Raw genomic sequence first — 144,179 nt, 5'->3', positions numbered from 1 at the left:
TAATTTGTTTCATGTCAGATACTCTGCCTTGTTTAAAGGCATTAGTGCTCGCGATCAAATTAAACCGGATTTAGTTTAAACAGATATGAATTTCAGACATCTTTATCTTATAGAGAGGCTCAAACAACACCACTCATACTCTTATGTGCTGACACAAGGTTTAACAACTGTATTTAAGTTAACAGAAGGTTATTATCTATAATTACCTGTGGCTTTACCCTTGACACATGAATTCGTCAGGCCCTGTTTTCTAATATTTGCAGCTGATTGTTGATCGTGGTCCTTGTCTGGTATATGGAAGTAGCTGATTTGGGTAAACCATGACAATTTGATCATGCTTTTGTGTTTCAGATATTAATTTATCTTCTTGGTTAATGGTGTCCCAATTCCTGTGCCTGAACTAAAGGTATTCATTACTTTTAGCACCCATGTATCAAAATACTACCCACATGATGGTTTTCATTGGGAAGCTTTGAGGTACAAATTTATCTTGTCCTAATACAGTTGTTAGGTAATGCAAATGTCTAATTAAGATGATTTTAAGTCCCTAAAAAGGGTGCATGTGTTATCTTTGTGTCAAAGATGTTGCCATTACGAGTTGGTTTGTTGCAGAGCTGGGATTGGAAAGGAATAATACATTTCATTTTGGGGGACTTCCTGAGCTCTTGTGACAATGAACTATGTAGGTCAGCCCATTGATTCTCTACTTATCAGCAGTCCTAAGACAATGATTTAGAAAGGGGCTTTTTGGAAGGGAATCATCAATGCATATTATACCATGCAGCTCTGTGGTGCATAACTTTCCATGATGACCAACTTTGTTTGCTAGAGTCCCAAGACTGGTACCCCACCAGATCACCTTGGCACCGTGCTCTGACATGTGTTGTACTTCCAGAAACCCTGTGATATGAGATCTTTTCCCAGCTCTTGGCTAGTTGGTCCTTTGGTATAATTTTTAAAGTGGTTCTCTTCCTATGTCATTTAGAGAACATAAATTTCTGCATGAATTCATCCTTAGTGTTTGCAAAGGAAATCTTTTTTTTTTTTTTAAGGGTTCTATCTGTCTAGTCTTTTTTTTTTCATGATATATTTTCATTTATTTATTTATTTTTTTATTAATAATGATTTTTTATTATATTATGTTAGTCACCAAACAGTACATCCCCGGTTTTCGATGTAAGGCTCGATGATTCATTAGTTGTGTATAACACCCAGTGCACCATGCAATATGTGCCCTCCTTACTACCCATCACCGGTCTATCCCATTCCCCCACCCCCCTCCCCTCTGTAGCCCTCAGTTTGTTTCTCATAGTCCATAGTCTCTCATGTTTCATTCCCCCTTCTGATTACCCCCCCTTTCTTTATCCCTTTCTTCCCCTACTGATCATTCTAGTTCTTATGTTCCATAGATGAGAGAAATCATATGATAGTTGTCTTTCTCTGCTTGACTTATTTCACTAAGCATTATCTCCTCCAGTGCCGTCCATGTTGTAGCAAATGTTGAGAACTCATTCTTTCTGATTGCTGAGTAATATTCCATTGTATATATGGACCACAACTTCTTAATCCAGTCATCTGTTGCAGGGCATCTCGGCTCCTTCCACGATTTAGCTATTGTGGACATTGCTGCTATGAACATTGGGGTGCATATGGCCCTTCTCTTCACTACGTCTGTATCTTTGGGGTAAACACCCAGTAGTGCAATGGCTGGATATAGGGTAGCTCAATTTTTAACTTTTTAAGGGACCTCCACACGGTTTTCCAGAGTGGCTGTACCTTGCATTCCACCAATGTAGGAGGATCCCCTTTCTCCACATCCTCTCCAACAATTGTTGTTTCTTGCCTTGTCTATTTTTGCCATTCTAACTGGCGTAAGGTGGTATCTCAGTGTGGTTTTGATTTGAATTTCCTTGATGGCTAATGATTTTGAACATTTTTTTCATGTGTCTGTTAGCCATTTGTATGTCTTCATTGGAAAAGTGTCTGTTCATATCTTCTGCCCATTTTTTGATTTGTTTATTTGTTTCTGTGTATTGAGTTTGAGAAGTTCTTTGTAGATCTTGGATACCAGTCCTTTATCTGTAGTGTCATTTGCAAATATATTCTCCCATTCGTGGGCTGCCTCTTAGTTTTTCTGACTGTTTCCTTGGATGTGCAGAAACTTTTAATCTTGATGAAGTCCCATAAATTCATTTTATCTTTTGTTTCTCTTGCCTTTGGGGATGTGTCATGAAAAAAGGTTGCTTTGGCTGATGTCGTAGAGGTTGCTGCCTATGTTCTCCTCTAGAATTTTGATGGATTCCTGTCTCACATCGAGGTCTTTCATCCATTTGGAGTTTATTTTTGTGTATGGTGTGAGATAGTGGTCAAGTTTCATTCTTTTGCATGTAGCTGTCCAATTTTCCCAGCACCATTTATTGAAGAGACTGTCTTTTTCCCACCGGATGTTTTTTCCTGCTTTATCAAATATTAGTTGCCCAAAGAGCTGAGGGTCCATTTCTGGGCTCTCTATTCTGTTCCATTGGTCTATGTGTCTGTTTTTGTGCCAGTACCATGCTGTCTTTGTGATCACAGCTTTGTAGTACAGCTCGAAATCCGGCATTGTGATGCCCCCAGCTTTTGTTTTCCTTTTAACAGTTCCTGGAGGATCGGGGTCTTTTCTGGTTCCATACAAATTTAAGGACTATTTGTTCCAGTTCTTTGAAAAACGTTCCGGTATTTTGATCGGGATAGCATTGAAAGTGTAGATTGCTCTGGGTAGCATGGACATTTTAACTATGTTAATTCTTCCGATCCATGAGCATGGAATATTTTTCCATCTTTTTATGTCTTCCTCAATGTCTTTCTTTTTTTTTTTTTTTTTAAAGATTTTATTTATTTGACAGAGAGAGACAGCCAGTGAGAGAGGGAACACAAGCCGGGGGAGTGGGAGAGGAAGAAGCAGGCTCCTAGCGAGGAGGCCTGAGTGTGAGCTCGATCCCAGAGACGCCCGGGATCATGCTGTGATCACGCCCTGAGCCGAAGGCAGGCGCTTAACGACTGAGCCACCCAGGCGCCCCGTCTTCCTCAATGTCTTTCAAGAGTGATTTATAGTTTCTAGAATAAAGGTCCTTTACGTCTCTGGTTAAGTTAATTCCAAGGTAACGTATGGTTTTGGTGCTATTTGAAATGGGATGGATTCCCTGATTTCTCTTTCTTCGTTCTCGTTATTAGGTGTACAGAAATGCAACTGATTTCTGAGCATTGATTTTGTATCCATGCACGTTACTGAATTGCTCTATAACTAATAGTTTGGGAGTGGCTTCTTTGGGTTTTCCATATAGAGTATCATGTCGTCTGCGAAGAGAGACATTTTGACTTCTTCTTTGCGATTTGAATACCTTTGATCCCTTTTTGTTGTCTGATTGCTGTTGCAAGGACTTCTAGTACTATGTTGAATAATAGTGGCGAGAGTGGGCATCCTTGTCGTGTTCTGATCTTAAGGGGAAAGGCTTCCAGCTTTCCCGTTGAAATAATATTTGCAGTAGGCTTTTCATAGATGGCTTTTATGAGATTGAGAAATGTACCTTCTATTCCTACACTCTGAAGGGTTTTTAATCAGGAAAGGATGCTGTATTTTGTCAAATGCTTTTCGGCATCGATTGAGAGGATCATATGGTTCTTGAGTCTTTTCTTGTTGATATGATGTATCACGCTGATTGATTTGCGGAATTTGAACCACGCTTGCATCCAGGTATGAATCCCACTTGATGAGTGGTGGATAATCCTTTTAATGAACTGTTGGATTCTATTAGCAAGTATCTTGTTGAGGGATTTTGGCGTCCATATTCATTAGGGAAATCGGTCTGTAATTCTCCTTTTGAGGGGGTCTTTGCCTGGTTTGGGGATCAAGGTTATATTGGCCTCATAGAATGAGTTTGGTAGCTTTCCTTCTGTTTCTATTTTTTGGAAATAGCTTTAGGAGAATAGGTATTATTTCTTCTTTGAATGTTTGAGTAAATTCCCCAGGAAAACCGTCCGGGCCTGGAGTTTTGTTATTTGGAAGGTTGTTTATCACTGACTCAATTTCTTCATAATTAATTGGCCTGTTTAAAGAAATCAATTTCTTCCTTTTCAATCTTGGTAGTTTATAGGTTTCCAGGAAGGATTCCATCTCTTCCAGATTGCTTAGTTTATTGGCATATAGCTGTTGATAAAAATTTCTAATAATCCTTCCAATTTCAATGGTATTGGTGGTGACCTCTCCTTTTTCATTCATAATTTTAATAATCTGGGTCCTTTCTCTTTTCTTTTGGATAAGTCTTGCCAGTGGTCTGTCAATTTTATTGATTCTCTCCAAGAACCAGCTTCTAGTCCTGTTGATCTGCTCTACTGTACTTCTGGTTTCTGCTTGATTGATTTCAGCTTTAATTTTGGTCAACTGCTTCCTTGTGCGTGGATTAGGCCTGTCCCTCTGTTGCTGTTCCAGCTTCTTGAGGTGAGAAATATAAAAACTGCATTTAGATTTTTCTATTCTTTTGAGTGAGGCTTGGATGGCTATGTATTTCCCCTTGGGACTGCCTTTGCAGTATCCATAGGTTTTGGACTGTTGTATTTTCATTCTCATTGGTCTCCATAAATTGTTTAATTTGATTTTTGATTTCCTGGTTTATCGAGTCATTCCTGAGCAGGATGGTTCTTAGTCTCAAGTGTTTGAGTTTCTTCCAAATTTTTCCTTGTGGTTGAGTTCCAATTTCAGAGCGTTGTGGTCTGAGAATATGCAGGGGATAATTTCAATCTTTGGTATCGGCTGAGACCTGTTTTGTGTCCCAGAACATGGTCTATTCTTGAAAATATTCCATGGGCATTAGAATAGAATGAGTATTCTTTGGTTCTGGGGTGTAGTGTTCTATATATCCTAAGAGGTCCAACTCGTCGGAGTATGGCATTCAAAGCCTTTGATTCTTTGCTTAGTTTTGCCAGGGTGTTCTGTCTATTTCTGAGAGTGGAGTGTTGAGGTCCCCTACTATTAATGTATTTTTATCTATATGTCTCTTTATTCTGGTTAAGAGTTGGCTTGTGTATCTTGCTGCTCCCCTGTTGGGGGCATATATATTTATAATTGTCATATCCACTTGTTGAATACTTCCTTTAAGAATAATATAGTGCCCTTCTGCATCTCTAACTATAGTCTGTAGTTTAAAATCCAATTTATCTGATATGAGAATTGCTACCCCAGCTTTCTTTTGAGGTCCATTTGCGTGAAAGATGGTACTCCATCCCTTACTCTCAGTCTGAATGCATCTTTGGGTTCAGAAATGAGTCTCTTGTAGACAGCAAATGAATGGGTCATTTCTTTTTATCCAATCTGCAACCCTGTGGCGTTTGAAGCCAGAATTTAAACCATTAATGTTCAGGCTGAGTACTGAGAGATATGCTTTTAATTCTGCCATGTTGTCAGTAACGTCTTTGTTTGTATTGGCTGTGACTTTCTGTTTTGTATCACTCTTGGGGCCTTTTTACTTTTATAGAACCCCCCGTAATACCTCCTGTAGGGCTGGTTTCGTGGTTATGAAATTGGCTAGTGACTGTCGATTCTGAAATGTCTTTATTTCTCCATCAATTCTGAATGACAGCCTTGCTGGATAAAGGGTCCTTGGCTGCATGTTTTTCTCTGAAAGAGCTTTAAAAATGCTCCCCCAACCCTTTCTCTCATTCCAGGTCTGTGTAGACATGTCTGATGTAATTCTGATGCCTTTGCCTTGGTACGTGAGAAATTTCTTTGCCCTGGCCGCTTTCAATACTGTTTCCTTGGATCTCATATTTGCGAATTGCACTATGACGTGACGTGGTGTAGGTCTGTCATGGTTGAGCTTGGGAGGGGTCCTCTCTGCCTCTTGGACACGAATTTTTGTTTCCCTTGCTAGATTAGGGAAGTTTTCAGCTACAATTTGTTCAAATATCTCTTCTAGGCCTCTGTTTTCTCCACCCCTCGGGGATACCCGATGATTCTAACATTGGATCATTTCATTGAGTCAGTAATCTCCGTAGCCAACATTCGTGATTTTTAAGACCATCTTCTATTTTTATTTTTTCCTCTATTCTCCCATCCTCCAATTCACTAACCCTTTCCTCCGCTTCCGTGACCCTGGCCATCAGAGCCTCTAGTTTTGCCTGCATTTGGCTCATAGAATTTTTAATTTCTGTCAAATTCCCTCATTTCCGCCCTTAGGGATTGTATATTCTCAGTAATATTTTCCTGAATACTTTTCAAGTCTACTCATTATCTTGCCATTGTTACTCTGAATTCCATTTCTGATAATTTGGTTACATCCATACCGTTACTTCTGTGGCAGGAGCCACTGACTCACTGTCTTTTCTTTGCTGGGGGCTCTTTCTTGTCATTCTGATGAAGAGAGGTTGCGGGGTTTCCAGAGCCCAAAATTATTGACTGGGTCCCAGGCCGTGCCCTTGTTTTATAGGGATCTTAGAGATGTGGGCTTCTTCTTTAAAGATTTTATTTATTTACTTATCTGAGAGAGGGAGACAGACAGTCAGCAAGAACGGAACAGAAGCGGGGAGTGAGAGAGGAAGAAGCAGGCTCCCAGCGGAGGAGCCCGATGAGGGACTCCTTTCGGGCGCTGGGATCACGCCCTAAGCCGAAGACAGGCGCTCAATGCGGGGCGCCACCCAGGCGCCTCGGTTGGGGCTTCTTGATTTTCACCTGCCTTCTGTGTTCTGGGGAGGGGCCTGCAGCGCCGATACTCAGGCAACCCTGTTTGGTTAGAGTCTCCGTGTCCCCTGCGAGGGGATGGGGATGGGCACTCTCTGAGCCCGGTATTTCCAGGCTTTGTGTTCTCTGGCGGCTTTCCTGGCGCCGGCTATGCCTCTTCTGAGGGTAGAGCAGCAGAGGCGCATGTAATCGCAGAACAGAGGGATTGCGGCCCGTTCTCCACTGATGTTCTGGCCACTTTAACTCTGTTACTGTTGGTGCTGCTCAACCCTGCAGCTCCCGGGATGTGCGCCAACCCGGCGTCCTGCCCTCACTTCCAGGGCCGGCGCGTCTCTTCCTTTGTGTTTCTAATGCCGCCAGCCCGACGGGCCGCCCAGCCCGCTCCCGGGTCTCCGAGTCTCAGTCTATGCCCGGTGAGCACACCTCGATTCCGGAGTTCCGTGAAGCCTGGTGGCACGCGCACGGTTCAGGGTCTCAGTCTGCTGTTTTGCGGGTGCCGACCGCGAGTCCGCCCGCTCCCCGTGCAGGTGGCCCGCCAACCGCCAGCCGCCCCGCGCGCGCTCCGGGAGTTCCCGGTCTCAGTCTGGATCCCATGAGCACACCGGGGTATTCCGGGAGATGCCTGGTGGCGCGAGCTCTCGGCTCACCGGTCTCAGTCCGCTCTCTCGCGGGTGCCCTCTGTGAGTCCGCCCGCTCCCCCGTGCAGGTGGCTGCCGCTTCCCGGAGCCCAAACGTGGCGGCTCCCTCCCCCTTCCTTTTATCTTCGGATATCCGTGCACGGTTTACAGCTCCCCTCTTCGTACCTCAATACTCAGCGCTGGAGATGTTCATTTGTAGAGATCCAGATGCATCATCCTGCGTCTCAGGCTGATTCCATGGTTATTTAGGCTGGTCTGGTACCTATCCAGCTCGACTCAGGGGACCGGATGAAAAAGGGGTCCCCTACTCCTCCGCCATCTTAGAATTTTTCCTATCTGTCTAGTCTTTTTAACATCTTCGTCATTCCAAAAAGGTGGGGGAAATAATTTTCATTTTTTTTCTAGCCACTCCTTTTTCTTATTCTCAAATAATGGTCACTTTCACCTACCCCTGCCTATATTTCTATCTTGAGTAAAATTACTGCTTTCTGTAGCTGTTCTTGGAGGATATATCCTAATGTAAGAGCTATAACAAGATTTTTATAAAGATGCTAACTAATGTCAGGATGGTAAATTATAAATAATTTCCTCCAAATTCTTTAACATTATTATTACTTCTTTTTTTAAATTATGATGTTAGTCACCATACAGTACATCATTAGTTTTTGATGTAGTGTTCCATGATTCATTGTTTGAGTATAACACCTAGTGCTCCATGCAATATGTACCCTCCTTAATACCCATCACCGGGCTAGCCTATAACATTATTATTACTTTTAATTAAAAGAACCCCCACCAAAAAAAAAAAAAAAAAAAAGAGGAAAAAGCCCAACAAAACGTATATCTTTTGCAAAATGTTAGAGTGGTTAAAGCAGGGGATTTAAAGTCTGGTTTAAGATGGAATCCCAAATCTGTCCACTTCTTTGCCCTGTGAACTTGGGAATGTTACTTAACCTCTGTAGTCCCCAATTTTATCATTTTCACAGGGTAGACGGGAGGATCAAATAAGATTAATACACTGAGTCGCACAAACCAAGTCTCCAAATAGTAGATATTTTTATCATTATAGTCCATAATCTCTTATCTGCAATTTTAAAACCCCCAAAGCTCTGAGCACCGAAATATTTTTAAGTTTGATGCTAAAACTTATTTGGAAAAAACCATTGACCTAAACAGATTTGAGTTTACTTACGATTTATTTAGTGTTAATATTCATTCATTTTTCTGTGGAAGTATTACGATTGTTGATTTTGGGGTGCTGCAATAATGTACAGATGATCTTTTTTAAAATCCATGATCTGAATTCTGAAATATATATGAACTCCAGGCTTTCTTAAGAAAGTCTAATATATGGCATCACCATTTCTTTTATTTCACTCAGAAGTTGTTTGTTATTCATAATGGTCCCCAGGGTGTCACTGAAATCATTGCTGTGGTTTGATGAAGGTCAAGGCTTGTACAGAGAATTGCCTACATTGACATATTCCCCTTCTCCAGAAATCCTGAGAGCATTTGAGATAAGGATGAGGTCACTTATGCACTTTTTATGGCATTCATGTCATAAGGTTTTCATACAAGTCAATTAATAGAACAAAATAGAATTGTCATCAGTATGAAAACCAAATTGCTTCATGCTGCAAAAATTCTAATTTTTGAATGGCCTTTGCCTAACTTATGATGCTTGGAAAGGCAGGGTATTTTCTGGTTTCCCTCATACGTTGCACTTTGATCTCTTCTTGGGAGTTTTATAAAACAGGTTCCTTGGATGTGGGATTGAAGAGCTTTAAGCAGCCACAGGCAACTGGGTATAAATTCATTGACACTCAGCTCCTTGTGTTACTTAAGTGTGCCATGAAAATCACAATTCCTTTCTTTCTCTGGTTGCTGTTTTTTTTTTTTTTTTTCTTCCTCCTTCACAACCTTCTCTGGGGCTTTCCCTTTCATATGTTTTGTTTTTGATCTTGCCTATGGTCAGAAGGTCATTGTCTCCATTCATGTACCCCTAATAAGAAGTTTATTAGTAAAGTATTGCTGTAAAACAAATTACTCTAAAATTTCTTGGCTTAAAACAACAAACATTACTGGTGGGTGTTTCTGACTCATGGTCTCTCATGAGGTTGCAGTCAGGATGTCAGGTGGGTCTGCAGTCCTCTGAAGGCTCAGCTGAGGCTGGAATGTCACTCCTAGGCTCACTCATGTGATTGTTGGTCAGAGGTTTTAGGTCCTCTTCATACGTATCTCTCTGTAAGCACTCATCTGGGCTTCCTCACAGCATGGCAGCTGTGTTTAAACAGCAAGCTTTCTGAGAGAGAGCTCCACGATCATCTTTTATGAGCTGTCATCAAAAGCCATGCAATGCAATATATTTTCACCACATTTTTTAAAAATCAAATCAGTTAAGGGGATGGAAGATAGACCCCATTTTTTACTGGGGAGTGGGAACATTCTGGAAGAGAATGTTGAAATATGGAAATATTACTGTAGCAGAATTTTTAGAAAATATTAGTCTGCCCCACTCTGGATTTTCTAAATCATAAAGTGCTCAAACCAGTCAAGATATATGGAAATCCATTTAGGCCAGAACTAAGGGGTAGGAAGCAGGGGTAGAGTGGAGGGAAGACCACTGATTAGCCTTTACAATGTAAAGGTAAATAACTGGGCTTTCTTCTAGTTCCATTTTAGGTACCATCTTTCCTATTTGATTACCTCCCTCTTCGAAGACAAAGTAATGTTAAGTTAAGAAATGCATCCTCCTACTTGGTTTTATTAGTTATAAATTCCCTAACCTTATTTTCTAGGGAGATAATTAGAAGTTAGGTGTTGAGATCATCATTCTTTATTACTCAGCTGGGATGGCCTGAAATTTACCTTAAAAATGATTTTTGCTGGGTTAAGTGCTGATTAGAAATGACTGATATGAGATCACACCATATTCTTTTCTCAAAACTCTGATTTCTAGATATAAGTGAAATAGAGGCCTATTACAGAAATAATGTTAATGTATGAGAAATGCTAGGAGAATAATATAGGACCCACAGCAAAGAATTTCTTAGGGTGAGGTATGCTATATATATCTGTGTACATAGGGATAGGCTTTGACTTAGACTATGACTTAAATCTACCATAAACGTAGTTCGTTAAAAAAAACGAGCTGAGAGAAATAGTCCCTCTCTAATCTCACTATTTTCCTCTCATATTGGAGCAAGGTGCGAAGTCCCTTTTAACCAATTCTCTTCTAAGATGAAAGGCTCTTCCTGGAGCTCATTTGGGTTCTGTGTCTTAAGACTGCCTAATTAAGTGAAAAATTCTGTATGAAGAGGTCTTATTGCTTACATGAAGGACAAGGCAACCGAAGGACTGACTGGGAAGAATCCTTATTTCTCCCATATTAATCAAACTGTCTAGTTAGGATGTCCATATTGCTGATGATTAATCCTGTCCTTGATTGGCAAAAGCTGCACTAATACTTTTTAATACGTCCTTTGCTACTCATCAAACACTTCATTGAAAGCTCTCACTAATTTATTCTGTGCATATGTAATTTGTGTCTATATAAAGCATCTCTGAGCAAGGTACACAACCAACATAGTAGCTGCTTGAATTTTAAGCTGTACGGGGGATTGTGTAAAACTATGTGGTAAACTGGGAAAGAAAATCAAATGGAAGGATGAAAGGGAAAATGTCATCATACAGCAATATTGGAACCTTTGTTATTTAGAAGCTTGACCACTGTTTACTAAGGAACGACTGAAACTACCCTCCTGACAGCTTCATTACTTTGGGACTGAGAACAGTTGGACATCAGCCTCTGTGGCCTTTATATAATTGCTAAGGCTGTATGTTGGAACATTTCTCTGCTGCTGCCTGCCGCACAAAGTCTGTCTTCCTATTCCTGTCTTTGTAGGCTTCTAAAGACATGAACCCACGGTCAACTCTGTGACACCCGATCTCCACACACTTCCCATTACGCCCAGTCCTTTAGTCCTTTCCAGGATGGTTTTCTTGCTGTTTCATAGGCTATGCTCTGAGCTCTGGCCCATGCTGCTCCTACTTTGTTCTTAGGAGCAATGCAACATTTATTGAGTGTGTGCTATGTACGTGACTGACAGATGGAAGAAACAGTCTCTGTTTTCAAGAAGCTCACTGGGTGGGATACTAAGGTAAGACAAATATCATTCACAAAGACAAGATAACATATGCATTTTCTAAAGATGCAAGTATCTTAGTTTAGGGTATGTAAGGGTCAGTTTTTAAATATCAGTAACAGTGTTTTAATCAGATTGCTTATTGTATAATAATAGTAATAGTAGTAATTATTATAACTATATCTTACAGTTCTATACAACTTTTAGAATTTTAAAATAAGACATTCCTATTATCTCATTTGATTCTGTGGCGACTTTTACTTCTATATTTTCTTTTATGCGTTGTGGATTAATAAATTAAAACTCATATAACATACAATAAAATTGTAACCTAAGAAGTATATTCTAGAGATGAGACTAAAACACATATGCTTTGAAGGTTACTGTGTTCTCTTTCCACTAAACTGTGCCTTTTCACTTACTGGTTGACAAAGGCCAGTATACTAAAGCAAAGGGAATTGGTACTAGGTGAAGGAGAAAATAATTTTTGGATCATGGCACAACAGTTCTGGGTAGGGGGCTCTGTGTCATTGATAACAGTGTGAGGACAATGGTATCTGGTAGCCCAGGGGTAGTTACCAAAGTTAACCGCATATATTAAAAATGTTGCTGAGGGTCAGGCCTGTGTTTCAAAGATAGGAATTGAAGCTTTCTCTTTTCTGCCTCCTTTTATTTAGAAATTTAGTTATATTTCCTGCTCGAGCCCCACACACAAGGCCAATGGTTAATTGTAATTCTATTTTTTTTTTTTTTTTTTTTTTTTTTTTTTACAGATAGGTTAAGGGAAACTTTGTGCATCAATGCAGGGACACAGCCACCATGTATAATCTTGGTTCTATGTAACAATTCAGTTTTAGTTTCCAGTGATCCATTCTCAGGTGAAATGTTCTCCCTCCCTTTCCTTTGTAAACAAATTCTGTTCTTAAATCAGAGCCTACCTTGCATCATTCTTGCATCAGCCTAGGTGAGCTTTTTTATTTTCTTAAATCTCTTTAGTTTGCTGATTGAATTCTTAACTTTGATATTCTGTTACTGTCTTTCTGTCCGGTAACATAAAGATTTAGGGAAAAGAAATGATGTGGTGAAGTTGCTGCTTTCTACCAAATGTTTCTGCTTCTCCCTTGGACGCAGGGGGACTGTGCGTCTCTCGTCCTTTGAAGTTAGCCACGGTCACGTGACTTGGTCAATCAGCTAAGAAGCAATGAGGTCTGAGACGAAGCCTGGAGATCTGGTCTGCGATTTGCCACGTGTTTTCCTCTGTTAGGTGAGTGACAAGGCTCTAGGTTGGTGGCTGCTCCGTCAGCCCCCATCAGCAGTCTGCAGTGGATATGCAACAGGAAGGAGAAATAAATTTTTGCTGCGTTGTACCACTGAAATGTGGGGGTTATTTGTTATTGCAACATAACCCAGCTTATCTGTCTTGTATAAACTCTAAATTTTCAAATTCTAAAGCTAACTAAAGAAACGGTCATAAAACCTGATAGAAAGCAAAGCAAAACAAAAATCCTCCCTACAAAACAAAACAACAATAGCAGCAACAAGCATGAAATTCATCTCCTTGATCAGAACCATAAAACCTTTCAGTGTTCACCTCCTGGGATTGGAAGTCGTTCAACGCTCTATGGCCACTGAAAGATACACAGATTCTTGACATTGACATTGGCACTGACATTTCATTGTTTATCAGTCATTGTGGCACAGATGTAGATGTTCCTTTAAATAATAGCATGAGCTTGCTTTATTATGCTTTTTTATTTAAAGATATTGGGTCAGTTCACCAAACAAGCTGCCCTTTCCAGAGTCTTGTCTTTTTCTTTTTTTTTAAATTGACTTCCTAAAGGGCTCTAATCTCTGTACTGTTACACCCTGGGTGTGCTGATCCAGAGTATAGACAATACTGTCTATTCAAGGAGACCCATACCCAGGGATTTCTACAACCCTCAACTGCCCCCTTTTCTTTTTTCTTTTTTTTTTTTCTTTTTTGCTCCTACTTTCTGACCATGCAAATAAAAAGGCAGTGATTAGAGAAAGGAAATGTTGATTAATCACCATAGTTAAAGATTCATGACTTCTACCTGAATATTAGCCACATCAAATTTCAGTGATTTAAAAGGAGAAAACTCTGTCATTGTCAATCATCAAATGTCAAATGTCTAAAATTACTTGATGTTATGAGTTTTTGAGTTTAATAGGAATCTTTCACCTTCTCTTTAACCTCTATTTTGGGGAATAGTGACAGAAGAAATTTCAAAATGAGGCCTATAATTTACATTGTGGCTTTGCCATTTTCTAGTTTTTTAATTTGGGCAACATATTTAAACTCTTTGAACTTCAGTTTTCTCATCTGTGCAGATAATACCCACTTCAAAAGGGATAAAACAGTCAACATACCGAACCTAGTACTGGCCACATAGCAGACATGAAGAATTCAGTTATCTTTCTGTTTTCCTCAGCCCCAAATTTATTGTGTTATTGTTTAGATTACATTTTAGAATAAAAAAAATCCAGAAATTATATTTTAAAAATATAATGGCTGGGGTGCCTGGGTGGGTGAGTCAGTTGAGTGTGTGACTCTTGGTTTCCGCTCAGGTCATGATCCTTTGGGTCAGGGGATCCAGCCCTGCCTCAGGCTACGTGGTCAACAAGGAGTCTGCTTGGGATTCTTTCCCTCTGTCCCTCTTCCCACTGCCCCTCTCTCTAAAATAAATAAATAAATTAAAAAAATATGTAATGACTATTCATTTATATTGTTAATATATACTAATATATTTTTTCAATTTCTTTAGCATTTCCAAATTTTAAACTGTGCCTGTTCTGAGCAGAAAGAAAATAGCAAACTTAATACCAAAGCGAATTAAACACTAGTGGCTACATTGTTTTCAGTGCAAAGTATAATCTAAAATAAATGCAAAAGCTTTCTTCCTATAAGACCTCTTTGTCTTATAACAATTATTCATAAAGCCCTATGCAATACTGGTAGAGTAATGAGCCCATTTCTGTGGAAATATACTCATTTCTATTCAGCTTGCTAGTTCCCAGGGGAATTATGAATTGCTTTCCTAGTTTGAACATGTAGTTCATGAATCTCAAGGAAAAAAATATGTATCAGGAGTCAATAACTGTTTACCTTTAGATATCTAGACAACTGTTCAAACAGTTTGGAAAAGAACTAAAGAAATAAAAAAGAAAGAAATGAAAATTGAAATACTTGTTATTTGTGGATGTAACTGAAATTCCTGCACTCTCTTAGTAACACATCCTTCCTAGGATACAGATAAAAGTGCAGCTAAGGAGATGAATGTGGGAATCTGGACAGCCATGGTGAAGCTGTTGTTAAGTATTCAGATGCATAGCTTTTGTCTTCTGACCTCTTTCATGTTTTGATGGGAAGTGGATAGAATGAGTGATTCACAGAGACCAAATGGGGAATACCACCGATTCTGGTGGACTATGTGCTGCCACCCGTTTATAAATGACTGGTCCTTAGACAGGCCACACTTTGTAAAATCTTGTATTTGAATCTGGTAGAAGCACATTTTTTCTCCAGCTCCCCACATGCCCAGTCACTCCCCGCTGTGCTCCGGGTTAGCGCTGCCCTCATTTACATTATTAGGCTCAAGTACGGGGTGTTTGAATTGAGATCCATCCCATCTTCTCTTCTGTTACAGTGCAGTGGACATCTGTCTTGCTATTAATGGCCAGCCTCTGCCCTTGTATTCTGGACCCCTTCTCCTCTCTGCCACTCACATGATTTGCTCCTACAGCTACTCCTTTCTCCTTCATCAATCTCCCATCCTCTATTGGGTTTCCATTCAGCATAAAAACATGTTCTGTGTCCTCCCACTTCCATAGAAACAGTATGCCCAATTTTCCCTTGACCTCAAATTCTGCTTCTGTCTCTGTTTTATATGGGTACTTAGTATCCCCCGCTGTATGCTAGGCAGCCTCTGCCAGGAAATTATACAGATGTTGGCATGAATGACACACGGGCACTAATATGATATGAAATAACGTTTATTATTCACAAAATAAAAAAGCAAAAGGATTCCCCAAGGATAAGGGCTCAGGTTTGGTCTGAGTGAAGCAAGTGCAAAGCATGTTGGGTAACTTTGGCTTTTATTGATTTTGTGGGGTCGTGAGTGCTGGATGGGGTTTGTGTGGGTTGAATTGCCCCATCAGCACCAAGGGAGGGAGCTTATGAGCTTTCTTATCCACTCGCCCAGGTGTGAAACAATAAGAATGGGGGAGAGTTGAGGCAAGAAAGCTGTCAGTTGCCAAACATCAAAAGGAGTCTTTCTCTTTAACATACCCTCTTTCAGTCTTCCCCTTCAATACAAAACTTTTAATTAACTAACTTATTTGAGAGACAGAGCACACACAAGCAGGGGGAGGGCCAGAGGGAGAGCGAGAGAGGCAGACTCCTTGCTGAGCGGGGAGCCCAACCCAGGGCTCAATCCCAGGACTCCAGAATCATAACCTGAGCGGAAGGCAGATGCTTAACCAACTGAGCCACCCAGGTGCTCCCACAATTGCCTTTAAGTTTCTAATAGTGCACCAAAAAGATTCCTGCCGAAGTCACGTAGGATCTTCATGTCACCAAATCCAATACCAATTGTCTGTGCTCATCCTACTGGATGACCCAGTAATCTTTGACCCACATGACCACTTAATTGTTCTTGATACATTCTCCTGTCTCTATTTCTATTTCTTTCTATATGTTTCTTCCTATTTCCCTGGTTACTCTTCTTGGTCACCTTTATGTGATACTTCCCTCTCTGACCTGAAAATATTGGGGTCATTTAGAAATCTGTCCTCCTTTCTCTTTTATGTCAACCCCAATGCCATAGCACATATCAGTTCTCTTTGTCGTTTTAAGTATCTGTATACCAATGCAAGTTTATGTCTCCATATAGATATGTCATATAATTTTCAGGCTTAAAATCTAGGCTATTCAAAAGTTTTATTTGGTTTTCTCATAGACATCTGAAACATAGAACTCCCCAAGGAAAGTCTGATTTCCCTTCCAAAAAGTGTTCCTCCTTTAATTTTCTCTTTTTCAATAAATGACATCACCAAGCCTTCATGACTAAAGCCAGAAATCTACAATTATTGGTTATTTCTTCCATTCCCTCATCTCTCACATGTACTCCACCAGCACCTCTCATTTCTCTACCCCACAACATAGCTCATCCTGCCTATTCTGTCCGTCTTTAGTCTAGTAGAGGAAGCTGTTGCTTGCTCTAAGTCATCATCTCTTCTTACCAGGGCTACTGGGAACTACAACTCGTCTCCATATTTTCACTCCTTTTCCTCCAACCCAGCTTCTCAGAGCAGTCAGAGTGACCTTTAAGAAATAAATTATATCACATCACTCCTCTGCTTAAATTCCTCCAATGACTTACTGATCCACTCAGATTGAATTCTGGACTCACTATCATGACACACAGTGCCCTCTGTCTAGTTGACATGGTTAGGTGATCATTCTGCTTTATACGTTATTTCAAGTACTTTTCAGGCATTCATTTATTAATCTTCACAGCAGTCCTGTCACCTAAATATTATTATTATCTTCATTTTTTTTTTAGTAGAAGAAATGAACCATGGAGATGTTAAGTAACCTACCTAAGGGGACACAAATAGAAAGTGGCGGGGCTGGGATTCAAATCCAGGTCATCTGGCTCTAGGGTTCACCCTATAACCACCACATATTACTGCTTCTCATGGGCAGAGGCATGGACAAAGAAATGAGAGAGATTTCCTAGTGAGGCATGAAATGAATGGTCACTCAACCATTCCTAAATTCACCCGGAGAAGCAAAGCTCCTGCATCATAGGTCAGGACTAAGAAGCTTTGGCAACTCTCCGCAGCACACTTTTTATGCCAGTAGTGGGTCTGGGTTTAGCCTGAACAATCTTTTCCTTCTTTTTTTTCAATCCAAGCATGTCATCAGCATGGCAACCCGTGGATTCCAGCTTGACAGTGTTGTGCTGCTTGCAATGGCATGGCCTGGACGGCAATGCCAAAATGAGACTGAGTGTGTTGTGGTGTGCTATGTAAATTGTCATGGGCTCCATCTAACAGAATTGAATTCACCTTCCTTGTCAAGATGTAAAGTGTCACCATTGCCCCCAGCAGCATTTTTTTGGCACACCTGCCAATCCCACTGATAAGTCCTAAAATGGTAGGTCATCAGAGTCAATAAAATGTTGATTTTGAGTTCTGCTCTGTGCAGGATAAAATGAGGGATATAGACTGAATGGGGCCCAGTTCCTGCTCTTAAGGCAAGAGGAAGAGACAGGATATTTTTGCTAAATATGATAAAAGTCAGTTTGTAGGAATGTTACAAAAATACACAAAATGCTGTCAGAGCACGTAAGAGGGAAGGATTAATTCTCCCAGAGGAAATAGGGAGGCTTCATGGAGTAGATGATGGGCACTAATGAATTCAACAAATATTTATTGAAGTTTGACTGTATTTTGGACTCTGGACTGGGTACATCATCTATTTAATGAAATTAATTGAAGTCAGAAAGGAAAAGAGAAATGAAATCTCTCAACTTTTCTCCATATTTATTTTTTGTGACTGGGTAAATTTTGTCCAGTTTGGTAATTCTACTTGTTTACAGCATATACCTATCTTGGTAGGGATGGGCAGAAACCAGAAAGGGGGAAGCCAGCGGCGCCCGGCTGATGGAGCCGGGTTGATGGAGCATGCAACTCTTGATCTTGGGGTTGTGAGTTTGAGCCCCAAATTGGGCATAGAGATTACTTAAAAAAAAAAGAAAGAAAGAAAGAAAGAAAGAAAGAAAGAAAGAAAAAAGGGGGAAGCTAGTTGCTTCTGCTTTTGATTTGGAGAGAGTGTCCAGGTACAAACCGTTCTTCATCATCAGGGACTGAGACTGTTCATATACATGCAATGTTCTGGAAATTCCTGCTGGAACGTGGCATTGTAATTGTTAACAGGAAAATAATCCTGCACACAGGCTTGAAAACATTTTGAAAATAGTCTCTTTTGATTATGTCTGTTTAATTTTTTTCTTATTAATGAATATCTTGCTTTTCCTCCGAAGTTCTTCTAGTACATTCTGTAATTACATGGTACCTTTGTGTAGTTGAGATGAGAAATATCTGCTCTGACATGCTTTTGAACCAGACATATAGTTATTCTGGGAAGGAGTCAGGAGACAAAAAAGGAAATAACTGCAAAGACAATAGGATAAATGAAAAGAGCAAACCAAAGCTGGTTTTGTGACATACTTAGAACCTAATTCAAATCAAGTTCCCAACCTTCACTAGATCTGCCGGGTAATGGTGTGGGGAGAGGACATGAAGGAAGAAAGTTTGAGGAAAGAGTCAGGTAATACTGTTTTTCTAGGAAATCCTATGTCCAGCACTGTTGCTTCAGTCCACCATTTCTAGGTCCAGTCGTTCAGACTTTAGAGCCCCAGATCAGTGGTATCAATTCAGCTGTCTTGGCTATTATGGAGTCCTCTTCCTCCTTCGTTGGCCTGGAAACGGTGTGCTTGGGCACCTGGTTTGGTAAACTTTTCAGGAACCTAAATTCCCTGGATTATGAACTTGCTCTTCTGTATATAAATAGAATTTACCACCAATAGATACCTCCAAATATTGGTGGGGTGGTCAGGAATAAAACCACAACCACCCCAACAAGATATGGTTTTGAATGGTATGGACTGGTTCAGAACACCTTGGATTCAGATAACTTTCTGACTTTCAATCCCTGCTAGTACCCTCCCTGAGTAGTGCTAACTTGGGAAAGCTATTTAATGTTTCTAAGCCACAGCTTCTTTGTGTGCACATTGAGACCCATCAGACCTTACAGTGTTGAGAAGATAAAACAAGATAATCTACAGACAGGAGTGATTGGCATGCGGTTAGGACTTTGTTCAGCAAAGGGTGAAATATAGTGACAGCAAGTCCTAGGGTCAGAATCAGTCCTGATTATTTCTACTGATTGTGCTAATTTACTCTGGCTGAGTGGGGTAGTGACACCCGGGTCATGCCACCCAGATCCCCCTTTAGGAACTAGGCATTTATTCCTAAGTGGTTGGTAGTGTTGGCTTCTGATGGCTCAGGACTACATCCCTTTCTGAGAATTGCCCTCCGATGAAGGAGACTGCCTTGCCCAGGGTTGTGCTCCCTCCGCAGAAGCAGCCCACATCCAGTGATTGATGACTGCTGGGCAGTACAAAGGCTCAGATTCTTGCCTCAATAAGAACACCTCTGGAGGACTTCCAAGCTTGAGAGCTTTTTGAATGCTTGGCGAGAATGCAGTTAGAACCATATCTCACTTTGTCTTCTCCGTTCAATCCTGCTTCTTCTGCTCCCCGACAGTTGTTCCTGAGAACACATCCCAGTAAGCCTCCTGCATGCCCATCTTGGCATCTGAGAGTCTCTTTTCCCAGGATCCCACGAAAGATAGGAGGCATCTCTGTTTCCCCATGCCACCCATCCTTTCTGAAGGAAGGTACATGGTTCTCCAGGTGGAGCTTCCCAGAAGGCTGGTGTTAACAAGAGTCTACTGTCTAAAGGACAGAGGACTATCTTGTGGGTGCCATCAGAACGGTTCTTTCTTCTTTTTCCTAAAAATTCCGGGCTTCCCCAAGCTTTTCTGTATTTTCTGTCCACACAGTTTGGTTCACCCCAGACTAATTCAGTGCTTTTCTCTCTCAACCCAGGTTAGCAGGGCTAGAAGTTGAAGAGAAGACAGCCGCTCCTGACATCAATTCCACATGTTCCTTCATCCCACTGTTCTTTAAGAAGAAGTGACAGACACTTTACCGAGACAACATTGAGAGGACTGAACGAGGAAATAGAATGTGAGTCCCCGAAAGACTGCCTGTCTGTTGGGTTGTGATTCTGAAATGGTTTGAGTATTACCTGGCAAGACCACAATAGGCTTTTGAAAAAGACAAGCCGGCTCACATTTGTTAAAGCTATAAGTGGCTTGGATTAATGCTAGGCTGCCAAAGATCGGCTAACTTTAGGTGATATCCAGGGCCTCTGGCTTCAGAAGGTTTCCCTGTTAGGTGAACATTTTTAAATAAATCATAGAAACAAATCCTTCTTCAGTGCCTGCTCACTACACGCAGGACACCGTTTTTGTCATTCTGAGGTTCGCAAAGGATGATTCCTGCCTTTGGAAAGTCTAGGGTTTTGGCCGGAGTCATAACAGATATTGCATAAAATATTTCAACCACTTGACTTCAAATGTTCTGAAGACAATTCTAAAATCACGATAGCTTCAAATTATATGCCAGCCAGGCTACCATTCCCAGCTGCTATAACAGTTTTGGTACACAGCCTTTATAAGGTGAGCAGATTTCTTAGTATTTTAACTGGCTTAACTGAATATTCTCACCCACAAAAGTAGATGGCTGTGTTTTTTTGTTATTGCTTTTTTTTTTTTTAAGATTTTATTTATTTGACAGAGAGAGACAGCCAGCGAGAGAGGGAACACAAGCAGGGAGAGTGGGAGAGGAAGAAGAAGGCTCCCAGCGGAGGAGCCCGATGTGGGACTCAATCCTGGAACGCCAGGATCACACCCTGAGCCGAAGGCAGCCGCCTAACGACTGCGCTACCCAGGCGCCCCTTTGTTATTGCTTTTATTTTGACATTCTTGAATATCCAAATCTGTTTCTGAGACAATTAAGAACAAGGTGACTGAAATGTTATAGCAAGTGTCTAGTTTGGTGGAAAAAAAAAAAATGTCCAGCCATGAAGAACTTCAAAAGTCAGGGAATAAAGTCTGCTTTCAGATAGCAGTATTTTCCTTTGGTAATCTGCCATACAAACTCTATCAGCGACTATTGGTCTCTTAAATCTTTCCAAGAGTTATGTGTTAAGGAAAATAGGGAAGTTATTAAACTTGTGCCTGTAGGGAAATATGAATCATAAAAATACAATCAACTAGAATTAAAATCCTCAATTTTATATAATTTATGTTGAGAGGAGCAACACTAAAAGCAAAATTTATTAAAAGAAAAAACAGTAAATGAAGTCGTCCTCAGGCATTAGAAATTCTCTTTAGCTTTCAGCCTAGCTAGTTTGCCTTTGGGAGCATTCCTGACTGCACAGGAGTGGGTTATAAGTCTTGGTATGGAATTGGGGCCATGTCGATGAACCAAACAGAAAAATTTTCAAAAGAAAAATATTGTGTATTACAACGCTTTTAAAATTTGTTGTGGTTTGTTTTAAGCAGAATTTCTTCTTATCAAATGAAATTTTATCTGAAATACCCATTTGTATATCAGGTAAAAGTCATGTTTTAGTAAAATACAGTTCCTAAAATGCATTTAGTAAAATGTATTTAAATGTCCTAATTAAAGCTTTTTTGATGAACATGAAAATTTAATTCAGCATCTGAATTTTTATTTTATGTTGGCTACATAATACGGAGAAAATTGCCATTCACACAGATAAGTAGATGAACATGACAGTTTCTTTCTTTTTTTTTTTTTTTAAATAACATCTTGTGATCTAAGTATACTTTTCAAACAGATACGAGAAGAGACATTATAGTTGGAGGTTTGCCACTAAACAATTTAACCTGGCAACAACCATTAACATTTTGGTTTTCTCTAATGTACTATAATTTGGGATTTGTGTGTATATGTTGTATATAATAGTTTTAAAAATTGGTTTAAAAAACATAAAAATAAAATTTGAATGAAATATTTACAGATTTCTGAAATACCTCTTCCGAGAACATGCCAATCTTTATTATAATATATAATAAAAACTTCAAAACAGTGATGCCTACCTACCCCAGGGGATTAAATGAATGAACAGATATAACGTGTGAGGGTTAGATGTAAATTGGGCCTTTCATCGATAATTGTTCTTTTCTTTTCCTTTTTAAAAAATCCTGACTCTACTACTGACTTTCAGTGTCACCTCGGACTATTTATTTAATCTTTATGAAATTCATTTTCCTCATCTGTAAATTGGAAATAATATCTACCTAATTGGCTATCATGAGAATAAAGTAAGGTAACAAATAATATATTCTCTTTTTAATTGTACATTGTTATTAATATCATTATTTATCTGATTTTAAACCCAGTTGACTCGTTGTACCATCATCCTTTCTGCTTTATCCAGTGAGCAAGGGAAAAGTTCATTTGCAATAGAAGTCTTTATAGAACCACCATCTCTAAGGGAAATGAGGTTATATTCCATTGTGTTTCCTGCATTTTAGTCTGAACATTTGTATCTAAATCATTGAAATTTAGTTAACCTAATGAAATTTGATTAGAGTGAAGACTGGATGGCCTTAAAAGGGGTAGATGTTTACAAAAGGGGGATATGAAGCTCAAAGGCTGTGTTTACAGCTACCTGCAGCTCTTTCTTGCCTGGATGCCACATAGCTATCTCTGAAAACACACCCTTTGCCTGAGGCTCCCCAAGAGTTCTTAAGTCACTATGGAAGCTAGAAGCCTGTTACTTTGATTTGACTTCCTTTTCTTACTCACATTATCAGTTGTTGCCAAGTCCTGCTGATGTCCCTGCTTAACCATCCCAACTCCTACTACCTGGTTTTGGCCTTTAAATATGTTCTTCCAGAATTAAATCAATAGTCTCCAAATCCATGTTTTCTACCCTCTGCAAATCTGAGCATTACTCTTTTCCTAAAAACACATAGATGTCTCAGTTATAGCCTATGGAATGAAGTCTAAGCTTTAGGATCTGGTCCCTGCATTCTCCCTCAGGCTTATTTTCCACTACTCTCTACAGAGTACTCCTGCTCTACAATGTAGTTCTGAGTACACATGACGTGGTTTCATTTCTATGTCCTCGGATTTCTTCCTTCTTCCATTTGGATAACCAAGCTCACGTACAAGTAAATTCTAGGAAGTCTTTTCTGAGTGCTTTGTCTCTCCCTCCTCAGCCTCCTTTTGGATTGGTTTAAGTCCCTTCTCTGAGGTCCTATAGGTCCCTATTCATCCCCTTCCATTGTACTTATGATCGAACTTTGTGGTTCTTTATTTAGGTGTCTATATCCTTCTGTGAACTCCTGGAAGAAAAGACACTGTGTTTCATTGATTCATGTCTGGGATTCTTCCTGGCTTCTAGGAGTCAGAGAAAAAGAATGTATTTGTCACACATGAAATGAGTTAATGTATGGGTCACAGATAGTCTCACTATCTCAGTGAAGTCACAAGTTAGTCAATAATGGATTGCATCTATTGGCACTTTGGATTTCTTGATTTTAACCACAAACTTTTAACCACAAACTCTACAGTGTTTCTTTTACCCCAGGGTTGTCTTTATAGGATCCCACATCCATCCTCTATAGTAGTGGGAAGTTTCTGTTTATTGGAACTAAATAATTATGGACGGCTGCATGGGGTCTGTGCCACAGTGGGTGGCCCTGTTAATGGGTAAAGCATAATGTTTAATTGATGGGGTTAGGCCATTGTATAATTTGACTCTCTCAGCCTGAATTCAGAGGGATTGGCAAGTTCAGAGGGATATCCAAGGCAGACTGTATCTTTATATTCCTGAGCATTTACTGAGCTGTTTGAAAGGGCAAAGAAGTGTACTAGTATAACTGTTAGAGTTGAGGAGACAGTGGTAGTGAGTTTATATTTTCCCCTAGAGAGAGGTAGAGGCAGGGGGGAGGGGCAGAGGGAGTGGGAGAAAGAGAATCCCAAGCAGGCTCCCTGCTCAGCATGGAGCAGAGGGAGTGGGAGAAGAGAATCCCAAGCAGGCTCACCACTCAGCATGGAGCCTGACTCTGGGCTCCTTGTTAGGACCCTGAGATCAGGACCTAAGTTAAAATCAAGAGTCAGATGTTTAACCAACTGAGCCACCCAGGTACCATGAAAGAAAGATATGTAAACGCTCTCTTACTCTCCTACCAAGCTTTGGTGAATCTGAATAACGTAAGCCCCCAATTAAGCCATAGTAGGAATATGAATGGGCAGAAAAGGTCAAGAAGTGACAGCTCAGATCAGCCCAGAAACGGAAAGGTTTAGAACAAAATCATTACACTATTAAGTAAACAAACAAACAAAACCCATGACTAAGAAGTGCTGTACTCTCCATGGTTCAAGGAGTTAGCTGCGAATAAACATGCTCTATTTCCTCTTTAGTACCTATCACTCTCTAACATACTCTGTAATCTTCTTTTTATGTTATTTATATCTGTCTCCATCACTGCAATGTAAACTCCATGAAGGTAGGGCTTTTGGTCTTCATTGTTTGCTCCTGTATCCCCAGTGCTCAATACCCCCAAAAAGAATAATCTAATTTAAAAATCGGCAGAAGAGAGAGGGGTGCCTGGGTTGCTCAGTTGGTTAAGCAACTGCCTTTGGCTCAGGTTATGATCCCAGGGTCCTGGGATGGAGCCCCATATCTTTTTCCCCGCTCAGCGTGGAGCCTGCTTCTCCCTCTCCCTCTGACACTCCCCCTGCTTGTGTTCTCCAGCTCTCTCTCTGTCAAATAAATAAATAGAATCTTAAAAAAAAAAAAAAATCGGCAGAAGACATCAACAGACATTTCCCCAAAGAAGACATCCAGATGGCCAACAGACACATGAAAAGATTCTCATCATCACTCACCATCAGGGAAATGCAAATCAAAACTACAATGAGATATCACTTCGTACTGGTCAGAATGGCTAAAATCAGCAACACAAGAAACAACAGGTATTGCTGAGGATGTGGAGGAAAAGGAACCCTGTTGCACTGTTGGTGGGGAGATAAGCTGCTGCAGCCATTGTAGAAAACAGTATGGAGGGTCCTTAAAAAGTTAAAAATAATCCCATGTTCTTTGAAATGCCTTTGGTGATATCTCTGTCAAGTTAATTAATTTATTTTCCATCTGGAGCTTAAAGTAGTTATTAAATTTAGAATTTGATCAAATATTTATTGAGCAAAAATACTGAACCATGCACTATTTATCAGTGGACTTTTAGATGCTTTATTTCATGATCACCATCAACTTAGAATTGTTCCATCACATATTATCATATCTCCATAGAAATAAGCATTCCCATTTTATATATTGTAGGCAAGATTTGCATTAAAGCATGAACAGGAAATGTAATGGTGACTACTAAAACTGAAATTAAAAAATTTTCTTAAGTCTCAAATAAATAGCCATCATACTCACATACAAAAAAAAAAAAAAAAAAGAACACTAAGAAAATCAGTTTAACCAGCAACATTACAATATTCTCAATGAAGTTGATGTTTAAATTTTTGCAAGATTTTATTAGAGAAGAAACTTTTTAAGTCAGGTATCAGTATAAACTAACATCTTTTGAACTATTGATTTCCCTAAAATATATTTACAGTAGAACTTACAATATGTACTTATTGAACAGAACTGAAAATATATTGGCTATCATGCTTTTTAGGACTTAACAATACTAAACAGATGATCTTAGCCAAGTGTTTTGCTTTTGCCACAAATAATATCAGTATGCTGTTATATCCAAGTCATCTATTATCTTTAAATAGGTTTGAATTTTTTCCTGAAAGTTTATTTCCAATGATGTTGCATCTGTTAACACACAATCTTTTAAATTGAGCATCTCTGTTCTAATCTGAGCTTTGACAGTAATTAGCTCTATACCTTTAGAGATCAATTGCTTTCTACACTTCCGATTTCTTATCTGTTAAATGGTCTTTATAGTTTCTTCTCTCACTAAGATCCTATGGAAAATTTTATAATTATTTGTGCAATTTAGAAAATAAGCAATAATTATATTCAATTTACCTTAAAATTCTTCAGTGCACATTAAATACATTGTAATACTTTTTTTTTTCCTGATTTATCATTAATACTGACTGTAAGGCTTCATGCATTTGTAAATATGCATTTTTTTTTCAAATATGCATTTCTTTTCAAAAAAAGAAAAAAGGGATCATAAACTTGATTTTTTTTTCTCTCCAATTTTCATCTAGGAAGAAGTACTTTTGAAAGAAGAAAATGCGTGATAGAATAATAACTTGCTGCTGGGGCAAATGGGCTTAGTAAGTTGCATGTAACTTCATAATCAGAATATCTGAATTGTCTTGCTGCACAGAGTATAACACAAATTTTCCATTATAAATTACATCTACTTTCAAAACTTATTTTTATTTTTTTAAATTCATATATTCATTTTGCGATAGAAGTTAATAGTCAACAATATTTGCATATGAGCCAATAATTTTCCTTTATTTTCAAAAACAAAGGTAAGTATATTCAGTTTTGCTTCTGTTAAAGTTATGGAGGTAAATAAATTTTCCCTTGTTTTTTCTAAAATTCTCCTGGACAAATACATACTATAGTCCATAAAGAAGTTATTATTGAGATATATAAAACAATAATACAAATAAGTCATAGTAAGTATGATGACTGTGAGTGATGGCAATTTTAAGAATCTGTATTCATTTGTTATATTTCTTCAAAATTGTGCAATATAAGTATGTTTAATACATTATTTTAAAAACGTGGAAGAAAACAGTCCTATGCACAGTAAAAGTTGAAAGCTCTCCGCTTGTGCTTGTCCTTCTACACCAGTTTCATACCCTTGCCTGGAAGGGATGCACTATGACCTTAGGTTATAAGTTTTTGAAAATGTATCTTCAGACCATTTTCTTCTATTTATTTATAATACATATTTATATATTTAGAAGTCTTAAAAATATCTGGGAATGTTCTCTTTGTGCTGTTCTTATTCTTGGATTTTTACTTGATAATGATGTCGTGGAAATCCGTTTATAAGCCACTAGTTATACATTTCCATGGTCCTTCTGCTGGATGTACATTAAGTAGTGCATTAAAGAATATATTTAGTTCCTAAACATATTTTTTGATTTTTAATTTCTTTTTTCTTGATTTCATGAAACAAAAGACAAATCTTCATGAATTTTACTTCCTTCCAATGAACTGACTTTATGATGTCTGTGTAGTAAGATTATTGATCTTAAGGCAGACTTCATAGGAGATACTGTGCTTGAAACTGTTAGTTTTCATTTGTTGTGATTTTAGAAAGGTCTTATCTCTCAGTGAAGATGAGTAACACTATATAGAGTTCATATTATCAGTAGTTGCTGAGTAGAGCACTGGCTTATTTGATAGCCTATCAAACCAGGTTAACAATCTTATTAAGTGATTACTGGATTTGAAAGCCTATCAAATAATCATTGTATTTTCTGATTATAGTTAATAAATTCTCCAAAAATTTTGGAAAATATAAAAAGCATACTGTAATCTCATCACCCAGGCATAACTTTTGTTATTTTTTTGGTGCATTTTTTTTCCAAGATTTTTTTCTCTAGGTATATAGTTCTGAAACCAAACTTCTTGGGTTCAAATCTTAGTTCTGTTATTTGTAAGCTACGTATTTTTGAATAAGTTCCATAACTGTTTTAAATCTGTTTCTTATCTGCAAGATGGGAGGGTAATAGAACCTTCCTCCTATAGTTGTGAGAACCTAATGAAGTAAATATATGCAAAGCCTTAAGCCTGGCATATATAGTATGTACCCAATACGTTAATTATTATTTAAACAATTTGGAACATACTGCACCATAATTAGGTACTTTCTTTACTCATTTAATATATTCTTATCATTTCCAGGTCATTCTGTAGTCTCCTTAATTATTAACTAGCTTTAACAAGGAAATGGTATTCCATCATGTGATAATATGATGTATATTTTGTGTAACAATCTGTTAGTATTGGGCAGTTAAAATAGTTAAAGCAATTAATGCTGTTAAAAATAACAAAAAATGTGTAGATCCTTTTTGTATTCTCTTTTAATTTGAAAAAAATAGATGGTTAAAGCCAATAATATGTACCCAGTTTTAAGGCTTTGGTATCTGTTGCCAAATAGAATTATGGGATCTGATGGATTTTTAAAATCCCTATTTTAAAGATTCTTTTGGTGATTTTAAATAAAACAATCATATCTGCTCCTGATTTATTTCCTTTTGGATGAAAATCTTGGTTTAACAGTGGTTTTAACATTTAAATAATAATGGTCATAGACTGAGTATGTGGTATAAATGATGTAACACAACAATTTATGCATCCAATCAGTGTTGTCTTTCAAAATAATTACCTTGAAAGATAAGATACAAACTTGTTATAGTCATGATTACATTTGTCAAAATGTCACATTTGTTGCAAGAAGTTATTCTTCAGCAATTACATACAGACATGAACACTTTTCATATATTATGGTAGGTTATTATTATTTTCTACAACAAAATATAATTGAACTTTATTTTGATATTTTTCATCAGAGTTGACTTAAATTGTTTGCAACATTTTGCTACTCAATACCCAACTCTTCCTTCTTAATCAGAATATTATCATTTTTATTATTTTAGCTAATGTGGCTACAGTGTGCTTGGCCCTAGCAATAGATTATGGCTGGTCCAAGCCAGTTCTCAGGATGTCTTACAACATGATTTGGTCTTAAGGACCTGTTCTGTCAATAAGACCTGAACAGAAATCTACTCTGAAAGTACTTGTTAAGGCTTTTATTTTCCTGATTAAAAGAGATGGTTATAGCTGCCCATCCTTTCTTGACTTCTCTCTTCTTCCTGCCTCAAGTGAAGCCAAGATGGTTGGAACTGCAAAACCATCTTGTGACCAGAAGATCACCTCACTGAGCTTCTGAGTCAACATCAACAACTGCCCACCTTCAGATTTCTTATTGTTTGGGAAGAAAAAGTTCTCACTATTCATTTAAACTACTGATGGCTTTTCTCTTACTTGTTTTGAAGGTATTTTTTTTTACAACTACTTTTGAAACTTACTTCTTTAGAGAGTTCATCACAATTGACTATTCTAGGATAGTATATCATTTCATGAAAAAAATAGATTGTTTTAAATGAGTATTTCAAAGAAATTATAGACTATACAGTTGGAAGGGACCTTAGAGATCATCTAATCATAAGTTCTTAATGGTGGATGTTAATCAAAATTACCACTGGAACTTTAAAGAAATATACGTATCTGGGCTCCATGCCCAGTAGGGCCCAGACATCTGTATTTTTTTAAAAATACAGGGTGATTCTAACAGAAAGCCAGAAAGAAAAGTTACTATACCTATCCTTCTAAAACAATGATGTGTGGACTAACCTGTGATGTGTGGATCTAGCAGCAGCCCACATAGGGGAAGTAACTTTATGCAATTATATTACTAGCCAAACCCAAGATCCAGATAAACAGGAGAAAACAGTCATTTAAATCCAAGCTAACTGGAGCCAATTTTCTTTCTAGAAAAAATGGAATTTGATATAATTCTTTCAAATCTCTCATGTTTCCTTGAGAACTTCACCTTTCGTTCCACTGCTCATAATTGTTCAGATATCCAGAGTCTGCTGAGGTTTATTCCAATGGTTCGGATTACCTTGTTTGAAAGATTTGATCAAGGTAATAAATAAATAAAGGCAGGTTGGATGGAGCTGTTGGCTGGACATAGTGTTAGCTGTCACTTTGCCCTTCCCCAGCTTTAACTTCTCTACCAAGAGTAAGGGTATTTGTTAGTATACCCTGATTCAGGCACTGTTTTGTTGGTTCTTTTTTTTTTCTTTTAATATATTATGTTAGTCACCATACAGTACATCCCTGGTTTTTGATGTAAAGTTCGATGATTTATTAGTTGCGTATAACATCCAGTGCACCATGCAATACGTGCCCTCCTTACTACTTCTTATTTCAGTTATATGAATCATTACTTAGAAATTCTTCCAGTCCTCATCTGAAAAATCACTTAGTTTCTACTTAATGTGGAATCTCAAATAATTTAGATAATTTATTATTAACAAATAGCCATTCTCCAAAATGAGCTCTGGCACATTTTTAGATATAAGGTAAAGATTTAGAAATAGTTATTACTTCTGGGCCTGAAGTAATAAGGAAATGTAATTTTAGTAAAGATAGGTTTCATACTCTTTTGAGCTCATTCAACTCGAATTTAGAATTTAGTCATTTTCCATTACAAATTAGGTTAATATTATGTTCAAACACCCAAATACATATATAATAAACATTATATATGGTTCGTGTACGTATATACAGAATACATATATATGTGTTATATATAGTGAGTAGAGGTGTATGTGTGTATATATGTACACACACATGTGTATATATACATATAGTATATCACAATATATATGAATATATCTGCATACATACGTATGTATATGCACAGAGACAAATACACACACACGTATTTATTCTAAAGTACATTACATGGTCTCCTAGAAATGATAGAAAATATTTTTTGAAGATATTTTCATCTTCCCCTACTCCATCTCCAAAAGCAGGATCCTGCTACCAGATTTTAAGGTATGCTTTAAGCAGTGCTAATTATAGACAGTGCATCTCGTGTGGTTGGAACCTAAGAGCTGCGGTTACTCAGAGCCTTGACTATGCTGTCCTCTTTTACTATGGGGAGTAATCGGCAGAGAAGACCTAGGCTCCCAGGGGCCAGATTTCCCTCGGCTACATCAGTTTTGAAGCCACTGCAGGACCAGTAGACTCTTAGTGATGTACCGAACCAGAAGCCTGCCTGACGGGCTGAAACTCTGGAACCAGCAAAAAGGCCTGTTTCCCAGAGAGGCTGGGGGTGCATTTCGGTTGACTACCTGCTCTCCTCCACATGCGGGTGTAAAAACTGTCTCTCCAGTTGTTACAGTCTGTGGAACCCAGGATGGCAAGCGCCCCTGGTCTCCGGAGCCAGGCAGTCAAGGAGCGTCCGCCCGACGGCAGCGGGGTTTGGGGAAACCTGCGGCTGCCGCAAAAGCTTCTTCCGGGAGAAGCCGCCGTCTAGGGTGCGGCAGCCGGCGGAGCACCAAGATGGCGGCCGGGGCTGCCTCGAGTGTGTGCGTGGCGCCGGCTCGGGAAAACAGAACGCTAGCAGTAAAACCCACAGAGAGGGAGACATGGTGCCCGTCGGCTAGAGTGCTAAGACGAGACTGCCAGCTGGAACGAAGCAAGGGAGAGTGTACAGATGGTGCCCGCCGGGGGATAAAGAAAACAAGGTGGCGCCCGCTGTCTGCTGCGAAGCAGAGGGAGAGCGCGAAGATGGTACCTGCTGTCGAGCAGGCCTTTAGCTGCCTGCACCTCAGGCTCTTGCCTTAAGATTAGCAACAGGAAGTCCGGGCGCCTCTGGACAGCCGCTTCGCCGCTGGGCCCTGGACTGGTGAGTCGGAGGCCTTTAAGAGCCGGTTCTCTCTTCGTTATGGACTTGGGGGGTCTGTGGATGTGGCCCTGTTGGTTTTCAAAGCTACATGTTCTGGGGGCTTGTCTCACAGGTGCAGGTCTTAAAAGTTGGGGGTGCGTAGTGTGGGGTTCAAACCTTTCACTCCTCAGGGAGAAGCTCTGGTTTTGTGTTTGCTCCCGACTGTGGTTCCCAGCGCTGGGGATGAGGTGTATGGTGAGATTGTGCCCCAGCCTCTCCTGCCCGCTTGCATGTGGGACCGATCCTCTGCCCCCTGGCATTTTTTTTTTTTTTTTTTTTTTTTTTTTTTTTTTTAAGAGGCCGTTGTTCCACGTGTAGCTGCACATTTGGTGTGTCTGTGGGAGGAGGCAAGCCTAGGATCTCCTACTTAGCCCTCCTCACTAAAATCATGCATAAAAATTTAAAAGCATTACTCCGATTGTTGTGGAGCCTAGATTGGAGGTGGCCAAGAGTTGATGCAGGACAACCTTTTAGGAAAGGTGATTTTGCCTTGGACTTGGAGGTAGAGAGATATGAACCAATCTGAAAACATTCAAGACCTGTGCTTGAGAGGCTTTACTCGCAAATTGGATGAGGAAAGTGGGAGAAGGGGGAATGAAGAATCTCTTCTAGGTTTTTGGCCTGAGCATCTGGTACTATGGTGATGCCATTTATTGAGATTAGGAGCATTAGAAGAAGATAAGTAGTCTTTCCTGACTTGGTCCTATCTCCTTTTAAAATGTTTTGTAGTTATTTTTGCTTTCCCTTTATATCATCTATTACAGACTATTTTAGGGTGTTAATATTTGATTACTAACACTCTCCTGCAGTAGATTATAAGCTTTAGTCTATCTCCTTGGCTTTAGTATGTCCCCTTGCCATGTTCTAAGCCAAGGCACATGATAGACTCTTAATAGTCATTGAGTGAATACATGAGTGTGTTGCCGTTGAGACATGAAGTCAAAGAATTTCTAATTGGTTGTTGGACACAGATGTGTCTGGAGATAGGAAGAGAGAGTGGGCTGCATATATTCACCTGCAAGATGATGAAATCACCAGCAGAGTGTAGACTGAGAGGAGAAGTCAAGGAAAGGAGGAGGGACTGGTTAACAAGACTAAGATAAACTGAGGAAGGAAGGCATCTGGCTGGAGAACTACTGAGTTAGTCTGTGACCTCATATCTAAAATAAGCAACTTTCCTTGCATAAACTCTCCACAATCAAAGGTGATCAGAATCCCCTACTTCAGTCATCCTGACCAAAAGCTTCCTTTAAAATTTTAATTCACCCTTCTGCAAAATGTATAAAGCAGAAAGAATGGATTGTTCGGTAAACGCATGGAGAACTTCAGGCATCAAAAACCATCTTTAATCTAAAATTTATGTACACATTTAAAGTACATTCCCACTGAAGCTGAAGGTAACAAGAATCCACACATGTATTAGCCATCTGTGGAAATCTCTCCAGAAAATTACCCCTGAAGGAACACACTGTACCATAGCTGACTGAGTCTGGGTTGCCTCCTCAAGCCCATTTAAAACTACAGTAAATTCCAAAAGTGAGATAAACTTGATCTAATTAATTGTAACATGTGCTACATGAAGTAATGATGTAATGACAAACACTTTTCACGATCCATAAATTTACTAATAAAGAAAAGGGGGATAATTACCTGTTTATCTATGGAAGGAAAAAAAAACTATATTTTCCAGTTACTTCACCAAATATACTTGTAGTGGAGATGGGTACACTAGGTTTCACAGTTTGAGTCCACAGCTCCTTTATTTTGTTTCTGTACCTACTACTTTTACTACTACCACCAAGAATGACAACAACAACATGATTCTGACAATATTGGCTCATTTTATTTGTTTTAGTTTAAAGGACTCTGCTAATCACTTGAAAGTCATTATCTCATTTAATACACAAAAATAAAAGTTGGCGTAATTATTTTTTCTGTTGTTCTTAGGAGAAAATACAGGATTTCAGAAGTTAGGTGAATTGCCCAAGATTGTGCAGCTGATGAATGATACAGATGAGACTCCAGCCCAGATCTGACTCTAAAGTCCATGCTTGTAACTGTAATCAACCTTGCTAGTGGTTATTTTGTTTTCTTTGTTGTTTGTGTAACAGTCAGTCTAAAACTAAATCTGTAGAAATGTTTTATAGCGAGACTCAGGATTCAGACCTAACCAAAGGACAGTTCTTGAGGCCCACTCCAAAATTACCAGCTGCCCTTCTCCTCGCAGCTATAACCAGAGTAGTCATCCATCCACCAGCTCTGGTTTGTCTAAGGTAAGCACCAGAGATCTCCTTAATGTTGCTTATGTGAATCTTTAAAATCCTATTATTGGTTTCTGAAGGCTTTCATCCATCACCCTCTTGTGATAAATCTCTAACAAGGCTTTTGGTTCTCCTTTCACTTTCAGATTCCCTCATACTCAATAAATTTCCTAGTGAAGTCACAATTAATCTTGAGTAGCACATTAACCTTGTTCATATCAAAGTAACCCTGCAAGTTTTGCAGTTTTACATGTGATTAGAGACAGGTACCTCACACAATGTGAGTCTCCTTTCACCATGGGTAGAAGGGTAAGGATGAGCTTTCTGATCTCTGCTTTTATTCATCTCTGTTCCCTGGCCAGGCTTGGGTATCTGCAAGACTCTGCTTGCCTCTAGGCTTTTAGATAACTCCGTTGATCTGTCAGCATTTTTCTCTCTTACCCACTTATCTGATAAAAGTCCCCTTGCATCATTCCATTTTCTTAAGTGCCATTGTTCGATAAATTAGTTTGAATTAAAAATTTAAGCCCCTCCAACTGTATGGAAAATTTAAACCTTTATTTAATTGATTTTTAAAAAGTGCTCTGCTTAATGTCTCAGTGGCTGGATTCCCCTTCAGAGAGCCATGGCTTTTTGCATTCAGGGCTTTTTGCATTCAGAAATTCAGCTAATAACTCAGTCACTATGCCTCCAAAGGTTGAAGGTTGATTAAGACTATACAGTTATCTGGTTACAGGCTGCTACTGTAAGCAGGGGCAGCCATGCTCAGGCTCAAAGCAAAAAATTTTTACATAGTGTGTTTGGAAGGTGACATAGGCACCACATCATCCATACATAGTTCCCTTTGCTCATCTGTCATGAAACCTGAAATTCCCACCATTTTATAACGTTCAAGTTACGGCATTAGAAATCCTCTTAAAATATAGTGAAGTCGCCCGAGGAAGGTCACCTTTGAAGTCATTAAGGGCTATGAACATCAAATTAAGATTTAGTTTTGAATCACTTAATGGCTCAAGGGCAAGAAGAGAATAATAGGGGAATGATATGATAGACTTTGATGGGATGGAGTGTCAGGAAAGTTGTACATTGGGTGGTTCTCCATCTGGAGGGCACATTCGAAAGGGGGACCGTGATGGAATATTCAGGAGAGTCAGAATGAAGGATGAGGTTTTTCACCATAAATGAGTTGGGGATGGAGGAAGTGGGTTAGACTAGAGAATCTGGGAAGATACTGAGATAGAGATACCTCTTTCACAGTTTGTCAGAGGCTCGAACTTATTTTAAAATGGAAAATTTTAATTCAGTACTTGTTTCCTTTCTTATGATTAGGAAATCAAAGATCAATGTAAAGACATTGCTAAATCTGATGAAATCAGACTGACAGTGTATGTTGCACATAGGATTTTCTAGTGTATGTTGCACATAGGATTTTCTAACTGAAGTCCAGATTTGACGGAACCAGAACGATGCTCATGTGTCAAATGGGAGTTTTCCATATTCCCTGATAGAGAGTGGCATCAAGTGGATCCTCCTTCAGATGTAGTTAATTTGCATGTTTTGCTGTTCTCATAAAATATGGGTTATAGATGAAGGGAAAACAGGATAATGGGTGGAATTTACAGTGTTGAGAAGTACTTTTTAAACACAACATTGGGCATTTGAAGATGAAATAACCAAATAGAGGGTATAAAATTATAAAGGAGAAAGGAAGAACAGCTGATCTCCTATATTAACAATGGCAGATTAACCACCTCAAACTGATTATTAGCCCATAAAAGGACAACCACTAAAAAGGTCAAATGGCCAAACATGGGAGCATAAAACCACTACCGCAGAAAGGTCAATTTTGAAAATTAGACAAAAAGGTGAAAGCTATTATTATGGAAAAGATAAATCAGTAGAGCAGAGAAAAGATCACTAAGAATGATAGACCCAGGAAAACCAAGAGTGCGGACAACTCCATTTTCTTCTAAGTGACAGACTCAAAGGGCTCCAGACAAAGAGAAGAAAGGGACAGGGAACCTGGTGGCCAATAAAAGCTAAGCCCCTTGGGATAATTTTTTTTTTTTCAAAGATTTTATTTATTTATTTGACAGAGATAGAGACAGCCAGCGAGAGAGGGAACACAAGCAGGGGGAGTGGGAGAGGAAGAAGCAGGCTCATAGAGGAGGAGCCTGATGTGGGGCTCGATCCCATAACGCCGGGATCACGCCCTGAGCCGAAGGCAGGCGCTTAACCGCTGTGCCACCCAGGCGCCCCTCCTTGGGATAATTTAAGGGAAATCTTCATCAACAGAGAATCTTGAAAGGACTGGGGGTTTAGAATTCTTTTTTTCTGAGGAAATCCTCAGAACTCCCACTACAAAATAAATGTTTGAAAAAGACAAATCTCTGTAAGAACAAGTATAGCGACAACACTCATTTTCACAGGGTGCTAGGGTCACAGTCTTTATGAACCACTTGAACTGTCCCAGGCATTTCCTCAAATTCTCATGTCACAGAGGATGTATCCAAAGTGGTAGCCATGGGGAGGAGGCGTAGCCTTTCTTTTTCCTTTTTTTGAATCATCTTTAAGTTAGGCCATCTAGTGGAGTACTCTTGCTAGAGGTAAAGGAATTGGAACACGAAGAATGAATAAAGTCAGAAAAAAAAGAGGTGGAGAAACAAAGAGGTGGTAGTATTAAAAAAAAAGAAAAGAAAAGAGAAAGAAACCTAAAAGAAGCAAATGTAAGATTTTTTCAGCCTTTATGTTGTAATGCCCTTACAATCTTGAGCTCTTTATATACTCTCAACAAATACTGTGCCCATGTTACAGATGATAAAACTGAGCACAGAGATTATTAGTGTTACTTAGCTCACATAACTGCTGGCTTCCATAATTGAAGGCAATCTCTGTGACTCAAACACCTGTACTTTTCTGAACATACCAGATTTCTAGACTTAGAGGACCTGGATTCAGTATTTCTCTGTCACATACAGCTGTGAGATTTATTCTAGCAACTATTTAGTCATGAAGTATTATTAGTATTAAAGTGCCTAGTACATGCCAGTTGCTCTTCTAGATGTTGAGGGTGCAGCAGTGGAAAAGAGACAAAAATTCCTACTTATAGAGCATGTATTTTAGGGGGTAAAACTCAGATGAGTCAGTGTGTTTAAGTTTGTTTCATTACTTCCAAAATAAGATGTATCATATGTAACTTAGAGGATCTGTTACTATACCTGATCTTGACGGTTGTAAGCTATAATATGATTTACAAATATCATTCTTCCTCTGATTACCTGCAACCATGCGTGGCATGCAGTGGTGCTCAATAACATGAGAGAAACAGTGAGTAGAGGGAAAGCAAAGCAAGAGATGAGAGCCCAGACATTACTAGGTAGGGAGTGATGCCTGTGGGTGCTGTTTACTGGCTTCTGGTTACACATAACCTGGTTGTATTTTTGAAAAGCAGAGCAGAATATTGCCAGAGATAAGAGATCTTCAGCTCAATACCAGGGAATATATTACTTGAAAAATATGAAATTGTAGCGTAGGCATCTTCCAAAGTGATTAACATGTATTTGGGGTTAGAATGGTAGGGCTAGTGTGGGGTTGGTAAAGTAGCAAACCAGGGGGATGACATAGATAGGACTCATGGATCTGAGTATGTTGATATTAGAATGGATGTTCGAGTTCGTTTCCAATTTCCCTGGCCTTTTCTCTCCGAAACTTTTAACATGAGAACATATAATTCTGGAGTGGTTGCCCATGAAATACCAAGTAGAATTAATATGGAATCAAGTCTCAGGCCTAGACTCAACATGCAGCACTCCGGCTATGGAAGTACATTATGTATCGTGCTGTTGATAAATTTCTGGCTCATTCATTCCCCAGGTTAGTAGGACTGGTGTTTAACCGGTGTTTCTCATCTTGCAAATATTAGTGGGTCAATACTTGTCTTCCCTCTTATGTAGTGAGCTAGTGGTCATTTAAATACATTGAAGTAGTTAGGTTTGCCACGTTTTCTAAAGTCAGAGACCAGATTTCAGATAATACCCATACAGAACCACACACATACCCATAATGCAAAGGCAAGGTGTGTCATCACAATAGATACGAGAGATGCTTTAGTGTTACAATTTGATTTTCCATACCAGATACCAAACAGAAATGGTGTTAAATTTTGGGCAGGATCTAAAAGTTTATTTTCACACAGTAACACTTATATGAGGTGCATTTTTCCCCACCTGAGCCATACTGCTTATCTAAAAGGTGCTATTAGTGGTGGTTGCTCCATAGTCTGTTGACCAAAGAGGTTGTGTCTCGCTTGCAAGTTTACTTAATGGTAAATGCCACAATGATGTCCCCCAGGAAAATGGCCATTTAGAGAGGATGTGAAACAAAGGGACAAAGAAGGAGTGTGGATAATGGGAATTTTTGTGATTCCACATGCCCCATTCTTACTCTATTCCATCTTTCCATCATACCTTCATTTTGGACCAACCAACAATTTTAATGCCACATAGTCAGTTTCAGGGAAGGTAAGGACATTCTGACATTCTCCTAGGGGGCTCAACTGATAAAGACAATACTTGAAGCTGTTTTTGTTTGAACAGCTCTTGAACAATTTGATAATCATAAACTATTTTAAATGTAAACAAAAACAAAAACAAAATCTCATTCAAAATACAATAACAATTTGGTGACAACAACACACTCTGTAATGATTCTGCTCCCAGGTCTGCTAGAAATAAATAGAAGGTTATATCTTCTGACTTGAGAAAGCCTGCTATTTATAGAACATTTATTTATGTCTGAAGCACATTTAAATATAAATTGCAATACTTAATGCCTAGTTTTATAACATGTCATTCACAATCCATTAAGTATTTTATTGCATGAATTGTATAAGAAACAGATTTATGGCCCTCAATTATGGCATTAATAAGGGATGATGGAATCTCACTGAAGATGTATTTCCGTGCAGTTTTTACAGAACTTTATTTTGTAGTATGACGTGAACTAGATTCTTAATGTTTTATTATAAGAAGACTAGAAACAAGTACTCTGATAGGCAGAGAGTATAAGAAAAACATTGATATTCTCACTAAATTATTGCTTTAAGATCAATGCAGAAAAATTACTGAAAGCATATATTGGGTTTTGTATAGGATATTTTAAATCAAGCTGGAAAATAAAGTTAGCTTTGGTTTTATGACATATAGTTGTGACCTATTTCTAAAATGTTTCTCTTTCTACATAAGAGCTCCAAGTACTTGAATTTAATAGCTCACTTTTATTGTTGTGTTGTGTTACAGGCTAAAGACATGCATCTCCCATTTTGATTATATGAATTTTAAGGAACTTCAAGATAATTTAGCATCTTCATCTTTTATTTGGAGAGGGTGTGGAGAACAGGTCACTGAATAGAAAAGGGGCTGAACATGTGACTAACGAGGACATTGCATTCTAAAGCTCCCCACCCTCCGGGTTAGTCAGAGATTTAATTGGAAATAAAATAATGCAAAAAGCAGAGGGCTGAATGTTAAGAGGGTTGCGGTTTCAGAAAAAATTCAGGGCTGAATAAAATGACACCTGACATAGAAGAACATATAAAGCATGCACCTGGGAGGGCAGCATAAAGCCCAGGGAGTGGAACACAGGACTGGGTTAACATTCTAGAAGTCAGGGAATTATCAGCTTGCTCAGGATGTGTGGTAGAAGAGGGGGCCCAGATGACCCTACTGACAAGTGAAGTAGACATGTGGAAATAGCCTGGGCTTTCTGAGTTAAAAAAGAATGCTCTTTCAGTAACAGTTATTAGTGATGTTAAATGTAGTGCTGCTTTTAGCATTGAAAATTTTTGTAATACATTTCCTGTTAATGTGTTTGAGAACCTTAACTGGCAGAATGGGAGATGCTAACTTGTGAGGGATATGATCTAGTTGGCATCCATATTTCCAAGGCAGAAATCGTAAGTAGGTTTTAAAGCTTTTGAGGAGTCAGTGAAGATTAGCTGTGACCTGGTACAAGCTCTTCCCCAGGAAGCATGCAGGGCAATGAAACAGCTCTACAATCGCTATTTCTGCAGAAAGCAGTGCACAGGGGTCGTAAAACCTTCTGGCCCTGTTCCTTGTATAGGAGCTGTGTGTGGGAGAGCTCAGAGGACCAATTTCACAGCTGACATGTAAGGATTTCAATCCATTTAAAATGATTGAGTGTAATTCCTAAACTGTGATTTGCAACTAGTGGTTAAGGAATTGTCTCCATTCCCTATATTTGTAAATGGTGTGCATTAATTATAATCTTATTTCTTTGTTTTAGAGAATCAGACTGACTTATGGTGATAAAGTCACTTACATTTGCTTTGTACCATTTATTAAGAGAACAATGAATGTGTCTTTTACTATTTTAAGTGTCTCATTTTCTTTTGCTTTGGACATTATCAGTTTTATTAGTCATTATTTTTCTGTTTCTAACACATTTCCAAGACGTTGATGACAGTATTTCATTATCAATTAAGAAGTTTTCAATATTTACCTCTCTACTTGCAATGCACAGTACAACTCATCTGTATATAATGAATGGAAATAATTTAGAGAGTCGTGAATTTAGCCTTGGAAGGAACTTTAGAAATCATCTATTTGAAATTGAAATCTCTATTTTAAATATCCATACAGGGAAGCCCAAAGAAGTGAAATAACTTTGCCAGTGTCATACAGTGCATTAACAGGAGTTTCTAGGACTAAAATCTAACATCACATGTATTCAGCATGTTATAAAATAGGCATCATACTAAGGCTTTAGCCATATTAACTTGTTCGTTTGTTTATTTATTTATGATTTAATCTATTCATTTGAGAGAAAGAGAGCACAAGCAAGGGGAGAGGCAGAAGCAGACTCCCTGCTGATCTGGGAGACCGACATGGGGCTTGATCCCAGGACCTGGAGATGATGACCTGAGCCGAAGGCAGATGCTTAACCATTTGAGCCTCCCAGGCGCCTCTGTATTAACTAGTTTAATCCCAACAACTATTATATGAAATAGGGCTACTATTATCCTTATTCCACCAAAAAAAATAAAAAGAGTAATTTTCTCAAAATCACCCAGCTAATAAGCAGTAGAGCAAAGATGAGGATCCAAATGGCCTGTCTCCAGGGTTTGCCAAACTCTATTTTCAAGTATACTGACCCCAAGTCCAGTGTATTTCCTACCGCGTTTCATGTACTTTTAAGCTCATTATTTAAAGTATATTTATGGTTCTTTTAATTTACAAGAACATGGAAAATATTCTTGTAACAACCTTAAGAAGTAGGGGTTAGGTAATATCCCATTTTAGAGGTGAGCAAATTAGAGACAGAAGTAAACATGTCTAGTTCAGCTAGTGAATCAACGGCAAGTCGGAACAAANNCTACCACTTAAGTGTTACGAGAACATAACTGGCCTCTCAGGGTAATGCCAGCTCCCATCTCGTTTTCTGTGTTCTCTACCTTCTTCATTTCCCCCAGACCAGTATTCAGTCTCCTGCACAGAAATAATCTGTTTCTCTTGTTGTTACCCCAGCTCCCTCTACACTGCCCACAAGACAGTGGGGTGTAGGATTAATCAAAGCAGTGTTATACAGGAAGTGATTATGTTTTGATTTTGTACTCATTAAAAGGTGCTAAATATACTACATGAAATTACTGTTGACAGATTAGTGACAAGGGCTGATGATAGGATCCAGTTGGGCCCTGATTTCTAGATACCCTCAAACATACAGTACTTCTAAACTCAAGTTCAGCCATGTGCTATTTTGCTAACATGTCAGAGTAATCTGTGTTTTTATAGGTGACTTCTGCTTTTATAGACTTATTTTAAAGTAAAACACATTTTTATAAAAATGAAAAAAAAATTACTCCATTGAGTCACTCTTCTACTTACCAGGATCCTAATTTACAACTGAACATTTTTGTTGCTCATTGGACCCAGGACAAAGCCAGTGTTTCTACTGTACTTCCACAATTTCTAAGATCTATATTTTATTCCCCTGTGCTGGCCATGGGATATTCAAAATTTTGAACCCAAATAGTCACTTCTACCACAACCATGTAATTGGCCACCTGTCAGGGCTCCGATTCTGAAAGCTTCTTTGTAATCCACGTAGTCTTAGTCCCTCTGCAAGTAAGGCAGTCCCTGTATTGTTCTCTTTTCCTCTAACATTCTGCAGTAAGAGGAGCATCAAATCATGTGTGCTCCGTAAAGACTGTAGTACTGTAAATATAAACCAATAATGTGATCATCATGTTTTTTGGGTAGTAAAAACCACTCTAGAGGAGCAGAGCTGGCCCTAGACAGTCCTCTACCTCTTGCGTTTTAACTACGGAGGTACCTCACACACTTTCTATTATTTTTGTAGCAAAATTCCTTTCAGATATAAAATACTATAAAACTACTATATACTAAGGTGAAGATGACCGATAAACAATTGCCCTAGTATATTCCTGTATGTTAATGCAAGGCAATATTTTAATCCAAAGAAATTATCTTGGGGGAGGGCAATAATATCAGAAGTTTGTATTTGAATGTGGAAGAAATTTTGTGGAAGTGAGATATTCCAAGATTCCATAATGCTACGTTTAATTAGAAGTGACCACTTACTGATAAATAATTATACTCCTGAGGATTAGTAACCTCTGCATTTTTTTTTCTCTCTTCCTATTCTTTTTGGTAAAGGCAAATGATATGACTTGAGAAAGAAGAATCATTCCTCTTTCTGTTTTATTCTCTGATCTAAATATACTATCTAGAAAAATTTTGAGTGACATGTCCCGGTTTGTGTGAACCAGTAGTAAACTTCACCAGTTTGTTCGACCTCATAACTGAGGGAAATAAAAGTGAGAGATGCCAACATTTTCACAAAAGTGGCGGCACCACAAAGAAGTATCAAATGTGGCTAGGGAAAGACAGGAGCAAGCCACCAAAGTTGTCAATTCATATTTTCCCTCTCATCCAAATAGGAGCATCAGAGACCAGGGGTGGAGACGGGAGGTATGAGAAAATACTGGAGCAGTGTTAGACATAAAAACTGTTGCATATAATTTGAAAACTTGGATAAGGCTACGTGATGTGAATTGCCATTCCTTCACTGAGGTGGATTTCTAAGCATTATACATCCATTGTGTCTTTGGGTCTTGTACACAGTCTTGGTATGAATGCAAGGATGATGGTATTAGTTGTTTACTTAGATCTCCACTACTTACTAGCTTGAATAAATTTCTTACACTCCCCAAACCTCAAGTTTCCGCATAATTAAAATGGGGATAATAATAGGAATATGCAAAGGGTAATTGTAAGGGATGCCATGAGAAAACACATGTGAAATGCTTAGCACATTTTCTGACATATAATAAATGTTTCATAGATGGTTTTTATTTTGTTAGACTTTTTCTTATTAATGGAGATGGGGGAGGTTAAATAGTTTCCCTCCGGATACCTCTACTTAATAGTGGAATCAGAACTACAGTCTTATCTTTTATGCCTCACCAAGTCCTCTTTCTCCTTCTAGGAGTTGTGTTTCCAGAATGAAGAGTTAATCTATCTTTCTTTCTTTCTTTCTTTCTTTCTTTCTTTCTTTCTTTCTTTCTTTTTCTTTCTTTCCTTCCTTCCTTCCTTCCTTCCTTCCTTCCTTCCTTCCGTCTGTAGTACACACATTTCCAACTACCTGGGAATTTCATATTGGGAATGCAGAATAACTAAGAGCTTACATCATTTTATAATTTTCACTTTTTTTGTAATTTATTTTTATTAGTTCCAGGGGTAGAATTTAGTGATTCGCCAGTTGCATATAATACCCAGTCCTCATTACATCAAGCGCCCTCCTTAATGCCCATCACTCAGTTATCCTCCCCCCCCCCCGCTGCCCCTCCAGCAACCCTCAGTTTGTTCCTAGAGTTTAGCGTCTTTTATGGTTTTAAGGACATAACCCTGTTACATTCCCCAACCCTTCAAATAATTGCAATGATTTAAAGATTTATTTTACTTCATTGTATTGAAATTATTTTCTTAGTATATCTTTTGTATCATGAAAAATATTCTGAAACAAATCAGGTGATCAGTGTAAGTCCAACACTAATTAATTAAACAATTACACCAGAATTGTTGTCAACTAAAATCATGAGCATTAATATTATGTGATGCACCAGGCAATTCATCAGAACAGAAATTTGAAAGAATGTCTGGGTCCTTTTAACTGCTATAAGCCAGAAAGATCCAAGACTGGGGTCACAAAAGGTGAATAGAAATGGTTTGTTAGTATAGATATAAACAGATGGTCCCCTAGACAGCCATGAGGTTCAGCCTTCTGCCTCCAAATTGAAGAGCCCTTTAATCATTTCAGGCAGGTGATTATCTCTGTAAAAGTTCCCATGAACTAAGATATCCCAGTTTCCCTTTATAGACTTAATGTTGCTATGAGAGAAAAATCTCTCTTGGGAATTAGGAGTTTTGCTAACTGGAAGTGTGGCTTTCTCTTCCTTGATCATCTGGTTTAATTTAATTCTAGGAAGTGCCAGGCACTGTTTTGGGTTTTTGGGATAAAGTGGAACAAGAATAAGATACTTAAATTGTAACTTCTACTCTAATGGGGTAAGATAGAAATTAAAGATATAAACAAATAAAAGAATTTCAAATTGTGATGACTGGTATGAAGTAAAAATATGTTAGTGGGGACATACTTTAGATAAGTTGGTTAGGCATGGCTCTGTGAGGAAGGGACATTGGACTTTACCGGAATGAAGAGAAAAATTAAAGGGACTAAATGACATGGTGTGTTGGAAAGAGTGCCAGAGGTATGACCTTGGATAAGGTTGTTAACCTCCACAGACACCATTTCCTGGTTCTCTTGGCCAGCATATATTTTTGTTAAGTTCTAATCAAAATTTATTCTCATTGGGAAAAATTTATCCTTATTTCCCAAGAGTTCCCAAATTCTTGAGTGTTTGTAAACTGGACTGTTGCTTGACGTCTCTAGAAGGATGTTGGAATCATGGTGAGTCCTCTTTGGTAAAGATCTCAGAAAACAGCTTGGGAGAGCAGGCAGGCCTGGCTTCTCATCCATGCTCACTGTTTCCACCTACAGCAGTTAACACTCTCAAAATAAGGTAGCCTAATGCTTAGGGGGCATTATTCAACCCAACCAGGTTGTGGTTGACAATTTGATAGGCTGCTTCCCTGTGTACCTATATAGTGATGGACTCTCATACCCATAGCCAGATGGGGACAGATGGCAAACCCATCTCTTCACTGAGGTTGGTGAAATGGTGAAGGTGACAGGTATTTGCTAGGGGTATGAAACAGGCTTAGTTCCTGGAGCACGGGGCATCAGAGCCCTAAGATCAGGTTTCTTCATCTAGGGTAGTTGAGAAGCTGGTCATTAGGTAGAATCGGCTTGTGGAATAAAGCTTCAAGCAACACATGTCTATAACACAGGTACATTTCACTCACTGAGGTGCACTGTGCCTACTGTACAGTCTCTTTCTTATTGCTGTCTTTTAAAGATATTCTTCCTAAGTATGATTCATGGGAATTAAGTTTGAAAGATAAAAATAGTGTTCTGGGTAAAAACAAAGGGAGGAGGGGCTTAACTGATGCTAAATGATGCCTCTTTTTGGAGAAGAGCCTAAATACTCAAGAGAAATCCTGTAATTAAGAAATCTATTTAAGTTTGTTTTACCAGCCAGCCTCAAACTTAGTCGACTATGTAAACTTATTTTTTTCCTCACAGAACATCTAATAGTATCTTGTTGAAAGCAGCCCGATTTAGAAACATTGCTACAGAGAGAATATTTAAAAGGTTGTGTGGTGCAAAGCTGACTGGTTGGCTGGGGATGATTGCCTGCAATGAGGCTTTTGTTTAGAAAAAGGCAGAGCAAGCACACTGATGTTGAAATGCTTTTATCAAATGCTTCAGTAAGATATTTTCTAAGACAGGAGTAGGACTGAGATTCTGAAAGAAACCTTATATGCAACTCCCTGGTAAGGCCTTTTCAAAATATTTGCTCAGTCTCAGAATGACCACGTAATCTTATAAGAACAAGGTGTGCTATTAGAAGCTTATAATTACTAAGTCTTTCTTAAGTTTCTTAATCTCTAGTGCCAGAATTTGATGACAGGACGAGTTCTCAAAGCAGTAGGAAGTGGTTCTAGTTTGCTGCTGTTGTATTGGAAAATCAATTCACCCTTAATGGCTTGCAAGTGATTTTGACTCCTAAAATGCTTCAGATTTAGACTTCTAATTTGGAAATTCTAAAATCTTTGTACCAGGTGGTAATGCAGGAAATTGCTCTTCTTTAACTGCTAGGCTAACCCATTCCTTTTTTTTTTTTCTTTTTGGTTTGGTTTCCTAAATGAAAAAATGTGCTTCTGGGAAATAGATACTGAAATTACATAATTCAGATTCCTGCACGCCCTAGTCTCTGTTGTTTTATTTTGTTTTTGTCATTGCTTTCTTGATGCACTTTGAAACTTGGCTCTGAGATTGGTCTCCATCATTGCTGTTATCTCTGTGTTCTGAGCAGTTACTCTGATAGTTGCTTAGACACCATTGATCAAAGGATGTCTGGCCTTCAACATAACTAAGATTGATATTAGTTCTAATGGAGAGTAGATCTTAGGGCCATGGGTAAGACCATTTCTTTTTCAGCCTCTTAGTTTTAGATATGATTCATGAATTTTTTTTTTTTTTTTGCCAATGGGTAAAATCAGTTAATGGCTGAAGAAATTGTTAAAGCTGGAGTGACCCCAGAGGGACTAGGAAGTTAAAATGAATTGTTCCGCATTCATTCAGATTACAAAACTTCAAATAGCAGTGTAAAAATATTTAGGTCCCCCTTTGCCCAGTCTTATCTTTGCCTAAGTTTTCTGCATTTAGCATCTAAGATTAGAGGGGAAGGAGGAGGTATGCAATAGTCATCCACACATCTTTATAAAGATCTGGTAATACGTTGGAGAGCTGATATGAGAAAGCAAATTGCAGTAATCTGTTCACTTACTGTCCCAACTCTGTTATTTTGATATTTACTAATATGAATTTTCTCACCTAGTATTGATGATCTGTCATTATCGAGTTTCAAAGATTTTTGTAAACAGTAATCAAATTTCTGTCCCCCCTTTCTGCTGTCGGCCTTCTCTTGCTTCTTTCTCGATCACTCAAAATTGCCTTCAGATTCAGAAAATGTTAGTTCTGTTTCCTTGGTCTTCCTTTCCTGTTCACCTGAAATCTCTCCTTCTATACTCTCTGGTTGAAGGATAATAGATAATTTGGTTTTTGTTAAATGACTCTGAGGCCCAACCTGGGAATTTTTCTTCAAAATGAGCAATCCTCTGTCCTGAGTTATAGACTGTAGATTTTAAATGCCTCGTGAGGCTTTGTTACCCTCTGTCCCATCCCCAACCTGGTGCCAGATTCAAGTTTTTTTTTAACATCTTAGGAAAATCAGAAACATAGCCAAAGATAAAGATAGTTGGGCCCAAAGAAGTTGAATTTAGGCATTAGTTCACCATCAAACTATCAGGGTTTGTTTGTTTGTTTTCTTGTGTGTGTGTGTGTTTTGAGTTTTTGTTAACATTTCTTTTTACTGTTTCAAAAACCACTGGGTATTAGAGGTCTGCTTCTGAAAGGTCATAAAGAACTCTCTGAAGACTCAGACGCACTGGGGCAATACAGTATCACATTGTGTTTACCGAGAATTTCTGAACATTTGAGGACTGTTGTTTTATTTTGCCACTTAGCACCCCCTGTAAACTATTTTTGCAAACAAAAGTGTACTTTTCCTAGTTGCCCCACATTGGCTGAGAGACAAGGTAAGAAAGATTTTTGTGAATCTCACATTTCATTTTGTGTAAGTATGCTGTTTGGGATGTTGGTTATTACATTGCACAGCCAACTCCCCAAGGAATCTCTGGAGATAGTCCTGCTTGACGTTATCCTCCAGAATCATCATGGGGCTCCTGAAAAATGGTACAGTTTCTGTGAGATAGATACTGGGAATTGTGTGACTGACCACAAAGTTTCCCTTTTAGAGTTGATTACTGAAAAGCTCAGTCAACCTTATCACTTTCTATGGCAAGTATGTTGGTTTTGTAGTATGTATTTTACTATTAAACTTATTTCTAACTCACATTTACACAATTATCCTTCTTTTACATTCCTTTTAATTTACTTTTTTCCCTTAAGTTATCTTTCCTAGTTCATGTGAGGAGTCTTAAATTCTTTATGGAATAATATGGAGAGTAAATTAGGAAATAACTAAGAGCTACTCCACATTTCAACTCTCCTCTAGTTTAGGATTTATTGTAGTAAAGAATGAATTTTGTCTGTTCAGTTACTTTTTCCTCCTTTTATCTTCCACTCCTTTAGCTGGGTTTCTTAGTGCCCAGCCTTTAATCTTTCTATGCATTGTTTATCATTTTTGATGTTACAACATTATTATTGTTGTTGTTATTATTATTTTGAGAGTCCACTACTGACAAGGACACAGCATCTATTTCCACTTCAAAAACAGTTCCTGTTCAAAAGAACATAGATAAATATCACTCTCAAGTAAGCTAATAGAATAGTCTTGTAACTTTTAGAAAGAGCGAAAACCGCTGTGCATCCCATGCTTTCTCAGGCATGTGGTGACAAATAAGAAGATAAGACAGACTGCATTTTGAAACTGTGAGCAGTGATGCTCCTCTTACTGATTAAGTGTCAGTAATCCTGTTGACTTTATTAACCCTATCTGAAAGTACACTTTGAAGTACTGAAGCTAGGTTTATAAAATTGCACTCTGAATACCACTATGCCAAGCAATTTATCACAGTGTGTCATGGTGTGCATCCTTACCTGAAGTTAAAAAAAACCCTCTCAACTTCAAATTGGGATTGATATTTATGCTAATAATATTATTCTCTGGCTCTCAGCTGACATTGGCCTAACAGACAGCAAGATGATAGGGCTGATGTTGGGGGAATGCATTTGGAAACTGGGATCAGGGTATTTCTGACCATAAGCAGTACTGTGGGAAAAATATTTTTAAATATCCTTCTCTCTTCTTGACAGTCATTAGAGGTATTTTTCCCGTTCAAAGAAGATATGTTGTTCAAAGAATATGTGAACCATAGAAAATTCAGTAGCAAATGAACTCCAAGATGTAATGAGAGTTCAGTGGAGAGAAATAGCTTATTTTGTGATTACTTTACTCAACTAATTTTCCAAACTAGAAGTCTTTGATTATCCTTAATTCTTCTCCCTCACTTCCACCCCATAACCATTGTTAAACACTGTTCATTTTGCCTCCTTACATCTTTGAATCTATCCAGCTTCTTTGACTCAACTACCGTTCCCTTCATTCAGGAGACAGGTTCAAATCATAGTTTTGTGTGCTTTGCTTACCCTCCTGGCTCTAATCCAGCTTCTTCTCTTGAGCAAAGCAGCTACTGGGGCTAGCAGTAATTGCATCTTGGCCCTGGAAGGGAATCCAGATGAGGGTAGCTGGGACTGTTTTTCTCTTTTATGGACCAAAATCATTGAATTCCAGGAAGAAGATCTGAATGTAGCAGAACGTGACTCTTGATAAAGGTTAATATCAGCCCTATATGAACTTGCCTGATTTCTTTAGCCCTCAGTAAATCCAGGAGGAGATGAATGGATGAGCCAAGTTTTCCCACTTTTGAGGTGGAAATATGCAAGGAAACTGGGGAACAAATTGACTCCCTCATGTTATCTACTGAGTGACTGGCAGCTATCTGCTACTCTACTATTGGCCCAAGGAATACGGAAGACTTTACCTTTGCTACTTATAGGCTTGTTGCTAGTTAGGGTGCTCCAGCTACCATACCTGAATACCAGCGAGCTGACAAAGAAGAAGATAACAAATTTAGGGGGCCTGGCAGCCAGAGAGAGGGACATCAGATAGATCTGCTAAAAGAGACTGTTAACAATTGAACAAGAAAAATCATGAACACACTTAAGGAGGTTGGGGTATAGCAAAACCCCCCAATTCTTTACATTTAAAACATTGCTTTATTTTAGGATCAATTTTTAATTGTATCTCAAATTAATACCTTGGAAGATGAGGTAAAAAATATTTCAAAAGCATGATGAAAAAAAAGACCAAGATGATACATCTAGAGCAAACATATGAATAACCACTGTTTCAGAAAAAGAAGAAGGATCATATGAAGAAGAGGCAGTTATTTAAACAAATAATAGGGGGGAAAGTCCTCACACTGGATCAATACTTGAATTGCAGCTTGAGAGAATGTACCAATTTGGGCAGATTTGGTAAGAACAGATATATATTTGGAAACAGGTTGACAGAATTCTGAATTCTGAGAATACATAGAAACCTCTTAAGCATGCAAACAGAATAAATACCTATGGGATGTAGAGAAAACATTTTTATGTTTCTGCACAGTTAAGGCTGTCTGAATAAATTTTACTGAAATGTGGGACCTACCCTAAAAAACAAGCCTAAAAGTTAATTTATAACTAGTTAGAGAGTAAGAACACCAGACATACTTACCTCTGCTGAGGTAGGAGGCATTTACTTATATTTCAAGGGGCAAGGACACCAGGAGCAAGGAGAAACCCATAGGCTGCAAAGCTAGAGGCTCTGGTCTTACCTTTTCCCTGGAGAAATTTGTTTACATTCCCAAGGGTTAGAGTAAGAGCTCAGAATCCTTTCATTACTTTTCCAGTAGACATCTGCCTCTTTCTCCTATGTAAATATAGAAGTCCATATTTTCAATAGTCTTAACTACAATGGAGACACTGTATGTATAGGGTGACATTTAACTTTTATAGTATTGCCCCAGAAGGGGGAAATTGGAGCACATAGGAGCTGGCACATTATTTACTTTAAATAAATTAATCTACTCTACCCCCAGAAGTCTCTTGTCTGTAATCAGGATAATATTGATATATATAACTATAACTATATATATATGAATTATATATTTATAATATATATTTATATATTTAATGCATATATGCATTAAAAAATTAACAGTACCAACAAAAGAAAATAATTTAACTAGCTTCAGATTTTCCACCTGAAATATTGGAAACTACAAGATAAAAGATTAACCATCTTCTGTATCTTAAGAACCTATTACTCTGGGGCGCCTGGGTGGCACAGTCGTTAAGCGTCTGCCTTCGGCTCAGGGCGTGATCCTTTCGTTTATGGGATCGAGCCCCACATCAGGTTCCTCTGCTATGAGCCTGCTTCTTCCTCTCCCACTCCCCCTGCTTGTGTTCCCTCTCTCGCTGGCTGTCTCTATCTCTGTCAAATTAAAAAAAAAAAAAAAAAAAAAGAACCTATTAGGGAGATACAATTCACTTTAAGGGTGATAGAAAACTGTTTATGGATATGTAAGAATTGAGAAAATACATGATCCATTTGCCCCTCAGAGGAAAATATTTAAAAAGGGACTTAACAACAACAACAAGCAAATTAAAACATAAATTTCAAGATGGGGAAGGACAGTGGAGGAAGTAAGTGGTGAGCAATGATACTTTCAGTTAACATACACATATATACATGTATAGTTAATAGTTATATCTAATTTGATAAAGCCTAGACTGTTTGTGAATGGGTGATATAAATGTTAAACAAGAATTCTTTAAACAGGAGAGACTTACTTAAATGGTAATTCTAGAAAAAAAAAGTGCATGTGGTGCATGGAGAAAGGTAAGAAACCTGTAAAAGAAATGTAATAGTACAATAGAACTCCCCATTTACAGAGGAAAAGCTAGAATAAGTAGCTTCTGGAATGAATAAAAACTTGATCAACCAAAAGCAAACATAAAGAACAAAAAAGTAAAATAATATATTAACAGAAAGGTGAAAAAAATGGAATTGAGTATATTAGCCATTATACTAAATCTTAATGGGTTACATTATACCATTAAAAGACATTTTGTCAAATTAATTTTAAAAATAAAACTGGAATATGTAGCAATGAAAGTGAAAATCAAGTTGATCAAATAAAAAAGATAAAACAAGCAAAATGGTGTCTTAATGTAAAGATGGAAAGATTAGAATTTACTACATCTGCTGTTATACTAATGTGAATGTATTAAATTCAGTGGTAAAACAACATTCTGTCAGATTGACTTGAAAAGTGAAACCAGAATAAAGATTAACTGGAGTGAATAGCAACTTGATCAAACCAAATTAAAAAGAGAAAATAACAAATGAAAATAAATAATAGACATTTTTATGGATAGAAAGGAATCAAATATATCAACAACTACACTAAGTATGATGAACTGAATTTTGCCATTAAAAGATAAAGTCTAATTAAAGAACTCTCTGGCAGCTATATGCTATTTACCAAAAATATTAAAGCAAAATAATAAGGTGTGAAATTAAAGAATAAAGAGATAAAACAAATATAAACTAAAAACAAGCAGAAGTAGCAATATAACTGCAAGATAGGGCTGACATGTGTAAACATGGTAAGGAGAGACACTTTATAATGATAAAAGGTACAGTTTATGAAAAAGGTAGACTCAAGGTAAATCTGTTTGTGCCAAGCAATATAAATATAAATATGAAGGAAAAACCTTTAGAAACACAAGAATAGCAGAGGAACACATCAATATATCATTTTCAGAAATAAGAGGTTCTGTAGAAGAAATAAAGACGTAATGACTTTAGGACTTGCAAAAACAGTCAATAAGCTGAATTTATTATTAATAATAACTGAATTATTATTTATAGGCATATATATAGAATCTTATTGTCTTTTAAAAGGAAGCAGCTCAACAGATTTTAAAAGTAGAAATTTTATAGGCTATATTTTTTTTAACACAATCCAATAAAATTGGAAGTAAGTAACGTAAAGGTAAATATAAATACCTTAACAACTTGGAAATTAAGAAGTACATTTCAATATGACTTTTGGTTCAAGGAGGAAATTAAAACTTATAAACTACCTAGAAAATAAAAAGAAGTCAAATCCTTCATAGTAAAATCTTTGAGCTACGAAAAAGTTATTCTCTGAAAACACTTGCAGTTTTAAATATCCCATTTTTAAAAAAGAAAGAACTAATAAAAGAACTAGTAAAGGAACTTGTTTTAATTTAAAGAAATTATAATAAAACCATTAAAAAGCGAGCAGAATAAGGGAGAAAGGAATTTTTAAACAAAAATTAGCCTGAAGTTACCAAAATATGAAATAGTTTTCTCAGAAGAGTTGAAAGGATGATTCTGGTGCCTTTTTTTTTTTTTGGTTTTTATTTTTGGAAAACCAGTTTTTAAAAAAATGCCCTTTGAATATGGCTAAGAAAAAGGAGAGGGAACACAAATATATATAAGAATAGAAATAAAAAAAGAGATGTAATCATCATTACTGTGAAAGATTAAAAGAATAATAAGCAAATGTTATTACAACTCTCTGGCAGCAAATTTGAAAACCTTGAAGAAATACTTCTAGGGAAATTGGTTGTTGGATTTGGTGAAAAATAGACCCTTTCCACCCAGACATAAAATCAGCATCATACACACACCTCAAATTTAAAATATTTAGAAGAAAATAACGAAAGGGTATTTTTACCACTTTGAGGATAGAAAAAGATTTCTTTAAACATGACAAAAATAGCAAATCTTAAAGAAAATGACTTAAAAGCTGAGTTATAATGAAATTTATAATTTTCGTTTCTCAAAAGATATGAAAAGCATGCATATACAGGCCACAGATTGGGAGAGAGATTTGTGTTAATCATAAAGGATTAAGAGCCACAATAAAGAGAGCTGAAAATTCAGTAAGAATAACATAAATGACACAGTAGGGAATCTAGAAGCAAACTGTGTGATCAAATTGCAGAAGAAGTAACCTCTAGTGGCTAACAAACGTGAAAAATGCTTGACCTCATTAGTACTTAGGGAAATGCTAATGAAACTGCAATTAAATATCATTTCACACTCATCAAATTTGCCATAATATAAAAATTTAACCATAACTAGTGTTTGTGAAAATGTGAAGCAAGAGAAACTCTTAGGTGGTAGTGCATATTGATAAACTATGTCATTTAGTAATTAAGCAATTTGTACAAACCCTAAAGTCTAGTAGTTGTATTGCTAGGTATATAATTTTGAAAATTTCTCACACATACTCAGAAGGAGATGAGCACAAGAATGATCATCGCAACATTGCTTATAATTACAGAAATTTGGAAACAAGTGTTTCTTTAAAAGAAAAGGGTCAGGTATGCTAAATTATCCTGTATTGCAGATAAAATTAATAAATTAGAACTACATAGTTAAATATTGATGAATTGTCAAAAGCATAGCCCAGTGAAAAAAAACTGAAGTTCAAGAAAAAGATATATGTAGTATTAATATATTCATACAAAATTTTAAAGTATGAAAAACAATGCTATACATAGCTTAAGAATAGATGTAAGGATGAGAACATACGGAAATGCATAGAAATGATACATATCAAATAGAGAATAGTGGTTAATTCTGGTAGTGAGGAAGGAAGATGTGATTGGAGAGAAGTACACCTCAGGCTTTAACTATATTGTTTGTATTTTATTTTTTAAGGTAAATGGTATGAATTTTTACTTTATTTTTGTATATATATGTGTCTGAAATATTTCATAATACAATTTTAAAAGACAGGCAGATTTTACCATATACATTTTTAACTGCTTTATATAGCAGAGATACCATAAACCAAGTCAATAAACTATCAGTAGATTTGTAAAATATATTTGCAACACAGATGACAAGGGATTAACACATATTATATAGAAAGAGCCCTTACAAATTGACAATGAAAAGAAAAATGACCCAACAGAAAATTTGACAATAAATGAATAATCAATTAATAAAGAGCAATTCATCTAACTAACAAACATAAGAAAAGATGATCATATTCAAAAGAGGTCAGGGAAATGTGCATTAAATAATAATTAAATGTCACTTTATTGTTATCAGACTGGCAAAAATTAAACAGTAATGTCGTTTGCTGGCAGGCATGCAGCAAAAAGAGTAGTTTCGTGTATTACTGGTGGAAATAATAATTATTATAGTCTTTTTAGAAAGCAATTTGACAATATTGGAAGGGTCAAGCCAAGAAAAATGTTATACAAGAAAAAAATTATCTGCATATTTATGTTACACAAAAATTTATATATATATATTATGTATCTATTTGAATATATATTATATATACGAATGTTGTATATTATATATACAGATATATATACACACATCATAAAACAAGCATGATATAATTACAACAACAAACCAATGGTAGCACAACCATACAACAACAAAACAACAAATTCCAGCTCCAGTACACATTTCCTTGTTGACTTCGGATAACCTGTCTGAGCCTCATTGTCCCTAGCTGAAAATTAGGATGGCAGTTGCTCTTCTACAGATTACTGGGTAAGGCAGTTTAAGCTAATTTATGCAGTGGCTAAATAAATAAAACAAACCCTAAAATCTTGGTGGCTTAACAAACACAGGTTTCTACCTTGTTCACAATTCATATGCTGCATTGGTCGGCAGAAGGCTCTGCATATCACAGTTACTTTGGATTCAGGATGACTGAGGATCCTTTCACAAGGGGTGTTTCAACTGTCCATTGTGACTGGGAAAGAGAGTGCTTGGAAGGGAATTATTGACTGGTGGTCTCACGCCAGCATTTAAATGCTTTGACACAGAAGTGACATATTTTCTCCTACAACCCATTGGCCAGAACTAGTCATGCATAAAAAGAAGTATAAATACTCTCTTGGCGTTTAACCAAAAGGACAGTTAGATGAGGATGAGCCTTAGAAGTCTCTATCAAAGTTTTCATGAGAATTAAATGCTCAGTAATTTTTAGTTTCTTATTAGCCTTTGTTTTTCAGGTTTTCATTATTGTCTTATCTGTATAAGCGCATCTTCTTTTTATCCTGTCATGAATCCAATCCTCTCTTTTGCCAGAAATGATTTTTTTACAAGGTAGCTTTGATGATGTCATACCATTGCACTAAACATTTTAGTGAGTCCCAACCCTAACTGAGTAAGTTTCTACTACTTTGTGTGATATTCTAGACATTTCACAGTCTATTACTTGGGTAAATGTAGGGAATGCTATTTGTGGCTACCTTATCCACTGCACTTATTAATAATTCATAGTGTGAATTCTTCCTTCCTAAAATGCAAACCCTCACAGCCTATACCTCCCAGTGTCCCTTCCAGTTAGTGTAAAGGCACACCCAACTGGGTTTCTGATTCTGATCAGATTTACTATGGATTCTGTGGATAGCAACTCAGAATCTTGATGAATGTGGTGCATTTTTGGCATTATTTCATTACATTTTTCTTTGTGTGTCTTGTGTTTAGAGGGGGTGATTACCAGTTTTATTCAAAAGAAAGTCATAAGAAAAACAAGCTGGCTTATTTGTCCTCCTTTGGGAGATTGAAGGAGCGATCATAAGATTAAGGATTTCTGAGAGTTCAGCAGGTCTTTCAGATTCCAGTTTTAAGATTATTTATGCAGTAATTTTTTTGAATAAGCGTTACTGGAGCAATTGGGCTTGTAAAAGTATAAATACTAGAAAAAAATCATTACAAAAGATGTTCCCGAATGCTGAGGAAGACAGATCGACCTGACTCTGGTTTGGGGGCCAGGGTCTGGATTGCACCTCCAGGGGCTTTAGGTCACATGATTGAGCTCAGACTGTGTATGATGGAAGAACATGAAGGTTGTCGACAAGTCATCTGATGGAGAAAAAATATGTCAATCTTGAGCAACATTCTTACACTCATGAATATGATTCAGTTCTTGTGGCAAATGTCTGTAAAACTGAAGTCAGTGTACAAATTAGGATGAACACTGAACAGAGACCACGTGCACAGAGGTGAACCAGAAATTGAGGAACCGTTGGTGGAACCAGAGCAGAACTTTACTGAAAAAGGAAGTATGGTATCAGGGATAGGTTGTGAGATGAGACATTTTGTTCAAGTTTGACTCAAGCTGGAAGGCTCTAACTACGTCTGTGTTATGGCATTGGCTTCAGGGACATCACAGTAGATTATGGAGACAGATGATAAGCATTTACAGTACAGTATAAGTGCTGTAGTTGAGGGAAGGGCCAAGTGCTTTAGAAGTAGAAAGGAGGGAGTGGGGAACCTGGGAAGATCTCTCTGAGGTGGTGACATGAGTTCATTCTGAAGGGATTGGGGTTGTGGAAAAGGGAGATGAGTTTTGCAAGAGAAATTGAACCGCATGCTTATTCTTGGGGAAATTTAATTGTCCATTATATTTGGAGAGTGAGTGGACAAAAGGTATGTAATAAATCTTTATGGAAAATTAAAAACAATTTGGGCAGGCAAGGAGCTATCTCTTCTTTATGGAATTTATAATCTAATGGAGAAAATGAGGAATGATACAAAATGTGTATAACTATCTGCAAATAAAATTTAGAGTACACTGCAAGGAAAAAAAAGAGGGCTGAAAAATAGAATGACTATTTTTATATCACCCAAGAGTACAGTTTCTAATTTCTGGGCTTCTCTTACAGTATCTTTTGAGCACTGGGCCTTTTCTGACTTCTTGACTTTTCCTCTGTGGATAGAACATTTTCCTTCTGTCTTTCTTATCTGTGAGAATATCTGAAGCTCGAAGGCCTGGAAGGGAATGATTAATGCTTTTGTTGTTCTTTCTGGCTAGACTAGTTTGAATTTGCCTTTTGGAGCTGCGGGATATAGTCTCTGACCTTTTCTAAATTTTAGTATCTTCCTACGAAAAGAAATTCTTTCATGTGTGTGTGTCTCAAGACTCATCTTTTGCACCCTCATTTTTAAATTTCAGCTTTAAAAATATTCTAAAATGTAGTCTAACACGTAAACCCAAGGTCTCCATCTTATACTATAGGTTCCAGGTCAGTACTTTTCAAATTTTAATGGGAACAAGGACTGCCTGATAAAACAGATTGAGTTTCAGCAGATCTGAAGTGAGGCTTCAGATTCTGTATTTCTTAAGTTTTCTGGTAATGTGGACGCTGCTGGTCTGTGAACCACACCTACTGCAAGGTACTAAGTGACTCTGTGGATGATATAGGCCAGACCCAGAGGCTGGGACATGCCTTGAGATTTTAGGGCAGAATTTTTGTTCCTCTGTTTTCCCTCTATTCAGCTTGATAACCTCTGAAATCAAAGAAATTTTCAAAATTACCTTTGCTAAAGGCAGAGAGGAAGTTCTTCATTTTGAAATTTCTGTTTTTAGTTTTCAGTTACCCGATCACTGAAGTTTGGTCACTCTAAACAAGACTTATATAAGAAAGAGAACTATCAATTCCTTTACTGCACAAATTCCAACACAAATACATTATATGAGAATATGGTATGTTGATAGAGATGGTGGATAGACATTTTTATGAGAGAGAAAGGAAATCAGCTTGTCCCCATGGCTGCCATTAAGTGGAAAAATTTTTCTTGGAGTATCTTTTTCCATATACTTGTTGGTACTCACCAGTTTTTATGCTCAGTTTGTATGAGGGGTATTCCTCTATGTTCAGCATCAAATGGAAGAATACCCACAGTTATATGGATTCTCTATGCCACTCATCTAGTCAGCCATCTAAGTATTTATTGGATATCAGTTATATTCCAGGCAACATGATAAGCAACTGATATAATCATGAGTGAAACAGATTCTGTTCCCTGGGTACTTAACAGTCCGGTTAGTGGACAAAACTTTAAAAATCTTAGTATAAACATTTAACCACAATTGTGGTCAATGCTTTATTTTCTCTCTTCTTTATTTTCTCTCTTCTGGGTTCCTTGTTGATAGTAAGAAGAAAAGAAGTCTCTTTAGTAAGCTGACACAACTACTAGTAACTCAGTCTGACTCACTAAATCTTTTTGAAAATGAGCTCTATAGTCATTGAGCCCTGGGTCGTCCTTTCATGAAACATTGCCTCAGATAGAATAGATGGGGCTTTGCAAATAATCTGACCAAGACAACATCAGTAGCTCTCAGGTGCATTCCCCATCTTTTATTTACAGCCCAAGTCCATTCTTTTGTCAGCTTGTGCTTTGTGCACTTGACAAACCCTTTCCAGATGCCCCTTCAGAGCTTCCCCCTAAGCAGAGGCAGCTAGTCCACCTGTTATTCTGCCCTTAGTTACTACTGACGTCATTTGTATGTTGCTTCTTCTTAATCAATAGAGGGGGCCCTGGACAGGGATGGTGCCCTCATAGTTCAGTCTTGGCTGGACTGTGCTCTGTAGGTTATTTATCCTTGACCAAATTCTCTTTTAAGGTTTCAAAAATGTAAAAGTTCTTTTTAGCTTGTCTGTTTTTCTCAGTGTCCACCCTATCTTCACTGAACTCATTCTTTTTCGTATTTACTAAACCTAATACATTTAAGTTTCCCAATTAGAATTTCCCATAATATCTTCCTATGAATTTTCTAATTAGAATTTCCCATAACACCTTCCTATGAGTTCTGTTCCCCCACTTATCAAAACTTCAGTGTGTTCTGAGAGTGACATTGCAATGGAGACTTGATACACAAGTTGGCCAAGGCAACAGTAAGAAAAAGAAGGTGACTGCTTTCTTGAGACATTTCTCCTGAGATGAGAGGACAAATGTTCCATTGGAGAACTCAGAAAAGGTGAGTGTATCTGGAACACAGGGAACCAGGGCATTTGGGTTGAGATGAGCTGGAGGGGTAAATAAGATCATGAGGTGTCCTTAAGATTTTAAATTTTGTACCATAAACAAAGGGAAGATATTGAAGGGCTTTAAGCAGTCATATAAGGGGATTCTTTGGGATATTGTTATGTGTATGCATTGTTGTGCTGTGTAGTGACAAATTGGATTTGCATTTCAAAATGGGAAAAAACTGGTTTTCTGAGACAAAGGAAGAGCAGATTAGGGCCCATGGCTGTTTTATCACCACTGTGATTGTTTTGACATTGTCTAATCACAGACAAGGTTTTCTGTGGCATAATCTTAGAAACCCCCCCCAATACTCATCTGATCTTATTGAAGCCATTCTGAAGAGGAATTGACTCAAGACCCTTACATCACATATTCTTTACTAAGGGGTAGTTTTGATCAGACAAGATGAGAAGTCAATTAAAATGATAGTGGGAACCAAGTCAGAGAAAATAAGGGGGCTCCATCCACTTCACAAATATCAACGAGTACTGGCTAATCTATCCCTTTATTTGAAAAATTACATGCAAAGAAGATCATAATTGCCCAGAAGCACTCATTAAGCATCCACCATGTGCAAAGCACACACATTATATGGCTTAGCATCACAGAGCATTTACAGTTAGTTCACTGTAGTTTGGTGGATGAGACACATAAAAAGAAGCCCATTACCTACTGAGAATTTGCTGTATGGTGATGGTGGAGAGAGTGTCCATTTGTTGTTCCATCTCATGATTTATGGCTATTGGGTCTTGGCTGTGTCCCAGAATTGAGACTAAGTGGTTGGCCCTTGATGATGTCCTTCATTTTTCATTCAAGTCACCTTATCCATTGGATTGCAAACCATAAATCTACTTCCTGCTATAGGGATATATATATCAGCTATATATTATATTCATGGATTTGTTTCTTTTCTAAAATCAACCCTATACTTCTTGTGTAAGGCAAAAAAGGAGATTTTGTTTTAGCCTGACATGCTTTATGTGCTTGTATCCTGAGGAATCAATTACTTTGTTACTAATACTCATTTATTAGATAAGCTGGTATAGGTCATAAGGTTTCTTGAAGAGCTCTCTCTCATTACCAGTGCTCTGATTGGGTCAGCAAGAAAGAGCCCTATGGTTGTGGCTTATGCCCTTCAGATGCCCAAGGGATATACAGTTAGGAAAAAGGTTCTAAATATCAAAGATAATCTTGAATGCTTTTAAACTACTTTCTGATTACAGAATGCTAAACAACCAGTAAAATTGCCACATTAAAAACAAAAAGGGAAGGAAAAAATTGCTATCTTTCTGAGACCACTATGCAAATAGTCTTATTGATCTCTGATTTCAAGGAGGATAAGGCCTAGTTTATTTCTAAGGATGAAGACTATAAACTTTAGTTAAGGCTGTCAGAGGCAGCTTCTCCAAGACTGCAGCTGAGGAGTGAAGAATCTACCACCATAGTACTGTTGTTCCACGAGTTCAGCATTACCGTGGGGGTTTGCAGAGTCAGGCAAGTGAAGCCTGGGAATGATCAAATCAACCAGACACACTCATGCACATATATGTGCACTCATGGAATCTGTCATACAGACTTCAAGATAGAGCAGCAAGTCTGCTTTTCATCCTAGTACCAGCGTGTCTTTGTAACCTGGAAAAATGCTTCCATTTCTTAGGCTACAGAGAAATTGGACAGATGTCTCTGAGAAAGAGAGAGGGGGTGTATTATTCCCTTGAAATCTTTTGGTTTTGATGATACTGTCATCTTTGTCTATGACTTATGTTTTACTACCACTTGTGATAGTCCTCACCTTGCACTGGTTGTGGACTATCAGAACTTCCTGTTTCCTGAAGACTGACTGCTCCACCCTTCTTGGCTTACCAGTGGTTGAATAAACAATTATGTTATTTGAGCAATGAATAATAAATAGACATGAAAGTCCCCCCACACCCCGCCTCCAAAAAAGAAAAACTGGTTGAAATGATTGTTGTCAGAGACTGGAGACCCGTGGACTCTGAATTTCCATTTTTAGCTGTGCTCTAGGTAGATGGATTCTGAATTGTTGACACATGTACAGCATTGACAAGAAGGTGAGAGCTCAGTAAGACCTTGATAATCCACTAAGCCTACGTAAACTGGGTCCCTACTTTGTTAAGTATTTTTGTCCTTTTGTAATCAGCACCTTTTTAGTTGCATGCAATAACCCTGTAATTAAGTGACATGTGGTTGGAATGAATTCCTTTGTGAAAAATTGATAAAGAGGAAAAGTTAACTTTGGGTGGGAAGGATATATAATGGGGGGAAAAAATAAAGCCCAGGACACCAAAAGAAAGCAAGCCTGGGTTGCATTTAATATTTGTAAATCATATCACATATGGAGACTGCTTATTACAGCTCTCTTTGATTCCTAGCATTTATCACATCCATTTGTGTATGTCATGATTAATACATTGGCGTTCTGGTGGATATTCATTTGAATAGCAGTGAACCTTGACTATAAAAAGAAAAACAACTAAAAATGCATAATTAGATCTCAAAAATTACATGAAAGGAAGATTATTACTAACAACTTCATTAACTTTTGTTTTCTTTTTTAAACCTAAAGATGAAAATAAAAGCAATGTGGAAATCATACAACATCTCTTAGGAATACTTTTTGTTCCCTAGAAAATTAATTTGCAACTGATTGAATTAAAATGTAGAGGCCCCATGCAAATAGGCTCTTGTGGCAAAATAAGATAGGAAAAGCTTACAGGGAGAAAATAAATATCTACTAATGCCTTTTTATTTTTGATTTTCAAAGCACACTGTAAGTGTCAGTTAATAACAAGCCCCAAATTGCTCTTATATTTTAAAAGAAAATCATCTAATTCTTGAGTTTATATTTTAGCTGACAAATAGTGTATTGGTAGACAGTATCTATTTATGTTTTTATTCATCTATCAAATCAATGTATTTCCATAAATTTTCTTGAGCATCTTCTTAAGGCTTTTTCTGTGGTTTATGCTCTTGTACTATACTGTGCACGAGGCTATTTTGCATCATACTTTTCTCCCCTCCGATTTGCCAGCTAGAAGGGAAGATAGAAAAATATAGTATCAAATGATATAAATGAGTGAATGAAGTGGTCTGAGTAAAAGAAGAAAAATTGATGATATTGAATTAACTGGCTTCAAGTTTTGAAACTAGAATATTGTTATGGGTGAACCCTTTTAAATTCTATCCATGATGACGTTTGCAGTGACATGGATGGAGCTAGAGAGTATTATGCTAAGCAAAATAAGTCCGTCAGAGAAAGACAAATACCATATGATTTCATTCATATGTAGAATTTAAGAAACAAAACAAAGGAACAAAAGGAAAAAAAGAGAGGCAAACCAAGAAACAGACTGTTAAGTATAGAGCGCAAACTGATGGTTACCAGAGAGGAGGTCCGTGGGGGGATGGGTGAAATAAGTGATGGGGAGGAAAGAGTATACTTGTGATGAGCACCGGGTGTTTTATGGAATTGTTGAATCACTGTATTGTACACCTGAAACTAATATTACACTCTGTGTTAACTAATTGGAATCTAATAAAAACTTTTAAAAAGTTCTATCCATGGGGTGCCTGAGTGGCTCAGTCGTTAAGTGTTTGCCTTCGGCTCGGGTTGTGGTCCCGGGGTCCTGGCATCGAGCCCTGAATCTGGCTCCCTGCTCCACTGGGAGCCTGCTTCTTCTTCTCCCACTCCCACTGTTTGTGTTCCCTCTCTCTCTGGCTGTCTCTCTCTCTCTCTCTCTCTCTGTCAAATAAATAAATAAATAAAATCTTAAAAAAAAAAAAAGTTCTATCCATGATGGTGAAAACACTATATACTTCCTTAAGAAAGTGGGCGGAGAGTAAATTGGCAGTTTGGAACAGAGGTTCTATTACTGATTGTAGAAACATAAATTAATGTTAAAAATCATTGATAATCTATAGAAAGAAAATTGTGAAAGAGCTAATGTGTTAACCTGTGTCAGATTATCACTTTTGGATTAAAATATCCAAAGCTGGAAAACCTGGAACATGGGTACCTCTTGTATACTAGTGGCTTGAGTACAAACTGGAACAACTTTTTGAGGGCAACTTATCATATGTTTCAAGAACTTTAAAATAGTAAAATATTTTAACACAGTAATTCTAGTCTTTTTTTTTTTTTTAAAGATTTTATTTATTTGACAGAGAGAGAGACAGCCAGCAAGAGAGGGAACACAAGCAGGGGGAGTGGGAGAGGAAGAAGCAGGCTCCCAGCAGAGCAGGGAGCCCGATGTGGGGCTCAATCCCAGGACCCTGGGATCACGCCCTGAGCTGAAGGCAGGCTCTTACCAACTGAGCCACCCAGGTGCCCCCACAGTAATTCTAGTTTTGAGATTATAAACTAAGGAAATAATTCTAAACGTTTAAAAATATGTACAGTGTTTTTAAGAAAGAAAAATTGGTAAGAATATAAAAATACAAAAAAATGAAAAGTTATATTAAATAGAATGTTGTGGCAGACGTGGTGATACACTGACCAAAGTCCCAAACAAGGAAGAACTTGTTGCCCTAGATGCTGGGAGAGTTGTTAGCAGACGGTGTCAAGTGACAGTACTTTCATCAGATAGACTCCAGGTGGCTGCAGAAGCCACCTTGCTGAAGGTCATGCACCCTTCTCAAGACAGCCCACGTACCATGACATAAAATGGGTTATAAAGGCCAAACATGGGGCGGATGTTAGTGCCAGAGCTCACTGTGTGGTTGCCCAAGCTTGCTGCAGGGCCGGCGTGACAGCCTGATTTCTCTCTGCTCAGTCCTGCCTTCTTCCTCCTCCTCTCCCCTGCAGTGTGTACTCCAAGGGCACTCATTCCTTAATCTTTTTCCCCTATGCTGAGTCGGAGTGTGCTTCCCGGGGAAGCCAACCTACCACAGATATGTGTAACCTGTGACAAATCTATAATTAAATGGATTCTAATGTAGAAAGTAAAATGGTTTTATGGGAAAGTTTATAGTAAAATAGGAAATTATCTAGGTCTAGGGAAAAAACCATGCAGATGCATAATCTATTATCTATCTCTCCATCCATTTAAACCCTGTATATGATTGTAAAAAATTATATAAACAGTAACATGAGCAACACGAACATTGTACCAGTAGAAATGTTTGTCTCTCTCCCTTCCTTCTTTCCTAACCCCCTATCTACCTCCCTCCTTCCTTCCTTTTCTCTCTTCTTTTTTTCTCACTGATTACTAATAAGCATGTATTACCTTAGTCATGGGAAAAACAAAAGTTTCATTCAAAAATAATCATACTCAAGTTTAAAAAAAAGTGTTTTAAAAAGCACTGTCTGACTTTGTGTTTCTTACTGTTAATGTAATTATTTAAATGTAGTCCTAATGACATTTCGCATATTATCCTAGATGTTTTGTTATGTATAATGATTTTACAAGTAAGTATTGGAAAGTATAATATATTAAAAATAAAAAACCCTAACAATCTTAGGATGGAGATAAAGCCATGTGGCATAGCATGTAACACATTTAAGTAAAGCCAGTGATATGTAAGCTAAGTAGATCATTCCCAATGGCCTTTGAGATCTTGGATAGTGTTCTACCCTTTGAAACCTGAGATCCCTAGTAGCAAAATTGTCTTCCCATTCCCTATCAGCTCTTGAGCTTGTCTGTGTAGATTCTGTGATTTATAGCTTACCCCCTGCCTCCTAGTCTTGGTATCAGCTTGGTCTGCTTTTCAGTTCTTGCTTTACCAAACCTATGTGGCCTTGCTAGCTCTCTGGCTCTGGGCAGCAGTCTTGCTGAAATCTTAATTCTGCGTTCCCTTATTGGCCCCAGGAAAACCTAAGCCTGGCTGTGTGGGTGCCAGTGAATCACATATAAAACTCTCTATAGGGGCGCCTGGGTGGCACAGCGGTTGGGCGGCTGCCTTCGGCTCAGGGCGTGATCCCGGCGTTCGGGGATCGAGCCCCACGTCAGGCTCCTCTGCTGGGAGCCTGCTTCTTCCTCTCCCACTCCCCCTGCTTGTGTTCCCTCTCTCGCTGGCTGTCTCTATCTCTGTCGAATAAATAAATAAAATCTTAAAAAAAAAACAACAAAAAACTCTCTATAGTTTTTACTCTTCTCCCAGTCTGAGCTGGCCAAGCTTCATAGTCTTTACTGGCCTGAAGACAAATGGCCAGAAATTACTCTACAAAATTAAAAAGTAAACTGACAATTTGCAAATGCCCAAGTATCACAAATGAAATATTTTGGCAAATGTTCTTGAAAAGATAAAACTAAAAACATTCTTTTTCAGGTGAAAGAATGCCAGAATTACATAATTTGAGAAACACTGAGTATGAATGAAGTTCCAGTATTTTAAAAATGCTTGATTAAAAAAATTAAAATAGTTAATAGATTCACATTTTAAAATTCAATAGGTATGAAAAGGTATCCATGAAGTTTCCCTCCTGTCCCTGTTCCTCCATCCACCTTGTGCCCCCCCAAGCAACAGTGTTACCAATTTTCAGTATACCATTCTAGATATAGTCTATGTATGTAAAATCTGCTTTCTATTAATAATAAGATCTTGCTTCAGGAGGGCAAGGCCATGGTCTATTTTATTCAGTTTCTTCCCTATATCAAGCACAGTCCCAGATATATATAGTGGGTGCTCAATAAATATTTGTAGAATGCAACAGTGGTCAATACAGGTGTTATTCTTGTCTCTGTCATTTCTCTTCTCCTTGCCTTCAATCTATCCAGCAAGTTTGGTTGATTTATCCACAGGAATATTATTCACGTCATCCCTTCTTCACAGTTTCTGCAGTCACAGTCCGACCTCAGGGTCCCCAATCTGTCTTGGAGAATTAAGTCCTCTTAAAAGTTATTCTTGCTTTTTTACGTAAGATAACTAGCTATGCATATAGAGAGAGGCAATGCGGTAGCATGGCTTAGAGCACCAGATTGATCAGTAGGCTGGGGTTCATAGTCTAGCTCTGCTATTTACAAGCTACATGGTGGACCTAATTTATTTGGAGCAGAGGAATATTTCTTTTGATGCACTGGCTGTAGGAAGAAGGGAAAATCACATTTACCCAAATGTATCTCTATAACTAATGTTATAGTCAAAGTCTAAATTCGAGCCAAGGATGTGATAAAGCAAGATGACATTAATATTGAACAGCTGGTTGATGTTAAATCTTTCAAAGAGCCAATCAAGTGTTGGTTTATTAGCAGGGCTTAGGGATATATGTCTTTTCCTCTAAGTGCTAACAACACCTGGCTTTTCAAAGTACTAATTAGAGAGAACAGCGTAACAGGTTTCTGTTAGTTCCTTCAAGATATATGAATTCTCGGGGCGCCTGGGTGGCTCAGTCGTTAAGCGTCTGCTTTCGGCTCAGGGCGTGATCCCGACGTTCTGGGATCGAGCCCCACGTCAGGCTCTTCCGCTGGGAGCCTGCTTCTTCCTCTCCCACTCCCCCTGCTTGTGTTCCCTCTCTCGCTGGCTATCTCTATCTCTGTCAAATAAATAAATAAAATCTTTAAAAAAAATATGTATGAATTCTCATTGATGCATTGATGAAAGTGTTTTGATGTTTTTGGAGTATGGACCTTAGCCATAACTTAGGCTTGCCTACATATCCCTACTAGCTTCCTTAAATGTGGGAACTTAGATAAGACTTGAAGATATTTGCATGACTTATGAAATTAAAACTTGAACAACTGTCTTTCAAAGTGTGAGCTATTCTCTCTGTGAATCCTGGTTATGTGAACTAAGATGGAATTTCGATTTGAGCTCCATAGTGTAATATCTTATTGGTGCAACCACGGTATTAGATGAGTGATAAATAGGTTTGTTCATTTTGCAAGTCAATTATTTTTATTTTTATTTTTAATTAATGAATTGATGAGCAGGAGTTGACAAGGTAATCATTTAAGGAAACCATTTCCCAACAAGCATGGCATAACTCATGATCTCCTAGCAAGGCTGGCAAGCTTATGAGCAAGATTCTGCTGCTTTTACACTGACAAAAAATGTGGACAAAGACCCACGGAAGGTTACTTTTGAGATAATCAATATTGATTGCCGGTTGTACTGGGCTCTTGCTGAATTGGACTATTGTCCTTCTAAAGATGCTATTTCTTGACCATCTCATGCTCAAATAGGAAGTGGTTTCAACCCTCTGTGGAGTCATATATGTTCTAAGATAGTTGTTGCTGCCCTAAAATCCTTGAATCAAAATTTAACTGTAGGTAGAATTTGTTAATGAAGTTAAAGTTTTAATTTAGGGGTGGGCAAGCTATACTCCACAGGCCAAATTTGGCCTGTTTTGTATAGCCTGCAAACTAAGAATGCCTTAACATTTTTCAATGGTTGAAAAAAAAAAAAGAATAATATTTTGTGACATGTGAAAATTATTTGAAATTCAAATTTTAGTGTCCATAAATAAAGTTTTATTGGAACACAGACATACTCATTTACATATCGTCTATGAATAGTTTTATGCTACAATGGCAAAATTGAGTAGATCCGACAGAGACCATATGGCTTGCAAAACTCAAAATATTTACTATCTGGTTCTCTACAGAAAAAGTATACTCATCCTATCCTAATTTAATCTTTTTTTTTTTTTTTTTACTGTGAAGAGAAAAATGAGAAAAACTGTGTCTTTTTAAGGTAAAGAAGAATCAAACTAACACAGAGTCTACTGAGATTATGGTACTCTGTGGCTGAAGGACTTGCTTGTTTTAGTGAAAATTGAAAATAAAAACTATGGGTAGATAAAAATAAATATGAGTTATCACTGTGCCTAATGAAGCAATCAGTTCACTGATTATGCCTCTTACTGTTCTTAGAAAAGTAGTGAAGTCAGAGGTAAATAGGAATGGCTCAGTTATAAAGGAGGAGAGGTAGAACCTCCCCTGCTCTCAAGTGTGAGCTCTGCAAGCACCGCCTTTTTCTTTTCTGTGTCTTCAGTGCTTAGGGTGCTCAGTGCACTGCCCCCTGACTGAATGTTCCACATGGACGTTTTGGTGAATGACACTTGGTTGGTGGATGAAAGGAAGGTGTCTCTGAACAGAGTTTACAAAAGAAACTGAAAATAGAGGCATTTTTCTCAGAAAAGAAAAGAAGCAGAAAAATTCTCTTTTTTTCCCTATATATTCAGCAGCCTGGCCTTCACCTCGGTAATGTGTTTGTAATCAATCTGTTTCTACAGACTCATGGATTTAATTTGCTCACTGTGACTCTTCTTTATATCAGAGTCATTACCCTTGTTTATAATTTATAGACTTTAATTTTTGCTTCCTGGATAAATGGTATGGTCTTTCTGAACCTTTATGTGTTCCATAAATGCTTTTTGGAATCACTCAATCACATTATCTACAAGGGGTAGGGTAATTACCTAAAAGTGGTAGCAGGAAGTTCTCTGAATGAAAATCCATCTTTTCCCAGCCTGGTGGTGCAGTGAAAAGAACATCATACTCTTATTTGGGACAATTGGGTTCCAGCTCTGTCTCTTCCATTGATGTAATATGTGTCCTGAGCATACTATTTCACTTCTCCAAGCCTAAATTTCTTTGTCTGCAAGACAAAGAGGTAAGGCTAACTTGGTACTTTTGTGTATTTTAAAGCAACTCCTAAAATATTAAAAAATAAAAGTGTTATTATGCTAGTATGGATTTCTACTTTAAGTCCAAATTTATAACATTTACTCTCACCATCAAAAATAAAAACATAAATACATTAGTGGTCTCTAAAGTGCTCAGATATGATTCTAGTTCACAGTTGAGTGTGTATTTTCAAGTACAGCTTTAAAAATAGGGGCGTCTGGGTGGCTCAGTCGTTAAGCGCCTGCCTTTGGCTCAGGGCGTGATCCCAGAGTTCTGGGATCGAGCCCCGCATCAGGCTCCTCAGTTGGGAGCCTGCTTCTTCCTCTCCCACTCCCCCTGCTTGTGTTCCGTCTCTCGCTGGCTGTCTCTCCATCTGTCAAATAAATAAATAAAATCTTTAAAAAATAAAAAATAAAAAAATAAAAATATTTAAAATATTTTTGACAAATTCTATTGGAATCAATCCTTCACAGAAGCCCAAGTCATTCTGTTGAAATTTAAAGGCCTCTGTAGTATGTCCTCTGAGCATTCCATCTGAAGGGCACAGCATACTATCAAGTACTTCTGTAAGAAGTGATTTCAGAGGACCAGAGTATTATACTGTGCAGGACTCACTATTTAATGCAATACTATACCAGAAAAGGACCTTGAATGTTACTTCATCCACTCTCTGGACTTTTCTAATGATCTCTCTGGTTATAATATTTCTGCATGCTTGGCATTATGCTAGGGGCTAGGAATAAAATGGTGAGCAAGACATTCTCTGGTTTTAAGGGCCTAGTGAACTTCCTCTTCCAAAACTGTTACTCCACTTGTGTTTGAGATTTCACTTAATTCCAACACCTAGTCACACTAGCTGGAAAATTTGGATCATTTTACACTTCTCCGTCTCCCTTACCCCTACACAGAACCAAGCCCTTTTAAAAAAAACAATTCTCCCTATTTCTACTGCTGCTGTTCTGTTTCAGAGCTTCATCTACTTTTATCAAAACTGTTTCAAAAGCTGTGGATCATCTTGTTTCCTCCTGGTTTGTTCTCATCTACATATATATATTTTAAAGATTTTATTTATTTATTTGACAGAGACAGCCAACGAGATAGGGAACACAAGCAGAGGGAGTGGGAGAGGAAGAAGCAGGCTCCTAGTGAAGCCTGATGTGGGGCTCAATCCCAGAACGCTGGGATCACGCCCTGAGCCGAAGGCAGACGCTTAACAACTGCGCCACCCAGGCGCCCCTGTTCTCATCTATATTTTTGACAAAGTTATCAATCCAAAATATGAAGTCGATCATAAGACTGGCTAAAACCCTTCAAAGGATTCCTAAGGTACGTAAAATGCAGTCTATACCCTTTACTATGGCTAAACACAGCTTATGAATATCAGTGTTTTACAGGGACCTGTCTTTCTCAGTTCCCGCTGTTGTAATAAATACCATAGACTGGTAGCTTAAACAACAAATGCTTATTTTTCACAGTGCTAGAGGCTGGAAGGACCAAGATTAAGGCCCTGATCAATTTGGTTCCTGATGAGAATCCTCTTTCTTGTTTATAGATGGACACCTCTTTGCTGTATCCTCACATGCCAGAGAGAATTTCTTATCTCTTCCTCTTTTTTTTAAGGACATTAATCCCATCTTGATGGTGTCACCCTCAGGGCATAATCTAACCCTAATTAACCTCCTAAAGGTCCCACTTCCAAATGCCATCACATTGGGGATTAGAGTTTCAACATATGAATTATGCGGGAACAAACATTCAGTCCGTAGCATTCCACCCCTGGCTCCCCAAAATTCATGGCCTTCTCACATGCAAAATACAATCAGTACATCCCAACAGCCTCAGAAGTCTTAACTCATTCCAGCATCAACTCTCAAGTCCAAAGTCTTATCTAAATAGCATCTAAATCAGATATGGATGAGACTCCAGGTACCGTTCATCCTGAGGCAAAATTCTTCTCCAATTATGAACCTATGAAATTAGCTAAGTTATATACTTCCAAAATATAGTGGTGAGATAGGCATAGGTAGACATTCTAAAAGAGAGAAATCAGAAGGTAGAAAGGGGTGGTGAGTCCCAAGTAGGTTTTAAATCTAGCGAGGCAAGTTCCATTAAACCCTAAGACTTGAGAACAGTCCTCTGGCTTGATGCTGTGCCCTGGTGAGCCCACTGGGGTGGCAGTCCAGGCTTCAGGACCGACAGGGGTAGGGATTGTGCTCCCTCAGCTCTGCTGGCAGTGATCCTGCCCTTTGAAACAAAAGTGGAGGCAGCCCCACTCACCAGGCCCGTGCCCTCTGGGCCTGTGGTGGCAATGACAGCCTGTATTGTGTTGGGGTCCTTCTTCTCTTGTCTTGAAGAATGATACATGTTCGCAGTTGGATAGCACTATGTTCCAGTCCTATAGGATCCATGTCTGGCAGTCTCCCTTCATTTCATCTTGTCTGTAACAATTTCAGTTCAAACTGGCAGTGTTTCTACTAGGGTGGCTAATTAGGTCCATGGTTCACACCAATACTAGCTTCCTTATCAGGTGGTTTTGGGAGCATACCCTTAGTGTTCTGAGCAATCTGGATAGGCTGAGAATTTTTATATTCTCATTCCTTTTTGCTTAACAAATCTGTCTTCAATTTATTTCTTTCTTCTTACATTTTACTATAACTAGTCAGAAGGAACCAATTTGCTCCTTCAGTGCCTTTTTTTTTTTTTTAGAAATATTTGCTGCTAGATATCCAATTTCATAAATCACAAGTTCTACCTTCCACAAAACAATAGAACACAAACATAATTTGGCCAAGTTCTTCATAAGCAGGACCACTTTTTCTCCATTGTCTAATAACATGTTCCTTATCCCCATCTTAGATCTCATCAGAATGGTCTTTCCTGTCCATATTTGCACCAGTACATGCATGATTATGTATTTTCTAAGAAGATGGAGGCTCTCTCCAGCTCTCCTCTTTTCCTTCTGAGCTCTCATGGGAATTGTCTAGCATTCCTTCACAGCAATATTGGCTTTATTTAGCATGAACCCCAAATCTTTTCCAGCCTTGTCACCCTGTTCCAAAGCCATGTCCTAATTTTTCGGTATTTGCTGCCCCACTTCTTGGTATCAGTTATTGTGTTAGTTGGGATTCTCCAGAGAGACAGAACCAATAGGGTATGTATATGTATGTGTGTGTGTGTATATTATATATATACACACAGTCTGCCTGCAATCTGGAGACTCAAGAGAGGCAGTGGTGTAAATTCTAGTCTCATTCCAAAGTCCTGAGAACCAGGAGCAGTGATGATGTAAGTTTTAGTCCAGGGGCAGAAGACCTATGTCTCAGCTCTTATAGTCAGGCAAAGAGAGAGAATTCAACCTTCCTCTATTTTTTGTTCTATTCAGGCCTTCAACAGATTGGATGATGCCCACCACCCACAGTGTGAAAGACAAACTGCCTTTCTCAGTCCACCAATTCAAATGCTAATCTCTTCCTGAAACACCCTCATAGACATACCACAAATAATGTTTAACCAGCTATTTGGTCATGGCATGACCCAGTCAAGCTGACGCATAACATTAACCATAACAGAACCTTATTTATTTCTTTTAGATTAATTTTTCATCACTCTCATCTCTTTCTTTATACTCAAGTGAAAGTGAGTTTTATAGTTTCCAGGCATATTATTTTACTCATTCATCCAGCAAGTTTTCACTGAATCTCTGTCATGTGCGAGAAAGTAAGCAAAAGGCTGGGGATAAAATGATGATGAAGTCATAACTGGTCTCCTCCAGGAGCTCACATGCTTGTGGATGCTATCCAGATTCTTCTCCACTCCCACATCAGGATTAAAGCACTCAAGAACCCATGCTGTGGCTCTTGGGAATCTTGGTGACTGCCAGCTCTTTAGTTGAGTCCTCTCTGGGAATTGCTCTTAGCTAAAGAGTCATAACCCACTTACACTGACTGGTTGATGCTGGGATTTAATGGCCTATCCCACTTTCCTCAGGGAGGGAGACTCTGAACAGCCATCCCAGCTGTAGAATATCTGTGGGATTGGTTGAGGCCTGCACTCTTAACTGCATTCACAGCCAAACTTCTCCCTTTGCTTAAATCTTTCCACGCCCCTGGTAGACATTGTTCTCAAAAAGCACTCTCTCATAAACCTTGTCATGCAGATCCCCCTCCCAGTGAGGCTGTTTCTGAGATCTGATCGGTGGCAGAAATGTAGAGAGAAAGAGGTAAGCTGAACCATTTCCCAGGAAAATAGGATATGGCTTTAAAGTTGATTCAAATTACACAGTGTAATATAAATAGAGTCTCATTTTTAGACAGATGTATGATAGGGAAGGCTAAAGGCCCCTTGGACAAGCATCCATATGTGGTTGTTGATATTCACTACTATTTTCTTGGGTTTTTCCTTTTCAGCATAAAGTAAATCTTATATGTAATGTTTAGCAATCTTATTTTACTCAACTTTAAATGTGTGAGCTCCATTCACATACACATATTTGCCACATTCTTTTCAGCCGTTGTATCAAGACACCAGAAAGGGTATTTTAAATGAATGACCAGAAGCTCATATGTACATGAGCTGTATTACATTAAAAAGTATTTATTGGAAATCTTTTACTTGCAAGGCATTATTCTCAGTACTGGGGATGCAGCAGTGAACCAGATGGACCCTGATCTGCTTTATTCTTGCCAAATATATATATATGGGCATATGTGTTGGCAGTATTTAACATGGAATTTTCTGAGGCATTCACTATGAATGTAATAGCATCAAATCAGCATTTCCCTCTTTTTCTCCTTGAAAACTGATAAAAGATCAAAAATGAAAAATTAAAATCACAACTATTTCTAGCTAAACTAAAACTCGACACCAAAATATGTAGGTTGAAAATGCAGTGGAGATAAAGGAGATAAGCAGACAGGCAGGAGGGAGCAAGAAAGGCATGGCAGAGTGATGATTCAGCAGCTTTCAGAAAGAGCCAGAAGAAATCACAGTTTTCATACTGGGTGGCACAACAAGATGTGCATAACTTAAATTCCATGTTTACTGTCGAGAGGGTGAATGGTGTACCAGCTGGTGGCAGAAACTGTCCTTTACACAGCATGGTTCCAAGAAATGTAGCCTCCAGATGATGGTGAAGATCTCTCCAAAATGAGACTATCCTTGGTTACTAGGGGGAATTCCCTGGAGAGAGAACTGACTATTCACATCCTGAATGCATGGAGTTTTTGTATGTGATTGAGAGTAAGTTGTTATCAGTTTAAAATAGACTGCTTTTAACTATAAGGTCTTTTACATAGGCCTCATGGTAACTACAAAGAAAAAAACATCTAGTACATACATGAAAGAAATTCAAGCATACAGCTAAAAAAGGTAAATGACAAAGGAAGACAGAAACAGAGGAAGACAGGAACAGAAACTACAAAACAGTCAGAAAACAATGAACAAAATGACAGTGAGCAAGATCTTACCTATCAATAATTGCTTTAAGTGGAAATGGGGTAAATTATCCAATCAAAGACAAAGTGGCTTAATGAATAAAAAACAAGATCCAACAATGTGGTACAAAAAACTCACTTTAGCTTTAAGGACATGCATAGGTCGAAAGTGAAAGGATGGGAAAAGATAGTCCATAAAAATGATAATCACAAGAGATCAGGGATGGCTATAGTTACAGCAGATAAAGTAGACTTTCTGTCAAAAAGTGTCACAAGACACAAAGAAAGTCACTATATAGTGATAAATAGGTCAATTTATTAAGCGCATATAACAATTGTAAACATATATACACTCAACATTGGAATGCCTAAATAATTAAAGCAAACATTGTCATCTCTGAAGGGAGAAATAGAGAGCAGTGTACCAATAGTGGGACTTCAATACCCCATTTTCAACTTTGGGTAGATCTTTAAGACAGAAAATCAATAAAGAAACACTGGGCTTGAATAACACCATAGACCAAAAGGACATGACATATACAGAATATTCTAACCAATAGCACTTTACTTAAATGCACACAGAACATTCTCAAGGATAGATAATATGTTGCATAACCAAGCAAGTCTGGTATTTAAAAAGATTGAAGTTATAGCAAGCATTTTTTCTAATCAAAATGGTATGAAACTAGAAATCAATAATAGGAAAATTAGAAAATTCACAAATATGCAGAAATTAAACAGCATGCCCCTGAAGAAGCAATGAGTCAAAGACAAAAATCAAAAGATGAATCAAAAAAGTATCTTGAGACCAATAAAAATGAAAACACATACCAAATTTATGGGATGCAGCAGAGGCAGGTCTAAGAGGTAAGTTTATAGCATATGTATGGGGGGGGAGAATGCCAATAGGTATATGAAAAGGTTGTCAGCTTCAGGAAATCAAAGTGAAAACCACAATGAGATATAACCTCATATCTGTTAGGATAGCTGTTATCAAAAAGAGAAGAAATAATAAGTGTTGACAAGGATGTAGCGAAAAGGGAACTCCATATATTAATCATAGAAATGTAAATTTTACAGCAATTATGAAAAATAGTATGGGCTTTCCTCAAAATATTAAAAATAGAACTACCTATGATCCACAGTGCCACTTCTTAGTATACATCTGAAGGAAATTAAATCAGTGTCTTGAAGAGATACCTGCACTCCTATGTTGTAGCATTTTTCACAACAGCCAAGATGTGGACATACATAAGTGTTTGTAGACAGATGAATGGAAACACAAATGTGGTGTATATTTACAATGGGATATTATTCAGCCATAAAAAGGAAGAAATCCTGTCATTTGCCACAACATGGATGAATCTCAAGGATAATTATACTAAGTGAAGTAAGCTAGATAGAGATTGGACAAACACTGTACGATGACAAGTTTATGTGAAATGGAAGACAGACAATCTCTAGACCAAAGAGTAAAATGGTGATACCAGCAGCTGGGGTGTGTAGAAAATGGGAATGCTTGTTGGACAAAGGGTACAAACTGTCAGTTATAAGATGAAAAATGTCTGGGGTTCAAATGCACAACATGGTGACTGTAGTTAATAATACAGTATTGTATCTTTGAAATTTGCTAAGAGAGTAGATCTTAAGTGTACACCACACACACACACAATGGCAACTGTGTGACATGGAAATGTTAAATAACTTGATTATAGTGATCATTTAACAACGTATATGTATATCAAACCATTATGTTGTACATGTTAAGTCTATACAATTATTTTCAATTATACCTCAATAAAGCTGGAAAAAAGGAGATACACTAATTTCATTGATCCCATAATGAAATTAATGAATATGATCTAGAGACAAAGAAGATTAATATCATATCAAGTAATAACAATGACCACTAGACCAAAAATATGTCTTAAATATCAAAAGAAAAATGCAAAAACAGACCACAGAGTAAAACCATTTTTTAAAGCCTCCGATACAAATAAAGATTATACATTTTTACTGTCTCTTGTGTGAAGTCCCTTGGCTGAACTATATTTTGGGCTTTAGAATTGTTCAGATATTAGAAAGGTAATGTGGTGCATATAACATATATTTTCCAACATCTGTAGTGAAATCTGGAGCAGCACACTGTAACTGAGCACATTAATACTTTCATTGGCAAACACCTTATTTTCAAGGAAAGTGGGCTAAAAATATTATAACTAACCTCATTATACTTTAGATTAAGTGCCTTAAAATGAATTTAGACTATAAATTTTTAGAGACTTTTGGACTTCAAAGTTGTACATAAGGAAATTTGGACTTCTGTAACAGCATTAAGACCTGTTACATCTGTTATATCAAATATAAAGTTTATTAAAATAAAATGATCTTCAGATTAGAACACAAAAAAGCCCAATTCTATGCTTTATAACAAGATATAAAGTAACTTAAAGTAACTGAAACGAAGTAACAAAAGGATTGGCAAAGGCTTACTAAATATGAATAAAAATAAAGCAGGGATTTTGATCTTAATGCCAGTTAAAGTTGATTTATGCCCCAAATATTGAAATTAAAGAAAAATGACATTGTATAATAACCAAAGGGTATAATTCACGATAAATTTATAGCTTTTCTGAATATCAGTGTACCATTTATGAAGTAAAAACACTATTAGTAGAATACTTTCATTCATCTCAGTCCATTAACAATGAAGATGATTAAAAAGTAAGGCTAGAGGCACCTGGGTGGCTCTGTTGGTTAAGTGTCTGACTCTTGGTTTTGGTTGAGGACATGATCTCAGGGTCCTGGGATTGAGCCCTTGCATTGTTAGGCTCTGTACTCAGTGGGGAGTCTGTTTGAGGTTTGTCTCTCTCCCTCTCCCTCTGCCCCCCCCCCGCACACTCTCTCTCTCAAATAAATAAATAGATCCTTTTTTAAAAAGTAAGGCTACAGAAGATCTAAATATTATTAAAGGAATATCTAATACCTAATTACTATATATAACTGACGTGAGTTTTTATAGTATATTTATGTCAAATTCTGTACCCTGAAAATACAACACATCCTATTTTCAAGTACCTTAGGAATAGTCACAAAATATTCCTCATAGATTAGACCACAAAGAAAACCTTAGTGAACTCAAATATTAGGAGTATTAAAATACATTTTCTGATCATAATGCAATCAAGTAGGAAATAAATAGTAAGCAGCAAACGAAAAGTACTCCATTAGCTGGGAATTAAAAACAGAACTAAACAAATCTTCTTATGAATAACTCTTGCATCAGAGGGGAAATCTAAGCACAAAACACAGAATACCTAGGAAATAGTGATGGTGAAAATGCCGTCTATTAGAGGTTTGCCAGTTATCTCAAGTATTGCCCTGATAAAACTAACATCCCTCCATATTTAGAGTAAAAAAAAAAAAAGAAAAAAAATGATAGTAAACAGCTTAAACATTCAACACAGAAAGTTACAAAAAGAACAACAAAATAAAATGAAAAGCGTAGAGAATAAGTAAAAAGCATAATCTATAAATTAGAAAATAGAAGAATATGGAGCAAATAAACTCAGAGCAATTTATTTGAAACTATATCATAAAATAAGCACTTAGTTGATATAACCAAGAGAGTGGAAAAAGACGAGAATAATAAATGCAACAACAAGCAACTAAAATTTATAAAAGAGACATAACTATGTAATTCAGAGGAAATTAAAAGATTTACTGTGCTGCAAAACTCTATGCACTCTAAGTGTGAAACCTGAAAAAAATGGATAATCTTCTAAGTAAATATAATCTATTGGAATTTGTCAATGGAAAAAATTTTTTTATAGCATCCCTGAGAGAGGTATCCAGCTTCTTGAATACTTGTATTGATTGGGAGTTCATTGATATCATTATTTATTTTAAAATAATCATATAACTGTAAACACTATTAAAAAAAAACTCATCTCATTTATTTTCTCAGTGAAATTCATCAAAGTATTTATTGAACATTTATTACACGAAACACCCAGAATTGTTCAGCTTTTTATGTTATTTTCATATGAACACTCGATTTTTAACACCTCAATTAGTCCTCCAGGAGATACTCAGCTTTCACATTACTAGCCTGGCCTGCACTAGCTGAGTAAGTTGGAAAGTTGGGATACTCCTGATTCAATGACAGGACTCTAAACCTGGAAGACTTTGAGTATCATTGATCTAACCCCGTTGTTTCTCAGATGAAGAAATGAAGGCCCTGATAGCTAATGCTTTGTCTAACTTCACATGACTGTCAGGACATAGTAAAATACTTTACACCTCCCCAAAAAGGAAATAAGACCAAAGGTGCTCTTTTGTGAAGATAAAATGTTACAATGTAAGTAAAGTTCCTGCCATACTATGTGAGCTCATCAGAAGATATTAATTTTTTATTGACTTTTCTTGTTTTTTCACGTAGGGCTGAGTTGGAGAGATGCCCGGGGTTTCCATAATTCTACCAACAGAGAATGTCTTCTTACAGAAATTAGGCAGCTAACTGCTGTGAGAAAGCTCAAACATTTCTGCTTTATTTTTGTTTTATGCACCTTTATTTTATTTTTTTTTCTTTATTTGGTGTCAAGAAGTAGTTGAGTGTTGTGTGAATTGCACAGACTTTGGAATCAACCAGCCTGAGTGCTAATATGATTCCACCCATGAATTTGGGCATTTTATTTAACCTTTCAGAGTCTTGGTTTCCTGCTTGTAAAATGTTGACTGTAGTATGATCTTATAGGATTTTATTGAATATTAAATAGGATATTTTAAGTAAAGTGCTTAAGAGAGTGTCCGGCATAATGTAAGCAATGATGCTTTTTAAATTAATAAGCAAAGTGAAACAAACTTGTATGTGTGCTTAGTCTATGCATAGGGAGTAAAACAAGTCTTATGGTTTGTACTCCTATAATTTACACATAGGTGAAGAACACGTGTCTCCTGCTAGATGTCCTTGCGTTTAAATCTCAGCTTGGACATTTACTAGCTGTGTGACTGTGGACAAGACTCTTAGATTGACATATTCTGTTTCCTTATCTGTAAAGTGGGAAAGGTAATATAAAATTCCTAACATTGCTATGAGGATTGCATGAGATCGTGTTTGCAATGTACACTGTTAGTCACTAGAAGGACAAGGGGCTCAATAGAAGGTACTGATCAACTTGATAAGTAGTGCCAAGAGATTTATGTGTCATATCTTCAGGCTTGCCCCCAGAGAACTCAAATCCATAGACATCCAGACATTTGGTCATGGTTCTTTTAAAATAAAACAATTGTTATGTTTAGAGTCAATTTTATAAAATTATGCCTTTGACAGTTTTCAAGAGTTCAGTATGTGCATGCACTGCTTGCCTTAGCTCACTGTCTTGTCACTGTTAAGTAAATGATTTTTGCTGATTAACATTATGCCAAATTTTTCTTGTAAAGATTTTGTCATATCTTCACTTGTCATCTTCTTAAAGCTTTATTTCAAGTGTCCTTGAAAAAATATTTTAAGCTAAGTGCCAAACTGTCACCTTAAGTATTAATGATTATAATATTTTGCACTCTATTATTCTGTAAGTGGTTCAACTTACATAAAAACCACACCAAAAAAAAATTTGTCTGTTGAAACTATCCTTGAGGTGATAAATCCTCCAGTCTTTTTTGGAAAGTGAAGAAGTCGGGCCTTTCCTTAATGAAATCTGTTCAGGAAACAATAATGAACTGGGTTGGAACTGGTTTTGATGTCCTATTTCTAAGTAGTAGTCTTCCCTCTAAAGGAGTGAGGGAGGAAGAAGACAGGACAGGGAAATGGGATAGCATCTTACTCATCTTTGTGCTCCTAATATCTAATGTAGGAGCTGACATGTATTCAGTAACTAAATATTTTTTGAATCCGTGAATGAGACTTTGGATCAGATACTTTATTCTGTCTTATTTAGTTCTTGCAAATGTTTACAGTTTTGGTTTGGATTAAGAGCTTAATAGCAAATGGTGGGTGGTTTGAATATTAAAACATCCCACATAACAAATAGGTTGTTTCTCCTCTGAAATGTGCTTGTTTTTCTTTCTGTAGTCATAGACTAGGATTGAGAACATTTTCCTTTTCTTTCTTTCTTTTTTTTCCTTTGGGAGACATTTTGGTATTTACTTAGGAATCAAAGAGTTTGAATGAGTAGAATCATGTAACTTTTTAAAAAAACGTCAAGGAAATTTCACCATTTTAAGGGCTATGATTTTTCTGCATTTGTTTGATGGATGAATGGATGGGTAATTGTAAAGAGGATATGCTCTTCTTAGATTCATAAGAGGAACAAAAAGGAACTGCATTTTTAAAGTCTTTGGTTCTCAGATGATCTCCCCTCTCAACCAATATTTTAACATCACTGAGAACTGGAAAGGTGTAAGGTGTCTTTAGGAAAATTGGTTGTAATGAAGGCAAAGGTGAATTTCTTTACCTTTCTTGTGACTTGATATTGATTTAAGACATTGAAATAGGACACCTAAAATTAACGTAATTTGGTTCAAAGGATAGACATTGTCTCATCAGTTTTAGAGACTACATGGGTTGTTGGGAACCCAGGCTCAAAAGTGGTCTTCTCTTTTGCTCTGATATTAAGGTCACAGTAAGTGACCAAAAAGCTCCCTCATGAAAATTGTATGATAATAAAATTCTGTCAGTGTCCTTTCTCCTTCAATATAAGGAAATTGTAAAACATTTCTGAAAAGGTTACTTTCTCCTTTTAAAATAAAAAAATGAGGGTCACCTGGGTGGCTCAGTTGGTTAAGCATATGCCTTCAGTTCAGGTCATGATCCCAGGGTCCTGGGGTTGAGTCCTGCATTGGGCTCCCTGCTCGGTGGAGAGCCTGCTTCTCCCTCTCCCTCTGCTCCTCCCCCTGCTTGTGTGCACGCTCTCTCTCTCTCTTTCTCTGTCAATTAAACAAATAAAATCTTTAAAGAAAAGATTAAAAATATGAAATGTTTAGGCTTACAGAAGTTCCTCATCTCCCAGTCAGGACCATATAAAATTATTTGAATCTCTTTATTATAGTAGAAAACAGATGCTGTGCATTAGCTAGCTATAAAGACAAGCTGGTTGAAGACATTAAAAACAGAAGGGAGCATTAACAGAGGTCCGGTTGTATAAAACAATATAGTGCATCCGAAGTGTAAGAAGTATTTTAATATGATTGGAGTGTAGCACCTGCCATTCACTGGCAAAAGGAAGAATCAATGCAAAAATGACAGTGTATTGTTTCCTTTTTTACAAAGGAAAAGATCCAGATTCTGATGAAATCATCTGCCAAACATGTGAGAGATACCTTATCTGGAGGAGTTTTAAAAGAAGTATTATCTCTGTAAATCACTACGCATTACAAATCTAACTAGATCTCTGGTAATGTAGTATGACAGGATGTAATGAGGCGACCTGTCCTTATCAGTTCAAACTTGTTCTTATGGGTCCTGACATCAGAATTTTCAACCGTATCTTTTTTTAATTAGCTTACTTATTTATACCACGCTTTCATGCTTTCATTTTTGGCATTATCCAAGGTATTATCCAAAGTAGACTAACATTTTTTTTTTTTTTATGACACCATAGCAACGTAGCATGAACAATGCTGAGAAATAGGGAAAGGAGGATGATTGGAACGACTTCAGGAAGCAGGTTGATTAAAGCAAGAGAATGGAAGAGTAGGCTACCGAAAATAGTGTCGTAAAGCATAAGATAACCAAAGAAAGTAAGGGAAAGTGAGCAGGGACGATTTGGGGGGATGATAAGCAAAGCATCAACACTGGGCTATATTTCGGGATGTATGACTAGACAACTTTTCATTCTGAGAAGAGACTGCTGCTACTGGAGGGATGGGTCAACTATGAAGATGTGTATACTTTGAGACAAATTCTTGTACTTTGAGCTTATCACGTCTGCTCATTGCTTTTTGGAGTTACTTCTTATTCACTCTGTTGGACATTCCACACTGTAACCTGGTTTATTTACTCAACAAGTTTCTTATCTTCTCTTTCATGGAGACAGTTAAAGCTCTAAAGAGTGTTTCTTCATAAATTCTCACTTTCACCCTGGATTGTCAACGGCCTGAAGTTGTCCTCTCATCGTTCTTCTTCAGTATGAACATGGCCTTGGAAATCTTCTTTTAGGCCCTCCATTTAGTTCCATAAATGCTGACATGTTGCTTCTCATATGTCCCAATCCTGTGCAGGCCACAGAGTGTGCCAGATACCACTAAGTGCTACTCCAATATCTCTTCTCTCTTCTGTCTTCATTAGAAACATTATGTTTTGTTTAGGGCAGCAGTGTATCTGGCTAAAAGCCTTGCCTTACCAGAGTTTCCTTATAAATAGGAGTGGCCCCTTGACACTCTTCTGACGTTTGCAATGTGATCAAAAGCCTGCTCTAAATTTCTGAGAAGTTTTTCTTTCCTCATAGAAGTGCTACTCTTTTCTCTGCCTCCTTTCTTCTTGCTGAAAATGGAACAGCCATTGTGACAATGAAGTGACAGCATGAGAACAGAAGTCCATGCTAATGATGGCAGAGTAGAAAACAGAGGAATGCCTGGAACACTGATCCTGTTGTGAATCCAAAGCCCCACACCTGGACTGTTTACCTGTGGCCTTCTTGTTACATAAACAAAAGCATTTTGAGGGGAAAAGTATACTTGGAAGGAAAATATACAAAATACATTCTTCTTGTTTAGATAAGAAAAATATATTTAGTTGGGATTTTGTTTTATGTGGTCCCCAAATAACTCTAATACATATAGGATTTGATTCTTGGATTTAGGGTTTTGAAAATAAAAAAATAAATAAAGGTAATGAAATGAGTGGATGAATGGAGTGAATAAAAACAGAATTTAGTTTATTGGAGAAGTCTGATATTGCAAAGTGGACAGAGCTGGTGATCCTTGTCAAATATTTGATCAAACTACTGGCTGTTGTTTCTTAGGAAAATGAGCATGTGTTCTAGTTTTAGGAGAAAGGATAGAAAAATTATGTTGTTTCTGGATGCTGCTTCTTCTTGACACTCTTAGGAAAGACCAACAAAAAGGATAAACTTGAGTTAGAGCTAACGTCTTGTCCAAGGAGGCGGGAAGATCATAGCTTGTAGACCATGGCTTATAAAGATCTTTGTGGTTGTTGACGGTTTCTCACTGTTCAACCAGGGAAAGCAATCCTCAAGTACCCAAGCACACACCCAGAGAAAGTGTACTGTTAAACCTCTGTAACCTCCAGAAAGTAGTTCCTCTAAAATGCCTGTATAAGATGTGGCCATGAAAGATGATGGAAGGAAGATCTTCCAGGATTGCAGATCTTGGGGCTGTGGAAGGCAATAGACAAAGGAGATCCACCCAGACAGATGCTAGAAGCTTATAAGTAGTGAAGGAATGTTCTCCATGGCCACAGCAGGTAGTCCATCCTCTTATTGCCTGCTGATGTGCTTCCCAGTTATGTCCCTATTCTGTGTGGAAATTTTTATTCATTTGTTCATACCTTTCTAACTGGTTGCGTTGAGGGCAGATTACTTTTTTTTTTTTTTTTTAATGAATTCAAGTTGAAATATGAAGAGAACCTGGGATTTGAAGTAGACTTTGGGATTAGCTCATTTGGGGAAAATTAGAAAATGTATGTTTGTATGTTGGATAGACAGAACTTTGAAGTATGTCAGATATTGTTAATTGTCTCATCTATATGCATATTCACTCATTTCCTTTTTAAAAGAAACTCAGATTTGGAGAGGTGATCAATAATGTGCATAGCCATAACATTTTTCTTCCCAGACTGCCTGGAGATGCTGGTGGTACATAGTTATGGCAATAAAATTTAAGCAGAAATCTGCCAGGAATTTTGCTTCCTTGATGAAGCTATTTCTCCTTCCTCTTCTCTTTTCTTTCTTGTTTTTAAGTGGCAAGTGTGAGGGTGGAAGCTGAATGTGAACAGCAAAGTAGAATAACAGAAGGTACTGAGTCATTGCTGAAATTGTGTGGTCACCACACCACAGCTCTAGACTGTCATAGCTGTATTTTTTCTTATGTGAGGGGAAAGAGATCACTATTTGGTTTAGCCACTAGAGTAGGATTTCTGTTACATACAATAGAACAACAATCCTAACAGATACACAGAGATTGCAGGCTCTCAATACCTTTTGGTACCTAAGGATTCAGTGCAAGAACACTTCCCCAAAGACTTGTTCCCATAAAAATTTCCCCTCTCTTCAGCATTTCAATATTTACCTTTTCTTCATATGCTCTTTCCATTCTGTGACTTGCATTCTGTGACTCTTTTTCTATTCTGCTCTCCAATATTATATACTTTTCCTATCCTTAAAAACTCAAACCCAAAGTCATTCTATATGACCAACTCCCTTAACTATGTATTTAATTTTTCTGTTTTTAAACACAGAAACAATATACAAGTATATTCTCATTATAATAGTCACACAATGTAAAAGAGCCACTAACTTTATCTTTTCATTCTTTTCATTGACTGAATCTGGGAAGTAAATATCTTCAATTCACATTTTTCTCCATTTTCTTAATTCTTTGAAATCTGGTGTCTGTCCTCACCATGACACGAAAGAAGCAGTTGCCTGAGGACTTAGAAATTTCTGGATGATGTCTTTCAGAGATAATGGTGAGTGGGTCATGAGTGTGCAGCTTTTAGAAGCCAGGTCAGAGTGCTGTGGAATTTAAGACAGACCCAGAGGTGTTTAAGATAGATCCTCGAGTAGACACGCATCTCCCTTCACACAAATCATGGCTGGGAGAGTAAATCATAAACATATCCACAAGCTATGTTTTAGTAGAAATGCCCCGATTTTGCAGAATAATTATCAAAAGCTAATGCCAATAATTCCTATTTTTAAAACCCTTAAGAAAATACGGCAAACCTGTATAAATATTCCTCTTACATAAAAATAGTTAAGTAACTGTAAAAGACTTCTTATAACTGCCAGGTTAAATTAATTTAAAAATCAAATTTGTTGAGGAAAATATTTAATGCAGAGCCTTTTATTTTGCTGAGACCTCTAGACTTCGGCGTTTTATTAGTGGTATAGTTCAACTCTTTTCTAACTTACTGCGAGATCTATCAAACGAGCTAGAGACATGCTTTAGAGATTACTAAGGCATATTCGAGAAGAACTGATTCAGATATTTTTAAAAAGGACAATAATGAACAATGATTATATCAAATGTAAGCAGAACTTTCCACAAAAACTCAGATTTTCATTTTAGTACTACTTTTTACAAATGCTCTCCCTATTCCCTCTCAATAGGCATTCAATAAATGTTAAGAAAACAACAGTTTCTGACAACATAGGTCTTTTTTTGTCAGATGATTCTGATCTAGAATGGGTATCAGTTTTGATTTACTGCTTTCAGAACAGCTAAAACAGAATGGATTAGATTAGCAGGCATAAATAAATCTTAATTTTGTTGAGATTTATACCTGTCACATGATAAACACAGATAAATGCCTTTTTATCCTACAAGTTGCATCGATTTGGATATTACAGAAGTTAAATGTTAGCCTGAAATTAAATTTATGGTAACATAGTAAATATAACCTGAGATAGTGATGGTATGGGTCAGCACATGGCTAGTGGAGACAGTGAGAGAATTCTACTGACCAATAGATTGTTTGCTCCAGCATATAATCATTCAAAATATACATGCATTCATGGAGTTGGAAAAGCAGGAACTCTTTTTAGGCTCAGGAAAAAGAAACAAACTATAGCTTTAAGAATTAAAATATTAGCTAGCATTTTCAGTTCATCATGCAACACTGGCCCTTGGAATCAGTGGGATGATTTATCGTTCATCATAAAACTGGAACTAAACTTTAAAACTGTGTTTCTAAGACATTTTGGTTGTATCTGTGGAAGAAAACTAAGAGACTAGGAAGCAGGGTTCGGGGAGAGACTTTTTTCCCTATGGTATACCTTTTTGTACATTTCGAATTTCATATCATGTGAATATAACCCATTCAAATAATGGAATAATAGAAAAGAAAAATAAATAAAATAAGCCACTCCTTTTGATTTAGAAGGAAGCTCCAACAATTTCAGTGCTTATAAAGAATTCACATGAGGGCACCTCCTGCCTTATCAGACTGCTTCCTATACTGTGTGTATTCCTTGTTCTTATTGCACACTGTATTATCTGTGTTTGAGTGCATAGACATTTACCTTCATCTTTCTCTTATTTGCCCGGGTTATTTCACAATGCTTTGCCCCTAGAAGACATTCATTAAAGAGTTGAAAAATAACTGAGAAAATAAACTGCTCAATTTCTCCTCACTAGTACCTTAGTGTGGAGCCAAAGTTGATAGCAATGTAGTGGGGCTGGTAAATGGGTGTCCGGCAAAAATCAACAGATATGTGATTGACACTGAATATTGAACAGTCAAGGCTCCACATAGGGTGTAAAGGAAGGCATGCTTTATGTTGATTAAGAAAAGTTAGAAAATCTGCAAGCCAGATGGCCATCAAGGGAGAAAAGGTAAAATAGGTGCTGAGAATTTGGACCAGTCAAGAGATTGAGAGGGTTGTACATGGGAGGCACAGCATTACAGAGCAGAAAAAATGAATTTGGATCTCAGGGGAGAGGCTCTCCTGACATTTATCTGCATCTTAATTATTAAATTACATTTGCTCTTCATTGGTAGGGGAATGCATTAGGTCTGGTTGAAGAAATGTGGAATGAAAGAGTCACCATATAAAATCAAAGAATATCAGAGCAGTAAGAGGTCTTAAAGTCTAGATTTTCTCATTTTGTAGATGAAGAAATGGGCCAAGGGAATTTTAATGACCCAGGAATTTAGGGGCTAAGCGAAGACTGGATTTTCAAATTCCAAGTAGTTCACATTTTTCAGTATCCTATTATTATACAGTGTTCTACAGATAGAGTGTTTATAGCACATGACTCTACCATAGTAATCCATTTTCTGAGAATTAGACTCATATTGCCATTTGACCAGGGAGACTTTTCGACAGAATCTCTGAGGGGTACATGTAGCAATATCAGGAGTCTGATGATAAGTATGTTGGGATACCTCTCCTGGAATGAGTGTCCTGGAATGCTTAAAGGTGTCTCTGGTTTTCACACAGGTGAAAGTGAGTTGACATCAAAGAAAAACTAGGAAATTGTAATGCCAAAAAGATTACTCCTCAGGCTTTCAGGAGCAATATCTGAAATGAGAGTGTCTCCCAAAGTCCTTTGGTATCCATCTGTTAGATTGTGCTGTAGGACATTAATGCAGAAGATAAAACAGCTAAGAAAATTTCTTCACAGAATTGGATATTGGGTATGCATGATCAGAATAACTGGTTACAGCCTTAGTTATTGATTTCATTTTTCTGTTTTTATTCTTTCTCACTCAACTGATTGGTTATTTGAATTTGAAGAGTCGAAAGATCATATTGTTTATTATTGTGGGCAATAACTTTCCACAAAAGTGTTCTGTAGAGTATTTACGAGCACATGACTCCACAATCTTAATCTAGTTTTGTGTGAATTCATATTTAACCTCTCAGAGAAATCTGTAATTGCTTAGCATAAAATGTGACTTGAATTACTACGCTGTCCCTAATAGGTCCCACTCTGGGAATTGCACCGGTCCACTCTAGCCTTAAACTTCACCTCAGCAAGCTCAGGCAGTCTGACCGCCAGAGGCCAGATTAGCCGTCTACAGCTACCTTTAGGAAATGACTACCAACAAAGAAGCAAGACCTAGAATCAGCTAGTTGTTTCTGAAAGGTTGGATAATAAAAGTGAAGCATTGGATATTTTCAAGATAAGTGTGGAGAGTGTGTAAGTAAGAACGATCAAGAACTCTTGTTCCTGCTGTTTCCTTCCTCCGGTTTCCTGGAGGGAGGTTTGGACTGAATGGAAACTAAAAATCTATCAAGAACCAGGTGTCGGGGCGCCTGGGTGGCTCAGTCGTTAAGAGACTGCCTTTGGCTCAGGGCGTGATCCCAGGGTCCTGTGATTGAGTCCCGCATCAGGCTCCCTGCTCTGCTGGGATTCTGCTTCTTCCTCTCCCACTCCGCCTGCTTGTGTTCCCTCTCTCGCTGGCTGTCTCTCTCTCTGTCAAATAAATAAATAAAATCTTTAAAAAAAAAAGAAGAACCAAGTGTCATCAGTCAGTTGAAGGCTAATGTCTGTAGAAGTGCTGATCTTTAACTTTAGGCTGTTCATAGTAATAGAAGAATCGGACAAAATTATTCAAGAGAACAGTGCAATCACATAGCTGACCTCTCAAGATTTTCAGCCTGGGATTGACACCATTGAAATATTTGAAAAGGGCTGCAAGGGAAAATTAATCTATCCAAAGTCTCTTATGCCTATATTGCTACTATTGCAAGATGTTAAAACTCTGATGTGTCTTTTTTTTTTTTTAAGTTGATTTACACACATAATATTGAGAATAAATAATTGCAGGAAGTTATTTCGTTGGCTCCACTGCAGTGAAATGGCCTGAGGTGGCACCATCCACTGGCCTTTCAGGTGCAGATGAATAACTCCTGCATTGACTAGCGATCACTTCCTTCTCCATTGCTTAGAAGTTGGGAAGACTTGGCATTTTAAAGAAATCTTTCTGTGTTTAACACCCTTTATCCCAAAAGAAGACCCCAAAAGGATATTTCAACCACTTCAGAAGCTGTTTTCATTTAATTTAAGCCATGTTCTCTGAGAGGCAAGTGTTCTCCTTTCATAGGGTATTACTTGGCCCCTCAGCATTTTCTTTTCTCTCTCCCGTAGTGTTTACCATATTATCATTCTGGTAGCTTGGCAACTGCTTTGAGTTTAATAAAATAATGGGTGTTATTTTGGGGTATTCCCAACTGAAAAATTATTGTGACCTAGAATAGACTTCAATTATTAAAAATTCCATTTTAAGATTCTCCTTCTCTCTATTGTAGTCATTCCTATCAAATATAGGTTTCAACTTATATGCGGGGATAATGGCATTAGGATGTGGAGGAGAATTTGTCCATTAGTAGGAACACTGGCAACTCAGAAAACAGCCATTTGGACTCTGAGATAATAAGAATAGGAGTAAGCCTCTGTTTTGTCCCAACAGCAGGCTGGAGAATTTAATTATATGATTTCTACTTCATAAAATGACTTTCTGTGGTAGGTTTTGAAAATGCCTTTTAATAGATGAGCTGAACAAGGCTTGGTAGCACGGCTTATAAGTGACTGAGTTGGAATTGAAACTCAAGAATGTCTGACTTCAAAGCTATTCCTATTATGTTACATTGTGCTTTTTATGCCAAAATTAAATTTACAGACATATTAAACGTTTAGAAATCATATGAAAAATTCCATCCATTTCTTCTTCCCTCCCTCCTCCTCTACTCCTACCTGACTTAAATAAAATGAAAAAAAAAGGATTTTATTGTTGACATAGAATGTAGTAGATGTTCAGTAGATATTTGTTACTGTTTTTGTTGCTTTGAATGCCTTATAAAAAGACTGGGTAAATAAATATGACCTCAACCACCAAATCACTAATGACATAAAGTCTGATTAGTACAGATAGAGATATGTCATTTTAGAGATATGTCTGGATAGAAAAAAATAAAAGGTTCAGAATGGTTGTCTAAAGTTTTCAGTACTATGTTTCATAGCCACAGCTGACTAGCTGTGAAATGCTGCCATTTCCACTTAATTTTGTTCACTAGTTAATTCAATCCTCCACTTTATTTGATCAGATCTGGAGCCAAATCATTTGTATTCATTTTGCATTGTGTTTTTGCAGTGTCTCTTGATCGCTTTCACATGCTAATACTGGCTAATTCAATTGGGATTTATTGAAGCAGCCCTTGAAAATTAACCACCTAATTTCTCATGCATAACATAAAAATAGACCTATTTCTCTTCACTTGTCTCTTTGAGGAATATATATTAACATAAAATAAGAGGTTGTCTTTTTGGTGCAAAGCAGAATGCTCATGATATTAGAGGACACATCTTGAAGAATGAATTTTGATGTGGGGTATTGGACCCTTTTTTTCTATGGGAGAAACTCTGGATGGAATAAATTGTTCAGGAAGCCAAGAGAGATGATCATTTGGCTGATGTTTATATACTAATATTTTAAATGTATTATTTTGGTCATATTGGTAATTATGATGAGAATAGAAATTATTAGTGACTTTACAAAGATTAAAGCATGTTGTTTTTGGCTTGACTGATAAGCAACTTTGGTTAAAAAAATCGATTAAGTCAATCAGTTTCAATCCATTTGATATCATTTTTCATCTAACTGTACTGGGACCAGTACTGGGACCAAATCCTGAAAAGAACTAAAAATATAAATTTCTCCTCCCCATTAGTCTGATTGTACATGAAATTTTGGTTAATTGGAAATCTGTTGTGTCTCTCTTCATGGAACACAGGCAGTAGTTTCCCACCAGAACCAGTCAATTCTCTTCAACCTCATCTACACACTTCATTCAGATAACTTCTGAGTACAGCATGATTACATGCTTCCTGCCTCCTAGGAAAAGTCACAGAATCTCATCAGATACTAAGAAGCAAAATAGAATGATGGTCAAAAATGAGAACTTTGAAGCTCGACGCCTTAGTTTGTACTCTGAATTTGTCACCTCCTCACTGTATGACTTTATATAAATTACCTAATCTCCTGGGTGCTTCTGTGTTCTTATCTGTAAGATGGGCTAATAATGGCTGCTATCTCATAAATTTGCTGTTCAGATGAATGTGATAGATGTGAAGTGCTTAGGACAGTTCTTGGCATATCATAAATGTTCAATAAATATCAGATATAATAGATATAATTATTATTACCACTACTACTATTATTTAGATGGCCACATTAAAGACTCCTTTTTCTAAATTTTTCTTAACTCTTCATTTTCTCTCTGGGAAATAAAGACAGTATTTTTTCTATTTCTTTTTAGAAATTGACTGAAAGAAAAAAAAACTTAGAAATGTGCATTCCAGCTTGAAATAAACTAAGAAACATCTAAAATCCCGATTCAAAAAATAAATAGATGAGTGGTCAAAAGCAAAGCAAAGAGAGATTTTAGAGGAAATGGAAAGTGGGGTCAGACTTCAGAGAAATCAATAACATAGTCTTCTACAAGATTAGTTACAGTCACACTCTAAAGTACTAAAGCAGGATATCAGTGTGTAACTGTAGAATTTGGTTGCATGGACTGGTAGAGTCAGTTTGTGTTCCAATAGAGAGGCAAAGGGGCTAAATTAATATATAGCTAGTAGGAGTTATGTATAGATAATAGATAGCTAGCAGGAGTTATGTATCAGTAAAGGAAGTTATAGGAAGAGTGACTGTATTGGGAGATGTCTTGAAGCTTTTTCTTTATTATATATGGGAAATAAAAGGTTAAAAGGGCTCATATGCAAAACCCTGGGCTGTAAAGAAAATTTCTGCTATTCTGAAACATGGTTCTGGCTTTTCTGTCACATACATGTATAGTAAATATAGTCTAAGAAAAATCCACCCCTTTCAAGGATGAGAAATTGAAAGAAGGAATAAACAGAATATATATGTAAAGATACAGAAGAGAGAGAGAGGAAGGATGGGCCAATGGACAGATAGACAGGGAAAATAAATGGCAGAATAACTACACCTACAGGAAATACCATTCCATAGAACAGGTAGTGTTTATGACTAAGTATTTTCCCTGAATTATTAAAAAAATTGTAACACAATCACCATTTTATAACAAGAATACAGAAAATAGATATAAGAACTTTGAGTAAGAGGGCATGACATGAAAAAGGTGAAATGTCTGTAACAGTTTCCTGCTGGGAAGTTAGATTGTTATCAGTTGTTTCCTGCTTATATTATTCATATCAAGCACCCGCAGGAGAAAAAAACAACAATAATAAAACCAACAAGAAAGTGGATTCTTATCTCAGTAGGTTTTTAAAAAATTCCTTGTACACTGTATTGAAAACAATAAAATTTCCTATTTCATGCAAAAAGGCAAAATAAAGAATATTCTTAAAAAAGAGATAAAACGGAAGCTAGCAGAACTTAGGAAATTAGTAAAAAAAAAAAGAGAGAAATGAAGGCAAAATTGGAAAGTATACGGGAATGAATAGACCATACTCAAACCATATAAGTTATGATGAGGATAAAAATAAAAAATTAATTAATAGCTAAATGGATCAGAAAAAGAAAAAATTATGCAGAGTATATCCAATATACCAAAAATTAAAGGGTCATAAGCAGAAAAATGGTATAAAGGAAGAAAAAATATATTTACAGAAAACTTTCTGGAAATTAAAGAAGATTATACAGACTTAAATGGTATACCATGTCCCAGGAAGAACTAAAATGATTGTTAGAAGTGGGACAATATCTACAAAGCTGTCAAAGAAAGAAGTCTAATCTAAGAACTTTAAACCCAGATGAATTGTCGTACAAAGATGAAGGCACATATATATGTTAACATGCAAAATCCAGGGTATAATGTTTCTATAAGCAATTCATGAAGAAACCATAGAGGATAAACTGTATTGGGCAATGTATTAATGGAAAAGCATAGCAAAATTTTTTAAAAAGAGAAAGTAATGGTTTGAATGAATCTGAAACATAAGTGGTCATTGTGGATTATAAACCCTGACATGTGTAATCACATAACTAATAGAAATTTGAAGAGGAAAGGGAAGGGGACATAGCAAGTAGTCAAAGTACTCTGATTTCCATATCCTTTATGCCCTCTCTATATATTGTTTATCAAAATTGAACATCTAAAACTGATAAATAATGGTAGTATAAGACTATTTAAGTTATTGTTAATAAAAATAGTGTGCAGATGATCCCTGATTTATGATGGTTAGGCTTAACAATTTTTAGACTTTATGATGGTGCAAAATTAATATGTATTCAGTAAAAAGCTTACTTCATATTGTGAATTTTGATCTTTTCCCTGGTTAGTGATATTTGGTAAGCATTCTCTTGTGATGCCAGGGATGCTGGGCAGAGGCAGTGAGCTGTGGCTCCCAGTCAGCCACGTGGTCATGAGGGTAAGCAGCCAGTATACCTACAACCATCTGTACCCATACAACCAGGTTTTCACTTTCAGCCCAGTATTCAATAATTACATGAGATATTCAATACTTTATAATACAAAGTAGGTCCTGCGTTGGATGATTTTGCCCAAGCATAGGCTAATTAAGTGTTCTGAGCATGTGTAAGGAAGGCTAGGCTAAGCTATGATGTATGGTAGGTTAATTGTATTAAATGCATTTTTGGCTTATGATACTTCCAACATACAGTGGGTTTATGGGGACTTAACCGCACCATAAGTTGAGGAATATCGGTATATATAAACTCAGACTCAATCTGTATATATAAACTCAATGTTGGGAAGGAAAAGAGAAAACAAGAAAGCAATGGATATGGATTTCCTCATCTTTTACAGTTGGGACTCAAAAGAAATTATTTAAAAATAACTCAAATAGAGATATGAGAATAATTAATAATAAATTGGTAAACATCAAAACATAGTAAAATAAATAAAGCTGGTTGATGAGAAAGGATGAGGGGCTAAGGGCATACTAATATCATTACTGCCTGTAATAGGGAATTAATAGGTATAAAATAGAGAATTCAGAGCTTTATATAAATTTATACTTACAGGCTTAAAGACTATAATGAAAAAAAATGCAACTTTTCAATTTAGTGGAAAAAATACAAAGCAGAGAAAATAACCAATATAAAACTATGAAAATAGCATGATAGCAATAAGAGTAGTTATGTCTGTCTTATCAAATCATTTCATCAGTTAAAAGAAGCATTCATTTTTTATCAAAATGCAACAGCCAAGCAATAGCTGCGTATTAAATAGATGTGCATTAAAATAGATACACATTAAAAAAGTTGACACAGAAAAGTTAAAAAGAAAATGTTGACCAAATTAACCAAGACAAATGCAAACAACTAAAACAGGGATAACTATCTTAATATCAGATAAGATAGATGCTGGTACAAAAATATAAGATGAGATGAATATTTGTATTCATTGAAATTATAAAGAATATTGAATTTATAATGAATAAAAGGTGTGATTCACAAGGTAGATTTGGGACTTGCAAATAGCTATGCATCAAATAACATGGTAGAGTGGTTCTCAAATTGTGCAACACGTTAGAATCACCAAGGGAACCTTAAAAAATACTGATGCTTGGTTTCCACTTCCACATATTCTGATTTAATTGGTATGGAGTATGATCTGGGCAGCAGGTTTTTGAAAGCTTCCTAGGTTATTCCAATGAGCAGCAAAGTTTGAAAACCAATGATTTAGCATAAAAAATAATTAGAAAAAAAAAACACTACAGGAGATAAGACATAAGTAAAACAAAAACAAAAACAAAACCCCAGAAAACCAAAAAACAACCTTTTTAAAAGAAATATATTCTTCATGGTCCTTGGTGCATGACAGGTTACAGAACACAAGCAAGTCTAAACAAGGAAGATGACCCAAATAATATGCTTAGTAAGGTAAATTGTACATTTTTTTACATGAGTGGAGCTGGTATATATTTGTGTAAATGAAGTTTTTACCTTGACAACAAGAAATACCTCTTCCATCTTTTTTTACATAAAAAATTTTACATACAAAATAACTTTCACAGAATTTTATTAAAGTGTATTACATATACCTCAATAAATTCCAAAAGAAGAATAGTAAAAATGTTTTTAAGATTATAATGCAATAAACTTTGAAATTAGAACCAAGCATACTAAAAAACACTTTTTACCACCTACCACACACAAAAAATTTTAAATGGTTTATTTTGTCATGGATCAAAGAAGTAGTCATTTTTCTCTCCACTTCTTAGCCCCCCCCGCCCCCCCGCCCACCGCCTGCCTTCCTTCCAATTACATCCTTGATTTGCTCTAGACTGTTTTCATCCAAATCTTGAGAGTTTTTCCTAGGGACAAAGTGCAGTCCATTTCCCTTCCCATTTTCTAGGGTTCATTGTCTGCAGAAAGGTTTCTACATAAAAAATAGAAATGAAGGAGTTCTTAGGTCTCTGTAGTTAGAAGGAGGTCGAAGACAGGGCTAATAGTAGGGAGTGGAGAGTGGGGAAGGCACTTTTCTTCTCCATGGCCCACAATAGCCCCTGAAAGTTGCTTCTGAGCAGAAAGTCATCCCAGTTATGTAGGGGGTGTGGTTCCACAAAATCACAAGAAGGGTGAGGCCATTGCAAAACAGTCCCAAACTTCTGGACCCCTTGCAAGTCATGACTAGCTCTCATCATAGACACTGACTCTTGGCTTCCTGTGGGTCTGACTTTATTTAATCTTTGGTCCTTTTTTTTTTTTTTTTTTTTTTATCATCCTGGCTTTGTTCTTCCATTGAACTAGCCTAGCCTAGCCTAGCCAAGCCCAGCCTATTCTTATATTCTATTCTTAGAGTTCCCAGCCATCAGCTGGGTCTGATGGGGTGGGGGGTAGGTTTTCCACTCCCCTGGTTTTCTATTGCTTTCTTATCAACCTGTGCTATCTTGCCCTCTCCTATTATATTGAAATACCACTTATTTGTGATACTTTCAAAAATAAATATTTAATATTTAAATCCACCAGTTAAGTATTTATTTAAGGCTGGTCAAATGCAAAGTCAGAATAAAGGGAAATTTCCCTTTGTTTCGTATGTCATTCTTTCCAGACATCTTTCCTTGTCCCTATTCCTCACTACTTCTCAGTCCAAGTAGATAGTTAATCTTCTAACACTAAAATTGAGTACTTAAAATACAAAGAAGAAACGTGGCAAATACTTGATGACGGAATACATTGGTTTCCCCTCCCCTCCCTCCCCTCCCTTCCTTCCTTCTTTCTTCCTTCCTTCCTTCTTTCAGTCTTAGACTTACCTAAAGCCAGTCAAAATCTGTTGCAAACTTGAGTCAAACTTGAGAGGAGGTTGAAAAATTTACACATATATCGTGGCTAAGAGACTGTATTCACTCTGCTTATGTTCCTGCTCACCCCTTTTTATTTTAAATTTTAGTTTTAATTTTTTTTTAGTTTGGAATCTTGCCTAAAATAAGTGGAATGGAATTTCTGGCTCTGTAGTTGTGTAAACAAGAGGGAAATTAGGCAGTAAATGGCCTAATACTTGTCAAATCTGTGATACTTCTGTTCTCCAGCTCTCAGTTCTTGCTTGTTAGAAGGTGCTACTCATCTACCTGGTTCTGCTTCAGTTTCTAAGTCAAGGCTCTCCATTTCTGTAATTATTAGGTAGCAAATTTTATTTCTGAAAGTCCCTTGAAGCTGCTGATAGTACACTAAGTGATCAATTTTAATTTGATAATTTATTCTTTTAATTGATAATTCATTCTTTTTTAGTCATTGGTTGTGTAGATGGCTGGAAATAGATCGATCTATTAGAGATGGATATTGGTGTTTTGATTCCTGCGATCTAACTCTTAATGAAAGATATGACAAACAAATTGATTTCAAATAATACCAGTCACAGAGGAAGAAAAACTGACAAGTGTCTCTCTCTTTTGATGGAACAGTATTCACACTATTAAGTAGGTGACATTGTGGACAAGCAGGTGAAACTTGAATGCTATTACCCCTTCTGACCTCTGTCAGGTGACAAGTTCTCAGCCAGACTGCAATGCCCCCAAAATCAGTGGTGAAGGGAAGTTTCAGCTGGTCTTGTCTGAACTTAAAATTGATTTCCTTGTTTAATGGTTGCTGTTTTACTTATTGGAGATCTAAAATTGTCGGTTTGCTCTGTCATGGCAATTGCTGACTTAGGCAAGAGATTGAAATGTAAATTCCTTTCTGTGTTAATGAATTCATTAGCAGAAAAGCTAGTTCAAAGACATATGGAAAAAAAGAGTACTAAAATTTTAAATATTAAAGCAGTATTTTCTACACTGCGTTTGAGGAACACCGAAGTTAGTAACTGTTCTGTTGAAAAATGGTTTCAGTGGTCAGATGCTTTAGGGAAACAAACAGGTTTCTTTCCTTTAGGGTTTCTCTGAGATCATAATATGATAATGTGCACTGTGTATTCCCAAGAAGAAAGTTATTATACTGCAGTTCCCCTAATGTTTAACTGCGGAACTTCTGTGTTTTAAAGAGTACCTTCCAACTCATCTGGGAACTGGTATTCTCATACACCTCTGGACTGGGAAATGTTATGTGAAGGCCATCTTTGCCTCTGAAAATGTAAATGCCCCTTAACCCCTATGAGGGATTTGAAGCGTTATGTCTGGGGCTTAATATCAGTACTTCCCTTAGGCTGGAGTTAAAGGGGCCTCTGCTCTGTAATCTGAATCTTAGAGGGTCCTGCTATCATAGACACAAACAAAATGAATTTATTTAAGGACATGGGGTGCCTCTGACACTCAGGATCAGTCAACATGTAACCTTAAACATTTGTTCTCCTGAGTCCAATGAGATGCCCCAAGGAAATGCACTACATTCCTCGCCTTGGGTTTGCAAAACAAAGCACTCCTGTATTGAAATTCTGTGGTGGTTTCTGGGTTGTGCTTATGCTGAAGTCAGTGAGGGACAGTATTTTGGAAGACAAGAAGGATTTGAACAGTAGAAGTACAAGATAAAAGAAAAGTTGGGGCGCCTGGGTGGCACAGCGGTTAAGTGTCTGCCTTCGGCTCAGGGCGTGATCCCGGCGTTATGGGATCAAGCCCCACGTCAGACTCCTCCGCTGGGAGCCTGCTTCTTCCTCTCCCACTCCCCCTGCTTGTGTTCCCTCTCTCGCTGGCTGTCTCTATCTCTGTCAAATAAATAAATAAAATCTTAAAAAAAAAAAAGAAAAGTTAATTTGTCAATTTCTTTCTAAGAGGGCAAAACTTTAATACATTGTTGCAAAGACTTAATATCATTCCCATAGTGCTGAATATCTTGCTATCCTTTATGTTCCAATTTGTGTTTGCAACAGTTGCTCATTTTGGCTGATGGCAACATTTTGCAAGATTATACAATTCCTATTAATCTTAAATTATTGCATAGGGAGGCTGAGATGTCACTTAAGAAGTGTGGTGCTGATTCTTTACATTATCAACTAGATGGAATTTCAATGCCAGATTTGAGAATAGTTTTGTTTTTATAATACTTAATATAATTTAATTAAATTTTCAAAGAATAAAATGCAAAATTTTGGGTTTTATTTGAATAATTTTGAGTTAAAATTTTAATACACATTGTTTATAACTTGTATTTGCCTTTTAATATTAATGTGTAATTTTAAGTTTTTTAGGCAAAACATTTTCAGAAGCATAAAAATAATTTTATTCTATTTTTCTATTTATAGTTTTTATAAAATGCATTCAAATTTTGTACACTTTAGATATACTTACATTTTTAATTCTTTAGATAATTATTATCAATAATACCTGAATTATGTGAAAGTTTCAATTATGACACGATTGGTGATTTTGTTAATATGTAAGAAAATATAAATTTTATGAATATATAATAACATTGTCAGCCCATCAAATAGAACACTCAGACATGCACTATAATAATTAAATTCAGTTGTCTTTGATAGTTTATTTTTCATTAATATAATAAGCCTTATTTAATATATAAACTTAAATTATATATTATAATTAATACATAAATATATAAGATTATGCATATAATTTACATAAATCTATTTTTATATAATATATACTTATGTATTATAATATGTATTGATTTATATATAATTTTTATAAAATTATATGTATATAAATTTATATATCTTTCAGTTCTATCATTATGAATGTGTATTCGTCCAAGAAGAAAGATAAAAGACATTTTATTCAACAGTATTAAAGCTTGATTTATCACATTTAAATATGTAGGCATGTAGTACATGAGCCTCCGTTTGTACTCTTGCCCTGGACTGCAAATATCAGAAGTGGTCCTGGCCACATGACTCCTGGGTGTTTGCTGACACTAGAAGGGACACCTTATAATGAAATGGTAGCTTTGTCTGCCAAGCAGGAAGCTCCCTTTCCCACCAAGGACTTTTCACTCCTTCTGTCTAATTGTTTCCCACCATCCGTGTACAGAGTGGACGGATAACCACTGGTTCATATAACCGCTCATATAACCACTGTTATAAAGGTTTGTTGCTCTGCGTTCATTTCTAAGAGCTGCAAGCTCATGCAGTCATTTCCAGAGATAATAAGAAAAGATAAGTAGCTAAAGGCATTCAGTAGTCAGGACCTTGGAGCATAAAACAGAAGTTCGGTCTAGATCGGAATAGAAGAAGCAGTATGCACACGCAGTAGAGGATTCAGACAGGGTCAGAACTTGTCCCTCAGTCTCCTTTGCAAGTTAAAATGGGAGACTTGTCTCTGAATTTACTGTTTAATATTTGTAGTTCTCTGAAAGTGAGGAAGTGTTCTGCATCTTATGACACAATATAGAATGAATGTTCAGTATCTGATATTTGTAATTACATCTGATCCTTATAATTAAATTTCTGGTGCCCAGGATGAGGAGGCTAAAGTAAGGAGTCCCTATAATGAAATGTTGTCTTAACATGGGTTTTATTTTCATTTTTTTCCTTTGCAAATTGTAAAGATTTGATTCAATGGTCTTTTCTCAGTGTATTTGTTCTGCTCTAAGTTGAGGGATACAGATTCTATTCTCTTTTTAAAGTAAAATTTACATGCATGAAATTTACAGGTTTTTAAATGATGAGTTTGAATGAATGTATCCATTCATTTAGCTGTCACAAAGATATATAACATGTACATCATTCCAAAAGTTTCTTTGTCCCCACCACCCACTGGCAATCACTGTATGTATATCTATAATTGTATACAGTTTTAGCAGTTCTTGAACTTCATGTAAGTAGAATCATGCAGTATATTGTATCTTGCTTTTTCCTCTTATTCTTTCTTTTTCTTTCTTTCTTTCGTTTGTTTGTTCAATACAGTGTTTTTGAGATTTGTCATGTTGTGTGTATCAGTAGTTCAGTCCTTTTTTTATTGTTAAGTTGAATTTCATTGAATGAATATATCACAACTCATCTTTTCCTCTGTTGTTCATTTGGGTAAATACTAAGGAGTAGAATTTATAGATCATATGTAGTATAATTTACATTTATAGGAAACTGTGTTTTCCAAAGTGATTTCACAATTTTTACAATCACAACAGGAATGCATGAGAATTCCAGTTGTTTCATATCCTTGATGATATTTATTATTGCCATTCTTTCTAATTTAGCCTTTGTGAATTCTAATTTGATAAACTTTTCAATAATTTTGATTCATATGAGGTTAATATTTTCATGAGGCATAGGTTCTTGGGAAAAGAGATGTTCTGAGATAGTAATGATTTTTCTGAAATTAGAATCATATCACTTATTTTTCTCCCTTGTTAAAATCCTTTAATTCTGTTTGTTTTCAGTATAAGGTCAAACATCCCATACCATTTGTTTCCTCCTTATTTAATCCGTGTGTCCATCCAACCTCTTCCCTGCCACGCAGCTCCTACCCCGTAGGTTTTAAGGACAAGGCAGTGTCTATCTTGTTAATTATTAAATTTCAGTGCTTAGGACTCTCACTAAGTATTTGTTAAATGGCTGACTGACACGGAGATGAGGTAGATGGTCCAAGTTCACACAGAAAATGTAGGAACTTAGATGTTAAATTCAGGTGTCTGATTCCAAAGCTTGGCCAGTTAACTTTTGGCAGAATGGGTGCTCATTTAAGGTCTATTACATAGACTTTCGAACTTCAGTCATTACCAAGATTGTTAGGAAGTTCTCAGATACTGCCGTCTACTTACAGTTTTCTTTTTCAGTGTAGTTAAAATCTACTTTATTTCATGATCTTTTGAAAAGTATCCAAAGAATTATTTTATTCACACCTAAAACTTGCGTAATGGGGCTGTAATTTTGTAGTGTTTATAGGTCGGTAAGACAAAAAAAAATATGCTACACTAAACTACTTTCTCTTCTTTTGTAAAGATTGTAACCCCGTCTGAGCTTCCTTATGTGTCCCTCTAGGGCGTTTTTAAAACTACATGATGTACATCATATTTATAAGATTATTTAGCCTTTACAGGAAATAAAGAAATAAAGCTGTTTTCAGAGGGAATTCAACAAACACACTAAATTCTACTGAGACCAATTATTCCAGCTCCATAGGGTAATAATATAATTTCATAAGACATAGTTATCCATATTTGTTTGCAATAGCTCCAGAAATGTCTATTGAATAGCTGTTTGCTTTTTTATTCCCTTTCCTATCCATTTAAACTATCCCTGTTCATATGCAAAAATAGGGAATAATCAGTTCTTTGGGGGAGGAAGAAGGAGTGAGGATAATGACTGGAGATAAATTATTTTTCTAAACGTGTAATTCTAAACGTATAATTGCTTTCCCTTTCCAAGATCTGTTTACTTGTTCATCCTGGGAAAACAGTCAGTTGGTACTTGGGTTTTTATTTCCAACTAAAGCAATAGCAACCGAACTAAAACAAGACCTCAGTGTTAGAAGAAACATCAAGGTCACCTAGTCCATCGGGTTCTACCTGGGATGCTGATTAGAAATACGGGGGAGACTCAAGATTTACAGAATTAGAATCAACAGGATGTGGGTTATATGATTTGAAAGAAAAGCTCTCCAGGTAATTCTGATTTGGATCCTTGGTTACAAACTATTAATAATAATCCCATCTGACATTTAAATCATCCAACTGATTTTCCAGTCATGGGGAGATCTTCACCTCCAGAGCATATCCTTTTCGTCTTTGGACAGGCATAATTGTTAGAAAGTAATTCCTTAGACCCAGTTGAAATCTGCCTCTCCTTTAGCTTATGCTAGTCATCCTTGCTCTGCCAAGGATGCCACAGAAAAGAAAAATTCTTTTTAAGTTTTGTAGTTGATCTCCAGATCTGCATTTCATGATCCCAGTTATGAACTGAGTACTTAGCAGAACCATTATTTCCCTCATTCTCAAAATGATATTTTATTGTTTTAGATTAAATATGAATAAAGGCAAATAAGAATCTTACCAGAAGGAGATGCTATAGTGAAAAGGTATTTAAACCTGGAAGGACCTATGGTACTGAGGTCTCTGTGGTGAGAAAAGTTGTGTGAGGTTTATGATAAGCTCCTTTCAATAGCAGAATTACAGTGTAAACTCCTCAGGTTCTAGAGCAAAGTCTTGCCATTGGAGAATCACTCCCCTTTTCAGTAATGGTTCCTGACATGATAACTAGGCACTAGTAGAGTTGGAGAGTTTGACCATGGGACACCAAGGGAAATGTGGCCAGAAGTATCCATCATGAAGTGGATTTTGTAAGACTTGCTATTTGAAAAGGTCTAGTGGACCCAGGATCAATTTACAGTAATACGGAATTGGTACATACAGTATTGAGCAAAAGAAGGCTTGAGGGCATAAGTAAACTACACAAACAGGTGGCCCAGACCTTTGTTGCAACTGATACCTTTCTCTCTGCTCACATCTATACATGAATTAATTATTTCTGTGATGATTATACAGTGGTGATTTTTATTTTAATTGTTTTTATTATTATTTTTCCAATTTTGTTGAGATATAATTGACATATAACATTGTATTAGTTTAAAGTATACAACATAAGGACTTGATGTATTTATATATTGCAGAATGAATGCAACAATGTTTGGTTAACATCCATCACCTAGATACAAATTTTAAGATTTTCTCTTTTAACAACTTTCAAATATGATACACTGTTGCTAACTATAGTCACCATGCCTTACAGTACATCTCCAGGACTTATAACTGGAAATTTGTACCTTTTTTCCACTCTTACCCATTTCTCTCACCCTCCAGCCCCAGCTTCTGGCAACCACCTATTATCAGCTATTTTTAAAACATTTATTAGTTATCATTCCATCATTCTCCTGTAATGAAGAGCTTTCCTTTCTCTCCCATTTATTTTTTTATTTACTATTTATATTACTATGAACTGTGGATTCCTATTTTATTCAGTGGGGGATGATTAGTTACTGTCATCATTTTGATGTTCAAATTGCCCCAGATTAGGCCACAGGAGCACCTTCAGGTCACTCCTATATCTTTTGATATGTTCTCATCATTTTTAATGTAAGAGAATAATGATTTGGCGGCATAAGATGCCTGGGGCTCATTTTGTGCTTTCCTTGCTCCTGCCTTGAAATCAGACATTTCGCCAATAAGTCCTGGTTTCTTTAGTTGAGGATGACAATTAGAAACCAAGATGGGGGTATTTGGCAGGTGTGTATGAACATATATATTCAAAAACTATGAATCACACTAAAACCTTCAATTTCAATACAAAACTTCAGAGTTCCTGCTGGCCTTCCCCTCTCCATGTTTGTAAATACATTATCCAATAGTAAAAGAAACCTAGATTTCTTTATTCTTGATATTTGCTAATTTGTTTAATCAATGTACTAATTTGCCCAGTGTTACAAATCTCTCAACCTAGGCAGCCAGGTCCTCTGCCTGCCATCTCGTCCCTCCCAGCACCTGATAGCACTCAGGCACTTCACATCCTTGATTACCAGTGGACTTGCTATTGACATGTCTCCAGACATCCCTTTCTCCTTTGTACCATCAGGTGGGCTGCTGGTGACCCCTCTGTCCCTACTCCAACTCCACACCAGAGGGGAAAAAGAAGGTCATCTCTGTCTTTCTCTTCTGCTTTCTGGGAATTTCATCAATTTTGTCTTCTAAACTGTCTATTGAAATTTTCAAATATGTATATTTCAAATATGTATATATATATATATTTCAAGTATACATATTTTAAAAATATATATTATATATAAAATATGTATATATATTTTAACATGAAAGAAAAAACTTAGAAGTTATGTGTATGAGTATACATATACATACATATATATATATATATTTTAATCTTTTTTTTTAAAAGATTTTATTTATTTGTCAGAGAGAGAAGGAGAGAGAGAGCACAGGAGCACAGGAGGCTGGAGGAGGGGCAGGCAGAGAGAGAAGCAGGCTCCCTGCTGAGGAGGGAGCCTGACATGGGACTCAATCCCAGGATTCTGGGATCATGAGCTGAGCCGAAGGCAGATGCTTAGCCGACTGAGCCACCCAGGCTTCCCGTATACTCACATATATTTGAAGAAGAAAGTAGTTGAAAAAATATACATATATACATAATTTTCACATTCTTTCATTTCTTTAAAAAATTTAATTTTATAATAAAAACCTAATTTTAGAACAGTTTCAGAGACAGTACAGTGAGTTCCTATCTATCTTTCCCATCTTCCCCAAAGTTAAAATCTTATATAACCATGGTAAAATTATCAAAACTAAGAAATTAACCTTCTTCCATTCTTTTAAAAGTAACGTTTTATTCTTGTTTTATAGATTCAGTCTCATGTCTTTGATCTCAGAGGATAATAATTCTAGTTATGTTGGAGTTTTTTCTGTCCCCTGTTTTTTTTTCTATTTTGATCTATTTCCTTTCCTTTTTTTAGTGTTTCAAGTTTTTATTTAAATTCTACTTAGTTAACATATAGTGTAATATTAGTTTTAGGAGTAGAATTTAGTGATTCATCACTTAATATAACATCCAGTGCTCATCACAAATGATCTCCTAAATGCTCATCACCCAATTATCCCACTCCCCTCTACCTCCCTTCATCACTCATCTTCCTCCCTTCATCACTTCATCTCAACACTGAGAGTGTTCTTTGTAGTTAAGAGTCTCTTATGGTTTTCCTCCTCCTTTCTCTTTTTTTTCCCTTTCCGTGTGTTCATCTGTTTTGTTTCCTAAATTCCACAGAAAAATGAAATTGTATGGTGTTTGTCTTCCTCTGACATATTTCACTTAGCATATACACTCCAGCTCCATCCACATTGTTGGAAATGATTCTTTTTGATGGCTGAGTAATCCATTCATCAGTAAGTGAACATTTGGGCTCTTCCCATAATTTGACTATTGTTGATAATGCCGCTATAAACATTCGAGTGATCTATTTCATTTCCTTTACTTTCTTCCCTCTCTATCTCTCTTTCTCCCCTTCTCTATTCTGTCATCCTCCCTCCATCCCTCCCTTCTTCCCTTCCCTCCTTCCTTCTTTTTCTTCTATTTAATTAATAAGGATATACATAACACTTATAATATTCCAGGCACTGTTCTAAACACTTTACAAATATTAGCTCATTTATTTCTCTCAACACCTCATGTCGTACACGTTGTACTTTCTGTTTAATGGTGAAGGAATTGAGACATGAAGAAGTTAAGTAAGTTGCCCAAGATCACATAGATCATTAGTAAAAGAGCCAGGATTTGAGTCTATGTGCTCTGCTTCCAGAGTCTGTGCTCTTTACCACTGCATCATGCTCTTTACCGCTGCATCTTTACCACTGCATCATGCTCTTTACCGCTGCATCTTTATCACTGCATCATGCTCTTTACCGCTGCATCTTTACCACTTCATCATGCTTTTTGTCAGGTTGATTGGAAGCTTCAGCTGAGGGCCCAAGCACCTTGTGATGCCCATAGATTGATGGTCAGGGTTTTGGCCTGTTTGTTAGACTACACCCAACTGAAGTACTATAGATATTTTTTGCCAGACTACCTTATATGTTTTCTGGATATGAAGTCCCCATTCTCCTGCGTGGGCACAGCCATTAATGTACTTTTTGCCAAGATCCTTTGAGGTGTTTAGGTCAAGGATATTGGAAGAATCATAGATGAAGAATGTACTCTGATACTTTTTTTAAAAGGTTTTTATTTATTTATTTGAGAGAGAGAGAGAGAGAGTGAGAGAACATGAGTCGGGGGGAGAGGCAGAAGGAGAGGGACAGGGGAAAGCAGACTCCCTGCTGAGCAGGAAGCCTGATGTGGGGCTCAATCCTGGGACTCCAGGATCATGACCTGAGCCAAAGACAGGCGCTTAACCAACTGAGCCACCCAGGAGCCTCTATTTTTTATTTTTAGAAAATATTTTATTTATTTATTTGACAGAGAGAGAGAGAGAGAGCGAGGGAGAGAGAATGAGAGCACACAAGCAGGGGGAGTGACAGGCAGAGGGAGAGGGAGAAGCAGACTCCCTGATGAGCAAGGAGCCCAATGCAGGACTCAGTCCTAGGACCCTGGGATCATGACCTGAGCTGAACGCAGATGCTTAACCGACTGAGCCACCCATGTGGCCCTGACACTTTTATTAAATGTAATTTGTACATTTATTGACATGACAGAATAACCTATTTAATCTATTGTTAAGATATTTTTTGAAATATAACATTAGCTCCTTTACTGGGAAATATACCCTATATGATTACGGAGGAATGGTTCTTTTATGTTACTCATTATATCCTTATGTCACTATTTTATTATTTTTTAAAATTTTATTGAGAAAGAGAGAACGAGCAGCGGGGAGGGACAGAGTGAGGGAGAGAGAGAGAAACAGACTCCCGCCCTACCCTGAGCAGGAAGCCCAATGTGGGGCTCCATCCCAGGACCTGGAGATCATGACCTAAGCCAAAAGCAGCCTATTATCTGACTGAGCCACCCAGGCACCCTTATATGTCAACTATTTTAATTCCTATGTCCATATATATATATATGCAGTAAGTGAGATTGGTCTAGCAGGGGTTAACAAACTATGGCCTCAAACAAAATCCAACACACAGCATATTTTGTATGGCCCACAAGCTAAGAATCAGTTTTACATATTTAAAGCATTGTAAAAATAAAAGAATATGCAACAAATTCCACATGACCTACAAAGCCTAAAATGGAAGGTGCTAAATAAATACAGGTCATTCATGAATACTATAATCATTTCAATTTAACACATTGACTATGTAGCTATTTTGAGAAGATACTGTAAATATGTCAGTCCCTTTCCTCAAATAATTTATAGTCCAAACCATACCACATCTCTACCTACTTCCTCCCCCAAATGCATCTTCCCAGTTCTATCAACTGGCAAGCAGTCTCGGGTGAGTGTTAGCTCATCTCCAAATTATGAGGTACCTGCTACCTTCTAGTAGGAGTGTATACTTGTAACCATCCTACCTTTATGTTTTTACTCATGTTTCTTCTATCTGCTATCTGCTGTGTTTCCCCTTACATCTTTTCGATGCAGTTAATAACTAGCTAGGTCCCAGTTCCTCCATTATGCTCTTGGTAATGCTCCAGCTTAAGAGGGATCACTTTCTCCACTCCTCTGAATCTTATAACATCTCGTTAACTTCCTATCCTGGTTATTCTACACATCTGTTCCCTGGTAGGATATAGATTCCTTGAATGTAAGATCTAATTAATCCGTAAATTGTCATACAGTGCCTGAAATAGATTCATGCATATGGTATTATCTGCCTGACTCTTGTCTCTCCCCATATGACTTAGCTTGGGCCTTTGTAATCTGTAAGTAAATTAGTACGCCTACACCATAGGAAATGTACTTCAGTTATGTTTATTTATCTTCAGAATTTTACTTCCTTTCTAGCACTTGTATCTTTGAAACTCACTAACATACTGGGATTGTTCTCCTCTCTTTAGTATTTTACTATTGCCTAAGCATTTTGTATGACTGGAAGATTTCTTAGTGGTAGTAAATTTCTGTATAGTAACCTTGGCAATATATAATCTGAATACAACTCTAATTGAAACTTTTTTATGAGCTGTAAACATTCCCGGGGTAATAATAGTTTATTTGTAGTCTTCTCTTTTATCTATTCTTTCCCCCTTTCTTTTCTATAAGGAGTTTCTTTTCTAGAACACTGAAATTGTTATGATATATTTTAATCTTATACTCTTGCCTACTCTTTCCATTAAGTCTTTTTAAATCCAGCTATGTGGAGGGAGGAGAACCATTTGCTTCTACATTTGAACATCTTCCTGGGGTAATAACTTTATTTGAAGTTTAGAGAGTCTATGAGTTATTCACTTTAAAAATCTACCTTATTTTATGAGGCTCTTGTATTGTTTCTCTTTAGCTGGCTAACAACAGCCATCAACGGAACTCTTCACAATAATAAATATATTATTCCAGATTGACACTATTTTTCTGATTTATGTTGTTGTTAGTGTCTGCTATCGCTAGGAGGAAGGAGACTTAGCAAATGTTAGGAAATTATTATAGAAATGTCTAAATGTCATAAAAAGGGATACCAGTTCTGAAAAAAACCAAGTGAAAACATATTTTATTGCTTTCTCCTTCCTTGTATACTTCTTTCCAACCTCTCTTGCCACTTACATGTCTAACACTCTATGGAAAGTTGGACACCAAAGAACTGTAGCATGCTGAAAATGTTCAATTCACGCTGTAATGTAAATACCTCAATGTCTAGAGGTTTCATTTTAAATGTTGTCTTCTGGAACTTCTGACCCTCACCACAAAGTCCTTTCCTCTGATTTTTAGGGAAAAAGAACTAAATGTCTAACTTGTCTTAAATTTAGTTTTATGGGATAATTGATTTTTTCCAGCTTTCTTGTTATATAATGAACGTATAACGTTATGTAAGTATAAACAGTACACAGTGGTGACTTGACATACGTATATATTATAAAATGATTACCATAATCAGATTAGTTAAAATCTCTGTTGGTTCACATAGTTTCCTTTGCATGTCTGTGGTGAGAGCTTTTAAGATCTACTCTTAGCAACTTTCAAGTATAAATATAGTATTGTTTAACTATGTGATCCCTAGAACTTATTCATCCTATAACTTTATACCCTTAAACCACAATAACCTCATTCACCTGTTTTCCCCACAACCTACATATAAGTGAGATCATACAGTATCTGTCTTCATTTGTCAGACTTAGTTCACTTAGCGTAATGCCCTCAAAGTTCATCCATGTTGTTGAAAAGGCAGTATTTCCTTCTATTTATGGATGAGTAATATTCCATTGCATGTATGTATGTGTGTATATATATACACACACAGCACATTTTCTTTATCCATTCACATGTTGGTGAACAATTAGGTCGTTTCCATGTCTTAGCTACTGGAAATAATGTTGCAGTGAACATGAGAGTGCAGATACCTTTTCCATATAGTGATTTAATTTCTTCTGGATAAATACTTAAAAGTGGGAATGCTGGGTCATATGATAGTTGTATTTTTAAAATTTTTAGGAAGTCCCATACTGTTTCCCGTAGGCTGTGTCAATCTATATTCTCACCAATAGTGTACAAGGGTTCCCTTTTCTCCATATCCTCGCCAATACTTACTATTTCTTGTCTTTTTAATAACTGTGTGTGAAATGATAGCTCACTGTGGTTTTAATTTTCATTTCCCAAATGGTTAGTGATGTTGAGCATTTCTTCACGAATCTGTTGGTCATTTGCATATCTGCTTTGGAAAAATGTTTATTCAAGTGTTTTGTCCATTTTGAATTAGTGTATTTTTTATTTGTTATTTGTGTGTATGTATGTGTGTTTGCTATTGAAGTGTCAGAGTTCCTTATATGTTTTGATTCTTAATCCCATATCAGATATACGATTTGTACATATTTTTTCCCATTCCATGGGTTGCTTTTTGATTTTTAAATAATTTCTTTTGCTGTGTAGAAGCTTTTCAGGTTAATCTCATCCCGCTTATTTATTTTTGCTTTTGTTGTTTGTGCTTTAGGTATCATAACCAAAAAAATCATTGCCCAGACCAGTATCAGGGAGCTTTCCCCTCCTGTGTTTTCTTCTAGGAGTTTTACAGTTTCAGGTTTTACATTAATCCATTTCACCAAGTGTGATGCCTCCAGCTTTAAATTTGCTTTGGCTATTTAGAGTCTTTTGTGATTGCATATGAAGTTTAGGATTGTTTTTTCTATATCTATAAAAGAAATGCCATTGGAATTTTATAGATTGCATTGAATCTTCAGACTGCTTTGGATAGTGTAGACATTTTAATAAAATTATTTCTTCCAACCATTAACATGGGATATCTTTTCATTTATTTTTGTCTTCTGGCTTATTTTTGTTCTGGGCTGGCCTAGAGGAGGGGCAACATGGTCAAAGCAAACCACCCCTCTTATTCTTCTAGTGTGGTCCTTCTCGTTCTCTGTTGTCCGTGGGAATGCAACAGCCTCAACCTTGGGTTCTGGTATTTTCACAGTGGTGATTATCTGTAGATAGTTGCTAGTTGGTCTTTTTGTGAGGGGTACTGAAGTCAGAATGACCTATGCCATCAATCAATGATATCACTGCCCTTTTTTGGATAATTTAAATAGCCCCTTCAAGTAATGCTTAGGTTTTCAAGGACAAAAAAAAAAAAAAAAAAAAAAAAAAAAAAATCAAATCACAGTGTTCCAGATTTCTCAGTCTTCTACCTCTCTTCCTAGATATTCCATAAGAGTGTGCATGTACGTGTGAGAGTGTGGGTGTGGTGAGGTAAAGATTACGCAAGCTCATGATAAAAAGGGGAAGTCAGGTCTTCAGCCTTTGCTTTTGTGACTGACTTAGGGTCATTTGGTTACTGTCCATTTGGTTACTACTTACTTTGTTGGCCTATCAGTTTTAGTGATCTTAATTCTGTCCACTTGGCTGGGGTCTGGTGGTAGTCCCTGTGTGACTTGGCTTTTTCTAATTCCCCAAAGTACTATTGACCTAACTGAGGTCTGGTGTAACATTCAACCTCATCTAAGTGATTTGCTATGCTCCCTTCATCAGAGTCATCTCTATAGAAACTCCCCAGCATCGGCTCTGAGCTAATCCCAGGGCTGACCACAAATACAATTAAGGTTACTTTGGGGTGGCAGTAGCCCAAATATGTACTGGGAAGCCAGCAAATCTGCTGCTTTTCAGAGACAAAAAGATCTCCCTCTACCTGTCTCTCTGACATATCTCACATACCTCCTGTCTCTCTAGGTTAAGGTTCCAAGAGGGAAAAATAGGAAAAATAATTACTCACTCTCTTCTTCGTATCTTTCTTCTTTTGCCCTCTACTATACTGTAGTTCTAGGGAAAATAGTGGGCTTTTTATTTACTTATTTATTTTTGCTTACCCCACCCACACCATATCCTTCTTCAAACATGGATCACTAGAAAAGGAATATTCTCTATATGATAAAAGCACTTTATGATTTGAGTCATCCATGCTTACTTGCTGTTATGAAAAATTGGGATGGTTGGTGGAAAGATAAATTTAGAAAATTCTTTTTAATAACAGCAATTTTATATGCCAAAGACTGAATATTATCTTATCCTTTTCCTTTGCATTTTTTCTGTGTTAGGATCCAGTCTTCCCTCAAGCAGATGGAGGTCTCCAATGATATAGATAAAGCAAAAGAGAAAAATCAATTTAAAACTTTCTGTGGTACTCCTTTAATGGAAGAAATGGGAATGATCATTGTGTTCAGGGAGCTTACCATCTACTCCTACATCTGTTTGATTGACTGAATTTTTCACCTTAAACCAGCTGGAATAATTTGGGTAAACAATATAGAAATTTCGAATATTTTTTTCCTCAAGGAAAATGTTTTAATTCTTAAATTACTATATTTAATAAGGAAAAAAGAAAATTTCCTTTATAGTTTTACAGTTGTACTCAAGATTGTTTTCTTGTGTTGTTTATTTATTATAAAATAGGGCTGACTATATAAGTGTGTTTACATAAAATATATGGTAATTACTAATTTTTCCTTGACTTGCTTAGCTCCAAATAAGTGATTTGACTATGATTTTTACTTTATAAATTCTCTAGAATGTGATCCCTGCTATTCTGTACTGTCTTCTTGCTAAGCTCCTCCATACCACAATAGTGACTTGTGGCATGGGAATGCTTATAGTAGTGGGAAGAGCCTTTGAAAGTCATTGTAAAACTGATTCTGTAGGAGATGGATAATCTTTATGTGCTATAATAAATCCCAATACCTGGAACTAATCCTTATTAAGGATGAATAATAAAAGTACTGTTTGATCCTTGTAATTCATGTAGAAAAATATTTTGGCTTTTATTTTACATCTAGGATAGTGATTGACACATAATAGATAGTCAATAAACACCTCCTATTTCCATTTTCACTGATATTCCACTTGATAATTTATCATTTCACATTAGGAGAAAATTAAATGCTGACTAGTTCTTGGAGGTCTGAAATACCTAGTGAATTTTCCATGTTGTACTCTATATTGTTTTATTTTTTTGAAGATTTTATTTATTTATTTGTCAGAGAGAGAGAGAGCGTGCACAAGCAGGGGGAGCCACAGGCAGAGGGAGAAGCAGGCTCCCCACTGAGCAGGGAGCCCGACACGGGACTTGATTCCAGGACACTGGGATCATGACCTGAGCCAAAGGCAGATGCCCAACCAACTGAGCCACCCAGGCACCCCTCTATATTGTTTTTTTAAAACTGGTAGGAAAAAGCCTCAGTAACAATCTTTTATTTTAGGTGTTTTGATAGAGCCAATAGGGATTTACTGAGTGATTTGATCTGACACCAAGATTCTTCAGAGCTTTAGATTTTTATTTCTTTTATCTTTACAATATAATAAAGAAAGCGTATGGTTACTTCCTCTTTCATTCCCTACTCACAACCTTTTATTATTTGACTTCACAATTATTAATCATCACTTTACACAAATACCTTTCTTAAAAGTTATCAAGACCTCTTTATTAATAAATTCAGTTGTCTCTTCCAAAGTCTCCATCCTTCTCTCGGCCCACGCTCTTGTTTAGCCTGTGACAATATGGACCATACTTCTTTCTGACTCTACTCTTTTCATTTTTCAACACCATATAGTTTTTTTTTTTAAATGAGTTTCTTTTATGTCTTTTTGCAGAGTAGGCTTTATATGCTTCTGCACTGGATTCTCGCTATACCCTTTAACAATGTATGCACTTTGAAAGCTTTTATCTGTAATATAGTTTTTTTTTTTTTTTAGGTGATATCTCTGTGTGTTTTTTAAAAGTTTTTATTTAAATTCCAGTTAGTTAACATGCAGTGTAATATTAGTCTCAGGTGTACAGTATAGTGATTCAACACTTCATACATCACCCTGTGCTTATCACAACATATGCAGTCCTTAATCTCCATCACCTATTTCACCTATCCCCCCCACCTCCCCTTCAGCAACCCTCAGTTTGTTCTCTATAGTTAAGAGTCTGTTTCTTGGTTTGCCTCTCTCTCTCTTTTTCCCCCTTGCTCATTTGTTTTGTTTCTTAAATTCCACACATGAGTGATATCATATGGTATTTGTCTTTCTTTGACTGACTTATCTCAGCACAATACTCTTTTTTTTTTCATTACTGTAAAAAATGAATTTATTAGTATTTAAATAGCTACTATTCAAATATTATACCTATTTTTTATTTATTTATTTATTTATTTTTTATTTTTAATTTTTTTTAAATGATTTTTTATTATATTATGTTAGTCACCATACAGTACATCCCCGGTTTCCGATGTAAAGTTCGATGCTGTAGAGCTGGAATCTACAGGAATTATGAAGGTTCTTCCGGCAGCAGGAAGATGATAAAGGTTATCAAATTAGATCTGCATTATTAAAAGGGAATAAATAAAAAAGGAATAAAAAAGAAATAAATAAAAGGATAAATAAAAGGAATAAATAAAAGTTAAATGTAGTCTTTTTTTATTTCTTAATGAGATTTTTTTAAAAAAATTTTTTATTATGTTATGTCACCATACAGTACATCATTATAAATGTAGTCTTTTATTTTTCTTAATTTATCTCAAGTTTCACTGTTTAAAGCAAAAATAGTAACAGTGCATCAGATGATTATATACACATGAAAGTTAGAAGTAACAAACAACATGTCACGAGGGAGGAGAGAAAGGCTTTGGGAGGATTCTGTAATAAGATACCAGCACTACACATGGGTCCTTGTGGTGTTATTTGAAAGTAGACTTGGATTGGTTTAAATTGTTACTGTAACCCTTGAGACAAGCACTGAGTTATAAGTTTTTAAAAAGAAGTATAAATGATAAATCAATAGAGGATATCAAATGCAATCATATAAAATGGTCCTTTCATTCCCACCAACAATGTAGGAGGGATCCCCTTTCTCCACATCCTCTCCAACAATTGTTGTTTCTTGCCTTGTCTATTTTTGCCATTCTAACTGGCGTAAGGTGGTATCTCAGTGTGGTTTTGATTTGAATTTCCTTGATGGCTAATGATTTTGAACATTTTTTCATGTGTCTGTTAGCCATTTGTATGTCTTCATTGGAAAAGTGTCTGTTCATATCTTCTGCCCATTTTTTGATTTGTTTATTTGTTTCTCGTGTATTGAGTTTGAGAAGTTCTTTGTAGATCTTGGATACCAGTCCTTTATCTGTAGTGTCATTTGCAAATATATTCTCCCATTCCGTGGGCTGCCTCTTAGTTTTTCTGACTGTTTCCTTGGATGTCAGCACAATACTCTTTAGCTCCACCCATGTTGTTGTGAATGCAAGATTTCATTCTTCTTTATGGATGAGTAATATTTCATTATGTGGGTGTGTGAGTGTGTGTGTGTGTGTGTGTACGTGTCTGTCTGTGTGTGTATCTCCACCTCTTCTTTATCCATCCATCCAAGGGACACTTGGGCTTCTGTAATTTGGCAGTTGTAGATAATGCTGCTATAAATATAGGGGTGCATGTATCCCTTTGAATTAGTGTTTTGTACTTGTAAATATTGAATGGTATGATTGCTAGATTATAAGGTTTTAACTTTTTGAGAAACCTCAAAACTGTTTTCCAGAGTGGCTGCACTGGTTGCATTCCCATCAACAGTGCAAGGGAATTCCCCTTTCTCTACATCCTTGCCAACACCTGTTATTTCTTGTATTGTTGATTTTAGCCATTCTGACAGGTGTGAGGTGATACCTGATTGTTTTTGATTTGTATTTCTCTGATGATCAGTGATGTGGAGCATTTTTTCATATCTGTTGGCCAACTGTATGTCTTCTTTGGAAAAATGTCTATTCATGTCCTCTGTCCATTTTTAATTGGATTATTCATTTTTTGAGTGTTGAGTTTTATAGGTTCTTTATATGTTTTGGATTCTAACCCCTTATCAGATATATCCTTTGCAAATATCTTCTCCCATTCTGTAGGTTGCCTTTTAGTTGTGTTGATTGTTTCCTTCACTGTGTGATATAGTTTTTAAATTCCTTTTTTATTTTGTGGTAGCCAGTTTCCAAAGATATACTCCTGTTCCAGTGAACCACACCTCCTGGTACTTTTGAATCTGTCCTGGACCTTTGACTTGCTGATCACCAACAGAATGTAGCAGAAGAAACACTGGGTAAATTCTGTGGCTAGGTCAGATATAGTCTCACAGCTTCTATCTTGGGCTCTTTGAATACTCTTTCTTAAAGCCTTGAGCTACCATCTAAGGTACCCACTACCATTAAACGTCTATGATTAAGAAGCTACTTATAGGTGCCCTGGACGACTGTCCCACCTGAGCCTAACCTTCCAGACATACCCATCAGTGTGAGTGAATGAAGCCACAGGGTTATACACATAAGTTCATTTTCCAGCTGAATATTGTTCTATGAATGCCATGTTGTGCAAGCAGAAGCATGGCCCAGCTAAGCCTTGCCTGAATGGTTGACCCATAACATCATGAGATATAATAAATGGTTGTTATCTTAAGTCAGTAAACTGTAGCATATTTGGTTACGCAGTAGTTTCAAACAATTCCATTACTTCATGGTCACCTCTATAAGTTCAGAACTCAGAACTGGATGTGTCCTTTGTCCTGACCTCTATTGTAGTTTGACTTTAAATTCTCTTCCATTGGTGTATTTCTCTATTTCTGTAACAATGCCACTCTACTTTAATTATAAAAGCTTTATAATACATTTTATTTTAAACACTTGGCAAGCTCAACCCTCATTTTTTCTTCAGTTCTCTAGGTATTATTGAAAATTCACATGAAAAGTTAATATAGGGGTATTATATCAAGTCAATGGAGAAATTATTTAAAAAACTACGTAGTCATTTGGGAAAAGATAGCTTACATCATACTAAATAAAATCCTGATAATTTAGAAATATAAAAAATGAAACTATCCAAGTACTAGAAGAAACATGGATGAATTTCTAGGTATAGGGAAAGTTTTCCTATCTATGACTTAAAATAAAGATATAATTGGACAAAAGATTATTAAATAAACTGAGGGCGTCAGAGGGGAGGAGGGTGGGGGATTGGGATAGGCTGGTGATGGGTATTAAGAAGGGCATGTATTGCATGGTACACTGGGTGTTTTACGCAAGTAATGAATCATGGAACTTTACATCAAAAACTAGGGGTGTACTGTATGGTGACTAACATAATAAAAAAAATTGTTAAAAAGATGATTATTAAATAAGGTTGACTAAAAAAGTAGCAAAAAAATCTCGAAACCCACAATCCCATGGTAAATAATATAAAATGACATATGACAAATTTAGAGAAAATATTTATAATGTATATCACAGATGAAGGGTAATTTCTGTAATTATATATAGGACTCCTATCAGTTAAATAACCCCAAAAACTTGATAGAAAAATAGAAGGCCATGAAAATACATGGCACTTAGCTACACAGAAGATGTTCAGCTTTACTCATAAGATAAATTAAAATGAAAGAATAGGGGCGCCTGGGTGGCACAGCGGTTAGGCGTTTGCCTTTGGCTCAGGGCGTGATCCCGGCGTTGTGAGATCGAGCCCCACGTCAGGCTCCTCTGCTATGAGCCTGCTTCTTCCTCTCCCACTCCCCCTGCTTGTGTTCCCTCTCTCGCTGGCTGTCTCTATCTCTGTCGAATAAATAAATAAAATCTTAAAAAAAAAAAATGAAAGAATAGACTGCAATACCATTTCTCATGAATAAGATTCACAAACATCTAAAAGGTTACCTCTTGTTGGCAGAGCTTTGGGGAAAAAGGCATCTTATGTATATATGTTTGGGTTTTTTTGTTTGTTCATTCATTCGTTCTTTTGTTCACTTACTTACAGTTTGTATGGGGGCGGGAATCTCAGATATTTTTCTTCCTTTTGTACTTTGCTTCAGCTTCAGGTATAGTAGTTTTTTCCTGTATCTGGCATTTCTATATTCTTTAGGCTTTTTTTTTACTCCTTAGTAGCCAATCACCTATCACTTGAATCACCTACTGCTAGAAAGTAATTCTTTTATTAAACTTTCTTTTCACATTACTATGTGGTTTCTGTCTCCTGACTGTACTGTGACTGACACAACCTCTAATAAGGACAGTTGGGGAATATCTAGCAAAACTACATATTTACTTACCATTTGACTTTGCAGCTCTGCTTCTATGAATGCACCCAACAACATATTCATGAAGTCGTTATAGCTCTGTTTTTCTAATAGGTCAAATTAAAAAAAAAATTGCCCATGCTTGCCTACAGGAGACTGAAAAAATAAGAAGATACTGAAGGATTCGACAGGGCTTCTTGATCAAATTTGGGACATTATGAACACCCCCCACCAAAATAATGGTATTCGTGCATTATAGTCCATTGACACAAAATAATCCAGGAGTCCATAGTTAAAATAATAAAATAAATAAAAATAAATATAAATATACATAAAAATATAAATAATATAAATATATAAAAATATATAATATATATAAAAATAAATATAAAATAAATATATAAAAGAATGCCAGTTAATAACTATAGAAATCACTATAGAATTTTAAAAGTCACTATTTTTAAACGACTGTTGAGCATAAACGTTGATGCAGGGAAAGGATATAAAAATTGATTCAGGCAAGGACAATAGAGGGTGCCTAAGCCATTTTGTAAAAGGTTGTTGGGGACAGGATAGTCACATATTTTCAAAGTATCACCCCATAGGTTACTTATTAAACACAAAGGGAAAGAAATGCCACTGTAATGCAGAAATGGGGCAAACATTTCCTAAACCAAGTGACCAAACTTAACATTATTAGAAATTGAACAAACTGATCTTATGTGACTTATTATGTTATATATGTAATACCAAGGGAAATACACAATTTCACTAATGTAGTATTCTTGCCAAAAACACTAAACCTGAAGAAACAATCAGACATATCCAGATTGTGGACTGTCCTACATGACAACTGCCATGGACTCTTCAAAAAATATCTATGACCTGAAAGAAAAAAAAAGGGGGGAGTGGTATATGGTGAGGAAGGGGGTGGAAAGAGAACTTTTCAAAATTAAAGACCACCAAAAGACATAATAAGTAAATGTATGTGAATATTTTTATAGCTTACTTTTTGTGGCATAACAACCAGTACAAAATCTCAGCTGCATGCAATGATAAACATAAACATTTTGCTCATGGGTTTGTGGGTCAGCTGGGTGGCACTGCTCTGTGTGTGGTTACTTCAGAGCACTTGTTGAAGATACTTTCATGGCAATGATGGAAACACAAAGACAAGTACATTTCACGGCCCTGTTTACTTCAGGTCTTCTAAAAGTTCACTAGTTGCAGAAAGTCGCACAGCTAGGGCTAAATGCAAGGAGAGGGAAATGAATAGTTTTGAATACTTATCTAAAAATACCAAAATTGGATCCTGGATCCAAATTAAAAGTAGTTAAATAGGCTTTATGGTGTAATTAGTGAATTTAAATAAGGACCAATTAGTATCTGGTGTAAAAGTTATGTTTTCTGGGTGTGATACAATTATCATGGTTATTTTGAATAATGTCGTAATTCTCAGGAGATAACATGTTAAAATTTTGAGAAGTGAAATGTTATGGCTAAAACTTACTTTCAAATAGTCGGGCAGCAGCAAGAAAAATATGTATCCATCTGTCTGTCTCTTTCCCAACATCTTCAATTTATGGATCTCAGTTTGACAAACTACTTGCTAGTAATTCAGTAGATAATTTTAGCCCAGCTACTTCATCACTTTAGCAGTTTAACCAATAGAGTAAAAAAAAAAATGTATCACAACCAACCTGAGATGCTCAGTAATTTGAGGAGGGAGCACAAAGTGGACAATCAGAAATGTTGGCTCGTACTGATGGAAAACTCATTGAATGTATATAAGATCTCTCTGTATCTACGTAAAATGCAAAGATGGAAGTATTAACAGTTGGCCAATCTAAGTGAAGGCTGTGTGAGGGCACATTGTTCCACTCTTTCACACATTTTCTGTGTGGTTGAAGTTTTTGAAAATAAAAGAAAATAAAGTCAACATCAAATCAATAAAATAAATATCTGGATAGAAACCATGGTATACCAGAATTTATGGGAAATTAGGTAAAAAATGAAAGATTGGCCAGATAATTGGCTTCTCTTTTCCTCTTAACTCCTTGCTGACATGACTCAACGACTATAATAATCCAATTGTGGGTCTGAAGAACAGGGAGAACAGACTGTACAAGTTATGCTGAGACATTGGTTATCTGCCTGGGAAGAATAGAGTTTAAAGAGGTTCCTTACTGCACAGCATGTGGAAAAGTAAGTTTCAAGTGTATTAAAGCCATAAATATAAAAAGCAAAATTTAAAACTCTTAGAAGAAAATACAGGGACACATCTTTATGGGCCTTGAATTAGGGAGAGATTTCTTAAATAATACTTAACACCTACAAGTGAAAAGTGGTAAGATTAATAAATTCAATTCTAGTTAAAATTTTTTTGCCTGAAGTGAAACCAATAAAAAGAGATAAGCCACACTCGGGGAGGAGAGATTTTCAAGGTTTAACCTACAAATAAGTAGTATCCACAGCATTGAAAGAACCCTATATTTCAATGTGAGAAAGAGAAATAAAAAAAAAATAAGCAAAACCTATAATGATGCAATTAATGGCTAATAAGGTAAACGTAAAGGGATAGGATAAATAAAGGTAAATAAAACAAATAAAGGTAAAGGAAAAGGCAAATTAGCAGCACATTGAGATATGATTTTACATTCTTCATTTTTGTAACAATTTAAAAAGTCTGAATTTATCACTACATATTATCTAAGGTGTAAAGTAATTAGAACTCTTAATATGGAGAGGGTGTGCAATCTCTATAGGCTCTGAAGGTATAGAAGAGCTGGGGAGCCAAAATCTTCAGGAATATCCATCCAGTTATGCCCATCCCATATATTGAGGTCCCAAATTTCTTGGATCAGGACTGGCAAAACAGACCTGCTTCAATTTAACATTAATTATTTTTGAAAATCTGTAACTTTAAATACTAAATCATCAGTTTGATCTTTAGCTTCTACTGCTCTCCTATGAAAGAAGTTAAGGGCTTTTTAGTAAGCTAGGCAATACACACTCTACCTTTAGAGTTTTCATTATAGCCTTCATAGTTTTTATTACCTGTCTGTAGGGCAACAGTGCAACTTAGTAATAACCAGCCGATTTCACAGTCCTTGTTGCATTGATCCCTCTTACTTCTCAAATGCCAGGGGACCAGCCAGCGTGGTGCCCCACACTAGAATACTTCCCCACATCGCCACTGATAAAAGTTGAAGCAGGTAATACACTATTCTTGTGCCCCATGTACCATCCAAATTATTATGCCAGTTGGACAGTAGGCAATCCAGTCTGAAAACCTAATTTTACCACCCACTTTCTTGGAGTATGCTTGGTACCCGCTTTGTCAGTTGAGTCCTTTGGACAGCAGATCAAGCTATGATGGCAAAAGGTTTGTCAGAGAGTAACCTCTGTGAATGATAAAAGGGGAAGGATCAGGATTGTTCAGGAAAAGGCTCCATACTGTGAAGCTTACCTGACAGTCTGAACCCACTCAGTGAGGAACTTGAGAGTAAAGATTACTCATGAGAGGAATCCAGCTTTGGGTAGAAATGTTCAGGCCCCAGGAACTCTGTCCTGCTTAGTCATTCTCTGGAGACTGCCCAGAAGGAATATGACCTCAGCTCAAAAGCTGAGTTGGAGCCTAAAGTGCCACCAGCTGGCTGCTCTCAGTTAACTGTACTCCTTATAGCTGAATGGCGAGTTCGGTCTTGAGCGGAGATCTGAGTGGTAAAGCTTCGTGGTTTGCTACTGTAGTGAAGGTAAATGAGTGCTTTTATGTCCATCACAAGATATATATTAACTACCTTAAATTTCAGATATTCAACCATTTTTAACTTTAAAACTCCAATTTTTATGGTTCATCAATCTAATACTAGAATATCATGCAGCCTTATGCCTAATAGCCCCAAACTGGAACCAATCTAAATATCCATCAATAGTGGAATGGCTATGCAATCTACAATATATTATTATAGTTCATACTACACTGCACTGATGAGATATGTTGTATGTAGCTACTACTACATAAACATAGATGAATCTCATATGGCAACACAGTGATGAGGAAAAAAGCCAGATACAAAAGAGTACACATTATGTGACTCCATTTATATGAAGTTTAAAGGCATACAAAACTAACCAAATGTGGTTATCTTTGGGAGACTGTATTGAGAGGGTACCTACTGAGGCGCTAGAAATTTTCCGTATCTTTTTCTAGCAGTGGGTACATGGGCGTATATGTAAGTAAAAATTTATTGCACTGAATACTTAAGATTTGTGTACTCTCTAGTATGTATACTCCATACAAAAGAAACTAAATATCACTGGAGCATATTTGTAGAAAAAGTAGAAACAATATGGTGTATTCCTATGACAACATTGTATAGGAGATAAATGTATGAACTAGAACCAGCTATAGATCTTAAATATAATGACCTTAAGAAGTAAGTTGTGAAGTAATATATTTTGCATATTACCATTTAGGTAAAATTTCAAAACAATCCCAAGTCATATAGGTTGTCTATGAATAGTAAAAGCATAACATATATGGCCTGAAAAATAGACATCAAAATCATAGTTGTTTCTAAGAAAGGAGGAAAGAAAGTGAGATTGGGAAGGGTAATAAACGGTACTTCAACTGTATTTATAATTCTTTCTTTCTTTTGTAAATTCTGAAGCATATTTGAGAAATACCTTAGCTTTTGAAAATTTTGGCTGTTCAGTTACAGTTCAAAAGAAAAACATTCCTTACCTGAAATGTGGGCTTTGTTATGGGGATGACACTGACGGCAGTGGTGGGAGCTGGTTTTAAAAAAAAAAAGTCCATGGAGACTACTCTTTGGTGACATGAAGTCACTATAGGTCTTCTTGGGTGACCATTGGAGGCAGTTGGAAGAGGAGCTGGACATGAACGTAGAGGGTGTTCAAACATAGACAGACTGGACCCTCGTCTGACTTTTACCGACTTTGAAGTTGAGAGTGACCCATGGGAGGAGCTGGCATCCTCACTGCGGAGCACACGCTCATCTGGCTCAGGACTTGGAGAAGCAGGAGGAGGTGATCTAGTGAGAGCCGGAGGCATTGAGAAAGCTGCTCTGAAAGGTGAGCCAGTTCGCAGGTGTGGATGTGAAGGAGGGCACCTGTCCTGCCCTCCTGCACTCCCCTTCGGAATGGAACTACTGTTTGCCTCACTGCTGCTCTCTGCTTCCATGTATATTGTCTTGTGCCCAGCCAACACCTGGAATCAGACAGGGAAAGAATGCTGGGAATTGTGTTTCCAGCTTAGCTAAATTGACAGAAGCCAGGTGCATGTGTTTCCTTCTTTTTACTTATTTCATTTTTGGGTTACAAAACACATGCATACATTTCTTTGTAGATTAAAAGCTCCTTAGGAATAGTATTTTAAAAAAACTTATCGTATCTTTAGTATCTTAAACACAGGTTCTTAATATGTATTTGTTAAATGAATAATCAAAAAAGAAAATAACTTATCAATTATCCATTGCTTGTTTAGCTCTTGCTCCCGAGAAGCAGCCCTGCCCTGCCTATTTTCAAAGAACCTTCTATTAGTTCATACAAAATGAGCATTAGTATTAACTATTTGGAAAGAATTCAATTAATATTGCAAATTCCACAGTAATTCTCGCTGTCTTGGGATAAGCCAAATATAACTACAAATCTGTTGTTCTCAAACTTTCCAATATCTGTCTGATTAATCTTTGCAAAATTCTCATGTAGACATACCCCATGGCACTATCAAATTGGTTTCTTTTTCATAGCTTTCGTGAGCAGTATCTTGCCATTTAGTTTAACAATGGTAACAAATTCCCTGAGCCTGGGAGGCTACTGTAGACCATTCAAAGACAGACATAGGTCCGGAAGATGAGTAGTACGACATGCTATGTGCTATGCCTCTTGTCAAATAGTTCAGTCACTTTGCACATGTGAGAATGTACTACATACGCCATGAGCAGCTAGAGTCAAGTTCTGTGATTGAGTGTTAGGGAACGCCCTGAGCAAAATTGTCCCTTGCAGTCATGTTCCTTAGCATATCTCACCTCTATTGATGTACATTTTGCGATACATTTTGTTAGGTGGTAAGTTAGAAGAGCTCTGAATATATTGGGTTTTTCTACACAGAGATGAACATGTATTGATTTTCATTAGCTTGCAGGTTTTTCATCATATTATTTAGTCTTCAGGCCAGGAGATCTCTTTATCTTATTGATTTGATTCTTTAGTCCTCAAGATGGGTCTGCAGTTGATTTTTTTAGGCCCTCTAATGGTTCTGTAGTGTCCTTGCTTCTACTAAGGTGAGCTGTTTTTTGTTTTTTTAAGGCTCAAACATGGACAACTGACTAAGTTTGTACTCTTTCTTTGTGGAGAATGAAAAGAAGATATTTGAGACTTTAGCCATAAATAAAAGGTCTCTGTGCAAGTGCTGTAAGAAGGAAGGAAGAAACCCAACCAAATTGTTTACTTTAAGAGTAGAACCTGATATTCATTTGAGAGAATTTTAGAGAGAGATTTAGACTTTTCCATCAATCATATGTGCAGTGGATAATACCTTGAGATGTGATAGATATTTTTCCTACCTAAATGCTTCATTTATAACTACTTTAAGGACCTTGCCCATTGTCCAGGCACCATGGAAATAGAGAACAAATATGTCAGAGTTCTTATTTTTGAGGTTTAAAAGGCACGATTGCAAGGTAAGTCAGAAATATATTTCAAACAAGTTACAGTCAGGCAGAACAGTTTTTAATCTGTCCCCTTTTGACATATAAGGTAAGAGGCCCTCAGTGCTGGAGTGGAGAGGAGGGTTTGGAAGGAAATGTTAGATGGTGAGGGAGCCCTGTGCCCTGCCTCCTTACTCCAGCCTGAGCTGGATCTTGATAGTAGATATGTGAGGATTTGCAGAACTCTGAGGCAGGTAAGACCTAGGAAAAAAGTGAACCTCACAGAGGAGTTCTTCAAACCATCATGGTGAAGCAGAGTGTAGAAGTTTCAATGTGGTATGTTCAGGGATGTGGAGGTTGGAGACTGCCTATAATTTTCCCAGAGTGTGGAAGCATCAAAAAGTGTCTGTGGCTCTTTGAGCTTATATGGACATTGGCTGGGAGAGACAGCACTCTTGAGCTTGCAGAGGGCTAATGGTCAGGACATGATAATAAAGACGGCTTGGTCAGTCCCACCAGGGATGAGATGATGACCTCTCTATACCTCAGTAGACTGACAGCATGATGTGGGACATACTTAAGTGTCGGATGGAAAGGAAAAATCATCTGAATGAAGAGACCAGCTAGAATCAAAGACAAAGATGGATGAGCATATGACTCTTCCCTACTGGGGAAATGCAATTAAAAAAAGGATCTTCCCTCAGGCCAGAAAACTTCTACACAAAAGTAGTAGAGAAATAAAACAATTTTTGAGTAAGCTTTAAACTAGAAGCTGCTAGCTTCACAGGCAATCTGCTAAGAGACTGTAAAAATAGAAATCTTACTCTTTTACGTAGGCAAGCGGGTACAACCCATTACATGTATGTTCTCAAGATAAGCGATTACTAGTCACACAGTTCATCCTAAATTTACCTGATAATTGAAATTGTCATCTGTGTTAGTTTTTAGCTTTATACAAAGGGAAGATTTACACTTTTCATATTTTTTAAAGATTTTATTTATTTATTTTATTGAGAGAGAGAGAGCAGAGGGAGGGGCTGAAGGAGAGGGGGACAGAGAGGGAGAGGGAAAGAATCTCAAGCAGACTGTACGCTGAGCACAGAGCCTGATACCAGGCTTAATCTCAGGACTCTCAGATCATGAACTGAGCAGAAACCAAGAGTCCATCGCTTAACCGACTGAGCCATCCAGGTGCCCCCACGCTCTTCATATTTTTATGACAGAAGATAGTTCTGTAACTTGGAGCTAGGTGCCTGTGGAAGCTAGGCCCCTCCCCTCCCACAGGGACTGGAGATATGGGCACTACTCCACTTGATATTTTACATTTTAAAGGGATGGTTCCCAGGTCCTCAAGAAAGACATTCTTGGCATGAAGTTGTTTTGGTTTTTTCAAAAAGATTTACATGCATTTATAATTACAAGTTTACAAAAGAAAGTATTCTAAGAAAAGGGCCTTTATTTTTAGCAGGGAGAATTAAGCTTCTTGTTTTTAAGTTTTTATTTCTCCTTACATAGCCACAGATGTCGTAGCAGCATTTAAGCCCCCTGAACATCAACCTCAGGGTAAAGGAGGGGAAGAGAAAAATCACAGAAAAGACTGTGCTTTATTCCTAACTGAGGTATCACTGAATTTGACTAGGTTTACCTGGAAGCTAGACAGATGGGACCTTGACATAGACATTAGGCTCAGTCTAAAGTTGTGTCCTGTGAAGTTGCACCTGCCTTATGCAGTTACACAGGTGTACCTCATTCCTTTGACCTAGAAGCAGCTGGGTAGGGATGGCCAGCAGCAGCAGCCTCATTGGCCTCTTTCTATGTATGTTATGATGTGCAAAAGCTTGGGAAATATTGGCTTATTACTTTTGGCTCTTGGTTCTGCAATGTCACTTGGAGAGCTTAGAAATGACTGTAATCAGCAGTTACCACAGTGCTGAGTAGCAGGTGCTCAGTTACTATCTGCACCATGTATGAACAAAGGATGAGCAACCAGTATATATATATCTCATATATATATATATCTAATATATATATATTAGATGGGGAGGGTGCATATTTGGGGGTAACAGCTAGATGTGTATGCAGCAGCAGACTGGATGTGTATGCAGCAGCAGACTGGAGTTATCAAAAAGTTTAAGGGAATTAATCTATACCCTACCCTGGATGACCATATAGAGAATCCAGTTTGCAGAGAGAGAGATTGTTTGGTGTGTTTCAGATGTCACATCATATGAGCAAACAGAAAAGGTCCCTTGCTTATTTCTCACAATAGTAACATAAAGTAATGGCTGGAGGTTTGAGTGTACTATGGCTACTTTATGTATCTGGATCTGATATTTATTGTTAGCATCTTGATCCCCAAAGCTGTCCTCTTTCATGTATCATGGTCAATTGACTGTGACAGAGTAAAGGAATTTTATAGAGCTATAATCAGTGAGAGGGACATAACCTGAAATGGTCAAGGCTAGGTTTTGATTTTATTTATTTATTTATTTATTTATTTTTAAAGATTTTATTTATTTATTCGACAGAGATAGAGACAGCCAGTGAGAGAGAGAACACAAGCAGGGGGAGTGGGAGAGGAAGAAGCAGGCTCATAACGGAGGAGCCTGATGTGGGGCTCGATCCCACAACGCCGGGATCACGCCCTGAGCCGAAGGCAGACGCTTAACCGCTGTGCCACCCAGGCGCCCCAGGTTTTGATTTTAGAACACATGACTGAAGGTAAGACCTTTTTTTTTTTTTTTAATTAGAAACAATAACCAAAATGAAAGCTCCTATCGTTGGCATTTTAATGCTTTCCTAGTCCTTATTTATTTCTATATTCTACACCTTCTCTGTCTCTCATGTAGCAGGGACTATGACAGACGTTAAGAATAAGGTGATGAAGCACATGTGATCCTGACCTTCAATGAACTTGCAGCTTTGTAAGAGAAAATGAGCCATAGATGTATACTGTAATACAACAGGCAAAGAAATATAAGAATATCAATTAGAAGGCAGTAGTTAATTTTGCTGAAAGTTTCAGAAATATGACGATCCTCAGTGTTTCCCATTCCCCAATGCTGCACTATTTTACTCTGTTTTGCCTGGTGAGTAAAAGATTCCAGTAGAAAAAAGGGGTTAAGATATTTGAAATAGGAAGAATTCAGAACTGTTTTTATTTTCTGGCTCCCCTCGTTAGCCATCTAGTCTTCAACAATTCATTCAATTAGTCCTTTTGAGTGAAGACATGTCAGTTATTTGCATGAACAGACCATCCCTCTAAGCAATATATAGAATGCCACTCCCAGATTTCATAATCACTGTGTTGTCTTGAGCAGTATTGTAATTAAATCTAATTAAGTAGATTTATGGCTTGGAACACTAATGGTCATGAATAAATACATGTCCCCTGAAGCTATTTGCTCAATTTGCACTTTATGTTTTTTAACTTGCTTCAATTATACATATTCAGCTTAGTGCTCCATTTATTTGTTTATTTGGGGGAGGAGGGAAGGAAAGGACATTACACTTGGAATTATACACTCCTCCTGTAAAGGATTTCATTTCCTTACAATTGCCCTGTGATGTCCTTATCTACCATTTGTTATGAATGAGGACTTACTGTAGGTAGCTTATTACAAAAGAAAATAACAATATATTTTCTAGGACCAAAAAATTTTTGCGAAATTGAAAGTGGGAAAAATCTGTATAGAGAGAAACAATTAAATTAGAGTTAGATTTATACTTAGAAAGACAGTGAAGCAAAGACCAAATAAATATAAATGACCAATAAACATAAAAAACACTTGCTTTTGCTAGTAATCAAAGAAATACAGAGTCAAACAATAAGCAGATGATATGTTTGACTATTAACAAGAAAAAAATTTAAATTTCTAATGCTTGACAATGACGAAGTGAAACAGTACATTGTTGGTAGCGGTTAAATTGGTACAACTCTTCTAGAAAATAGGTTGGTAGTATTTGTGTAGATACCTATGGCATTCATCCTCTTTAACCTAATAATTTCCTTTTGGGCACCTAGTTTAACTTATATGTCAGAAATTCAGAAAGCTTGTATATAAAGATGGTCATCATAGTGTTATTTTTTAATACCTTTAAACTGTCCAGCAATAGGACAACCATTTGAACTAATAATGGTGCATAAATAGTTTGAGAATATTATGGCAACGTATGGCATCTGTTTATCCCATCAGTAGTTTTTGAATGTTCATGTGCCATAGAAGACCATAGAATCATGTTTTCAAAGACTCACTAAACAGACAACATGTTTAGGGGTACAGATTATGGAACTTACCTGGGTACTGATGATTCAGAAAAAAGGAAAGAGATGTGCATCAATTTAAAGGAAAAAAACCATATTTCTGACCTCCCTGAAAAGCTCCTACAATTTAGTAACTTAGGCCCATAGTCCTCTACTGAAACACTGGCCCAGAGCTGAGAAAGGACTGCTACTTTTAGGGGAATTTCTACCATCTTCACCAATTCCTGTTTCTTCCCTCTGACCTTCTTCACTCACCCAGAGGACCTCTGAAAGCATCTTCCATTGGAATCTCTGATTTTAATGGGAGAGTTAACACATATTTGGCACTATTGTTTCCTTTACACTCAAGAATTGTCATTAAGAAAATATCTTCTTATGACACAACCAAAAGATAAGATAATGAACTTGGATTTTCAAAATCTTTTCTCCAGGATGGCACTAAGCATTTAGTGAGAAACTGAAGCATTCTATAAAATGTTCAGATGGTTCCAAAGAGTCACATAGTAAAAATTAACTCATGCAAATACTGTGAGTATGGTACTGTTTTCTGCATGAACTCAAATTCTGTCCATAGCCCAGAGGTAGTTTTGATGGCTATTTTATTAATAAGACTTAGAGAAGTTAAGGCCAAAGTTATAATTCAGTTAGGTGGTTGGGCTTGTTCTTAAGTCCAGGTTGGTCTGGCTACAAGGACTAGATGCTGGTGTCACTTTATATAGGCAAACACTGATGTTACTGAAAGACTTATTTCTGTCCTTGACTGAGAGGTCAAATATTCTATAGAAAAGAATGTGAACACTGAATTTGAATGCAAATTGTGTGTGCATGTCTGAATCAGTATGTGCATTTTTCTGAGGAGAGCTATAGTTTCATTAGATTCTCAAAAGGGAGCAGTGATCCAGAGAAAGGCTAAGAAATATGAATAATTGCATAATGTAGACACTTCTTAGAATTAGAAAGATTTACTAAATTGGCTACAGGCACAAAAGATCTTTGTCTCATGTAATCTGCTTGCTTTGCATAGACAAATCCTTCAGTCTTTTTACCCCTCCCAGTGAATATAAGGTTTGATCTTTCCCAATATTCATCGACCTCATTTTTTAAAAAGGAAAAATGAACATGACTTTTTCTTTTTTTTTTTTCCTAAAGATTGTATTTATTTGTCAGAGAGAGAGAGAGAGAGCATGCACACAAGCAGGGGGAGCAGCAGGCAGAGGGCCAAGCAGGCTCCCTGCTGAGCAAGGAGCTGATGTGGGACTTGATCCTAGGACCCTGGGATCATGACCTGAGCCTAAGGCAGATGCTTAACCCCCCGAGCCACCGAAGTGTCTCTAAACATGACTTTTTCTTGATTAATGACATTAAGAACATTTCCACTGTGTAAAGGAAGGCCCATTTATAACTGATAAAACATTGAAGTAAGAATTATATAAATTTGTTTTTATTAAAACACAGTTTTTTCTCTTCTTTTTCTTCTTTCTATCTCTTTTCCTTTCTCTGTCTTTTCCACTTCAGTAGTTCAGTCTACAAGTAACTAGAAGTAGTCAAGAAAGATGAGTGTTCACACCTGGAGGGGGAGTCCATGTAAGGAGAATGTCCATGCTGGGAGGTAGCGGCCCAGCATAGCATGTTAAAAAATGTGCAGAGAAACATTGTGTTGGAGGGCAGCCCAGGGATGATGTCAGTCTCATGGAGGATATCAGGCTGTGAGTGTGAGTGGGGTGAGTAAGATGTCCATGTGAGAGGCAGTCTGGCCAGGATGTTGGAGTTCAAGCTGGGTAAGGAGTTCTTCTTTGTCAAAGGTGGCCTGCCCCAGAGTGTTGGCACCTTAAATGGGTTAGTAAGGAATCTTTATGTGGGGTCAAAGCCCAATTAGGGCAATGAAAGCATCTATAGGAACCGTGGCAGGCATGCTGTATTAAAACTTGAAAATGCTGAAAAGGATCTCCATGGCATGCAGAATCCTGGAACAGGTTGTCAGAGTCTGAGCAGGCTGAGGAGGGTGTCCATGTGGAAAGACATCCTTGTCTGAGGTGTTGGAGGCTGAGTTGGGTCATAATCCAAGTTGGGTGATGAGGGCATCCATGTAAGGAAGGGGTGGCAGCAACTTTGGGAGGTAAATTACATAAATGGGGTTGATAAAACCAGTAAATCTATAAAGGTGTTGGAAGGAAGTTTCTTATTGTTGAAAAAGAGAGTACAAGATTGGAAAGGGATAAAACTAGAATAAATACTGTGGTGTTGGATTGGAATTGGAGGTATCCGTGTGAACATGTGGTTTTCAACATATATTTAGATATAGAAACACATATACATGTAAATGTGGCTGTGTGTTCTACATATATTCACCTAGGGTCTGTCCACTGAGAGTCTTGTAAAAACACCCCAATAGCAATGAGTACACGTAGCCCCAGATACTGTCTTCTAAAGACCATTCACCACCAGAGGGAATCAAGGCTCTTTGAGGAATGGCTAATTCCAGGCTGGAGTAAGAAAGTACAGGATGAACGTGTTGTCAAAGAAAGTAAGGAAATGCTTAAAGTATGCTGGGGACATAATAGCCAAGTTTAAGGAATTCTCATTGGTTAAAACCAGGACAATTTGAGAATTAAATAAATAATAATAATAATGAATAATACCCTTGAATAAATTAGGGATCCATGAATCCATATAGTCACCAGAAATTCAATAAAATAATAAAATTTGATGAAGGACATAATATTTACATAGTCTCAAAGTATCTTATCACCAAATACTTATTAAATTACAGAGGAGTAATTTCCAATGGAGAAACTTGGCAGACACTGCCCTAATCAAGTTAACATCATCAGTAATGGGACAAACCAAAACCATGTGCCACCTGATACAATGTGAGAACACAGCGTCACTTCTGTGATATTGCTGCCAAAATTGAATAATCTGAGTCTAACTGTGAGGAAAAGTTAGATAAATCCAAACTGAAGACATTTTACAGAATAATGGGCACTTAAGTTATAAAGTTTTCAAGGTCATGAATGTCAAGGAATATAAAAAAATAAAGAAAAAAATCTCCCTTTTCTCTTCTTACCTCCCAATGGCAGCTCAGGAAGCAGTGAGAAAAAGCATAAATCAAAAGACCCACTTAATATTTTATCTAAAATAATATATACATGAACAGTATTAACCTCTTTCGCACAATATTTTATTGCTGAAACTTAGAAAGTACATAACTTCTTTAAAAGTATATAATTTTATATAAGACATTTCCAAGGAACATAAATAGATAACCCACAAAGGAAAAAATACAGCTAATAAACTAAAAAAAAAAGCAAAAACAAAGCCCATTCAGCTTCACTAGTGATCAAAGGAATGCAAATTAGAACAATAAGATTTTTGTCAATCAGATTGGCAAATTACAAACAAAAACAACTCACAGCAGTGATGGCAAAAGTGAAAAGCGGCGCTATTGTATTCTTTTAATGGGTATTTACACTGAAAGAACTTTTCTGAAGAAAAGTTAGGTACTGTAGCTCTAAAAATTCTTATAAATGTATATATCTTTTGATTAAACAATTCTAGGAATTTATGTCAAGTAAGTAATGAAATTATGTGCAAAGGTGTTTTCATAATGACATTTGTTAAAGTATACTTTCTAATGGCAAAATACTGTATTGTGTTGTTTAAATAACTAATGCAAATATTAAAAATGATGGCATAGAAATATATTTATTTATAGTGAAAGATATGACTAATTATTAAATGGAAAAAATAGGTTATGAAATAATTTGCATAATATGAACCCATTTTTATTAAAAATATCTTTTTGTAAATAAACAGATTTATAGAAAAAAATCTGGAAAAGCATACTCCGAAACATTAATGGTAATTATCTCTGGGCATTGAGATTATGGTGATTTTTAAGTTTTCACATTCTTTTTGTTTACCTGTATTTGTTTTAAATTATTCAGTAAGAATTTAGTACTTATGCAAATAAAATTTATCAAGGCTCCATTAACTTTGTGTATCATGCACTCAGTATAGTTATTCCATAGGTTTTAAAAGAATTACTGTCATTTCTAGGTTTACATTTTTCCCCTTGGAGTAAATAAAATCCAATCTTGTATTAGGTCTCTTGTTTACATTTTCTTGCTCAACTTGCGAACCTTGAAACTTTTTTTTAAGAAAAATGTATAACTTGTCTTAAGTCATTTCCATAAATTGATTTAATCATGCCAACCTGTCAGAAACACTTAAGGAGTTACGTTTGTTTATTGGAGCTATATTGTGCTCGAGTAGACTAAAGTTAAAATAGGATGAAAAACCGAAATGCCCAAGATAGACAAGCGTGCCAACATGCCAGCATAGAACAGGGCCTGTGGTGGCATGGGAATGCAAGGAAATTAAAGGAATTCACGATGGAGTGAAGAGCAAAGCAGAGATTCATGTTAGAGTAACTATAGAAAAGAAAGAAATGAGATTTCTATAGTCATAATCAAAGATGAATCCTCAATGAAAGCAATTTTTTAAACTATCCTTTGTCCTTCAAATTGTAGCCTCAATGTCCCTCATTTTCTGAGGTTTTCCTGACCCACCCGGATTTGCATATATTTGTATTTCTAGACACACAGAAGTCCAAATTATGTTATGATCCTGGGTCTGTCTCACCTGACTGTGAGGCGTGGATGGGGTGGGCCCATGACTATGCCATTCTGTCTGCAGCCCCAGAACGATGGTGCTGCTGGTTCAGAGTAAGCACTTAGCAAAAAAAACCCCGTGTTTGAATGAAAGCACTAAATGCATAAAAAAGCAACCTTAGAACATTTTAGATGATGAATTAGCAGAATATCTGTCATCAACACTTCTACCAAATCAATGGATACACTAAATGACTTGGGCTTAAAATTTAAAAAAAAAGAAATCTGAGAAGGTAACAGGGCTTTAATTTCAATGTACACACACACACACACACACACTTTTCTGGACAAGCTGCTTTGGGGAAAATGAAACTGAACTTTACATAGTTTTATAACACCAAACCCCTAAGTGACCATGTTTGGTGAAATCTTTCATACCACATAAAATATTTCATGAACCAAATCTGTACTCCATTGCCATTTAGTTTAAGAGTCTGAGCAGGAACAGAAAATAGCTGCCTTTTAAAAAATAACATGAGGGGTGCCTGAGTAGCTCAATCTGTTAAACGTCTGCCTTCTGCTCAGATCATCATCCCGTGATCCTGGGAATGAGCCTACAGGCACTGCATTGGGCTCCCTGCTCAGTGGGGAGCCTGCTTCTCCCTCTCCCTCTGCCCCTCCCCCATGCTCATGTCTGCTCTGCTCTTTCTGTCTCTCTCTCTCAAATAAATAAATAAAATATTTAAAAAACATAAATAAAAAATAATGTGATTGCTTGAAATTCATGTTATCTTCCCTTGTGATCTTCATAGCGTTTCCAGATGCCATCTGGTTTCTGGGCCTCCATTATAGATTTCTGAGACTGCAGGGCACAGTGTAAGGTTGTCATCCTACAGGGCAGAAACAGCAAAGAGAAACGTGGTAGCCGGTAGCTTCAAAGGCAGTATGTGTGAATTGCTGATTACAGTTTTCTTTTTTTGTCTCTTCCCTTCCTCCACTACTTCCCTCCCTTCCTCCATTCCTAACTCCTTCCCTCACTTCTTTTTCTTCCTCTCTCCCTTCTTTCTTTCTTCCTCCCTTACTTTTTTTTTCTTTTCTCTTTTCTTTTTTCTTTCATTCTTTCTTTCTTTCTTTCCAACACCAATTGGCAAACTCTGTCAACATTCCTGAATCTTCTAATCACTTTGGTTTCTGCAGTGATGCATGCTCAGATCCTTTATATGCACCTTCACTCCTACTCTATTTTGCCCAAGGAATTACTCAAATTCTATTAAGATGATTTGGTATTGAAAATGTACCTGTTTATACTTACTAGATTATAGATTCTTAGAAGGCAAGAGCCCTTCCTGGCATGGACTGGGCACCCAGAAAATGCAGGCTGGCTGAATGAATGAGTGAATGAAAAAATTATTCTCTTCCATGAAGTATTATCTTTTGCAAATTGCTTCTACAAAACAAAATACTCACACAAAAGGTGAAAATAAGCAACGTTTCCCCAGATAATCCTCCATGGAATATTGATCTCATTGGGTATTTGTATTTAAGTTAAAATAAACCATGAATATTGAAAACAACTTTAAAAAAGTCAAACAATTTTCTTAAACAAAGGACACATCAGAGCATCGAATATGCTAATACCCTAACTAATCATGAATTTCTAAGATGACTCATAGTATATAGTATTTCCAAAATTTTTTGACCATGGAAACTCATTTGACAAGATAGTGTTTTAGGAACTCAATTTGGGAATTCTACCCTAAATCATTACTGCAACAATAATCCACATTTATTCAGCATTTGGAATGTGCCAAGCATTGTGGTAAGTGCTGATGTTACAGAGATAAATAAAAGATAATGTTTGAACAGATAAATTGTAGTGTCAGATTGCAAGTGATTTAATAGAGCTGTGACCTGAGTACCTGGGGAACCAATATTCATGAAGTAGCTGACCCAAGAACAAGTTAGGATTCATTGTAGAGAGAAAGTAAGTTAATTTATTAGCTGCTTTTCTTATTGCAAGTGGTATCCAGGCATTCTGAGGGTGCCTGGGATGAAGAGGGTCTTTTCTTAAGAGCAACAAATGGAATAAGCAAAGGTGAAACATTTGATTGCTTCTTGCATTTGCCTGCTGCCATTTCTGCCTTCTTGAATATCCTCATTTAAGGATTGAGGATGGCCTAATGGACAATCTCTGGACAGAGAGTTAGGTGACCAAGGGCAGTGTACCTTTTGTATTGTTGCTTTTTGACACCCATTGCTTCTTCTGATAATGAAGCTCAGTTTTCATTAGGAGCACCAGCCTTCCTTTACAGTCTATCCATGTGGTTCAGATGGGCTTATGCTACCTTTTGCCCAAAAGATAGTATGTAACATAAGCCTAGCTAATTAACATATTCCATTTTTCCTGCACACAGCGATTGATTCATTGTTATGATTCAAGTCAAGGAGGCTCAGTGTTGACTCAAACGTGATGAAACTCATGTGAAAGAGAAGCTCTCTTTCCACTAGACATAAGGCTGATGGAATATATATCTGAAGTTTCCAGGGCAACTCTGTGGACAGAGCCTGCCTGGGAATAAAGCCAACATGAACAGTAGTGCTGAGAGATGGTGAGGAAGGACATCTGGACATCAGTTTTGGGCATCTGGATCCAGCTTTATTTTAAACTACTCTTGAGTTTCTCATTTGCGTGATCAACTCCATTCCTTTTCTTTTAAACCCATTTGACTTGAGTTTTTGCCTTTTGCCACAGGAAGAATATAAAAGTTGTATTAGCTAGCTGTGTATCTGTGGTCTTGTTGGCATGTCTCAGTCTCTGAACAGGTAAAGGCCTCAGTTTTCCCATCTATAATATAAAATGATTGGTCTAAATAAGTAGACTTTATACTTTGTTTTTGAACATACCTCTTTTTCAAAAGGAATATTATATGTCCTATGAATGTATAAAAACATAAAGTAAAATGTTGTTATTAAATCAAAAGTATGGGTTTCCAGAACTGTGCTCACATCTCAGTAGATAACTTAAAATCACTGGACAGTATGTCCTCTAAGGTCTTTTCTAGCTTTCATATTATATGATTTGATTCTATGAGGCTTTGTTATTAGCCACATGAATGTTTCAGAATGAAATTCATAAAGTTTGAGGGCATGATTTAGCTAATAAGGGGATAGTGAGATGGCCACTAGAACAGAAAATTCTGGAATTGGGCAAGTGTTCCAGAGTAAACCCAACTTGTGCCCTGGTAACTGTGTCAGAGTGTATACTCCTGGTTGTGGTTAACTGTGGTCATTTGTAAAAGGTGTGATTGGCTAAGCAGGGAAACATCTGACATGTTCATTATTTTTTGTGTGGTTGATTGGTTCTACCAGGAGTTCTGATTGAAATGGTTGGAGAGCAGTTCTTTTACCTTGCATGTGAGCAAGACCTTCATTTCTAAAATGGATCAAACCAATATGCTGAGTGATCCATTTATTCTTTTCACGTTGCTTTTGGATTTCATTACTGCAGAAGTCAAAAGGCCATTTTCATTTTGGACTCTGGAAAGGTCATTTGTTTCTCATGTTTTTATTTCCCAGTTCTTAGTTTTGATGATGAGGAAGAAAAAAGAGAATGCTAGTAGTTTTTTATTAGTCTCACCATGAATTCATTATTTTCTGACTATGCCTGCCGGGCTTTAGACTCTAATTGTATCTGTCAACATAGTAAAAAACATTTTGGATTTAGTAAGACCACTGTAGACTTGATATTGCCATTTCAGAAGAGGAAGATTCAAATCTTCAGAAGGCTTTCTAAGCTTAATGCATCAGAAGTCCCATGACAGACTATCAGCACAACACAATAAGTAAAATAACTTCTCACTACAAAAAAGTAAAAAAGATAAAGAAAAATTTCCATGACTTGTTATTTGTATGGATTAACCTTGGCCATGACTCTAAAAGATGATAATAATGAAAATAGTGATAGTTATAATAATGATCTTAATAACTCAGAAGTTTCATCTACCTAAGGCTATCGTATTGACAAATTTGATTTCACGTAATGGAGTCTACATTTTATTCCAAGAAAATAAACTAAATTTATCTTTCTGGTACCCGGTAAACAGCCTTTATTTGTTTAAATCCTATTTCCATAATACCATACCTAGTGCTACGGTAGAAAAGTACTTGATAAAAGCTGCTGCTTATTAACATTCAGAGTAGTTTTTGCTCAAAACACTTGTGTTAAAGTCATTAAGAATTCAAAAAACTTTTAGGGGAAAAATATAATCAAAGTGTCTGCCAGCTGAATGAAACCAATGGCCTCTAAAAATGCCTATTAGCAAACAAAAGGCATAAGTACAATATATGTATCTTCTCCAAGTTTATTCTTGGATAGCAGAAGGATAAAACTAACTGAAAGGTGACAACAAAGTAAACTTCCTATTTTACATATTGATTTTTTGAAAACCAGGAAGATTTGAAACCTCTTTGTTGAAACTAACAATCTGCTAGTAACGTATCCATTTTCATATATCTTTTAACCAAGTTGAAAAAATGTCATTACTTCTGAAAAAATATTTCTCTTCTTTCCACCTCTCTCTGTATGAAAGCACAAAAGACATGGTGTTTTTTTGCCTTTGAAAGTGACCTTTTGTTTTTGCAACTTCCAGTAATATTCTAAGTCAATACTTTACAGGAAACAGAAATTTAAAATTTTTTTCTATCTGGAAATTGGGTGGCATTTTGCATGTTTACTATCACAAAACAACATACATTTTTTTTTCTGTTTTAAAACTTGACCTTTACTTATTTTTATTTTTTAATTTTAGTTCCAGTATAATTAACATACAGTGTTATATTAGTTTCAGGTGTACAATATAGTGATTCAACAATTCTGTACATTACTCAGTGCTCATCATGGTAAAGGTACTCTTAATCCTCTTCACCTATTTCACCCATACCCCACCTATTTTAAGTGTTATGAGGAATACCATTGTGAACAGTCGGTTTGCTCATGTTTATACATTTTATACTGTAAGAGACATTACATTTTAGCCTATTGTGATACATGAAGTTGTTGGCTGAAAATACATTTAAAAAGTTTCTTTTTCACTGTCTTATAGTGAAATGAAAAAAATGGACTTATTGGGAAAATATGCTTGATATTTTATATATCATCTATTCATATAGTCAACAAATATTTTGTGTGCACATTAAATACCAGACACTTGTCTAGACTCTAGGAATAAAGCATTCCTGCCTCCAAAAGAACATACATTCTGGTAGAGGAAACAATTAAGAAGCAAACAAATCAAATATGTAGTATAAAGGAAGTTAAGAACTCAGGAGAAGGAAAAGAAGAAAAAGGTTTATGATAAGGGCACAGTGAAATTGAATCAGTAATCAAAAATCTCCCAAAAAACAAAAGTCCAGGACCAGATGACTTCAGGGGTGAATTCTATCAAACATTTAAAGAAGAGTTAATGCCTATTATTTTTAAACTATTCCAAAAAATACAAGAGGAAGGAAAACATCCAAATTCATTCTGTGAAGCTAGTTTCACCCTGATACCAAAACCAGATAAAGACACCACAAAACAAAGAGAACTAAAGGCCAATATGTCTCATGAATATAAATGGAAAAATCCTCAACAAAATATTAGCAAACCTAATCCAACAATACATTTAAAAAATCATTTGCCATGATCAAGTAGGATTTATTCCTGGATTGTAAGTGTGGTTCAGTATTTGCAAAACAATCAACATGAGATGTAACATCAGTAAGGAAAAGGATAAAAACCATTTGATCATTTCAATAGATGCAGAAAACTCATTTGACGAAGTACAACATCCATTCATGATAAAAAAAAAAAAAACAACCCTCTGGAAAGTAGGTCTAGAAGGAATATATCTCAGTGTAATAAAGGCCTTATCTGAAAAACCCACAGCCTACATTGTATTCAAGAATGAACAACTGAGAGAATTTCCCTTAAGGTCAGGAACAAGACAAGGGTGTCCACTCTTACCACTTTTATTCAACATAATATTGGAAGTCCTGGCCATAGCAATCAGACATCATAAAGAAATAAAAGGCATCCAAATTGGTAAGGAAGAAGTAAAATTCTCACTGTTTGCAGATGGCATGATACCATATATAGAAAACCCTAAAGATTCCACCAAAAAATTGCTAGAACTGACATATGAATTCAGTAAAGTTGCAGATACAAAATTGACATCCAGAAATCTGTTGCATTCCTATACACTAATAATGAAGCAGCAGAAAGTGAAATTAAGAAAACAATACCACTTATAGTTGCCTCCCAAACAATAAAATATCTAATAAACTTAACCAATGAGGTGAAAGACCTGTATTCTGAAAACTATAAAACACCCTTGAAAGAAATTCAAGACAATGCAAAGAAATGGAAGACATTCCATGCTCATGGATTGATAGAACTAATATTGTTAAATGTCTATATTACCAAAGCAATCTAAAGATCTAATGCAATCCCTATCAAAATACCAATAGCATTTTTCACAGACTGGAATAAACAATTCTAAAATTTGTGTGGAACTGCAGACTTGACTAGCCAAAGCAATCTCGAGAAAGAGAAACAAAACTGGAGGTATCACAATTCCAGATTTCAAGTTCTATTACAAAGTGGTACTAATTAAAATAGTATGGTACCAGCATAACAACAGACCCCTATATCAATGGAACAGAACAGAAAACCCTGAAATAAACCCACAGTTATATGGTCAATTAATCTTTAAGAAAGGAGGAATGAATATACAGTGGGAAAAAGACCGTCTCTTCAACAAATGGTGTTTGGAAAACTGGACAGCAATATGCAAAAGAATGAAACTGGACCACTTTCTTTCAGCATACACAAAAAATAAACTCAAAATGGATTAAAGACCTGAAACCATAAAAATCTTTATAGAGAGTACAGGCAGTCATCTCTCTTAACATTGGGTGTTGTAACATTTTTTAGATAATGTCTCCTGAGGCAAGGAAAATAAAAGCAAAAATAAACTATTGGAGCTACACCAAAGTAAAAAGTTTCTGCACAGTGAAGGAAACAATCAACAAAACTAAAAAGCAGCCTACAGAATGGGAGATGTTTGCAAATGATATATCTGATAAAGGGTTAGTATCCAAAGTATATAAAGAACTGATACAACTCAATACCCCAAAATCAAATAATCCAATTAAAAAATGGGTAGAAGACATGAAAAGACATTTCTTCAAAGCCATACAGATGGCCAAAAGACACATGAAAAGATGTTCAGTATCACTCATCATCAGGGAAAGGCACATCAAAATTACAATGAGATTGTCACCTCACGCTGGTCAGAATGGTTAACATCAACAACACCAGAAACAACAGGTGTTGGTGAGGATGTGGAAGAAAAAAACCCTCTTACACTGTTGATGGGAATGTAGACTGGTGCAGCCACTGTGGAAAACAGTATGGAGGTTACTTAAAAATAGAACTACTCTATGACCCAGTAATTGCATTACTGGGTATTTACCCTCCAAAATGTAAAAACACTAAAAGGGATACATGTACTCCTATGTTTATTGCAGTATTACTTACAATAGCCAAGCTATGGAAGCAGCCTGTCTTCATCAATGGATGAATATATGATTTGATGTAACAAAAATTAATGAGATTTTTCCAGTATAGAATTTTCTGAACTATGTTATATAGAGCACTCAGTGTAATGGGATAGTGTGATATTCCATTAAAACAAGTTTTATGTAAGTAAAAATGTTGAGGAAGTTATTTAGTGCAAGTTATTTTATAGATTTCAACAAACTAGTTCTAAAGTTTATATGGAGAGGCAACACGGTAGGATAGCCAAACCAACATGAAAGAAAACAAAGTTGGAGGATGGATTTATATAAAATAGCCAGAATAGGCAAATAAATAGAAAGATTAGTGGTTGTCTAGGACTGGGGGATTGAGGGGAAATGGGGACTCACTGTAAAGGATGGGAAGTGTTTTTTTTAGGTTGGTGAAATGTTCTAAAGTTAATTGTGATGATGGTTATACATTTCTGTGACTATATAAAAAGCATTGAGTTGTATGCTTTAAAGGGGTAAATTATATGGTATGTGAATTATATCTGAATAAAGCCATCATAAAAACATTAATGAGATGTTTTTCACTTTCTATAGAATTTCATTTTCATGTAGAATTTTCTAAAACCATGTTATATGGAGAACACTTAGTACAATGAAATAGTGTGATAGTCCGTTAAAACAAGTTTTCTGTAATTAAAAATGTTTAGGAAATGCCAGTGCTACTGGTGCCAAAGTGCATGCTCAGTGGTGGCAGACTTGTGTCTGTCTTTCACATAATTGGATCCTCAAAAACTAGGATGGTGTCTGGCATATACATAGCAAACTCTTGATAAATATTTCTTGAATGCCTAATGGAAGAAGAGTAATGGATGCATCGTACATCTCAAAGGGGAGAATGGCATGTGCAGAATTTGTATATTAGATGGCTTTCCATTGCAAGTTAAAGAAACCAAATATGCTAGCTTAAGCAAAAGAAGAATTTTTTTTTTTGCCTACCAGTGAAAAGCTCAGTACCAATTTTAGATTTAGGTGTGGTTGAATACAGTGATTTGTAATGTCATCCAGACCCATTTTCTCCGACTCTCTTTGTCAATCTCTTTCTTATGGTGTGTTGTTTACAGATGTTTTCCACTTGAAGGCCATTGATAAATTTTGGCTTATTTTATTCACAATTATTCCAACAGGAAAGAAAATCTCTCTCTCTAGCTTGTTAATGAAAAAATCCTGAAATTAGCCTCGATTATCTTGGCTATGTGTGTGCTTATCCTTAAATCACTCACGATGGCTAGGGGAATGTGTTCATTTGTTTGGTTGGTCAGGTCCAGGTCCCATGCTACCTCTGGAAATTGGGGATACATTAGTTCTTCAGACAAAAGTAAGAGTGCTCTAATTAGAAAAGGGGAAAGTCAATGCTGGCTACAAAATATGATCATGCTTTAAATTAAACTATGATTATATCATTATAGTGCTTTCTTAATTAAAATTTGATCATATCACTCTTGCATTTACTTTTTAAAAAATACTCATTTTTTGAATCAGAGTTTCTCAGTCCAGGCACCCACAGAAAACAAAATTCCACAATATGGGGTCAAGTCTGATGTTTGCTCATGGAATATATATTCCTCAGTGAATATTGTCTTGAAGAGAACCATCAGAACTCCCAGCAATGCTGAAGGCAATGGAGGATATGGGTGTGTTACACACTCTCTATTATAATGGAGTGTCGAGTATATGTATATGTTTGGGTGTATGGGCCTGTGTATATGTCTGTATATGTGAGTAGGAGTCTTGTTCTGCTCTATTATCGTTCAGTTTCTAATGAGGACCTCAGGCCAGGTGGACAAACATGAAGAATCGGTCATGGTGATTGGTAGCTTCAAAAAATTTTTTTCCTTCTTTCTTTCTTTCTTTCTTTCTTTCTTTCTTTCTTTCTTTCTTTCTTTCTTTCTTTCTTTCTTTCTTTCTTTCTTTCTTCTCTTTCTCTCTTCTGTTGGAGATTTTAAGGATTAAATGAACTAATTACATGTCAAGGCCTCAGAATAGTACCTCCCACATAATAAGTACTTAGTACATGTCAATTATGATAATGATGATTATTCATCAAATGCATTTAATTCTTCTGCATTGTTAATTCAGTGGCTGTTAAGGCTTTTTTATTTAAAAATATCAGTTTCCAATGTAGTTCCAGTGCTCTCTAAATACCTCTGTTTCATTGGTCTCAAACTCGTAGGGAAATTTTCTGAAAGACCACATTGAAATCAATGCAGTAGATGATAATGAAGTATGCAAGCAGCATATCCTGCCAGTCCACCCTTTCTCCTTATACATTTTCTTCTCTCTCCCTAGGATTATCTTCCCTCCACGTGCCGCCCCCCACCCCCGCCGTGGCTTCTTGAAGGTTAATTCAAATACTATCTTATTACACAGTTAAACTTCTCTTTATTTTTGGCCTGTTTTTAGTATCTCTAACATGACTGGACTGTAGCTTTAACACTTTTGTAATCATTTGCTATGTTGCCTCTGTTGCTTCTTCGATTATGTATGCGCACACATACTCATTATATGCATACATATGTATCCTCAAAAATATGATTTTGTATATACTTTAATATCATGATAAAGTAGGATATTTAATCAAATCTGATGTATGTTCATGGAAAATAAATTAAATAAAAGATAATTAGAAGGGTAGCGATCGGTAAAATCATATCAAGCATTCCAAAATCATAAAGGCTGGCTGAACTGCCTGTTCTCATGCAAGATCTGTGCCACTGCTCTCCTCTTCATGAAAATAATCTAGAGCAACTTTAGTTATCCAGAAATGGATTCCTTCATTCCATTAGGTATATAAAGTATGTTTACAGAAAGCCCTACTCCATAATATATATGTGTGTGTATATGGCACCTGCTTTCTAGAATGTTGTTATTTTAAAGGGCACTGATTAGAGTAGTCATAGAAAATAAAAGTACATCATAAAAACAGATGATAAAGCAAACATTTAAAATACATATGATTATATTTATTTGGGATAAATGATGTGATTGCAAAGATCAGGATCTTAGAAAGAAATGATAACGCTATAAAAAAAAAACCCAACATTTCTATTTGAAATTGTTTTGACACTCTCCTTTCTCTCTACTCCCACTAATGCTGCTGACTCCAGTGCTTTTTTTTCTTCTTATACACACAGCCACAGCTTTTTCTACCTTGTTATCC

This window comes from Ursus maritimus, unplaced genomic scaffold (assembly GCF_017311325.1).
Source record: "Ursus maritimus isolate PB19 unplaced genomic scaffold, ASM1731132v1 scaffold_7, whole genome shotgun sequence".
NCBI classification, from domain to species: Eukaryota; Metazoa; Chordata; class Mammalia; order Carnivora; family Ursidae; genus Ursus; species Ursus maritimus.
Note: the sequence above shows the minus strand (reverse complement) of the source record.